The following is a 133,661-nucleotide window of genomic DNA, read 5'->3' as shown; positions in this document are numbered from 1 at the left end:
ACTTTCCCTTCCTGCATTTAGAGTTGAGCCTGATCTCTCTTCCGCATGGCCAGACCCCACTGCGGAGCTCCCTACACCATCCCATAGACCTTACTGTGCTTGGACAAGGGTCATGACCATTCTGTCTTTATCGAGTCTCTTCATACAACAGCATGTTGACAGAGGGCTCCCATCAGGCTGAGGGGATCTTGACAGGCGCCAGAGCTCAGTTGGCATTTTTGGGAAGCCCAGGAGAGAGAAGTGTGGGCTGCTGGTTCACTGGCAGGACCAGAGAATAGATAATTGTTAATACAGGAGTTGAAGGCTGGAAACGCCCCCACCTGTTACTGAGCCCAGCAGTCATGGAAGGGGCCCTGGTACATCTCAGCCACCAGCAGGCTGTGGAGAGACATGGGCAGGTAAAAACTCCCCCCAGATGTGCACAATGTCTGGGAACCAGAAACTTGCAGCTTCTAGTAGCTTGCCAAGAAAGAACATCTGAAAGCCTGCCTTGTGGGCTCTGGAAAGACGCAAGGTCTGGCTCCTGAACCTCCCGCGTGGTAAGAGCTACCTGAGAGGTGGCCCTGAGTCTGGCTCATGCTGTGGCCTTCCTGGGACTCCCAGCTGTGCCTTAGGGAGGCTGACGGACTTACACGGACAGATGCAGGTGTGTAGCTAACGTGGCGGCCACAGCACCTTCCTGCGTGGCTTCCATGACCAGGTTTCCCACTCCAGGGGGAGAAGTTTGAATGTTACTTTGTTCTCACATTTTCTCTCTCTACATTCCTCACTCTCCTTGCAAGCTTAGAATTTACTTGTATCCTTTGCATCACTTAAAAAAAAGTCTGTGTGCCTCAAGATCAGTTATTGCTTGCTCCAACTATTTGGTATAATTTTAATAAAAAGCATTTTTTTTCCTGACACAGAGTTAATAGCCTGATAGATTCTCAAAAATTATCCAGTATGAATCTCCTTAATTGGAGTTTGGAAACTAAGGCCTGGAAAAGTGAAGGACCCACAGGGCATTCGCTGAGTTTCTGGGGACACCACGCGCATCTGACCACCCCCCCACTCCGGATTCCAGGCTCTTCAACAGGGACCGCAGCCTGGTCTCTCGAATTTCAGAGCCTTCCGCTCGGCGGGGGCCGGGCCCTCCACACCCTCGCCCATCACCGCAGGCCGCCCCAGCCCCGGCCGGGCCGGGCCTTTCTGGTCACCAGCCTGGCCAGCGCCCTGTCTTTGGGCGGGGGACGAGCCCCACAGACCTCACGCGGCCCCCGCGGAGGAGGGTGGGTGTAGAACCTGGTCTTTGCAGCGCGCCTCGGGCTGGGAAGGCGAGAGGCCGGACCTCGGGGCCACCTGCCGCTGTTGGCCACCGCCGCTCACCAACTTGGGTTCTGGGACTCGGCGGTGAGAGGGGCTCGCGCAGGCCCTGGCACCCTCAGAGGGGGTGGGATTGGGGTCCTAGGTAGCTCCTCCCTCCCCCATAGATGGCTGGGAGAGGCCTCGGGGGTGAATCCTTATCTCCAAATTGGCTTGCAGGTACCGGAAATCTGAGTCAACCAGAATCTCAGCCCTCTGTGTCTAGGGCTGAAGGCTGTTGACGGAAATTTTTTGAAGTAAATAGTTTTCCCAGGGAATCTCCTTAAAAAAGGAAGCTAGCATGGCTGTGCCTGTCGATTCCCCATGCGGTGTTGACAACCGACATTAAAGAAAGGCAAGAGTGGAAGGCGTGGAACTGCACCTGCAGGGCCTCACACTCGCCACTGAAAAGTCGTCTCCCAGCCCAGGACTGCTGCTCTGGGCGCTCGCCTCGGGGTCTGAGCTTCAACTTTAACTAAAGCTCCTTCTAACAACATTTTTCACAGAAATAGAACAAAGAATCCTAAAATTTATATGGAACAACCAAAGACCCCAAGTAGCCAAAGGAATCCTGAGAAAAAAGAACAAAGCTGGAGGCATCACACTCCCTGATTTCAAAATATACTACAAACCTATACTAACCAAAACAGCATGGTACTGGCACAAAAACAGATACACAGATGGAACAGAATCAGGAACCCAGAAATGAACCCACACAACTTTGGACAGCTAATTTTGGAGAAGGGAGCCAAGAAGATACACTGGAGAAAGGAGGGTCTCTTCAATAAATGATGTTGGGAAAACTGGACAGCCACATGCAAAAGAATGAAAGTAGACCATTATCTTATAGCATGCACAAGAATTAACTCAAAATGGATTAGAGACTTGAATGTCAGACCTGAAACCATGAAACTTCTAGAAGAAAACATAGGCAATACACTCTTTGACATCAGTCTTAGCATATTTTCGAGTACCATGTCTGACTGGGCAAGGGAAACAAAAGAAAAAATGAACAAATGGGACTACATCAAACTGAAAAGCTTCTGCACAGCAAAGGAAACCATCAACAAAAGAAAAAGACAACCTAACAACTGGGAGAAGATATTTGCAATCCATATATCTGATAAGGGGTTAATATCCAAAATATACAAATAGCTCATACATCTCAAGAACAAAAGGAAACAACTCAGTTAAAAAATGTGCAAAAGATCTGAACAGACATTTCTCCAACAAGGATATACAGATGGCCAACAGGCACATGAAAAGATGTTCAACATCATTAACTATCAGGGAAATGCAAATCAAAACTACAATGAGATATCACCTCACTCCAGTTAGAATGGCTATAATTAACAAGACAGGAAACAACAAGCATTGGAGAGGATGTGGAGAGAAGGGAACCCTCGTACACTGCTGGTGGGAGAGTAAACTGGTGCAGCCACTATGGAAAGCCATATGGAGTATCCTCAAAAAATTAAGAATAGATCTACCATATGATCCAGCTATCCCACTGCTGGGTGTTTTTCCACAGAACATGAAAGCACAAATGCATAAAGATACATACACCCCTATATTCATTGCAGGATTATTCACAATAGCCAAGATTTTGAAGCAACCTAGGTGCCCATCAAGGGAGGAATGGATAAAGAAGATGTGGTATATATACACAATGGACTACTACTCAGCCATAAGACATGATGAAATCCGGCCATTTGTGACAATATGGATGGTCCTTGAGGGTATTATGCTGGGTGAAATAAGTTAGAGGGAGAAAGTCAAATACCGTATGATCTCACTTTTAAGTAGAAGATAAAAACAACAGCAAACATTGGTCCAGCTCGGTGGTGTAGCAGTTCAGTGTGCACGTTTTGCTTCAGTGGCCTGGGGTTCACTGGTTTGGATCCCAGGTGCAGACATGGCACCGCTTGTCAAGCCATGCTGTGGCAGATGTCCCACATATAAAGTAGAGGAAGATGGGCACAGATGTTAGCTCAGGGCCAGACTTCCTCAGCAAAAAGAGGAGGATTGGCAGCAGACGTTAGCTCAGGGCTGATCTTCCTCAAAAACGACAACAACAACAAACAAACACATAAATACAGAGATTGGATTGGTGGTTACCAGAGGGGAAGGGGGGAAGGAGGAGGGGAAATGGGTGAGTAGGCACATGTGTGTGGTGATGGATGGCAATTAGTCTTTGGGTGGTGAGCATGATGTAGTCTACACAGTGACAAATAGAAATGGCAAGCAATAGGATATATTGGAGTATACGAGGAAGCCATTTGGTATAAACCTAATTCGGCCTGAGTTTGTTTTTTCCAAAAGGGCCTGACTGTGGCTATTGAGCACGCACTGTATATCTGCTTAGACATTTCCTATGGCCAGAACAAAGGCCCTTGAGATTAAGGTTCGACTTCCCCCCACATTGGCATTTCCTTAGGGATAAGCATTTTTCCTTAGACTAGGAACTGATTGCTCCACTCACCTTTGACCACCCAGCTCACCTGTCACCACTCAGCTGGAGACAACAGACTGCCACCCTGCGGGGTTCACTGAGACAGAAGACCTACCTGCTGTTTCCATCAATCGCTGTGCCGACAGAGCAGTCTCGCGACTATTGTAAAAGGGACATTTCAATCCTGTGAAACATCCTCTCTGGGGGGATATAACCAGGCTGTGCACCCCACTTCTTCAGTGCCCTTTCTTCCTTTGGGAATAAAGGCCCCGGGTTATAATCCCCAGATTTAAGCTCAGAATAAACTCACCCAAATTGTCATTTACAGATTGGTTATGGATTATTTTCGTCAACAACAGAAACCGAAATATATAATGATGTACACCTGAAATTTATATAATGTTATACACCAATGTTACTGCAATAAAAAAATAGATAAAATAAAAAAAGTTTAATTTAAAAAACCTAAAGATCCTCACTGGGTTCTGTGAATTTGAGGGCAGTGCAGCCTTCCGTCTCCTTCCTCTTCCAGGAACATCGCCAATCCCCAGTGCCGTGCTGACCTTTTGCACTCATCTTTCCTACTGGGGACATTTGGAAGAAGCCCTGAGTTCAATTTCTCTGGGCTGTTACCAGCCCAGCTCCTGGGGGGCCCGCTGAATACTACAGAAGGAGGAGGAACCTCGCCATCATCCCCCTCCCCAGGCCTTAGCCTGGGTGTTCCACCCTGTGGGTTGTGCATGGCTTAGTCAACGGAGCCGGCCGACGCCAGAGTTACTATTATTTTTAATGGAAGAGACTTGTGGAGAGTAGATGTCAGCACCAACTGTCTTAGTTCTGGAAATATGCCCATAGACTCCAGAGTTTCTGAGACAGGGCTTTCGTTTTCCAAGGATCTGCTAAAAAGGATACCCACCAGACAGAGACAGCTGGGCACCTCGCGACTGTTTCATCTCCACAATTCTGTGGGTTCTTTTTGAGAAGAGGAGACACCCACCTCCAGAAATAGTTTTGGTTTGGGGTTCTACCCCAAAAGGAGGAGCCGGGGCAGTCCTCAGAAGTAAACAACAACCTGCCTTTGAAGAGCTATTCAAGTAGAACACGTTTTGAACCCACCCTAAATAAGCATAGATAAGGTGAAATATGCATTTGAAAAGCGATCAGATATACATTTAAAAGAGTTAGAGGAGTCCCGGCTTTATTCAGCACAACAAAGAGAAGCTGGGCCTTGAGGGAAGATGTAAGGAATCTTTTGTTGTGTTTTTAACCTTTAGAAGAGGTGACAAAGTTCTGGTTACGGAGGGGCTGCTTTTTCTCATCACACTCTGTCAGGGTAAGTATTGTTTCCTAAAATTTGTTCCTATTTTATACGTACATGCATATCTACATACACATAAATGCAAATGAACTAGATATCATGTTAAATGTATTTCTTTCTCTGACTTTCAATTTTAAAAAATGTGAAAGATAGTAACCATATTAGACCCTGAGTTCTTAAGGAGCCGTCTGTGGAATTCCTGTATTGTATCCAAATCGTGTGTGTAATAAAAATGCTGATTCCCCACCATCTCTGCAAACCTGCCCAATGGGAAATGCTGGGCGAGAAGAGCCTTTTGACTCTGCATTTTAGCACTACTGTCAGTCAGTATCTCAAAATGCAGTGGAAACCCACTCCATCAAAACTGCCTGGGGTTTCCATTAATGCCAAGGCTTCCTAGAGCCAAGAAACCTTCCTTTTTCATGAGTTCCCCAGATGATTTCTCAAACACAACAAAAGTTTGAGGACCACTGCTTTAGGTGATTTGGGTGCATACTCAAACTTTTTCAGACTCCACTGTATTTTTTTTATTGAGATATAATTGACATATGTCATAGCATTAGCTTTAGCTGTACGACACGATGGTTTTGATGCGGGGTCGGTGAGCCAAGGAGTCGAAAGAAAGATTTCTTGGACTCTCAAGATCTGGTAGTAGTGCTCTCTTATTTAGAGACTAGAATAGCATGGGGACAGGACCCACGGGCAGTCAGAGCTTCTGCTGCCGCCGCTTCTGCTGCCCCCGCTGGCATGGGAACAGGGCCCATGGGCAGGCAGAGCTGGTGCATGGGGACAGGACCCACGGGCAGTCAGAGCTCCTGCTGCTGCCCCGAGTTGAGGGTTAGGGCTAATTTTACAAGGCACGGGTATGTGAATCATTTCTTTACAAGACAAAGGAAAGAACATGAAAAAAAGTTAAAATGGTATCAGTGCAGGTTGGGTGATCCCATGACTTTTAGACAAGAATCAAATCGGATTAAGTAAAGGTCAGAAGCCGCCACCCTAAATCAGTTACATGAGATTGCCAGACAGCAACCAACTTAAGTTCTTGCCTTCCCCATTAAGAGTTTCTAGGGATAAGGTCATCTCTCTTCTTCTTACTGGTACAGAGAGGGAGGCACCTTTTACAGATAGAGATTTACCTTACAAATGTAAATGTGTCCCAACAAGGGCAAGTTCCATTCCCCAGAGCCTCCCTCCCTGTCCCAGTTTATCAAAAGCAATCAGCCCAAAACAATCCCGATGCCAAAGAGACATATCTTGGGGTGGCCAATTTCAGGTCCCTACAAGGTCATCCCCCCTTCCTTCACAAACGCAAATGTCTCTCAAAAGGGCAAGCAAAATTCCAGTCCTCGGAGCCTGCTTCTCATTTGCAGTTTTTTAAAATTAACCAGCCTAAAATCCTCATCAGTTTGATACATGTATATATTGAGAAATACCTTTAGTTACAACAGTGAGTGAGTTACCATTCATCACCACACAGTTACACATTTTTTTTATGTGATGAGAACTTTTAAGGACTACTCTCTAAGCAACTTTCAAGTTTTTTCTTTTTTGAGGAAGATTAGGCCTCCTCTCTTGCTGAGGAAGACTGGCCCTGAGCTAACATCCGTGCCCATCTTCCTCTACTTTATATGTGGGACGCCTGCCACAGCATGGCTTGACAAGCGGTGCCGTGTCTGCACCTGGGATCCGAACCAGCGAACCCCCAGCTGCCAAAGCGGAACCTGCGCACTTAACCAGTGCACCGCCAGGCCGGCCCACAGTACAGTATTAACTATAGTCACCATGCTGTACAGTATATCCCCAGGACATATTTATCTTATAATTGGACGTTTGTACCTTTTGTCTACCTTCACGCACCTCGCCCACCCCCAACCATTGTATTTTAATGTGGGACAAAAGGAAACTTGCCCGGCAGGGAGGGGCTATAAAGCCTGAGGGTCACTCTCCCGCCGGAACTCCGTGGGTCGTTAGGTCTTCTGGGAACGCACCTCCCCTCGCTCTCCAAGATGGGGAGGGCCAAGAGCACCCCGGTACTCCTGGTAGTGGGAGTGGGGCGTTGTGCGCTATGAGCTGTCAGCAAAGTCGGGCCTTACTGGTCGCTAGCAGTCGTGTACTCTTATAAATTTAAAGTGGCTTGCTGGCTCAAAGGCTGAACGACTTTTTAAAAAGTAGTGTCCTGCGCGCGCCGCCTCCTGGGGAGACCCTGGGGAGCCGCCCTCTCCGCGCCTCCAGGGCCGGGGCCCAAGAAGTGACCCTGCGCAGTGGTGGCCAAAGGTATCCTGAGGAGTCCAGCTCATTAGGCCCGCAGCCTGGCAGGGATGCGCGCAGAGGCCCTGGAGGCGGACGGACCCGGGTGACAACAGCGCGATCGCCTGTGCCGCGCGGGTTCCGGGGCGCAAGCCGCTCAGGTGCTGCGCGGGCGTTGCGTCCACCACCGGCTCAGACGGAACAAGCGCCCTCGGGGAAATGGCGACGCGAGGGGAGCCACGAGCTGTGGGCGCTTGTTCAACAAATTGCGAGGCCGTGCGTTCCTCCCGGAGGAGTCATAAGTCGATACCTTGAGCCCCGAGTTTGGCGAAAGGTGAGATTTCCACCGGCTTTACTTTGCTGTGACCGCCGGAGCGCCGCAGACGCTTCGGGGCGCTTTCGCGATCGGGTTCAAAATCGTCGTGCGTCTAGCCCGTCGGCTAGAAGATGATGGGGGAGCGGTTCCCCACGGAGCCCGGGCTCCCTTCGCGGCGCTGACCCGGCTGCTCCGATCTGTACGGCCGGGCTGCGGGAGGGTGGCGGGAGCGACGCGCCGGGGGACGCGGGCCCGGTCCCCGGAGTCCCCGCACGGGGTCCACCTGGCGGCCTCCTCGGACACAGGCCCCTGGACCCGCGCCCCGGGGCGCCCGGCGGGGCTTCTGTTTCCTTCTCTCTTTTTTTCACTTAGAGGTGCAGGACTGAGTTCAACCGAGCGAGTCCGAGGCCTCTTTCCTGCGCCCTCTTGTGGAAACATCTTGGCTCGTGCGCACCCGTGTGCATGGACTCACAGTGACCCAACTCGGGTGGGCCTTCGCTTTGCAGGAGCAAAGAAGAGACAGGGGCCTTTTCCCTCTTTTTTCCTTGTCTTTTCCCCCTTCTCCTTCTCTTCCTCCTCTTCTGTCTTCCTTCTTCGTATTGAATTTGGGATTGAAAAACCGGTCAGTCTCGCTGACTTTGGCCAGTCTCATGGTTTTTATTTAGTTGACTGTGACCGGTCGTTAGAAAGAAATAAACCACAAGAGTTGGGTCCGCAATTGTTTTATTTATAATACACACGCACCGAAGGTTCCCTCATCATGCCGTTGTTCTCCTCTAGAATCGAGCATGTGTCTTTGTAGACGTCTGTGTCTATACTCGGCTATTTGGGGGCACCCTTTTTATCCAGGGTGGCGCTGCTTCTAGTCCTGGGGTTGAGCTATGAACAAGACACACATTTCCTGTGCTTTCACAGTTAACTTCATGTGTGTGTATTACCTGCCCAAAAGATTTTAAAAAATTGTTTTACTTAAGTTGGATCACAAGATACATATATTTGACGTGGAGCATTCTGCACTTGGCAGAAGTGTGGATATGCTATGAAATAACAATTCCCCGTTCCTGGGCATTCTGGGGTTTTTTCTTGCTTTTGTTTTTGTTTTTGTTTTTTCATGAGGAAGATAGTCCCTGACCTAACATCTGTGCCCATCTTCCTCTATTTTGCGTATGGGATGCCCCCACAGCATGGCTTGATGAGTGTTGCTTGGTCCGCCCCAGGGACCTAAACCTCAGGACACAGGCCGCCGAAGTGGAATGCATGAACTTAACCACTCCGCCAATCCCTCTTTCTGTGTGTTTGTTCTCTTCCTACAGCAAACGGTTCTTCCCGGAGCACCCTTGAACATAAGTCACATGAACACGCGTCAGTGTTCTTCAGGAGAAATACCTAGAGGTCACTGCAAATTGTCCTTCAATGTCCACTTCCAGGACAAGGCACAAGCTACTTGCCTGCCTACATTGTGTCACTGACAGAAAATATCAAACTTTTAAAGTTTCAGCTAATCTGACAGGGGAGAAATGGGTTCTTATTGTTATGATTTGCATTTCCCAGTCTCTGCAGACACAAATACCTTTCTGTATGGATAACTATTTTTGTGTTGGTGGCAGCCAGCATCCAAGATGCCCCTATCCCGTCGTCTGCTGCTCACACCCACACTGTACCAGGATCGGTCTGTGTGACCAACAGCTTACGGCAAAGGGGTGGTGTATTTCTTCCAGGACTAGGTTATAAGAGGCTGTGGCTTTGCTCTTGCGGCTCTCTCCCTGTCTCATCACTTGCTCTGGGGAAGCCAATTTCAACATCATGAGGGAGGGCCTTGTGGCCAGGAACTGAAGCCTCCAGCCAGCGGCCGAGGACCAACTTGGCGTGAGTCTTCTAGACCCGGGCAAGCCTCATGACTGCAGCTGCTGCCCGTGGTTCAGATGCAGCCCCCGAGAGACCCTGAGCCAGAACCACCCGCTAAACCGCTCCCACGTTCCTGATCCTCGGACACTCAGATAACAGGTGTCTGTTGTTTGAAGCCTCTTGTTATACATATGGCAACAGATAGTGAATACGTTGTCTTCTTATCTGCTTGTGTGTTTTTAGGAGCTTTGTACACCTTTTGGATATTAATAATTTCTTATATAAAATGAGAATTTTTCACAAATGTATCCTTCACCGTTTGTCTTTAACCTTATGACATCTTTGGTCAAATACAGGATTCAGAATCTAGGAAATGTGAAGCTGGTATTTTAATAAGTGATTGAGGGATAAACATTTTAAACTGAAGTAAGGAGAGAATACCGGAAAACTGGAGAAGTTTCTTTGATGTGGTGGGAAGCCCAGTGACTGAGGGCCTGAGACAGATCCGAGCTCTGGCCTGGGACTCATGGAGGATGGCGGTTTCGGGTAGCGTTGAGAGCAAAGGATCTGGGGCTGCGCAGCCTTGGACCAGCACTCGGCGCTGCCTCCCGCGGGGAGTTGGTGGGCACATTATTTCCCTAGTGCAGTCTCCTCACTGGTCTAATCACAGTAATGATGGTTCTCTCCACATGGGGTTATTGCAGGAAGAAAACGTTTAGTGGGTGTGCTATGTGATGCCACAGCACATACTGGCATAAGGCTCCGAGATTACAGAGGAGCACTTCACACATCGCATGTGACTGTACAGGGACTGCAGTATAATTACAGTGTAATTTAGAACACTGTCCACAGTCTACCCAGAACCATTGCTCACACATAACAGGCGCTATAGTGCACGCTGTGGTTATCATCTAAACTTTAATTTCCTCATCTGTAGAGTGGGGGTGTCAATAATAACCATGCGTACCAAGCAGAATGGCTGTGAGCGTTTGTGATATAATAAGAAATATGTCTTTTATCTTTGTGCCTGCTTCCTGGCACAGAGCTTCTAGGACCCTTGGAGTTTCCTCAGTGACATGGGGGAGAGGAGCTTCTTTTGTTATTCATAACAAGCCCATTAAAACCCTACCTGATTTATGCAATGAGGTGACTCCAGGTGGGGCCCCTGGATGGCTTCAGGATGGGGACTGGTGGCCAGGGGATCCATGTGATCAGAGGGTTGGAACTTTCAGCCCCACCCCAGACCTTCAGGGAGGGGAGAGGGGCTGGAGCTTGATTGAGTTCATTCACCAATAACCAGTGATTTAATTGAACATGGCTGCGTGATGGAACCTTCATAAAACCCCTAAGTGACAGGTTCAGAGAGCTTACAGGTCAGTAAACATGGGGGGCGGGGGGACGTCATTCAGCTCATCACCCAAGGGAGACGGTGCTAAAACTTTCTATGGTCAAGGGGCTGGGAAGGACCACAGAGCCACTTCAAGTCATGCTTTCATTTTACCCCTGAGGAAAGGGAATCCCGAGAGTCGGGCGCATGTGCCCCAGCCTGGTGGGAACTGTGCTGCGTCTGCGAGTGAGCTTGGGCGTGGACACGAGCCCTCGGTCGTCGGCAGCTCTGCGTGTCCCATTGCTTCAGGCCCCTGTGGATTTGGGAGCTGCTAAGAAAGCTCAGGATAAGTGGCTAATGGTCAGTGATCCCTTGACCTTCCCATAACACGAGCATTTTAACAGGCACACACAGGAGAGTGGGGCTTCTGGGCATCACAGCTGGTTTGTGGGTGGTGGGGATTTCCAGGATTCAGGGGGGCTGTCCGTCCTCCTGAGGGTGTGGGACAGAAGCTCAGTACTGCCAAAGCGCCCCCAGCTGGGGAGGGATGCTGGGCAGCTAGGCCACTGTAAGGCGGGAAGGGAGCTGACTGGAAGAGCAACTTCCCATAGAGCTGTGAACCTAAATAGAGAGGTAAACTGAGGCAAGTTCAAAAAATAACGAGTTTATTTGAGAGTAGCAGAGGAACTGCAGTTCGGGACAAGTAGACTACGGTGGACCACAGGCAAGTGCAAAGAGACAAAGGGGAGGTCGGCTTTTATTAGGTTTTGGGAGGACACTGGGGAGGGGGTGTGGGCAAGAGTTCACCAGAGAACGGGAGCTGAGGTCGTGGCGCGTCCTCAGCGGCTGCAGGCCGCGGTGCTCGGTGCACTGTTGCTGGGGCAGGCAGGGGTCTCCCTTCCTTTTCTTAAAAGCGGGAGATGAAATTGCCTTGTGACAAATGTCCTCCTGTACCAGAAGGAAAGTAACATTCCTGTCCCCACGGAAAAGAGGTTGAGACCCGGAGCATTTTGTACACAGAACTTGAAACAAACAGACCTGGTTCCCTTCCTTCTTCCTGCTGGTAGGGCGGCTGCAGCGAGTGGGACGTGCGAGTGGGACGTGCGAGTGAGCTTCCCCTTCAGGGCTTCCTGCTCCATTTTCAGCGAGGTTTTCCTTGACTCATTTCCACAAAACCCATAGATCTCCTATGACGTGAGCAGAGCAGCTCACTGACTTCGCTGCTTTCCAGGTTTGGAGGTGTAACGGAGATGACACCTGAGGCAGCTCTTCCTGCAAGAGCAAGCTGACGACAGACGCTGCGACCTGGCCTCGAGGCTCTGGCACCGTGCCCTCGGGCCTGCCGCCCGCAGCCAGTCAGGAAGAGGGAGGGTGCGCAGAGGAGTCAATCCTTGGGTTATTTATGGTGCTCCTTTTGTGGGCCAGCACTCCTGGGCACTGGATGTGTAGACAGGAGTGAGCCCTGGAGCCAGCAGCACAGTGTCTGCTTGGAAAGTCGGGCACAAACAGATGACAGCAGTGTGCGCCCCAGGGACGGTGTGCAGAGTGCAGAGGCCATGGGGCGGGGGGAGGAAGGCTTGCCTCCTCTAAGGGCCAGCTCTGGTTCCTACAATATTTAATACCTGGAGAGATTTGTCTTCCTTCTTTACTCTTTCTTTTTAGAGTTTTCTGGCTTTTCTCCCGTAATTCTGTGCTGTACCCAAAAAAAAAAGTCATTAACGATGCAGATGAACTGGAGCTCAGCGGCCGGTCCTGATCCTGAGCCTCCTGGCGGGGGTGTGGTGCACATCTTCATGCCCTCAGCACCTCTTAACATGTCTCTTCATGTCATCCTCATGCATTTCTTGTTAGGTAAAATCTACCTATTTTGTATTTATCTTTGTTTGCTGTTATATTTTCCTTCCTTTTTACCTTTAATTTGTTTTTATACATGAAATATATCGGTTTCTGTGTATTGGTTTTGTGTTCAGCTGAAGTTTTTAATTCTCCTAGTTTTTAACAATTTCTGAGTTAGTTTTCTGGTAAGGAGATTAGGTTTCCTAAGTAAACTATCACATGATCTGGAGGGAATGACAATTTGAAGTCCTCGTGTCAGTTTTCACACGTCTCACTTCTCTCATCTCACTGTGAGGTCGCTGCCTCTGGAGCAGGTTACACGTCGGGCGGACTTGACTTGTTCCCACCTTTGCTCGGCCACCACTCGAGCTCGTGCCTGTTCACTCAGCACGATGTGGACTCGTGGATGCTGTATTCGTTTCGCCGTAAGAAAATGCCACAGGCTAGGTGGCTGAAAGCAACGGACACTTCCTGTCTCACCATTCTGGAGGCTGGAAGTCAGAAATCAGCGTGTCGACAGGGCCCTGCTTTCTGAAGCCTGTGGCAGGGGCTCCTTTCTTGCCTCTTCTAGGCTCTGGTCTTGGCTGGCCATCGTGGGCCTATACATGCACCACTGCAGTCTCTGCCTCTGCAGCCACAGAGCCGCCGACGTGCGTCTGCCCTCACGTCGTCTCCTCTCTTATAAGGACACCAGTCATATGGGATTAAGGGTCCACCCTACTCGGGTAGGACCTCATCTCAACTAATTACATCTGCAACGACCCTGTTTCTGAATAAGGTCACATTCTGAGGTGCTGGGGGTTAGGACTTCAACATATGAGTTCCATCCATAACAGGTGGTGACAGATATGTTTATCATCATGTTATGTAAGCGGTCACATGACTATATTACTATTTTAAAGAGTATTTAAAAATCAATGGGGTTAATATTTAAAAATCAATAAAGATGCTGAATTTGATTAGCTCCATCTTTAGCCTCGCCCACTCCCCTTCACCACACTCTTAATCCTTTGGTGTGCTCCAGGGTCTGGGCGTCTGTGTGTGTTTAGCAGTTTTGCATCTATATCCAGCCCATCAGAATTAAAGCTGGAGAACAGGGCGCCTGCCTTTGGGTCGTGGAGCAGAGAGCATAGGCAGGAGAATGTGGAGCTGAGCAGAGCTGAGAGCTGGGGAGAGGCAGGCAGAGACAGGCAGACGCCTGGCTGTGCAGAGCCCTCTTTTCATCCTATAGGTCCCAGGACGGAAGCTCCACTCCCTGCAGTGACCTTTGTCAGCTTCCTAATGATGGGATGAAGAGTTTAATTCTTAACTCACTGGTTGGCTCAAACTGCATGACCTAAACCACTGACTCCTATTCTGTTAAAGACAGCAGGATGGTTTCACTGGGGAGCGTATCACCTAGAGTTTCCGTACGAAAAACAGCTCAGAGCCCACAGAGGCTTCTGGAGGCAAGCAAGTGGATGTGCTGGAAACCACTGCTCCACTGCCCACAGCAACATTTGAATACATCTTTCGTAATTCCAGTTCAGTTTCTGTGAAGAGAAAACCAGCCCTTCTTCTGAAGTGACTCACGCAACTTCTCTTTTCTTTCTTTTTTTTTTGAGGAACATTATCTAACGTCTGCCACTAATCCTCTCTCTCTCTTTTTCTTTTTGCTGAGGAAGACTGGCCCTGAGCTATCATCCGTGCCCATCTTCCTCCACTGCATATGTGGTACACCCACCACAGCATGGCTTGACAAATGGTGCGTAGGTCCCCACCTGGGATCCGAACCGGTGAACCCCGGGCCACCGAAGTGGAACACGCAAAGCCAAACTTTGTGCCACCGGGCCAGCCCTCAACTTCTCTTTTCAGTCATGACATCCCTAATATATTTTCCATATTTTCTTTGTATGGTTTTTTTCTATTTTATTTTTTATTGAGGTTATTATAGTTTACAACCTTGTGAAATTTCAGTTGTACACTATTGTTTGTCAGTCATGTTGTAGGTGCACCACTTCACCCTTTGTGCCCACCCCCTGCCCCTCTTTCCCCTGGTAACCACTAATCTGTTCTCTTTGTCTACATGTTTAACTTCCACATATGAGCAGAGCCATACAGAGATTGTCTTTCTCTATCTGGCTTATTTCACTTAACATAATACCCTCAAGGTCCATCCATGTTGTTGTGAATGGGACAATTTTATCCTTTTTTTTATGGCTGAGTAGTATTCCATTGTATATATATATATATATATATATATATATATATATATACATATACTGTGTCTTCTTTATCCAATCATCGGTTGATGGGCGCTTAGGTTGTTTCCATGTCTTGGCTATTGTGAATAATGCTGCAATGTCCATAGGGGTGCATAAGTCTCTTGGAATTGCTGATTTCAGGTTCTTCGGATAAATACCCAGTAGTGGGATAGCTGGGTCATATGGTATTTCTATTTTTAAGTTTTTGAGAAATCTCCGTACTGTTTTCCATAGTGGCTGCACCAGTTTGCATTCCCACCAACAGTGTATGAGGATTCCCTTTTCTCCACAACCTCTCCAACATTTGTTATTTTTTGTTTTGGTTATTTTAGCTATTCTAACCAGCGTAAGGTGGTATCTCAGTGTAGTTTTGATTTGCATTTCACTGATGATTAGTGATGTTGAACATCTTTGTATGTGCCTATTGGCCATCTGTATATGTTCCTTGGAGAAATGTCTGTTCATATCCCCTGCCCATTTTTTTAAAAAAAGATTTTATTTTTCCTTTTTCTCTCCAAATCCCTCCCTGTACATAGTTGTGTATTTTTAGTTGTGGGTTCTTCTAGTTGTGGCATGTGGCACCCCACCTCAGCATGGCTTGAGGAGCAGTGCCGTGTCGGGGCCCAGGATCGGAAGCAGCGAAACCCTGGGCCGCCAAAACCGAGCGCTGTAAACTTAACCACCCGGCCATGGGGCCGTCCCGGCCCCGGCCCTCTCTGCCCATCTTTTTGATCGGGTTGTTTGATTTTTTTGTTGTTGAGTTGTCCAGGTTTTTCTATAAAGCTCTAACAGAAATTTTGATGTTTTATAGGTAAGAGAACAGAACGTGTGATGGTGCCGCGGGGTGTAAAGGCAGCAGATGAGATCTGGAACGGGACTCCAGGGCTCTCCACAGCTCCGAGCGCGCTCAGGGAACCGCAGGGCACGTGCAGGGGCCGGGTGATCCCCGTGGGGACACTGAGGCGTGTCCTTTCACCTCCCGAGGGCACAGAGGCTGTCCAGCGGGCGCCGCGGCGTGTGACGGTGCAGCAGGCGCTCGCAGACGCGGACGCGACCCCCCGGCTGCCTTCCCTGTCGGGCCGTGAGACTGCAGGGTGTGGAAGGGTTATGCCTCTCCCTACGCGTGTGCGTGTTCATTTTGGAAAACAGCCATTTTCATGAAAAATGTGTTACTTAGGTTCCCATGTTTACTATTTTTTTAATAATAAATTCATGATTATTTAGCCTTTTTTTCTCGGTGTTAATTTCTGGCGCGGTAAATACTGATAGCCACGATCCTCGCCCAAAGCGCCCTGAGTCCTCATTTCCGAGAGTGTGAAGGGGCCTTGGGACCAGGTCGTCTGAGAAGCGCCGCCCTCAGCCGAGAGTGCTCTAACCCTGAGCCGCTGACGGCTCTGAGTCTCAGTTTACCCTTTGTAAAGCAAGGCGAGCAGACCACGACTGCTGCTGTCTCTCCACCTGCAGACAGGGGAAGGCGGCTTCAGCGCACGCGGGCTCGGAGCCTTTCTTGTGCCCGGGTTTGAGGGGCGGACAGAGGGCGCTGGGCCCCGGTTGAGGGTGGACGGAGGGCGGCTGCTCGTCGCCCGCAGGGTGGGCGTCCCGCCCGCCCCTTCTGCCGTGGTGGGCGTCTCTGCTCCGGGCAGGACCCGAAGCCCAGGACAGACGGAAGCCTGGCCGGGGCTGGGCTGGATGCTTCTTGCCCTCCGGCACGGAAGAGTCCAGCGAGGCCGTGGGAGGCCGGGTCGTAGGGGTGAAGGTGCGGGGGGCCGGAGGCCTCGCGGGGGCCTGGGGTCCAGCCCGGGACAGGGGGCCGCCGGGCAGCCCCGGGCAGGGTGGGGAGGGCCCGCGCGCGCCCCTCCGCGAACACGAGGTCTCCGGGAGAGTGAAGACTTGTAGGGTCCAGATTTCAGGACGGGCCGCTTTTGCGACCAAACGACTTTCTCACGAAAGTCCACATTAATGGCTGTATCCGAGACTCGCTCCACGTCCTGGTCCACCCGTTTCTCCCCGGCCCCTGCGAGCGCTCTGTTGATGTTCACCCAGAAACACAGCATCTTTCCCCAGGATCCCGTGCCCCGCTTCTCCTAGGAATGTCAGCGCCTCGCAGCCTCTCTCCTTCAGTGACTAACTCCCCCTCTCTCTGCTCCTGTGTGCCCCTCCTCTGGTCCTCTGGTCCTCCGGTCCTGGCCTGTCTCCTCCGGGCACCTGGGGTGAGGGTGCCGGTTGATTGCCGCTGACGCCCACGACCAGCAGAGGGCAGCAGAGAGCAGCAGGCGCGAACTCGGGGATCCCCCGCCCCGGAGAAGCCGCGTGGGCTGCAGGCCGGGGCGGGTCAGGCCAGGCAGCTGGTTTCTTACAGCCCTGGAGGGGAGAGGCCAGGCCCTATTCAAGAGATGTTGCAACCCCTAGCCCAAGATGCGGCTGCAGCCAGGGTCTCGAAAGGAGAAGTGAGCGGAGATGGGCAGGAGAAACGTTGTGACAGCAGTTCCAGGCCACTTCCATTTTTTTTTTTCCATGGTTTAAGAATCTCAGTGCATTAAAAAAAAAGAGAAGAAATGACAAAGCACGGTTATGAAATCGTGGTGTGTTTTAAGTGTTTACCTTGAATAGGCCTCCTTTCACAGAAAACTCAAGGGCCAGAGCAATAATACATTTGTTTCTACAGGCACAGAAAGGATAGTATGGAAATATCCGACCTGACGCAAAAGTTTGGAGTTTTTTTTCTTAGCACAATGAGCTCACTCCGGGATTCTAGATGAACCAGGGTCTGTTATACCATCAGGACCTTGAGCAATAGTTGTTAAAGAAAAAATTATCCTGACACTCATTGAAGCAGTAGGGAAAACTTTATAAGGACTGTTGTGACAGAGGAATTGCGATGGGGGACAGACAGCTGAGACAGCTGGGGACCGATACCAAGGAGAGAAGGGGGGGGGTCAGTGAAGAGGGTGGAAAATTCCTAGGAGGAGACAGGGTCGGGGGATTCTTGCTATAGGCCGCCAAGGGCTTAGACACCAAGGGTGGGGATGACAAACCTGATCAGAGTCCAGGGTTATCAGACTTCAAGGTGGGGGGTAACTTAGCAGGATTCTTGCTAAAACTGGCTTGGGCAGCGGAAGACAGGACCAGAGACAATTTCAAGGCCTGCTTGAGAAGGCAGCTCAAAGGAGCCAGAGGAAATTTTGGTCAAGGAGAGAGTGTTCATCCTATTCACCACTACCTGAAAGGCTGGCTTTTCTTTTTTTTAAACAACCTATCACACTTGGAAATATCTTGCAACAATATTGTGCTTTGAACAAAATAGTTACAGAAATATGAAGAAGAATAGCAGACAGGCTGCAGTGCAGGCTGCGTGGCCTGGAGATGGATGCGGGCTCACAGCTGTGTGGTGGAAAGAAGTGTCGGAACAGGACAGACCTTCTGGAGACACAAGCCCCAGCCCTGCCCCAGGGGGCGTCTTGGTGACATTACAAATATATCTGTAGGATAAATTCTTAGAAATAGAAATACTGGTTCAGTGGATTCATTAAAAATGGTGACAGCTCTCGGTCTCATTGTGCAAACATTCCTGGCACTTCGCACTCTCCAGTGTGTGATGGCGATTCTTTCCCCACATTCTCGCCAATGCTGTGCTTTACCAAGTATTTGAATCTTTACTTTTCTGAAATACAAAAAGATGATTTCTTGTCTCAATTTATAATTGTTTATCAGTAAAATTAAGCATATTTAAAGATGTTTGTATAAGCCATTTGTCTGTTTGTCTTTTCTGTGAACTACATGTTTAAATTCTTTGTCTATTTTATTTTCTACTGGAATGTTAACATTTTTGGGTTGAACTGTAAGAACATTTTGTATATTTAAAACTGACTCTTTGTTGCTGACATTATTTTTGAATTTTGTCTTTGATTGCCGTGAAAAAAATGTCTAATTTTTATGTGGTTACCAGCGTTGTATGGATTTTGGGTTTTGTATTATAATTTAGAAGCATTTACTGATCCAAGATTACGAAAATAATCCTCATTTGCTTACTTCCACTATTTGTATATGCATTTAAATCTTCACTCCATTTGACAACTAATGATGTGGGACAGAAGAAACTACCACCTATAGTGTGTGCAGAGGGAGATGAGATTAGGAAGAACCCGTTGGGACAAAGAGATGAGAAGCCAGCCTGCCTGGTACCCACAGAACCTCCACAGCCAAAGGCCAGATGCTCATGCAGATCAGTGCATCCCCATCTGCAGTGGCTCTGCAGTGAGGGACGAGGACAAAGCCACACATTCGTAAACACTGACTGGTTGACCTTAACCCAGTGCTGAACTATATGGGAGAATGGATGGAAGGGAAGAGGTGAGCAAGGGAAGGTTTAAGAACTCAGGGTGCGACTGTTTTTGAAGGAAGTGGACAACATCTAAAACTGAAGAACCAAGAAATAGCAGTGAAAGCAAAGTTAAAAGTAAAGAGATAAACATAAAAAAAGAAGAGAGCCAAAAATGAAGAAGGAGGTGCTTCGGAGAGGGAGGTGGGGTGGAGAGGGTAGTTGTTCATGTAAGGTTTTCGCTTGGATGCACATGACTAAACACCCACATCTCGGTCACTTAAACGAGAGTTTATAGTTTGCTTTCTATTCAGAGGAAGGGGACCAGCTCACGGTGTCATGAGGTCCCGGTTCTTTTACGCTTTCTGCGAAGTCCTCCTTAGCATGTGGCTTTTGTAGCCTCAGGTTCCACAGATGGAACAGGACAGACAAATTCTAAAAGGTGCGTTCCAACTGTCTTCCTTTTTTGTAATAAGAGCTTTTAAAAAATAATAGTTTTATTGATACACTATTATTTGCATACTCTAAAATTTGCCTACTTGAAGTATGCAGTTCAAAGGTTTTTAGTATATTCACAGAGTTGTGCAACCACCACCACAATTAATTTTAGAACATTGCTTCACCACGAAAAGAAACCCTGTACCCATCAGGAGTCAGCCCGTTTCCTCCCGAATCTTCAACCCTAGGCAGTCATGACACGCGTGCTGTCTCTATGCATTTGCCTCTCGTGGACATTTTATATAAATGAGTCAGGCTCTGCGTAGTTTTTGGTGAGTGGCTTCTTCCACTCGGCATGCGGTGAAGGTTCACGCACGTTTTGCACATGTCAATAATGGGTTACTTTTTGATGCTGAATAATATTTCACTGGGTGGACATGCCACATTTTGTTTATCTGCTCACCACTTAATGAATGTTTGGGATGTTTCCACCTTTTGGCTACTATGAATAGTGCGGTTATGAACATCCCTGTGAAAGTTGCTGGCATGGAAGCTGTGCCCAATGATCAGCTGGTGCAAAGACCAGGGGCTGGATAGTCTCAACTTGACACCCCAGAGACAGAGCAAGGAATGTACCCTCTGCAGCTCGGAGTCAGAGGGAAGCAGAAATCCTGGCTTCTTGTCCTTTCTGCTGAGATAACGTGTCCCTTGATGGAGAGATGAGGGCAGGGGGGCCTCATTCACCAAGATTGCAGCGTTCCTTCTGCTGAGGGCAGAGGGGTGCATAGGAGGAGAAGGAGCTGGCCGTGGCTCCCAGGCCACAGATTCTCTTTGTTCCTATGGAGATGTAGTTAATTCTCTTGAGTAAACACTTCCTCATTTGCTGTCTACCTTTAGGACAATTTCTAGAAATGTTCCTTGGTTGTTATTTTTACGTTTTCACCAGCTGTGGTTGTTTTGCTGGGGAACGGGTCCCCGGGAACCTCACACTGCTATTCCGGAAGCAGAACTCTTATATAAGAGCTTTCTAAAAGGAGCAACTCATGGACTTCTGCTAATGTCCTCCTGGCCAGGATTGAGACAGATGGCCACTCCTGTCTGTGAGGGGGGCTTAACCAGGCACACAGGCACCCCACACCGGGACACAGGCACCCCACACCGGGACACAGGCACCCCACACCGGGACGGTGGAAAAGGGGCTCTAACTTCTCCTATTGCTGCTGAAGGGGTGGACTACTTTGTGGTTTTTGAAATCACATGCATAAATTATTTCAATAAAAGTTAATTTCAAAAATGTGCAAACAAATTATGTGCCACCAACATCATCTTACAGCATCTTCTCTTTCCTTACGTCACGGGCTTAAGTTTGCACCCTGGCAAGTTTTTTTTTTTCTTTTCCAAAAAGTGGGCACGGGAATGGTGGTTTTAAAGTTCTGATCTGTTCAAAGTATGTTTCTCTCAACTACTGGCTTAAATGAATGTTGGCTGCCTGTGAAGTTCTTAAGGCAAATTTTGCTTTAAGATTTCATTAAATAATACTGAGATTTTGGCCAAAAGCCTGTGAGCACCTGGATTGTTGTTCTTTATAAGTGTCTTTAGTGGTTCACTTTTGCCCACAGGATTACTTCTCAGTCTTTGAAAGATACGCCCAAGGGTTGACATCCTGAGTCAGTTTCCTCTGAGACACGCTGTGCCTTTGCAGTTGGGAGATTCAAGCATTCCTTTGTTTTAGGAAAGTTTTGTTTAAGTCTCCGCTTTCTTTCCTGTTGCGTTTTCTCTGGTCTTCAGGGGCAGAAATTGTGCAGAAGCAGGATCTCCTTTGTCTTACACATCCTGCTTTGACTTTTGAATCCTCTGAGGCTTCTGTCCTCTGCTCAGTTTCTCAAGCATGTTCCCAGGGCCCAAACCGCGGCCGATGTAGTTTTCTTTCCTGCTGCTCCTCACGCTTCGTCCTGCAGGCTCCCCCTTCCTGTGACCTTAGCGGGCCGGCCCCTCATTTCACCCCTTTTTCTCAGGTTGCCCCTACAGTGCAGCCCTGATGTCTCTTCTTCAGACTTTTTGTGATACATACTACTTCCTGTGAAGTGTCTGATTTCATGAAGAACTTGTGGATCTTAGTTGTATTAGCTTTCCGTGGCGGCCATACACATTGCCACAAATTTGCCGGTGTAAGACAACAAAAAGTGTTAATCCTATGGGCCTCACTGGTTAAAATCACGGTGCCAGCAGGGCTGCGTTCCTCCTCCTGGAGGCTCCGGGGGCGAATCTGGTTCCTTGCCTCCTCCAGCTGCCAGAGGTCCCTCCACGTGTCCTTCTCGCATCCGGTCGCTGCTCTCCTGTCCCCTCTTCCACTCCTGAGGGCCCCTGTGACTATTTTAGCCTCACTCATAGGATCCAGGAGAATCTCCCTAATTTAAGGTTAGCTGATGAGCGAAGTGAATTCCATCTGCTGCCTTGATTCCCCTGGTCGCAGTTTCCCGGTGTTGGCGGGCAGCCGCGCTGCGGGGGGTCACCGAGCCCCAGTGCTGACCTCCACTCGCCTCGGGGCATGTGCTGTGTTTCCTGCGTTTCTCCTTGTCTCCTGTTTGCCAGACACTTTTTCTCCTTTTGTTTTTCGCTCCTGTGTTATGTTTACACAGTTTCCGTGATGGTGCCTTTTAAAAGAGTCACTTTCCTTTGAAATATCGGAGTTTTCCTTGGAGTAGCTCTTGGGAGAGTAGCTGGGCAGGGCTGGCACCTCTCCCCAAGGCTTCTGTGGACGTAGCTCAGGGGTCTGTGAGCTTGGACGGGAAGCATTTTAATTGTGATTTTCTCTAGTGAATGCAGACGATGCAGTCCGGCAGCATCCGTGACCCTTCACCTTGGTCACCAGGAAAAGTTTCGGCTCTTCTCTGCTGGGGGTGCTCCCCTCCCAAATGACTCACAGCATACTCTGCATGTCACCAGTTCGGGGTGATTTAGCCTGGACTTAGCTGATGAGCGTCAGCGTGGGTCAGCTCCCATGGACTCTCAGTTTCTCCCCACCCTGGCAACAGACAACCCCACTCCTGGAAATGTATGTCTCTGTTTCATCTCAACCTCCTGCCAGGATGGCCCCATGGGGCTCGAAGCTGTGTTGGGTTTCCCCAGCGCCTGGACCTTGCAGTTCCAAGGAGAGTGGGGCTGGGGTTGCTGCTTCCCGCTGGCTGTGTTCCCTGCTCTGAAAACCCTGGGTTCAGAGGGTCTGCCTCACCGGGTTCCTCTCACCCCCAACCTGGCTCCAAGCAGCTGAGCCTCTCATGATGGGTGACTTCACGGAAGTGGATGTTCTTTGTTTCTCTTTATTGTTCTGGGCTGATTTCAGAGATGACACAGGAGTGAGACATTTCTCCTCTGCCCTCTTCAGCAGGGAGTCCTTCAGCTTTCTACAAAACTTTTAAAGAGTTGCTGAAGTTCTTTATAACAAAGAGATGATACAGAATGGCATGAAGCAGAAGCGTGTGCTCCTCCCTACAGTCACCTCTTTCAGGGACTAACTAGAGGTGAAGATGTGTGTGTCTGTTACCAAACGCAGACACAGCGGGGCCAATAAAGAGAAAAACCCAAAACGTCAGGCTTGTGGCAAGGAGAGAGGTTTACCATCAAAAGGCAGCCAGACAAGGAGATGGGAGTTAGAATTCAGATCCACCTCTTCAGAGGGAAAAAGGTAGGGGTTTTACGTGGGGAGGGGGAGCATGAGCTGGGGTTGTAGGTTGGGGAGGGGAGCATGTGGCCTTGCTGGTTGGTGCCTTTCCACCAGCCTGCGTTTGGCCTTGAAAACTGAATTTCTTTCCCTTGACCGTCTGGACTTTCCCGGTTAGTTTTCATCTTCAGCCTGTGTTTGTCCTTGTGAGGCTGAGTCTTGACGTCTGGACCTTGACTACCTGGGAAAGGCGGCTCACTATCTACTAAGGAGGGGCAGAAAGAGCTGGTTAGTTTTGAATCACAGTTGACTACACTGAAAATGCACAGCTGCAGTTGGCAAAGCTGATGGCAAAGTTTTTGCTCTTGGGAAGATGTTTTAGCCTCTTTGTTCTCGATTTCACGTCTGTTGTCTGCGCACACCGAGAAATGCTTATATGAAGACGTTAAGTATGACTCCATCTACCGTCTGCGTAGGCATGTCTGGGGAAGTGAGATTCACTGCTCACCTTTAACTCTTGAGTGTGAGGAGTAGCGTTTGCACTCCGGCTCTTCTTTACTCTCTTCTTGGCTAAATGAGGGGGGGAATGTATAAAATGACTGTTTTTCTTCTTTTTTTATTCTGAAAATATGTATACCATAAATTTACCATTTCAGCCATTTTTAAGTGTGCGATTCACTAGTGTGAAGCATATTCACATTGTTGTGCAACCGATCTCAAGAATTCTTTTCACCTTGCAAAACTGAAACTCTGTCCCCTTCCAACAACTCTTCCCCACCCCCTCCCCCCAGCCCCTGCCAGCCGCCGTCCCACTTTCTGTTTCTACGAGTTTGACTATTCTAGGAATCTTTTATAAATAGAGTCGCATAGTATTTGCCCTTTTGTGACTGGCTTGTTTCACTTTGCGTAACACTCTCATGGTTTATGTGTAGAGTGTGTCAGAGCTTCCTTCCTTTTCAAGGCTGAATAATATTCCATGGCATGTATATAACACATTTTGTTTATCCATCCCTTAGTTGATGACATTCGGGTTGTTTCCATCTTTTGGCTATTGCAAATATCACTGCTATGAACACGGGTATATTAAAATAACTTTTTTCTACATGTAACTGTACTTTACCAAAAATCCCTTCTTTCTGATGAAGAAACTTGAAATATTTGTCTTCTTTGTTTAAAGATAAGGCTTTCAGTTATAAGATGAGTAATTCTGGGGGCCTCATGTGCAGCATGGTGACCACAGGTAATAATGCTGTATTGTATACCTGAAATTTGTGAGAAGAGTAGACCTTAAATGATCTCACCAGGAAAAAAAAGGTAACTATGTGAGGTGGTGAGATATTAACTACCTTGTCATTCTGATCATTTCTCAATGTATATGTGTATCAACTCGTCACATTGTACACCTTAAACTTACACAACGTCATTTATCAATTACACCTCAATAAACCTGGAAAAAGAGTATGGTTGAGAGTCAGGAGTTGGGAATTCAAATTCTTACAGTTCCCAGCAGGCAATATAGAGGCAAGGTGTGGACTGAATCTGAAAGACAGGAGGGAGTGGTGGGGACTGCAGCAAACTGGGGCGTTCACCCTCTAGCTCAACGGACCGCCTGTCCTAGTGCCCGGTTCCATGTTTGTTGAAGGAACAATGGTTGGATTGGGTCTAGATTTCTAAGTTTTAGATAGAAACCTGAAATCTATTTTATGGAACATCTCTGATTTAATTGTTGGCAACTCACTTAATGTAAGTATACTATGAGCCAAGGTTTCGCCTCTCACCCTCACAACCAAGAATATGCCTTTTCTTCTTAAGGAAGAATTAATTAAAATTTTGTTTAAAGGAGACAAAATAGAAAAAGGCACCAAAAGTTATGCAAAAATAAAAGAATTTCTAGGAGGGATAAAATTTACCCTCTCATATGTGAAAGTGTTTATATTTCATCAATAAAATAAAATATAAATGACTTCGTCGCTGGTTTTTAGTCAACTGACATGGGGCTCATGAAATCATTCCACACGACCCCCTGCTTCTGCGAGGCAGGTGGCCTGTCTTTCCTTCTGGTTCCTGGTCTGCAGTGAAAGCTCCTGGCTTTGCTCTAACTTGGAATGTGTCTTCCGGAAATGCTGGGAGCATCACCTAAAGGTAGATGAGCCAACGGGCCACAGCTAGAACTCATGACGGGGTCTCCAATTCTAAAAATTAATTCTAGAGAGAAGCTCAGGGACAGGGAAAAGGCAGAGTAATGGCGGGAGATGAACTGCTTTCCATTGGTGCGTGGATGCTCACGCCGGGGATTTGTGCCTTCTGAAGCCGGAATCACAACTCCTTTTCGTGATTGCCCACCAAATCTGCTTCAATCCTTGTCTCAGAAGGCATGGAGGTCCGAGAATTGGGGCTCCTGGAGTGCTGGGGCTCATACACCCCCGGAAGCCCCTCTCAACTGGGGACGCTGGGTGACATCCCATGGGGCGGGTGGTCCCAGCTGCCCAGGCCCCAGGGAGACAGCCCCGCTGAAAAGACGGAGGTGAGCGTGACCAAATACAGGGCCTGTGCCAGGCTTGTCCCCACGAGAACCCAGAGACCCAGGAATGCAAAATTGTAGCTTTATTTTCTAAAACTGAGTCTATCTTTGCTCATCTTCCTGCCACATCCATTCCTGCCTCGTGGTCTGTCCTTCAGGCACTTTCAGTTTAAAACAACTCTCTTTCCAGGAAAGCTCAGCGCCTCGCACGCTCCACCTGTCATCTCTTCTCTTCTCCCTGTAGCAGGAGGGCGTCTGGCTGCTGGGCGGATCTATGTCCCTGCTGGGCCCCTCTGAGATCCCGCACCCGGGCCTGGGTACCAGCCTTCTCCCCAGCTGCATCCGGCACCACATCCTCAGCCCAGTCTCGGGCCCCTTGGGATTTCTCACTGTCCCTGCCTGGGTCTGGGACATGTAGGGTTTTGTGAATATGTCGTGGCCAACCCGCCTGGCATCTCAGGCACCATTTCCTTGTTGTTTTAGAAGAGGGGTTTCTCTGAGAGTTGTGTGCTCTTTCTGGGCTGCATCCGGGAAAGTGAGGCGTCTTTTCCCCTACTCTCAGATCCCCACACCAACTAGTAGTTTCTGTAACTCCCCATCCTGGGGCTTGGGCTGCAGGTGTGGGGCTGGGCTCTGGGTCCTTACTCAGGGAGGGTTAGTCAGGGTCTCCAAAGAAACAGAGCCAGTTGGCTGTGTACGTTTGTATATGTAGACACACACGCACACACACATATATAATATAAACCGAGTGTTTGTGTCCCCCCCCAAGGTTCATATGTTGAAACCTCACCCCCAGTGTGACGGTGTTAGGAGGTGGGGCCTTTGGGAGGTGATTAGGTCATGAGGGCGGGGCCCTTGTGAATGCAATCGGTGCTCTTATAAAATGCGCCAGGGAGACCCCTTGCTCCTTTTGCCATGTGAGGACAGAGTAAAAAGATGGTTTTCTGTGAACCAGGAAGCGGGTCCTTATCAGACACTGAACCTGACAGCACCTTGATGTTGGGCTTCTAGCCTCCAGAACTGTGAGAAATAAGTGTCTGTTGTTTAAATATGCTTATACGTATATATGGATATGTATGTCTATAGAGAGAGAGTTACTTTAAGGAAATGGCTCACATGTGTACGAAGGCTGGCAAGCCCAAAATCTGCAGGGCAGGTGGGGGACCCAGAGAAGGAGTGAGGCCACCGTCTTGAGTCTGAGTGCAGACTGCAGGCAGAGCTGCTTCTTCCTCAGAGGGTCTGTCTTTTCTCTTAAGATCTTCAGCTGGCTGGATGAGGCCCACCCACATTATGGAGAATAATCTGCTTTACTCAAAGTCTACTTATTTAAATGCAAATCTCCTTTAAAAAGTACCTTCACAGCAACACCCAGAGTGATGTTGGACCAAGTATGTGGGTGCTGTGGCCTGACCAACAGCATAAAACAGCATTTATTTTGATGCATAAAATTAACAACCACAGAGACTCTCAGGTGTCTACCCGCCATTTCTCCAATTCCGTCTCCTGCTGAAATTCTCATGTTCTTTGAAGCTGTTCTTTCCTCACCTCGCCGTCTTCTCCATGCTGTAGTTTATGAGATAAAATTTATTTCCTGAGTTCACAAATGCTCACAGCATTTGGAGCTCAGCAAATCTCCTGTCTCAGAGCCCACTTCTATCACAAGAGCCTTTCTTTCAAGACCATTGTTCGACCTTGAAATTCAGAGCTGGCTGATAGCGCCTTATTTTTAGGCCACATTTACCGCAGGGAAGACTACGATGGGCAAATGTTGAGGAATGACAGCAACTGATGACTACAGGGGTCTTTTTAGAAATTCATAACAATCCTCAGGGCACAGACGCCCACCGTTAGCACAGGCACAGGCTGTCAGCAGGGCCACAGCTGTACTAGTGAGCGTCAGCTCAGTGATGACCCCAGGGAAAGGGAAACTCACAGAGAAGGAGAGGCAATCTCACCTTAAAAATGGCAACTCCTGTGTGAGTTGCTTTTGGATCTAAGGAATAGAAAAGCCGTATGAAATCGGCTTCAACAACGAGACGTTTCATTGTCGGGCTGGTTGCTTCAGTGGACACGTTCCTTCCAGCTCTGGTTGTGCCATCCTCAGCTCTCTCATAGTCACAAAAAGGCCACAGCAGCTCCAGGCATCAAGCCACTACTTGACCACATCTATTGGCAGCAAAGGACCAAGATTATGGAATTTCTTTCTTAGGAGCACAGACTTTTCATTCTGTGATGCTCTGGTCTTATAACAAGAACTTACTCACCAGCCCACTCCTTAAATGATCATTTTTAGACAAGAGGATCCTATGACCGGCTTGTATAAATCAGAATACATCCCTGGAGTTGGAAAAGGTTAACTTTCCAAGTCCTTTGAGGATGGGGCAGATACTTGCACAAAACTGGAGCCCTTTCAGCAAGGAAGAAGGCGGCCAGGGGATGCTGCTCTGACCACCTGTGGGATCTGCTCCACTCCTGTTAAATCCTGTGCTCATAGCAGGACAGAGGACCTGCGTAGACTTGTGCGGCTGATGTCTTGACGTGGATGAGAAGGCGTGGGACAAAGATTAGCAGCTACTGGGGGAGAAGAGAGAAAAGGAGCATGTCAGATGCAGGGTGGTGCGCTGAGGAGGATGGGAGGGTGGGAAGCCCAATGTGGGGACTGTCCTAGTTCGAGGGCACCAAAATCCCAGCAACTTGACACTGTGCTGGGGACACTCCCTTTTCTGTTTTTAGTTACAAAGTTATATATGCTTGTGGGAAAAAAGCCAATCAATACAGAAATGTACAATGTATAAAATACAAGTCCTCTGTGTGAATGTAGCAAATGAAGGGACTTGGTGTGCTCCTGCGCATGCTTGTGGTTTCAACACAGCTCTTCCAGGGGGCCGGCCTGGTGGCACAGTGGTCAGTTCACATGTTCTGCTTCAGCGGCCTGGGATTCACCAGTTCAGATCCCAGACAGAGACCTATGCACCACTTTGCAAGCCATGCTGTGGCAGATGTCCCACATATAAAGTAGAGGAAGATGGGCACGGATGTTAGCTCAGGGCCAGACTTCCTCAGCAAAAAGAGGAGGACTGACAGCAGATATTAGCTCAGGGCCAATCTTCCTCAAAAAAATCATTCAATCAATACAGCTCTTCCAGATTTGTCTACACATGTACCAATAAGTGCATATGTCTATTTAAAAATAAGTGATCCTATTTACACCTTCAACAACTTGCCTAATGTCTGATAGAATAATACTCCGTTGGAAATTCTTTACATTTTCCAAGCATGAGGAATTAAGCTCCAGGAGGCCCTTCCAGGTGGCGAGAGGAGGCAGACCAGGGCTGACCAAGAAGACTCTGCAGTGATGGACGTGTCCTGTTTTGTGTTGTCCCCACGTGTGGCTGTCTAGCCCTTAAAATGCCACTAGTGCAGCTGGAACTAAATTGTTCATGGTCATTCATTTGAACTTGAATTTCAGCAGCCACGTGTAGCTGGTGGCTCCTGTGTCAGTCAGTGCAGGCTGGACGAAAGGAATGCATTGGCGATCCCTGTGGCCTGAGAGTGGCTTTCTGCTGGGACAGTACTGTGCTTTGTCCCTACGCATGTGGGAGAAGTGGGACCACCTCCCTGCAGGCCTGGGGGATCCGCTCTCATGCTGCACCTGGTGTGTGTGTGGGGGGGGGAGGGGTAGCTGGGCGAGCGTTTGGAGGCGTTCGGCTCAGAGACCATGCAGGATTTGGGGGTCCTGCACTGTTGTAGCTGTTTGGCTTTGGGTTTCCCCATAGAATTCTGACTTTAAATGTTTGGGTCTTTGTCCCCCTGCCTACACTTTCACGTCTCATGTCTGGATTTTGGGGCTCAGAACATGCCTCTGGCACTGCCTCGCTCTACTCCCACCCTTGGAACTGGGGTTTGTCCGGGTCACAGGCACTGGGAGGTGGGGGCGGGAAGCACGTCTGTCCGGCCCCATTTCTTTCCCCTCACGCTTCGGTGGCTGTTGTCTTTGTAGTTTACACCAGCCGTTGGTCTCCCGGTGTGGACTTTTCTTTGGTGTCTTGTAGTTTATTCAATTAGAAAGAATTTGTGGCAAGTCTGGGTTTGGCACCCAGTGCCCTGAGTCCCCTCGCTTTCCAGGAGGAGCTGCAGGGGCCTGCGGGTGTCGTCGTTTTCTTCAGGGCACGATATTAAACTGTTCTTCTCCAGGCTGCTTTTGGAGGGGGCGTGAAGGATGTGCAAAGGGCAGATGTTATGCTCTACTTTTGTGACTTTCCTTGTTTATTATTTGTGTTGATTTTGATATTCCCGCATCTGGAAAAGAATTTTTTCAGAATGCAGAATAACAGGTAAAGCGTGGTGACTTTTTTCTTGACGAATTTTTGTACGTGTTTAGAGTATCTTTCCACAGTTCTGGAGTGGCCTCTGAACACCGCCTTCTGCTTCACACGTCCTCTCAGGAGCTGTTTGACGGAGCCTCACAGCCGAGGGGATGGCCGGCCCAGGGGTGCAGCTGGGCGTCAGGAGGTGACAGCTGGACGTCGCGTCCGCTCTCCCTGAGCCTCCAGGGACTGATGTCCTTAAACCACTGCAACCAGCTCAGCTGCATGAACCTTTCAAAACATGGCTTAGTTCAATCCCCTTGTTCATACAAACCTACAGAATGGTTTAAACAAGCAAACACAACTGATTCTGCCCCAAGCTGGGGGGAGACGCGGGGACTGGAGCCCCAGGCGTTGCTGGTGGCAATATAAAATGGTGTGGCCACCTTGGCAGGCAGCTTGGCAGTTTCTTATGAAGTTAAACATACCCCTCCCGCGTGATCCAGGCATTCCACTTTTAGGTATTTACCCAAGAGAAGTGACAACTGTATGCGAATGTTTATAGTGGCTTTATCAAAATTGCCCCAAACCGGAAACAGCCCGAATGTGTGGGTGTGGATAAACACACTGTGGTGGGTCCACACCACAGGCTGACCCAGCAACAGGAAGGAACGGAGCAGCGACAGACGCAACAGCAGGGACCAGGTTCCTCTGCGCTCTGCGGAGTGAAGGCACCTGGGAGCCAGGAGCTGCAGGCGGCCGATGCCGCTGTGCGACACCCTGGAAGAGGCACAACTTCAGTGGCAGAACCCAGGCCAGGGGACGGCATCTGCGCCTGGGGACAGAGTCTGATCACGCGGTGGCACAAGCAGAGCTTCGGGGCCATGGAGGCGTTCTGGATCTCCACGGCAGTGGTGGTCACATGACGACGACGGTGCCCGTGAGAACTCACAGACCTGGGCACCAGAACGGCGCGAGCTTTTCCTGCGTATAAATTCACCTGATTCTCTCAATTCACCTGAATAAAGACAGACAAAATCCCCAGTCAACAGATCCAAAGGATCAACTGCAAGTCAATACAGCGTAACCATTCGCTGCAGTAGAAAAGGAGGACACAAATGCTAGATAGGAAAGCGTGAAAAGTTCGTAACTGTTCTAGGAGGGAAGAAAACTGTTCACAATTACTTGTTGATCATTCAGAAACGAAAAATTAAATCTCGTCTTAGACGTCAGAAGCCCCAAGTTGAAGTATGAATCCCACTGCTGACTACGTGGCTGTGTCCTTAAGAACGCCCAAGTCCACGCAATGGCCATTTCTTCATCTGTGAAGCAATGGTCAACCCTGCCGGCCGCCTTCACGGGCGGGTCCTGCCCATCGTTTAAACGCGAGGATTTCCTTTAGGGCCTGCTCTGAGATGCACCGTTAGTTAACTTAACTTATGGTTTAATTTGTTTCTTTACTCTGATGAGTAATGCGTGTTCATGGCAAAACCATAAAACTTCAAATACCACCGAAAGGCATAAAGGAAAAAGGAAAAGTTCCCTCAGCCTCAAGAAAAAAATCCCTGGTCAAGCCAGCGGGCTCCTTTCCTTTCCAGCTTGACTGATCTGCTCTCTGTGGCCTCAGCACCCACGTCTGGCTGCTGTTGCACCCAGCCTGCCCTGACGACCTGAGGCTCGGCTCTGCCTCCCGCCCTGCTTCAGGAGGGGCAGGTGCCCCTCTCTCCTCCCTCCAAGCGCTCTGCGTGTGCTTCTGTAACAACGGCAGGGCCCGGAGCTGACCTCCAGGCTCTGCCAGAAAGGCCTCACATTCACCTATTCGCTCAGTCCTTATGACAACCCTCTACAGTTGGCACCACTGTTGTCCCCACTTTACAGGCGAGGAAACCGAGGCACTTGCCAACGCCCCTCTGCTGGCCTTGGATGCCTGTCCTTCTCCCTCCAGGGGTTCCTGCCCTCGCCTGGGGTGCTGGGCACTGCTCGCCCTCCAGACTCTGTAGGACTCACGCCCTTGTCAGACTGTGGTCCTGCAGGTACTGCAAGAGCCAGGGAGGCAGGTCTGGTGCTTCTCTCTCCTCCAATTCCTCTCGGGGAAGGCGCTTTTCAGCTTTGTGTTTGTGCCTGGCGCACACCAGGCGCTCCGTAGGTGTCGGTGGAGCAAGTGTGTCCGTCAGTCAAGAAGTAGAGTTTGTGCCTATCCAAAGGCATTGAAGCCAGGATCCTGAAGAGCTGCCTGCACCCCCGTGTTCACTGCAGCGTTGTTCACTATAGCTGAGGCGCGGAAACACCTTGAGCGTCCATCAGTGGAGGAACGGACAAAGGCGATGCCGTGTATATATAAACATATGTATATCTCCAGCCATGAGAGACAAGGACATCCTGCCATTTGTGATGACACGGATGGACCTTGAGGATATTATGCAAAGTTAAATAGTTAGACTGAGAAAGACAAACACTGTATGATCTCACTTAGATGAGAAACCTGAAATAGTCAAACTCATAGAAACAGAGAGCAGGATGGCAGTTGCCAAGGCTGGGGAGAGGGAGCAAGGGGGAGCATTAGTCAAAGGATATGAAGTTTCCGTCGTGCAGGATGACTAAGTCCGGCAGAGCTCCAGTGCAGCACAGGGCCTGCAGTCCACAGCACTGGACTGTAAGGTGAGGTTTGCGAAAAGGGCAGGCCCTTCTATTAAGTGTTCTTACCACACACACAATAATAGTAACAATAATAAAACAATAATAATAATAATAATAAAGGGGTGGGTGGGAGGAAAGTCTGGGAAGTGATAAATGTGTTTGTGGCCTTGATGGTGGTGATGGTTTCACGGGTATATACTTACCTCCATGCGGCGGTTTTAAAAAAATGAACAGGCGATAAGAGCACCTGCACCTCCTGTGACCCCTCTGTGTGACGGTGTGGAAGGGCATGGGTCATACTCTCGACTGTGCCCACCACTCTGCGGGATCCCCCATCCCAGTCTCACCTCTGTTGTTACAACACTTCACGTGGTTGCTGTGAGAGTCAGAGTGAGCGTCCATTGAGCACCGGTTGAGTCTCATCAAGGAAACGCCAAACTTCTCTGGCTACAGCCAGGCTCAGCTTCGAAAACACTCTTTCTTTCTTTACTTGTTCAGTTTGGAAAATCCGGGGCTGTGAGTAACCTCGGTCTCTGCCTTTGCCTGTGATGCAAGCTTGTTCAGTCCAGCCTGAGACCACATCCTTCCTGCCCCTGCTCTGCCATGACCACTATAAATTCATCAAGTTTCCTCCTGGGCTGTTCCTGAGGCCGCATGTGGGTGAGTCCAGCTCCATGGAGGGGGATGACGGAGAAAGCATGGGGGTGTCGAGGGCCAGACTCGCCTTGGTTAATGGACTTGGGATTTCTTTTGCCAGCCTCCAAGTCTGTCCTCCAACAACGATTCTGGAATGTTCTTTTATGTTTATCATTTGGGCTCTGTGTGTGCAAGTGCGTGTGTGCGTAGGGGGCAAGGACAGGGGCAGCAACCATGGCTTACACCCATGACTCCAGCATTCCACCAGGGAGTGGATGGGTGGGACATGTATGAGAAAATGAGTGTCCTCAGAAACCAAGGCCCAGAGTGGGTAAAGGTCAGGGCAGAGTGCACTATGGTTAAGGTCAGGGGAACACCAGAGGCAGAGTCCTGATGTGATGGAGAGACGGATGGAGCAGGACCTGGGAGGGTCTGCAGAGCTGGTGGATCTGTCTGGAGACCCTCACACCCCGTCAAACACATAAGGGGGTGGACTTGGGGGTGAATGAGGCCAGGAGCAGAGCGGTAAGAATGGAGATAGAAGAAGGAGAGACGAGCACGTTGGAGATGTCTCAAACATCAGACCATGGCCGTTACAATTTTCAGTTTGTTCCACTGCTTCACAGTGCCGCTCCCTCCCGTTACATCATTTATGGCTTTGGCTGATGTTGTGCCTTTGAGTAACATGAAGGGCTCAATCCCAAACAAAGCCAATGTGTTCATCCACCCGAAATTAGGAGTTGTGGAGGATTGAAAGACACGGCAGCTGACTTCTAGTCTTCCTGGAACTTGAAGTCTAGTTAGGAAAGCTGAGTAGGGGACCCTACAATGAAAAGCTGTGTGTGATAAATGCTTCCCTTTTAACCAGCTATTTTATTGTCTTTGATCGTCTTGGTTCCTATCTGTCTGAGATACATAGTTAAGTGGTGGAAGAGACGGTCTCCCACCTTCTCAGGCTGTGAAAAGCGCAGCGTCAGCAGCATGAGCTCAGAAGTGGGTGACCCCAGCCTAAATCCTGGCTTCGTCCCTTCCTGGCTGCGAAACTCTGGGCGAGCCGCTGAGCCTCTCTAAGACAGTCTCTACTTCCATAAAGCAGGGCCAGGAATAGATACACCTCTGGGGGGTTTGAGCACTTAGATGGGAGAAAGCGTCAGAGCGGCATCAGCCTATGAGAAGCTCTCAGTATGTGTGAGTTCTAATAATTGTCATAGTTACAAATTTTATGAGGAGACATTAAAGTGAGGTGTGTGTTCGCTGTTCCCCCCATGCAACCCAAGCTCCATCTCAGTTCAGTTTCCATCAGTCAGTGGATTGAGAGAAGGGCGGTTGCAGACCACCCTGTCCTCCGCCCGCCCTGTGCTCTCCCTTCTCTCTCTCTAGCCATGCGTTGCTCTGCCATCGCCGCAGTTAGTCATTCCCTGGCCTCCTTCTTCTGTCTCTCATTGGTCTTTCCTCGGGTCAAAACAGAAACAAGGAACCAGAGTCTTTCACTTGGAAGGAACGTAGAGGCCATCTTCCCCACTGTGTCATTTCACGGATGAGGAAGCTGAAGTCGAGGGACAGTGAAGAGCTTGTCGTGGGTCATAGCCCAGTAATCAGTGGGACCAAGTTCCCCCGGCGATATGTCAAGGAGGTACCATGAAGCAGTGTGGGCCTCCATCACGCTGTTAATGCGGCTGAGTTTGTGGGTTTAATTACTGTTTCCCTCCACAGGAAGCCTTTCTTCCATGGCTCAGGACACAGTCCCGTGCGGAGCTAACAGCAAAGTTTCTGGTAAGTATTTGACTCACTTTTCAAAACTAAAGATGGCTACTTGTTACAGCCCAGAGATACTTTTTCCTTGCAATCTTTGGGGGTTTTGATAGCTTAGTTCCCTCTGAGGGTGGCTTTGAAAAAGACTGTCCTTACCTATATGCTGTTTTCACCGTCCAACTTCTCAGCGTGGACGTATGCCCAAGGAGCCTGACGGGGGCTGCAAGAGAGCATGGCAAGCGTCCGCTGCAAGCTGGCACGCTACCTGGAGGACCTGGAGGACGCGGACCTCAAGAAATTCAAGATGCACTTGGAAGACTATCCTCCTCAGAAGGGCTGCACCCGACCCCCTCGGGGTCAGACGGAGAAAGCAGATCCTGTGGATCTGGCCACCCTGATGATCGACTGCAATGGGGAGGAGAAGGCGTGGGCCATGGCCGTGTGGATTTTTGCTGCGATCAACAGGAGAGACCTTCACGAGAAGGCTAAACTGGAAGAGCCGGAGTGGGGTGAGTGGGAGGAAGATGGCATTTTTTAACGGTGATAAAGTACATGTAGCATAAAATTTACTGTCTTAACTGTTTTTAGGTGTACAATTTGGTAGTCCTAAGCACATTCATGTTGTTGTGCAATCAATCTCCAGAACTCTTTTTCGTCTTGCAAAACTCTACACCCATTAGACAATTCCTCATTCCCCCCTCCCCTCAGCCCGAGGCAACCACCACTTTCTGTCTCTATGAATTTGGCTACTCTATGCACCTCATAAATGCAGTCATAAAGTACGTGTCTTTTTCTATCCGGCTTATTTCACTTAGTATAACATCCTCAAACTTCATCTATGTTGTCTCATATGACAGGATTTCATTCTTTTTTAAGGCTGAATAATATTCCATGGTATGTGTATACCATATTTTGTCATCCATTTATCCGTCAGTGGACATTCAGATTGCTTCTGGCTTCTGATTATGGTGAATAATGCTGCTATGAACATGGGTGTACAGATCTCTTTAAGACCCTGCTTTCAATTCACTTGAGTATAGTCCCAGAAGTGGACTTACTGGATTACATGGTAATTCTGTGGTTACTGATGTTTTCCAGGGGCTGGCCTGGTGGTGTAGTGGTTGGGCTCACACGCTCTGCTTTGGTGGCCCAGGGTTGGCAGGTTTGGATGGTGGGCGTGGACATGCACATGGCTCATTGGGCCATTCTGTGGTGGTGTCCTGCATACAAAGTGGAGGAAGATTGGCACAGATGTTGGCTTGGGGACAATCTTCCTCAAGCAAAAACTGGAAGATTGGCAACAGTTGTTAGTTCAGGGCCAATTGTCCTCACACACACACACAAACGTTTTGCATAGTGGCTCTATGATTTTACACTCCCACCAACAGTGTACAAGGGCTCTAATTTCTCCACATCATTGCCAACACTTATTTTATGGTTGTTTTTTTTGGAGAGTAGCCATCCTAACGGGTGTAAGATGGTAGCTCATTGTGGGTTTGATTTGCATTTCCCTGTTGACTGGTGACGTTGAGTGTCTTTTCATGTGATTGTTGGCCATTCATTTACTTTTGGAGAAATGTCTCTTCAAGTCCTTTTCCCATGTTTTAATTGGGTTTCGTTGCAATTTTTGTTGAGTTGTAGGAGTTCTTCACATGTCCTGGATATGAACCCCTTGTCAGATGCATGATTTGCAAATATTTTTTCCCATTCTCTGTGTTCCTTTTCACTTTGTTGATGGTACCCTTTGATGCATCTAAATTGGTATGATTGGCTTTTAATAATTTCTTTTATTATCTTGGCCTCATCCTCTCTCTTCCTCTCATGATAGTGCTGTGAGAAGATGGAGGAAAGCACTTTGCTCTTTTCTGGTTCCTTTAAAACCCCACATCAGGGCTCACCCACCCCTGGGAACACCCCTGGTTAGTCCCACTTTATCCGAACCCCTCACCCAGCTCCTCGGGTATCTGCCTGCACAGCCACAAGCTTGGGTGTCTGCTTCCCATGGCTCAGGGGGCCGCCCCTCACCTCATAGAACTGTGTAATTTGTGGAGAAAAGGAATTCCCTCCCTCTCCGTGGGCATGGTGGGGGTCATGCTCTTCATTGTGCTTGGTGTTCTGAGCAAGGGAGGAAAACAAGGAAGGGCTCAGAAGGGTCTAGAACTCACAGGATGGGGATGTTGAGCTGGTGGGAAGGAGGAGTGAGAATGATTGGGTAGCCAAGGAGAATCTTGGTGAGGCGGGGCGGCAATATGGGTGTGATGACGGGGAGAAAAAGAGCCCGGGGGCAGAGGTGGGGGCACACAGCAGTGAGGCGCTCTGGAGAAACTGCTGTAATAGCACGGTTAGAACCGTGTTGGGGCCTGCTGCTCATCAACCACCGTAGAGTGTGACCATCATGGTTGCAAAAGTCATTTGCCAAGCAGTTTTATGAATTTCGTTCATTCCTCACACGAACCCCATGAGGCAGGCACTTTCAGATGAACTTTTAATTTCACGGTGCTAAGCGCAATAAACCAGTCACAAAAGAGAATGATTCCACTCATCGGCGGTGCCCGGCGCAGTCAGCTTCACGGAGACAGAAAGTGGCCGTTGCCAGGGGCGGGGGAATTGCTGTTCAATCGGTGTGGAGCTTCATTTTAGCAAGATGAGAAGCGTTGGGGAGATGGGCTGCCCGACAGTGTGAGGTGGGCCTGGAACAGGTTCTGGTTGCCCCTGGGTCTGTCCTAGTTGGATCCCAGGCCAGGGCTCCACGCCACGTGTGTCTCTGGCAAAAGCCTGGCCCCTAACCCCAGCTGGGTCTCAAGGTAGAAGAGTTATCACCAGGGTTAGCAGGTTTTTGGGGAGGTTTTTGGGGGGGCTAGGGTCAGCTTTAGGTAAGAATTAGGCTATGGTTTTGGTGTGAGTTAATGTCTGGATTTTGTTTTGTGATTGGGTTGCCAATAGCACTTGCCCACGGAATAAGTAGACACCTCCCAAGAGCCCTTCCTGTCGCTCTTGGGCTCCCCTCCACCTGAGGTATCCTCTGTATTTCCCCTGTGCCAACTCCTGTTCTCCCGTGCCTAAATTTCTCCTACGGACGCGTCCTTGGGATGTGTGATTTCGTGACTGTTTATGTCTTTGATTCTTAACCGTGGATGCAGGTTGGAGCTTTTAAAATACAATGGTACCTGGGCCCCACCGCAGATGGATTGAGAAAGAATCCCTGGCTGGAGTTCTGGAATCAGTTTTGGGTTTTTTGTTTGTTTTTTCTGTTGAGGAAGATTAGCCCTGAGCTGACATCTGTGACAATCTTCTTCCATTTTGTGTGTGGGATGCCACCACAGCGTGGCTAATGAATGGTGGAGGTCCATCCCTGGGATCTGAACCTGTGAACCCAGGCCACCAAAGCAGAGTGTGATGAACTTAAGCACTAGGGCGTGGGGGCGGCCCCTGGAGTTGGTATTTTTAAAGCTTCCTAATGTTGGTCAGGATTCTGAACCATGGAGTTAGATATAAAGCAGACTGGTAATTCTCACTCTTGAAGACCCAGAATGTGGGTAAGATAAATTGCAGGCATTTGAGGTCAAGGAAGGATGCGCCTGCTGGCCCATGGCCCTCTTGGGGACACTGGAGAGTGTGGGGAGGGCCTCAAAAGCAGAACCCCTGGCGGGGGGCAGTCTGCCAAGGACAAAGGAGGTAAGGGAGGCCGTGCCCATCTCACGTGTTGGCCAGCTGATTCCCGGGCCCGGGAGAGAGATTCTGCCACTCGATACAGAGGGACGCATTGCTGGGTGGGTGGGCGATATCCGCTGCTTTGAAATCAGGATGGCAGGGACACCCCCAGCTGATGTTCAACTGCACACCCGTCCCACAGCTCTGAACTGTGCTCTGGTTGGGAGGGGCCCGGGGGGGGAGCTCTGACCTGCGCCCCGTGCTGGCCACTGGGTCTCAGTCACATCACCTTAGTCAGGAGTCCTGGGTCTTGACATTTTGTGTCTTTTTCCTTTTATTCTCAGATCATTCACACTTGATATGCCAGGAAGAAAGCATTGAAGAGGAGTGGATTGGTTTATTGGAGTACCTTTCCAGAATCTCTATTTGTAAAAAAAAGAAAGGTGAGCCATGAGGGTGATGCGTCCACTTGGGTTTGGAGACCGAATTTGGAAGGCACTGGGAAACTGGGAAGCTTGGCCACCCTACGTGCTCCTGCTTCTTGGGGTGTGGAGGCCCATCTCTGGGAATCCCGTGTCACTGAAGAAAGGGCCACGCTCACGAGGCTCCTTGCAGTCCCACAACAAGGGGAGGCGACTGGGGCTGAATATTGCAGGTTCTAAAAGGCACGGGCTGCAGACCACCAAAACGAGTAAGAACGAATAAAAAGGGTTTCCCCACTGGGACACATATGGCACTTCACTATTCTGCTCAGCCGTGCATAGGAAGATTTTGACATCTTAGATTTCTGGTGCTGCCCATACCCAAGCAGTGGGGAGAAACTGCACCTCCCGTTTCATAGTTTTGGTCCCCACTCCCCACCGACCACAGGCCCCTGTGGACAGCCCATCTCGAGTGGACGTGCTCGGGCTTCTCCCAAAGTCTAACCTCCCATCTCTGCTGCAGATTACTGTAAGAAGTACAGAAAGCATGTGAGAAGCAGGTTCCAGTGTATCAAAGACAGGAACGCCCGTCTGGGCGAGAGCGTCAACCTCAACAAACGCTACACCAGGCTGTGTCTCCTCAAGGAGCACCGCAGCCAGCAGGAGAGGGAGCAGGAGCTGCTGGCCATCGGCAGGACCTCGCCCAAGACGCAGGACTGCCCCATGAGCTCCATGAACCTGGAACTGCTGTTCGAGCCGGACGACCAACACTCGGAGCCCGTGCACACGGTGGTCTTCCAGGGAGCAGCGGGCATCGGGAAAACAATCCTGGCCAGGAAGATCATGTTGGACTGGGCATCAGAGAAACTTTACAAGAACAGGTTTGACTATCTGTTCTACATCCACTGTCGGGAGGTGAGCCTCGGGACACGGAGGAGCCTGGGGGACCTGATCGTCAGCTGCTGCCCCGACCCCAAGCCGCCCATAGGTAAGATTCTGAGCAAGCCTTCCAGGATCCTCTTCCTCATGGACGGCTTCGACGAGCTACAAGGCGCCTTCGACGAGCACACGGAGGCGCTCTGCACGGACTGGCAGAAGGTGGAGCGGGGAGACATCCTCCTGAGCAGCCTCATCAGAAAGAGGCTGCTCCCCGAGGCCTCCCTGCTCATCACCACGAGACCCGTGGCCCTGGAGAAGCTGCAGCACTTGCTGGACCGTCCCCGGCACGTGGAGATCCTGGGCTTCTCAGAGGCCAAGAGGAAGGAATATTTCTTTAAGTATTTCTCAGACGAGCAGCAGGCCCGCGAAGCCTTCAGGCTGATTCAGGAGAACGAGATCCTCTTCACCATGTGCTTTATTCCCCTGGTCTGCTGGATCGTGTGCACTGGGCTGAAACAGCAGATGGACAGCGGCAAGAGCCTTGCCCAGACGTCCAAGACCACCACCGCCGTGTACGTCTTCTTCCTCTCCAGTTTGTTGCAATCCCGAGGAGGGAGCCAGAAGCAGCACCTCTCTGCCAACGTCCAGGGTCTCTGCTCCTTGGCTGCGGATGGAATCTGGAACCAGAAAATCCTGTTTGAGGAGAGCGACCTCAGGAAACACGGCCTGCAGAGGGCGGATGCGTCCGCCTTCCTGAGGATGAACCTCTTCCAAAAGGAAGTGGACTGCGAGAAATTCTACAGCTTCATCCACATGACCTTCCAGGAGTTCTTTGCTGCCATGTACTACCTGCTGGAAGACGAGGAGCAGGGCAGTGTGAGGAACGTGCCGTGGAGTCGCTCAAATCTTCCCAACCGGGATGTGTCGGTGCTTCTCGAAAACTACGGCAAATTTGAAAAGGGGTACCTGATTTTTGTTGTCCGTTTCCTCTTTGGCCTCGTAAACCAGGAGAGAACCTCCTACTTGGAGAAAAAACTGAGTTGCAAGATCTCTCAGCAAATCAGGCTGGAGCTGCTGAAATGGATCAGTGTGAAAGCCGAGGTCAAGAAGCTGCAGACCCAGCCCAGCCAGCTGGAGCTGTTCTACTGCTTGTACGAGATGCAGGAGGAGGACTTCGTGCGGAGGGCCATGGGCTATTTCCCCAAAATCGAGATCAGTCTCTCCACCAGAATGGACCACGTGGTTTCTTCTTTCTGTATTGAGAACTGTCGCAGCGTGGAATCACTTTCCCTGAGGTTGCTCTATAACTCGCCCAAGGAGGAGGAGGAGGAGGAGGAGGAAGAGGAAGAGGATGGAGTTCGACACTCTGACATGGACCGCTGTGTCCCCTCAGATGCCACCTACTCTCCTCGGTAAGGAGGCCCGGCTTCGGGCAGGGGGTGGAACACGCCCTCCACCTGCCGGCCCCTTCTTCTTGGCACTTTCTTCCTCTCTCCTCTTCTCAACTGTCTTTCAAGTGCAGTTGCCACAGCTCTGTGATAATGCCACCACCAGCCATTTCCACCAGACCCCTTCATGGGCTGAGGGTAGGCGGGCAAATGGGATGAGAAAAAAAAGCCAACGAAACCATAAGCAAATGTTTGGTGGATGGCAATTCAGCACACAGCATGGAGTTGGGTAGAGAGTTGAATAAAAATGTTTGTCATCAACTTGGGCTCCAGTGGGTCACAGCCAGCCAACAACTCAGGAGCAAAACAGCCCCAGTGACCGTCCCAGGAACGCAGAGGACAGAGGGCCTTAGCGCTGGACGCGGGCGAGCTCTCTTGGAGGAGTGAGGTTTGAGCGTGCTGGAGGGTTTGGCAGCACGTGGGTGCGAATGTGGTCTGAGGGAGAGTGTGCAGGAGACGATAGGGAGGGACCAGCTTCATGGGAACACACACACTGAGGGCAAGTGGAGGAAACGGCTGGGAAGGACCGAGTGCTTCTCGGCCACGTTGGGTTTGCAGCCAGGCAGTCACCAGCGGCACCTCTGCAGGGTCTGCTCTCGGACTTGCGAGGAGATTGGAAGCCAGGTGTGGTGTCTGCACAGCGAAGCCGTTGAGTTGCCTGACTTCCGAAGTCCCTGCACAGAACCGCCACAGCTACAGTGGCTGCCGGAAGGTGGCGGCCCAGAGAACACGGGGGCTCCCCCTCCACAGAAGGCACTTGACATGGGACAAAATTACGGAGAAAGGGAGCTGGACCCTCCCCCACAGGGATGCGTTTTTGGCTCCCTCTCTCTGCCTTGGCACCACTACCAGGACAACCTTTCTATTTATCGTTGGTTCACCAAGGACCACCCACTGTGGCTTCTGTGGTGGCTGAGTCCCAGGTCCTGCTCACAACCACTTAAGGTTGGGTCGTGGGGACAGTGGAGAAACAAGGGCAGAGAGTAGAGGGGGATGGGCCATGGCAAGAACACTTGCAGGGTGACCTGAAGCACACGGTGCCCTTGACCAGCTGGATCCTGAAGGATGGGGCATGAGAGAGCCACGAGCGGGCAAGGGGCCCCCGACAGAGGGAGCAGTGGGCTCAGAGGGAGGGAGGTGGGAAAGCAGGGTACACTTCCATGATGACAAATAGTTCAGAATAACATGCAATAAGATGGGAGATGGGGAGAAAGAGAGAGAAGGAGTGAAAGGAGGAGGCAGACCTGCTCATTAGGCCCTAAAAGTGAGGCTGAGGAAACCAGAAACCTGAGCAGGATCACACAGCTGGAGGAAGGTTCGCAGGGACCCAGACTCAAATTCCTGGTGAAGAGCCTGACCCCTTCTCGCTCGTGACAGCTACCTTCCTCTGAGGGCAGGAGCTTGCTTTGTGTGTTCTAGAACCTTCTCAGGACCAGCAGCCTGGGCATCCAGCCAGTGCCTGTTGGAAGTGCAGAATCCTAGACCCACAGAGTCAGAATCTGCATTTGCAAGAGAGCTGAACGCTGGCGTCGCCTGGAAGACCTAATATGGACATGCTTGGTCGCATCCCTGAGATTCTGGCTATTCCTACGGTGTGGCCTGGCCTAGGGATTTCTGAGAGCACTGCTGACACTGTTGTGCAGCCAACATGAGAACTGGTCTCTGGATCACTTAGCAGAGTGGGCAGGACGCTGACTGATGAGGGAGGGAGAAGAGGGGCACCCGAGGGAGGGGCCGGAGGGCGCTCACAGTCAGCCCAGGTCACAGGCTCCCTCTCTTTCCACCGTAGGTGTGCAGAGCGGTCTTTCCAAGGCTCCCCTGGCCTTCATTCCTCAGGAGGCCATCTTTGGTTCTGTGACTCATTTCTGAATCCCTGGGAGGCCTTTGTCTGAACTGGTACCAGTCGCTCTTGGCCCCTGGCTTCAGTTGGTCATTCTTAGAGATTGACTTTCTTTTCTCTCCTTCTTCCTTCCTTCCAATCTCTAGGTTGGTGAACTGCTCTCTCACTTCCAGCTTTTGTCAGAGCCTCTTCTCAGCCCTGAGCACTAACTGGAGCCTCACTGAACTGAACCTCAGTGACAACACTCTGGGGGACTCCGGCATGAAGGTGTTATGTGATATGCTCCAGCATCCTGGCTGTAACATTCAGAGACTGTGGTAAGAGCCTGTGTGTGTGTGTGTGTGTGTGTGAGAGAGAGAGACAGAGACACAGAGACAGAGAGAGAGAGACAGAGAGGAGGACTGGAGGAAGATCTCAGACCAGATCAGTGGTTTACTAGTTTCCTGGGGCCGCCATATCAAAGTGCTACACACTGGGGGCTTAAACAACAGAAATTTACTTTCTCACAGTCCTGGAGGCTGGACGTCCAAGGTGAAGGTGTGAGCAGGGCTGGCTCCTTCTGATGCCTCTCACCTCGGTGTGTAGACGGCCGTCTTCTCACTGTGTCCTACATGGTCTCTCTGTGTCCTCTTCTTCCAAGGACACCAGTCCTGTTGGCTTAGGATCTGCCTAATGACCTGGTTTTAGCTTAATTACCTCCTTAAAGGCCCTGTCTCCAAATACAGTCACATTCTCAGGTCCTAGGGATTAAGACTTCAACTATGGATTTTTGGGTGGGGACACACTTCAGCCCATAACAATTGGGAAGGCGAAATGGATTGGAGGCCAGGTGTTTGGGAAGTTTCAGATGGGGAAGAATGAAGGGGAACTGAAAATAAGTTATTTGTTGGTGATATGACAAAAGGGGCATGACCTTCAACATCCTCCATTTCCTCATCAGCTGTGCTCACAGAAGAGAATTGGAGAGTTTCGTCATACACGACAATGGCCATCTGGGCTGGAACCCATCACAACATTTTGCATAGATTGAACCATTACAGGGAATCTCCTGTAGCTTTATTAACAAAGTGCTTGCTCTGGGCCCACAATGTGAATCAGACTCACCCGCCCCGAGTTGAGCCCACAGTTGTCTGGCCACGCCCCCAGCCTTCTCCCATCACACAACAGCATTTTTGACAAGCTACGCAGCCAGTGTCAAAGCCTACCGCTCTAGGACATTTTCATACCTCCCTCTCCTGCTCATCATACTTACCCCAACACCAATCTCATCAATTTTACCTACTGTACAAGCCATTGTCCACTTTTCCTCATCCTGACTCCACCAGCCCAGGTCCAACAACCATGATCCCTTGCCTGGATACGGCAAAGGTCTCCAAGATCATCAGCTTCCCAGGACAGGATTCGTGTTTGTCTTGCCAATGTCTCTAGAATGTCTGGACAAATGTCTCAGCACATCTTAGTGCTCAGAGATGCATACTGAGTTGGTATTGGCTGTTTGGTCTCCGTACATCCGCTCTGCTGCCTACCAATCCATTCTCCACACAGAAGTGAAAGTCAGAGGGTTATTTAGAAAACCCCACGATGATCATGCCATTCCTTGCTTAAATGCTTTCTCTTTGCTCTTTTGATAAGTTATGAATCCTCTTCTTGCCTTCAAGGCTCTGGCTGGTTTGGGCATCTAACCTGCCTCTCCACCTGCATCCCACACCACTCTCTCCATCACCTCTGTGGGTGCCCCTGTGTGATTCCAGAGAGTGAGACACAAACAGGAGACATGGGTGATAACAAGATGCTTTGTGCATAAATAGAAATTTAGTTGTCCATTTGCTTCTAGTTGGTGTGAAGATGGGGCCAGAAAGGAAGGTGGCCAACAAGCTCCAAGACATATGAATGATTGGCATGGAAAGGAGCAGGAATATTTTCCTCGCTCCTATGACAGGGACAAATTGTTATTTGTGGTGGTGGTGGTGGTGTTGGTGGTGGTGATGCTGTGTGTGCACATGTGGTTGAAAACCAATCCAGAATCAGAGCTGCTTCTCCCTTCAGTGCAGCTGGAGGGCTGGGATTCAATCATCAAACAGCATAGCAGGGACATAGTGGTTCCACCCTAGGGAGAAAGGTGTTCCCCTGCTTGAACATGTGGTGAAGACATGGGCCCACAGGCTCATACCCTTCTCATGAACGAAACAGGAACATGCCATTTACACATTTGACAGTTGACCCCTGTTGATGGAGGGAGTTCACCCATGTGCTCAGCAGCTGTGGTCTCGGGCCGTGAGCTGGGGATCCTGAGTTAACTTCCCAATATGTTTTGGGCTGTATTCAGAGTTTCTGATAAGATGATGCTTTCATGAGAACTTGGTTAAAATTTCCCATTTGTAACATGAGAACACGGGTGCCCCTGATGGTGCTGAAAACAAGCACAGACGGGAGGGCGGTGATAGCAGCCGTGTTCTGACGCTTTCTGCTTCTGTACTTGGCGTGAAGGTTAGGCCGGTGCTGGCTTTCCCATCAGTGCTGCTTCAACATCTCCTCAGTCCTGAGCAGCAACCAGAAGCTGGTGGAGCTGGATCTCAGCCACAACGCCCTGGGAGACTTCGGAATCAGACTTCTCTGTGTGGGACTGAGGCATCTCTTCTGCAACCTGAAGACGCTCTGGTGAGTCTGAGCTGAGCTCCTCCACGAAGCGTGAGCTGCGGCTTCAGCAAGCCACAATGGGCCAGAGTCTCAGGGGGAGAACACCCTGGCTCCTCAGAAGATTCCTGGCGTGTCTCTCTGGGTGTTTGTCAATAACTCAGTCAGTGTTTGCTGGGGGAAAGCCATGTTCTAAGCCACGGAGGGAACTTAAACCATCAGCGAAATCCTGTTTGCCTCTAAGGTTTTCACAGCCCAGCTGAGAAAATAAAGCCAAGGCGGTGCATTGCTCTGGGAGCGTTTGGGGGCTTCATGACAAGCCCTTGGTTGGGAGGTCTAAACAGGAAATGGTGTTAAAACCACATAGCCTTTCACTCAGTGCTTCTGGGAGAATTGAATTCTGAAGAAGCGAAGGAAGAACTTGATGGTAGGGCCAATTTACACCCATTAGGATAGTTATTATATAAAACAAAACAGAAAATAGCAAGTGTGGGTGAGGATGTGGAGAAACTGGAACAACCCCGCATTGCGGGTGGAAATGTAAAATGGTGCAGCTGCTGTGGAAAACAGTATGCCAGTTCTTCAAAAAACTAAACATAGAATTACTATATGATCCAGCAATTCCGCTTCTGGGTATATATCTGAAAGTGTTGAAATTAGGCACTCAAATACGTATTTGTACACCCATGTCCATAGCATTATTATCCACCATAGCCAAAAGGCGGAAACAACCCAAATGTCCATCAGTGGATGAATGGATTAAAAAAATGTGGTGCATCCACATGTATAGCCTTAAAAAGAATTTGGACACAGGCTGCAACACGGGTGAACCTCGAGGACATTATGCTCTGCAAAATAAGCCAGACAAAAAAAGGACAGAAACTGTAGGATCCCACTTATATGAGGTCCCCAGAGTAGTCAGATTCATAGAGACGGAAAGTAGAATGGTGAGCGCTGGGGGTTGGGGGACGGAGGAGTGGGGAGTTAGTGTCTAATGGGGACAGAGTTACGGGTTGTGGTGGTGGAAAGAGGTTCTGGAGACGAATGGTGGTAACAGTTGCACAATAATGTGAATGTACTTAGTGCCACTGAACTATACACTTAAAAATGGTTACAGTGGTAGATTTTATGTGTCTTTTACCACAATAAAAATAAGTGTAGGGATCTGGGAAGATGTAGCATTGGCGTGGGCTTGGAAGGGGTCCACTTGCTGTTACACCAAACAGAAAAGGAAACAAAGTGTTAGTATGGAGCCTGGATGCACTCTTCCCACGTGTGGCCTGGACTCGAGGCAGCACAGGACAAGTGCGTCCCGGGTCCACAGCAGAGGGTGGGAGAGAGTGGTTGTGACACTCTGCTGTCTCTGTGGAAGGTTGGTCGGCTGCTGTCTCACGTCGGCCTGTTGTGAGGATCTCGCATCTGTCTTGAGCACCAGCCATTCCCTGATCAGACTCTACTTGGGAGAGAATGCCCTGGGAGACTCGGGAGTCGGAATTTTATGTGAAAAAGCAAAGCATCCACGCTGTAACCTGCAGGTACTGGGGTAAGTCTTGGCAGACAAGCCACTCTCTTCGGGAATGCGTTATTTGGAAAGTGGATGGGGCTTATTCTAAAAAAGGTTAATCAGAGGGAGTGGAGGGTAGAGAACACAGGACACCATATCTGAAGTGGTTTGAAGCACTAGGTACTACCTCCCGCTAGCAAGGCGTTTATAACCATGGAACTGGAGATTCTGAGAGTTGAAAGAAGCCTCAGGGATCGTGCAGCCCAATTCCGCACTGAGGAAACACCTGCTTCCAAGACACTCACGGACAGCCCCGTTCTGTGTGAATGCTTCCAAGCACCCCGGTCACCGCTGCGCAATGCAGCCATGCAGGAGGAGAGGGTTCTTGTTTCCACACAGCACCTGCTTTGTGGCTGTGCATCGGTCCCCTGGGCTCTGCTGAGATGCGGATCTCAGTTCCCCAGAGACGGCATGCACACTTTGCGTCTTCCCACCTCTGCCTGGGCGGCTCTAAATCCTCGGCTAGGACGTGGTTTAGCACCTTCACCTGTTCAGTCCTAGGAAGGGGCTGGTCTGTTAATGTCCCTGTTTGAAGCACAGTGCCCGACCTGAGCCCGTTATTCCTAGAGATGTGCAGTGGAAACTTCTCCTCCTGGGGCCGGGCGCTGGACTGTCACTGGTGGAGCCTGGATTTCCTTATGTTTTTGGCAGTCACGTCAGATCATGAGTTCATGTTGGAATTCTGCAGTAAACTGTCATGTTTTCTCCAACCAACAGCCAATTCTCTGCAGACACCAACTGGGTGTCTTACAAGTCAATTCAGTTTTGACACTAACTACCCTGAGGTGGTGCAGACCCCACAGAGTGAGGGCTCAGTCCTACAAGACTGCCCCCTCTACCCCCAACATCAGATGACAGTTGCAAGCAGTGTGTCCCCAGGTTACTCACACTTCTTCCTGACTTGGCTATAAACCCCCTCCTTGGGTTTGAAAATTTGCTGGAACAGCTCACAGAAATCAGGGAAGCACTTTACTTACATATCTGTTATCACAAAGGATATTATAAAGGATACAAATGAACAGTCAGATGAAGAGTCACAGAGAGGTCCAGAAGGGTCTGGAGCACAGGAGCTTCTATCCCCACGGAGTTGGGGTGCTCCACCCTGCCGGGACATGGATGCATTCACCAACTCAGAAGGTCTCCAAATCTCATTGTGCAGAGATTTTACAGAGCTTAATCTCCAGCCTTCCTCCCCACTCCTTCCTAGAGGCTGGAGGGTGGGGCTGAAAGCTCCAAGTCTCTGATCACTTGGTCTTTCTGTTGACCAGCTCCATCCTGAGGCTATCCAGGGCCCCACCTTAAGTCCCCTCCTTAGCATGAACTCAGGTGTGATCAAAAGGGCCTCCTTTGAAAAGTAAAAGACGCTCCTGTCACTCAGGAAATCCCAAGGTTTTAGAAGCTATGGGCCAGGAAGTGGGTACAAAGACCAGGTATATTTCTTATTACACCACAAAAATACCTACTGATAATCATGCATTTCACCACACATCACTGCTCTTCCCTGTTCTTTCCATGGGTTATCTCAGTTGGCCTCATAAAAATGATACCAAGTAGGTATCAGTGTTTCCAATTTAAAGAGGAGAAAATGAGGCTCAGAGAGCTTAAGACCTTTGGCCAAGGACACGCAGATGGAAGGCAGTGGAACCCGATGTAGACACAGCCCAGTGTGACCCACCGCCCGCTCCCCAGCGCCAGTGCAATGCTGGATGTGTTGACAGCGGCTCTCTACAGGGCTTCTTTGTCACCCCCTCTCCAACCTGGGGGGGAGCATCACCTTTAGCTCTGCTAAATTTCATCTTACCTTTCTTCTGACCCATTGTCTACACATTTTTGAATTGTGATTCTGTCAATGTTAGCTACACATCCAACAAGCAAACTGTCGATGTCTTCATTCATATTACTGATACAAATGCCAACCAGGTCAGCATCCAAGACAAACCATGGCAGGAAGGGCCTTCCCTGAGGAGTAATCCGCTAGCCCATAACTAAAACGCGTGTATGCTCACAAGGCTCTGATCCCTCTCGGACCTGTGTTGTCAGCCCATCCTCAGATATCCCCGCATCTCTTCCCTGGAGAGGTCTATTTATGCCTCTGTTTCCTCCCGTTCTCTTCTCCTTCAGCAATTCGGCTGCTGCTGCTCTTGATCTGCTCAGCACATGATTTAGGCGCTTTATTTTCCAGGCACTCTGTGGGCTCAGCTGTGGGTGCTGACGATGGCAGTCAGTAAAACAGACCAACACCTTGTTCTCACAAACATTCTTATAGGGGGCGACAGACACTGGATGTTAGACCAACAAAGCAGTGCACAATACCAATAGGTGCTGTAATAAAACCGGAGAGAGAGTGAGGGCTGCTTCCTCGCCCCGGTGTTCAGCAAATGCCTCTCGGGCAGGTGACATGGGAGCAGGTACTGAATGGAGCGACACCACGAGCCAGGGGAGGAACCGGGTGGGGCGGGATAGGAGCAAGGGGAGGAGCTGGGGGCGGAGTGCTCCTGCAGAGCAGACAGAGGGAAGCCCCCAGAGCACCGCCTCCCAGTGGACCCTCAGCGATCCTGGTTCCGGCTCTTGCAGATCCTTCCCAGTCTTTATCTTAGTTGACATCTGTTGCCCTTAATTCTACTCATCCTCCCCTCCTTGAAACCCTTCTATCTTGTTTTGGGGACACCACTCAGTCCTTCCTGCTAATTTTACAGCTTCTGCTTCTCAGGGTCCTGCAATGACTTCTCTTCCTGTGGTCTGGGGATTTCACTGCTTGGTTTTCTTTTTTACTAACTGTTTCTACGCTCCTAGGGAACTCTCACATAACCCTCAGCTTCAAAAACGACTTGTATTCAGATGGCTCCCAAAACAGGTCTTAAACCCAGATAATGCTCTTGAGCTTTTTTCCTTTTCAAGAGGCTTTTATTTCTTACAGCAGTTTTAGGTTCAAAGCAAAATTGAAAGGAAGATGCAGAGATTTCCCATATCCCCTGCCCCCACACATGCCCAGCCTTCTCCGTTATCAACATTCCCCACCGGAGTGGTACATTTGTGACAACTGGTGAACTTACATTGACACATCATTATCACCCAAGTGATATTAGTGTACATTGGGGTCCACTCTTGGTGTTGTACATTCTACGGGTTTGGACAAATGTATAATGACATGTATCTACTATTGTATCATACAGAGTAGTTTCACTGCCCCCCAAATCCTCTATGTTCGGCCTATTCATTCCTCCCTCCCCTCAACCCCTGGCAACCACTGATCTCTTACTGCCTCCATAATTTTGCCTTTTCCAGAATGTCATATTTTTGAAATCATATAATATGTAGACTTTTCAGGTTGACTTCTTTCACTAGTAACATGCCTTTAAGGTTCCTCCATGTCTTTTCATGATTTTACAGCTCACTTCTTTTTAGCACTGAATAATATTCCATTGTCTAGATGGAGTTTATTTATCCATTCACCTACAGAAGGACATCTTGGTTGCTTCTAACCAAATATGAACAAGGCTTCCATAAACATTTTTGTGCAGATTTTTGTATGGATGTTAAGTTTTCAGTTTCTTTAGGTAAATACCAAGAGGTGATGTTGCTGGATCATATGGTAAGAGAACGTTTAGTTTTGTAAGAAAGTGCCAAACTGTCTTCCAATGTGGCTGCACCATTTTGCATTCCCACTGCCAGTGATGACAGTTTCTGTTGCTCCACATCCTCACCAGCATTTGGTGTTGTCAGTGCTCCAGGTTTTGGCCATTCTAATAGATGTATAGTGGTATCTCATTGTTGTTTTAATTTGCATTTCCCTGATGATGTATGATGTGGAGCATCTTTTCATATGCTTATTTACAATCTGTATATCTTCTTTGGTGAGGTGTCTGTTAAGGTCTTTGGCCCATTTTTTAGTTGAATTGCTTGTTTTCTTATTATTGAGTTTTAAATGTTCTTTGTATGTTTGGGATAACAGTCCTTTATCAGATACATTTTTTGAAAATATTTTCTCCCAGTGTGGCTTTTCTTTGCATTTTCTTAACACTGTCTTTCACAGAGAAGAGAAATTTAATTTTAATAAAGTCCAACTTATCAATTTTTTCTTTCCTGGATCTTGCCTTTGGTGTTGTATCTAAAAAGTCATTGTTCAATCCAAGGTCATCTAGACTTTCTCCTACGTTATCTTCTAGGAGTTTTATAGTTTTGCATTTTACATTTAGTAAATTGAGTTAATTTTTTAAATTTATTTTTTTTAAAGGGTATAAGATCAGTGTCTAGAGTCTTTGTTTTTGTATGTGGATGTCTAGTTGTTTCAGCACCATTTGTTGAAAAGACCATCTTTGATCTGTAGTATTGCCCTTGCTCCTTTGTCAAAAATCAATTGACTGTATTTATGTGGGTCTTATTTCTGGGCTCTCTATTCTGTTCCATTGATCTATTTGTCAATCCTCTTGCCAATGCCACACTGTCCTCGTTACTGTTGCTTAAGAGCAAGTCTTGGAGTTGAGTAGTGTCAGTCTTCCAACTTTGTTCTTATCCTTCAAAATTGTGTTTGCTGTTCTGGGTCTTTTCCCTGTCCATAGAAACTTCGGAATTAATTTGTCGATATACACCAAAAACGATTTGCTGGGATTTTAATTGGGACTGCACTGAATCTAGATGAAGTTGGGAAGAACTGATATCTTGACAATATTGAGTCTTCCTGTTCGTAAACACTGAATATCTGTGCATTTATTTTGTTCTTTGATTTCTCTCATCAGAGTTTTGTAGTTTTCCTCATGTAGATCTTATACATATTTTGTTAGATTTATACCTAAATATATCATTTTTGGAGGTGCTAATATAAATGGTACTGCATTTTATTTCAAATTCCACTTGTCCATTGCTAACATACAGGAAAGTGATTGATTTTTGCATATTAACCTTGCATCCTGCAAAGTTGCTGTAATCGTTTTTTCATTCATTCTTGGAGTTTTTTTTGTCAGTTCTTTCAGGTTTTTTGTATAAAGGATCATGTCATCTGTGAACAAAGACAGTTTTATTTCTTCCTTCCCAATCTATATATTTTTCCTTTTCTTGTCTTATTGCATTAGCTGGGACTTCAGTATGATGAAGAAAAGGTGTGGTGAGAGGGGACATCCTTGTCTTGTTCCTGATCTTAGTAGTAATGCTTTGAGTTCCTCTCCGCTAAGTATGATCTTAGCTGTAGGCTTTTTGTAGATATTTTTGTGTTCCATTATCCTTATGCTGCCCTTTCTAAAGGACTCGGATAATTATTGTGGAATTTCTACATTAAAAAAAAAATCTTTCTTCTCTCTCCTCTTCTACCTGCATGATTTCTAGATTTCTATCTTCGAACTTGCTAGTTCTCTCTTTGATATGGTCTGCTCTATTTCCAGTGCTTTCTAATGCATTCTTCATCTCATTTATTGAGTTCTTCAGCTGCAGAATTTCTGTTTCATTCTCTTTTTGAGTTTCAATCTCTTTGGTAAAATATTCCTTCTGGTCAATGATTTTATTCCTGAGCTCATTGAACTGCCTTTCTGAGTTTTCTTGTAGCTCATTGAGTTTCTTTGTGACAGCTATTTTGAATTCTTTATCAGTCGGATCACAATCTTCTATGACTTATGTTTAGACTCTGGAGAAATGTTATTTTCTTGTTGTGATGCCATGGCTTTTCATGGTGCTTGATAAGTTATTCCTCTAATGGCATTAATTTGGGGGAAATTCTTGGTCATTAGTGTTTTACTAATGTTCTCTTCCTTTCTGTTTTTCTTCTCTTTTTGGTATTCCCATTACATATATGTTACCCTCATACAGCTTCTGGAGTTGTTCTACAGTTCTTGGAGGTCTTGTTCTTTTTTTCAGTCTATTTTTTTCTGCTTACTTGTCAGTTTTTGGAGGTTCTGTTGAGATATCCCCAAGGTCAGAGATTCTCTCCTCAGCCATGTCCAGTCTCCTAATAAGTCCATCAAGCAATCTTCATTTCTGTTACAGTGCTCTTTGTCTCTAGCATTTCTTTTGGGTTCTTAGAATTTCTGTCTCTCTGCTTCCATTGCCCATCTGTTCCTGTATGCTGTCCATCAGAGCCATCAGTGCATCAACTATAGGTGTTTTAAATTCCTGTTCTGATCACTTCAAAATTCCTGACATGGCCGAGTCTGGTTCTGATGTTTTCTCTGTCTCTTCAAACCCTTATTGCCTTTTGAAACGTCTTGTAATTCCTCCTTGATACTGGACATGATGTACTGGGTGAAAGGATCTGCTTTCAATAGACCTTTAGTGATGTGGTGATGAGTTGGGGGAGGGAAGCGTTCTATAGCCCTGTGATTAGGTCTCAGTCTTTTAGTGAGCCTGTACCTCTGGACTGTGACTTCTAAGTGCTTTTCAAGTGCTTCTCAGCTTTTTCCCACTCCCATAGGTGGGACAGGATGGCTAGAGAGGGCAGGAGTGGAGTGTTTCCCTTCCTTCAGGTCCTTTGGGCTCTGATAATGTCTCAGCTCGTTAGGCTTTGACTACCTAGTTTCTCCTGAGGACAAGCCTTGCTCAGAAGCATAGAGTGCTCTAGTATATTTTTAAATGATTCCTTTTCCCCTCTCCCTGCAGGAAACACAAAGGGATTTTTCTCTGATATTCACTGAGCCCCTGGTGGTTGCCTGAATGACTGGTCTCCCTGGAGTTCTGGTCTCTCGCCCCTGTCCACAGATAGCCTCCAGCTACTTGTCAGTTGTAGTTCAGGTTCCCCTACCCGGCACTGGTTCCCATGAGGTTTCAGCCTGTGGGCTTCTGACCCAGGCTGTAATTCTCACTGTTTGCTTCTCTCTCCGTCTCCAACCTGGGAGCAGCAGACTGCCCTGCAACCACACTTCTCTCACAGATCTGAGAAGAGCTGTTGATTTGTCAGTTTGTTCAGCTTTTAACTTGTTGCCAGGACGGAGTGCAGACTTCCAAGCTTCCTACATGCTGGACTAGAAACTGGAAGCCCTGCTTATGAGTTTTTTATTAAAAATGCAAGACATGCTTAGCGTGAAAATATCAAATAATTTACATACATAAAGTAAGAAGTGAAACCTCCTTCACAACCCACTTCTGAGAGAACCATTTCCAACGGGTGATGAGCAAACTTCCAGATACTTTGTTATATGTGAACATTTATCCATTCATCTGTCTGTCCATCCACCCACCCATTTCAATATACTCTACGTGTTGGGTTTCCAGAGCTTTTGTAACAAAGCATCACAAAAGGGGTGGCTTAAACAACAGACGTTTATTCTGTAATAGTTTGAAACCAGGAAGTGTGATGCCTCTTTCTGTGTTCTCTCTCAGGATTGCTTAGTTTATTCAGGGTCTTTTGTGATTCCATATAAATTTTAGGAGTGTTTTTTCTACTTTTGTGAAAAATACCATTGAAGTCTTGATAGGGATTTCATTGAATCTATTGATGGCTTCAGGTAATATTGACATTTTAATAATATGAATTCTTCTGTTTTATGAACAAAGGATTTCTTTGCATTTATTTGGGTCTTCTTCAATTTCTTTCATCAACATATTGTATTTTCAAAGTGGAGATCTTTAATCTCCTTGGTTAAACTTATTCCTAAGTATTTTATTGTTTTTGATGCTGTTGTAAATGGGGTCGATTTCTTTATTTCTTTTTCAGAAAATTTGTTATTATCGTATAGATATGCTACTGACTTTTGTATGTTGATTTTGTATCCTGCAAGTTTACCAAATTCATTGATCAGATTTAACACTTTTTTAGTTGAGTCTTTAGGATTTTCTGTACATAATATCATGTCATCTGCAAATAGAGACAGTTTTACTTCTTCCTTTCTGCTTCTGATGCCTTTTATTTCTTTTTCTTGAGTGATTGCCCTGGCTAGGACTTCCAGTACTATGCTGAATAGGAGTGGTCAAAGTGGGCATCCTTTTCTTGTTCCTGATCTTAGAGGAAAAGCTCTCAACCTTTCATCATTGAGTATGATATTAGCTGTGGGCTTGTCATATATGGCCTTTATTATGTTGAGATGTATTCTGTCTATGCCTAATTTGTTGAGTTTTTTTTTTTTTATCATGAATGGATGTTGAATTTTGTTAAATGGTTTTTCTGTGTCTCTTGAGATGATCATATGATTTTTATCTTTCATTTTGTTAACATGGTGTATCACATTTACTGGTTTGTGTATTTTGAAATATCCTTGCATCCCAGGGACAAATCTCATTTCATCATGGTTAATGATTTTAATGTGCTACTGAATTTGGTTTACTAGTATTTTGTGGAGGATTTTTACATCTATGTTCATCAGGGATGTTGGCCTGTCGTTTTCTTTTCTTGTAGTGTCCTATCTGGTTGGCATCAGGGTAATGCTAGCCTCATAAAATGATATTGGAAGTGTTTCCCCCTCTGATTTTTTTGAAAACTTTGAGAAGGATTGGCATTAATTCTTCTTTAAATGTTGATAAAATTCACTATTGAAGCCATCTTCCTTTCCTTTCCTTGTTGGGAGTTTTTTGATTACTGATTCAATCTTCTTACTAGTAATTTGTTCAGATTTTCCATTTCCCCTTGATCAGTCTTGGTATGCTGTGTGTTTCTAAGAATTTTTTCACTTCTTCTAGGTTGTCCAACTTTTTGGTTACAGCTGTTCATAGTGACCTCTTATGATCCTTTGTGTTTTGTGTTATCAGTTGTAATTTCTCCTTTTCATTTATAATTTTGTTGATTTGGGTCCTCTCTCTTAATATCTTGGTTTGTATAGCTAAAGCTTTATCAATTTTGTTTATCTTTTCAAAGACCAACTCTTAGTTTTGTTAATCTCTCTACTGTTTTTCTGTTCTCTCTTTTGTTTACATCTGCTCTAATTTTTTTTAATTTCCTTCCTTTTGGTAACTTTGGGCTTAGTCTGTTCTTCTAGTTCCTTGAGGATAAAGCTAAGTTGTTTATTTGAGTTCTCTCAATTTTCTTGATGTATGCATTTATAGGTAGAAACTTTCCCCTTGAAACTAATTTGATGCATCCCATAACTTTTGGTATGTTGTGTTGCCATTTTTGTTTGTCTCAAGATACTTTTCTTATTTCCTCTATACTTTCTTCTCTGACCCATTGGTTGTTCAGGAGAGTGTTGTTTAACTTCCATGTATTGAGTTTTCCAGTTTTCATAGTGTTATTGATTTCTAGTTTCATAACACTGTGGTCAGAGAAGATACTTGGTATAATTTCAACCCTGAATTCACTAAGTCTTGTTTTGTGGCCTAACATATGGTGTATCCTAGAAAATGTTTCATGTGTGCTTGAGAAGAACGTGTAGTCTGCTGTTGTTGGATAGAATGTTCCAACCAAAATTTATTGTCTGTCAGTAGTGGAGGCTAAAAGTCCAAGATCAAGGTGTCAGCAGGGCTGTTCCTTCTGATGCCGGTGAGGAAGTATCTGTTCTATACTTCTCTTCCAGCTTTTGGTGGTTTGCTGGCAATCTGTGACATTCCTTGGCTTGTAGATGCTCCACCTCAGTCTTAGCCTTTGTCTCTACATGGTTTTCTTCCTGTGCTGATGCGTGTCTGTCTTTGTGTCCAAATTTCCCTTTTTTGTAAGGACACAGCTCATATTGGATTAAAGTTCACTTTAATGACCTCATCTTAACTAATTACATCTTCAGTGACCCTATTTCAACAAGGTCACATTCTGAAGTACTAGGGGCTAGGACTTCAACATAAAAAGTTTTGGGGGACACAATTCAACCCATAATCCTCTATCTGTCAAAACTGGAAAAGTAATGTGAATACTTTCCTATGATTTGCTTTTTTTCACTTATTGTGGATACATTGCTATGCTAGTATATACAGAGCTACAGATTTGGGTATAATATTCCATAGTAGGCATTATGGTAATTTATTATTTTATTTTATTTTGTTTTATTTTTTTAGATTGGAACCTGAGCTAACAACTGCTGCCAATCTTCTTTATTTTCTCCCCAAATCCCCCCAGTACATAGTTGCATATTTTAGTTGTGGGTCCTTCTAGTTGTGGCATGTGGGACACCGCCTCAGCACGGCCTGACAAGTGGTGCCATGTCCGTGCCTAGGATTCGAACCGGTAAAACCCTGGGCCACCAAAGTGGAGCACGCAAACTTAACTACTTGGCCATGGGGCCAGCCCCCCTGGTAATTTATTTAGCTGCTCAGTAAATGATGAACCTTTGGATGGGTTTCTACTTTTTCACTATTACAAACAATTCTGAAAAAAGTGTGTATGTGTGTATATATATAACTTTATGTCTGTATGACTGTTTCTTTTGAGTGGATGCCTATTAGTGGAATTAATGAGGCAAAACTTTTAGGCATTTTATATTTTGTTAGGTATAGGCAAATTTTCTTTTTTTGAACTTTAGACCTTTATCTCTGCCTGCATATAATGCCCCCCCCCCCCAAATATTACACAAGCGTGAGACACTGAGCATTTGCAACATGTTTTAATTCCCGTAACCTACTCCCACCCCATCCTTTTGTCCTTTTCTTGCCCTCTCCTTACAGCCTTGTTGAACCGTGGGACTTTCCAGGAAGCTGACCAGCCAGTAAACAGGGGACAATCCTAAATTTTCTCCACTTTCAGTTCCCTCTACCTCTTATCCTTTTTTTTCACACAACACCAAAGGGAGTTTTCTAAAATGCAAATTTGATAATATTGAGCCTTTGCTCAAAACACCTTCGAAAGTTCTTCTCTGAAATCAGAGTGGAGGTGGCATACCTTGGCTTGGCACACGGGGCTGTCCCTCACCAGTGCTGGACGGCTGCCCCTGCCCCTTCGCCTAACACACAGTTCACTCCATTTGGAGTTGTATTGAATTATTGTTTAGTTCTAAGCACCTGACCTACTCTTTCACCACTTTCCTCCTGCCTGGAGAGTTAAGTTTAGTCTCCTACCCCCACGGTCCATCTAGGAAGCTCCTTCTCATTCTTTCAAGTAATTTCTCTGATCCTGTTTTTCCATTTAAAAATAGAGACAAAAACAATGCATGCATCTTGGTTTTGAACAATTCAATGAGATAATCCTATTTAAAGTCATCCTCAGACAGCCAAGGCCATAGTAAATATTCAATAAATGTTATATCTTCTTCCTCGATTTTCTTTGAGACATTTTTGTGACATAAGGTATATCATTAGTAAATTTTTAGAAACCAAATAATTTAACTTAATACAGTACATGACAAGATATTTGTGCTCAGTAAATGTAGAACTGAGTTAGTGGGTCAGTTGAGACCAAGATATATGATGTTGGTTACATTCCTCTAATCCAGCAGATTGGTTGGTAAGACTTGTTTGCTTGATTTTCTAAACATTTTATTACGTCCTCCATCTATCCATAACTCAGTCTCAATAGTTAACAACATTCTGATAATTCAGATGTGACTTATTCTTAACAAAACCAACTTGCCTGCTTGTAACTGCTGCCATTTCACTGTGCTCTGTTCCTAAAACATCTGTTTCGTAATCCCTTCTAGTCCTTTTCTGGAAATAGTGGTAAAGCTTGCCATTATGTAACTTTCAAAATATTCTTTTTTCTTGTTTTTTCCAAAATATTCTTTCCTTTCCTTTTTGATGACCATCTCCAGGCTCCTGGAAAGTTCTTCATCTTTGCCGGTGTGTTTCATCTGTTTGGGCTGCTATAACAACAATGCCATAGACTGGGTGGCTCAAACATTTATTTCTCCCAGTTCTGGAGGCTGGGAGCCCAACATAAGGGTGTCTGTAGATCATCTGGTTTCTGGTGAGGACTCTTCATGGCTTGCAGACGGCCACATTCTCCCTGTGTCCTCACATGGTGGAAGGGGCGAGAGAGCTCTCTGAGGTCACTTTTATAGACGAATTAATCCCATCATGAGGGCTCCACCCTCACGACCTAATCACCTCTCAAAGGCCCCAGCTCCTAACGTCACCACATTGGGGGTTAAGGTTTCAACATACGAGTTTTGGAGGACACAAGCATTCAGTCCATAACAGCTAGTGATCCTGTAATTTCCTTCTGCATGTTCACTAAGGACCCCTGACAAAAATTCTTCGCAGCTGGAGGCCACTCAAAACGTGCTTTGTTTCTGCTCCTTCCTCTGGGGCTGCATTTCCTTCTTCGTCCTGCTGACACTTCCTCGTTCGTTGTGATTCCTCCTTGACCTGGAGGATGGAGACCAGTGGGAGGAGAAGTGCTTCTGTCTCCTTGTGGTCATCTGTTCAAGCTCCACTGTCTGAATGACTTCTTTCTGTGTTTCTATTTATCTGATTCTAAGTCACCTTAGAGCTTAGACACGTACCGTTGTTAAGGATCCTGGCAGGAAGGAATGTGACGGCACAAGACGTTCTTAAATCAAGGCTTCATTGAAGGCCTGGCGTATATGGCGTCCACCCTCTGACTCCTATGCAGGACTGCACAGCTCTCTATTTCAGAGCCCATGTGCTCTCGCTGCGTGATAGAACATCCTCAACTAGACCCAAGAGTAGTACATCAAAGATCTTAATTCCGTGAAGTGAAATGCAACCTAGGGCTTTGTGTTCTGAGAGGCCCTTACAGTGCAGGAGGAGGAGGGGCTGGACAGAAGGGGCAACAGAGGGCGGACGACACCGGAAAGCTTATGTCCGGGTCCCCTCTCCACCACGCACTTGCTCTTTGACCTCGAGAGAAACATGATCTGATGGGACTCAGGTTTCTAATCTGTAAAAGTCAAGTAATAGTTGCAGCGGCACTGCCCGCTTGCCTGGTTGATGTAAGAATCAAACAAGGTAGGCCTCTGCAGGCTTGCGGGAATTGTTAGGGTCAACTGAGGAGTCTTTCTGGAAGAAGTGGTGGTGAGGAGCATGTGTGGTCAGAGGGAGTGTGTGTAAGAAGGAGGAGGAGCGTGGAGGGAGTCTGCATCAGTTTGCTTTCGTTCTGTCTCTTCTACTGATCCCAGCAAAACATCTGCTGAGACCATCGTGTGTCTCTCTTACGGGGCCAGCGGCAGGGAGTCGTGCTGTCCTCAGATTACATCCGAGAGGCTGGCTCCTGACCTCTAAGTTGAAGGACGCAGATCTTCAGATGAGATGAGGTTTCTGTGGTGAGAGGGCTCTGCCATGTCTGAGGAAGGCTGGCCGCTGAGGATGCTTCTCCCTGTCCTTCCACAGGTTGGTGAATTCTGGCCTCACGTCAGGCTGTTGTCCAGCCCTGTCCTCGGTGCTCAGCGCCAACCACAATCTCAAGCAACTCTACCTGCGGGGCAATGCTCTTGGAGACACGGGGGTCAAGCTGCTCTGTGAGGGGCTCTCGCACCCCAACTGCAAGCTGCAGATGTTGGAGTAAGTCCCTCAGCTTGTTAGGGTGATGGGCACACACGTGGCTGGGTGGGGGGAAGTTGGAGGGAACGATGATGAGATCATCTGTATCTGAGGAGAGATGGAGTCCTCCCAGGGTTTGGCTTATTATAGAATCGTGAGACTGGGAGGAATTCTACTTTTTGACGGTGTAAAGGTAAGTTCTGAAGTTCCTCTCACCACAAATTTCTCTACCACAAAAGAGTGGGGCAGAATGGCACTAGTATTTTAGGGAAATTCATGAGGGGACATAGAATTTGGGAAAAATCAATTGGCAAAGTGCTGTCACTAATTTGATCTGCACAATCCAGTAGACTGGAAAAAACGCTCCCACCTGAGGAGGGAAGAATAAGCATGGGTCTGTAACACTGGTCCAAGCTCGTTCCTCCTGTGCTTCCTCTGCGTCTGAAACGGCGCAGGCTCAGACCTGGGCGAGCTGGGGAGGGTCGGGCACAAGTTCTGTAAATCACCCTCCTTCTTGCAGGTTAGACAGCTGCAGCCTCACCTCACACTGCTGCTGGGATCTGTCCACACTGCTGACCTCCAACCAGAGCCTGCGGGAGCTGAGCCTGGGCGGCAACGACCTGGGTGATCTGGGGGTCATGCTGCTCTGTGAAGTGCTCAAACAGCAGGGCTGCCTCCTAAGGAGCCTGGGGTAGGTGTGCTCTGCAGAGCTGCACGTGGCAGCGTGCAGAGTCATCAGTAAACGTTGACTGGGTCCCAGAATCCGGGACGGCCTCACTTGCACTCAGAATGAGGTGGGGCCTGGGCCAGCTGTAGATTTTTTAAAGGAGTATATGAGTCATGAACTGTATGTTCAACTTCATCCAGACATTTAGAGTAATCAAGGTTCAGTTTGGCGAGAGAAGATTTCTCATCTATTTCCCTGAAAGAAGCATAAGTCCCGATGAAAGTGGCTGAATAGAATTGTATTTCTGTGCAAGGGACTGTGCTTTGTGCAAGAATGAGACCAGTCTCTGGGTCATCTTAATTGCAATGGTCTTTGTGTACTGGAGGTACCGTCAGTCTTGTTTCTGAGGATTCTAAACGGAAGAGAGTGCTCCAGAAACATCCAGATCAGGGACTCCATAAAATTCAGCCTAGCTGCAGTTGTGAGGACCAATGGCTCCCTTCCACTATCAGTGGTACCACTGAGGCACCGTTGCCTCTCTGGGAAGAGCTTCCTGGCTGGTCTCTGGCCTGATCACCACTCTCCACTGAAGACAGTTCCTTTACTCGGCTTCGGGGCGACACGCTCTTCTCTGGATTTTCTCCTACTTCATTGGCTGCTTCTGCTCAGTCTCCTTTTCGCTGCTCTTCATCATCCTGACCTTTACACGCTGAGTCCCCAGGTCTCAAGCATTGGGGTGACTTTTCTTCTCTACACTTTCTCCCTCATTTACACCATCTAAGCTTCTGGCTTTACTATATATGTGCTGTGTCTCCCAATTTATATCGCCATGAGTTCTTTGTCCCGATGCTTGTCTGACCTTCCACTTGATGTCTAGCAAGCCTCCCAAACATCACGCGTGCAAATCCGAGCCTGTGCTGTTCCTCTCTGTCTAAAACCTGCATCTTCCCACCTCAGTCAGTGGAAACTTGGTCTGAATTTCTCGGGCCAAAAACTCCTGGTGTCGTCCTTGATGCCTCTTCTTCCTTATGCACACATCCAATCCATTGGCAAGTCCTGTTAGCTCTGCTTCACAGCAGGCCCACTCTCTGACCACTTCTTGCCAGCTCCATGGCTTCCACCCTGGTTCAAGCCACTGTCACCTCTTGTCTGCACTGTCCTGATGGCATTCTGCCAGGCTGCTCTGCGTCTACTCTTCTCACCATAGCAGATGGAGGGTGTAGCTAAAATGTGAGTCAGAACATATTACTCCTACCACCATGCTCCACAGACTTCCTATCACGTAAGAGCCACTAACTCACGGCAGCGCCTCAGGCCCCATGTGATCTGCCCCCACTGCTTCTGCAAATTTGTCTTCTCCTCACCCTTATTCCTTCTGCTCCACTCATACCAGTCTCCTTGCAGTTTCACAAAAACCCGGTCACCTCTGGAACTTTGCACTTGCTGTTCCCTCTGCCTGAAACTCTCTCCCTTTTGATAGTCACATGCTTGTTCTCACACATCCTTAAATTCTCTGCTTAAAGGTCTTCTGTGAGAGTCTGTCTCTGACCATCCTACTTAAAACAACAGGCCACAATGCTCTTCCCTCTTATCTGCTTATTTTCCTCCATAGCGTTGACCACCATCGTACATGCTATGCCATTTTCCGGTTTGCTTTCTATATCTCACCACAAGAATATAAATTCTGTTAGCCCAGGGACTTCTGTCAAGGCTGAGCACTGACTGGAATGCAGGTTTGAATAAATAGAAATTCAGATCACATTGTATCCTTCTGCAGACACAGAGGGGCATGTTGGCTGCAGGAAAAGCCAACACTCCCGGTGCTGAGAGAAACAGAGAAACAAAGGGAGGGGTTGGTCAGGATGAAGCTGGAGACGTTGCTGCATGTGGGGTCACTGAGCCAGCCCTGAAGGGCACTCTGGAGATGAGTGACAGGCTCAAAATGGACTGGGAAAGCAATCAGCCTGTCTCGTCAGCTCGGGCTGCCATAATAAAATAGCATAGCCTGGGCGCCTTAAACAACAGACATTAATTTCTCACAGTTCTGGAGGGTGGGAAGTCCAAGATCATGGTGCTGGCTGATCCGATTTCTGGTGAGAGCTCTTTTCCAGGCTGGCAGGTGGCCGCCTTCTTGCTGTGTCTTCACATGGCACAGAGAGAGAAAGAGAGAGAGACAGAGAGAGGGAGACAGAAGTGTGCACTCAGGTGTCTCTTCTTACAAGGGCACTAATCCCATCACGAGGACCCACCCCCATGACCTCATCTAACCCTAACCACCTCCCAAAGGGCTCATCTCCAAAACCATCACATTGAGGGTTAAGGCTTCAACATACGACCTTCGGAGGAACACAGACATTCAGTCCACAACACAAGCTAATCGAGATTGCTGGAAACGATGCAAGTCAGAGGGCTGATTTCTGACTTAAGTTGTGAGGGAACTTTTTAAAAAGAGAAGGAAGAACTTATATCCAAGAAGACTTGAGGGGCATACCAAGCGACTGCAATGTGTGGACTTTATATGGCTCCTGATTAAACGTACATAATATGAAAAATTTATCAGACAGTTGAGGAAATTTAGACACTGATTGAACATAGGTTAATACTAAGGATTATTAACTATTTTAGGTGTGATAATTGGATTGTGGTTATGCTGTTAAAAGCTTTCTTCACTTAGTGTCACTCAGTGAAGCATTTATGGGTGTGTGAAACGCTGTGTTTAAAATAGTCCATGATGTGAGGAGCGAGAGGGAGACAGAAGCAACAAGACTGACCAGGAGCTGTTAATTGTCAGACCTGGGAAATGGGCACGTGGGGGCACATTATACTGTTCCCTCCACATGTACATATGTTCAAACATTGCCAGACTCGAAGGTTAAAAATATAACAGCAACCACATCAGGCATGAAGCGTGGCAGCGGAGAGCGAGGAAGCCCATGGGGTTAGGGCGGGTGAGGAGATGGGGTTGTTAAGGCCAGAAACTCTGAGTGTCATTTGGAGAGAATAACCCAGGCTCTCTGTTTGTCTTTACAGTCTGTGTGAAATGTATTTCAATTATGAGACAAAATGCGCATTGGAAACACTGCAGGAAGAAAAGCCCGAGTTGACTGTGGTCTTCGAGCCCTCGTGGTAGCGACAGCGTGGGGCTGCTGGACGCCCATGTTCTCTGGCTGTGCCATCCGGTGTGGACCAGTGGAGGGATGGTCCTCCATCAGGGTTAGACCAGAGCTCTGCAGTTCTTCTGGTCCGTGTGGGAGACGAAAGCCTGCGGGTGGTGCCTTTGAGGAGAGAGTGTGAGTGCCTCCTTTGGCCCTGGGTCGAAGACAGCAGGGCCACAGAATCCTCCAGAGGATGTAGTTCTCATCACATCGCCTCCTCCGAGGGTGTGCTCCTCTTGGTGATCTCATTAATGAACTCCTTCAATAAAGCACTTTCTTTGTGCTTTCTTCTCGAAATTTTCTTCCCTCAGATCTTTCCTTCTTTTTGTTCTGTTTATTTTGCCCATATCATCACTCCTGCCATCTTGTTCTTAACTGACGGTAAACAGGACGAGTTAACTGTATATTATGTTGCAATTTTGTGGCAGTAACTTATTTATTTTTGTAACAGTTTTATTTTCTAATAAAATAATTCGTGTTTATTGTAGCTCGCTGATAATTCAGAAGATACAAAAACTTTGTTATATTTATTGAGTTGTGTGCTTTCCTTAATTTTAAAAGATGGTGCCTAGAAATCTTTTTACTTATTTATCTAAACTACTAAAGATAAATTAAATTTCTTTATGAATTTTTAAAATCTCTTTGCCAAATGATTTAAATTGTAATGAATGGGAAAAAAAAATCCCCTCACCCTAACTCTGATGGAAATTTCAGCTCTGCTAGGACAGGAGGTTGAAAATCAAGCAGAGGAAGGTTTTAGAGGAGATGAGGCTACAGCCACAAAAAGAAGTACTATGTAAAAATGTGTTTTGCCTTCAGTTATAAGAACTTATCTTGGATTTATCTCATCCCGGGAGAAGTTCATTTACGCCCTTCACACAGCATTAAATCACTAATAAATATTAATAAATTGCTTCTCTACACATGGGGCAACTCTTGAGCCATATGGAATTGTTCAGGATGGAAACAGTACTTCCTGTGAAGGAGCCATCCAGGCCAATGCTACTCAAAGTGTGAACTGTTGATATAAGCAGCTTGTGCAAGAATGTAAACCAACCACATTACCAAGTGTGCTTTTTAGATAAGCTGACTTTTTTCAAGCTGAGACTTTCTCAATAAAGGAAGCAGTATGTGATTCATACTCTGGTGCAAACTCTGTGCCTGGTCCAGGACCAACGCTTTTGAGTAAGTCTGATCTAGGTGTTTGTTTTCTGCATCTTAGTGAGGTGAGCTACTGCACACAGACCCCCACTACAAACACCTTGACATGCAGGATAAAATGTGATTAAAAACACAAAGCTAAGCTGGAAAGAGGAAAAGCAAAACTTCTGGGCACGAAGCAGTAATGGATGCTAAACCTACAAAGGAAGTCGAACGAAGAGCAGGGCTCTCGTGTGCTCGGAAAGTATCTCTCCACAGTTGGCTAAGCAGTTATAAAAGAAACACAGTCACTATATAAAGAGCAGAGATTGGACAGGGCCCTGAGCATCTAAGAAACAACCTCAGTGAGGAGAGGTGGATTCTGCTTTCAGATGCGAGAACTTGAGAAGAAACCAGTATTACCCAAGTAGGATCTGGCTGAGAACACGTAGCCAGAGTCTAATCTCGGGGAACACCAGACAAACCCCAAGTGAGGAAGTTCTGCTGAAAAGGGCAGCGGGCCGTATTCTGCAAGAGTGTCAGTGTTGACAATGGGTAAATCCTGGGGGGTGAGAGGGTCGTATGGGATTGTTCTTTATACCATTCTTATTCTTGCATCTTTTCTGTACATTTGGCATTATTTCCAAGTGAAAAGTTAAAAAATCAAAACAGCAGCTTTCCTAAACACCTGCAATTTAAAATGTAATAAAACTCCTACTAATCATACTAACAAAATTTATCAGGTACCTAGAATAAATCTATCAAAAATTGCATAAAAATCATACAACAGAAGACCCAAATGGTAAATATACGTGTCATATTCACGGATGGGAAGATTCAAAAGCATGACAATGCCAGTCTTTGTCCCCCGAAACTAAAATTCAATGTAATTGCAATTAAGACACTAACAGGGATTTTCATAGAATAGAGAAAGATAATTTTTAAAATGTATGGAAAATAGGGGGCAAAGAGTATCCAGGAAGACTTTGATGACATAGGAGGACTTGCCGTCTTACACATCCAGGAGCTATGATCACTGGCGGTGTGGTATAGGCAGGACACAGTTCATGCCAGGCACAGGCGCGCATGGAAATGCTATTTGTGACAATGAAACTGGGGAGGAAAGGAAGGAAGGTCAGTGAACCTGGCAGGAACAAATAGCCATGCACACAGAAAGATTGTATTTCTGACTCACATGACACAAAAAATTCCAAATGTGATGGAGACAAATTTTAAAAGTAAAGCTACGTGCACAACAATGTGACTCTAGTTAACAATACTGTATCATATACTCAAAATTTGCTAAGAGGGTAGATCTTCCGACCACACACACAAAAAGGAAAAGGCCAACATTGTGAGATGATGGATATGTTAATCAGCATGATTGTGGTGATTATTTCAGAACATGTACTTATACCAAAACATCACATAGTACACTATATATAAATATACCATATTTTTTATTGAGGTAAAATTGGTATATAACATTATATAAGCCACAGGTGTACATCAACTCAACATATGTATACACTACAGTCTCCTGGCCACCAAAAGTCTAGTTACCATCCATAACCATACACTTGAACTCCTTCACTCATGTCCCCCACCTCCAAACCTCTGGCAGCCACCACTCTGTTTTCCGTATCTATGAATTTGATTTTGTTTGGCTTTGTGTGTTTATTTGTTTTGTTTCTCTTTAGATTCCACGTATGAGTGAAACCATACGGTGTCTGTCTTTCTCTGACTTATTTCTCTTAGCATAATATTCTCAAGGTCCATCCACGTTGTTGCACATGGCAAGATTTCATCCTTTTTATGGCTGAGTAGTATTCCATTGATATATACACCACATCTTCTTTATCCATTCATCCATCCGTGAGCACTTGGGTTGTTTCCATATATGGCTATTGTGAGTAATGCTGCAATGAACATGGGGGTGCAGGTATCTTTTTTAATTCATGTTTTTGTATTCTTCAGATAAATACCCAGTGGTGGAATTGCTGAATCATATGGTAGTTCTATTCTTAGTTTTTTGAGGAATCTTCATACTGTTTTCCATAGCAGCTGTACAAATTACATTCCCACCAATAGAATATGAAGGTTTCCTTTTCTCCACATCTTCTCCAACGCTTGTTATTTCTTGTCTTTTTGATAATAGCCTTTCTGATTGGCATGAGGTGATATCTCATTGTGGATTTGCATTTCCCAGTGATTAGTGATATTGAGCATCTTTCTATGTGCCTATCAGCCATCAGTACATCTTCTTGGGAAAAATGTCTATTCAGATCCTCTGTTCTATTTTTAATTGGGTTGTTGGGCTTTTTGCTTTTGAGTTGTATGAGTTCTTTATATATTTTGGATGCTAAACCCTTATCGGATATATGGTTTGCAAATATTTTCTCTCATTCTCATTGCCTTTTCATTTTGATGATGATTTCCTTTTCTGTGCAAAAGCTTTTTAGTTTGATGTAGTCCTATTTATTTATTTTTGCTTTTGTTTCCCTTGCCTTTGGAGTCAGGTCCACAAAAGCATTGCAAAGATGGATGTCAAGGAGCTTACCGCCTCCATTTTCTTCTAGGAATTTTATGTTTTCAGGTCTTACATTCAAATCTTTAAGCAATTTTGAGTTAATTTTTGTGTATGGTATTAGATAGTGTTCTAGTTTCATTTTTTTGTGTGGCTGTCCAGTTTTCCCAACACCATTTATTGAAGAGGCTGTCATTTCCCCATTGTATATTCTCGGTCTCTTTGCCATAAATTAATTGACCATATATGCATGAGTTTATTCCTGGGCTCTCTATTCTGTTCCATTGATCTGTGTGTCTGTTTTTGTGCCAGTATCATGCTGTTTTGATTGCTATAGCTTTGTAGTACATTTTGAAATCAGGGAGTGTGATATCTCCAGCTTTGTTCTCTCTCGAGATTGCTTTGGCTATTTAAGATCTTTTGTGTTTCCACATAAAATTTAGAATTATTTGTTCTAGTTCTGTGAAAAGTGCCATTGGGATTTTGATAAGGATTGCACTGAATCTGAGATGGCTTCGGGTAGTATGGACATTTTGAAAATATTAATTCTTCCAATCCACAAGCATGGAATATCTTTCCATTTCTTTGTGTCTTCAATTTTTTTCATGAGTGTCGTATAGTTTTCAGTGTACAGTTCTTTCACTTCCTTGATTAAATTTATTCCTAGGTATTTTATTCTTTTGTTGTGATTGTAAACGAGATTGTTTTCTTACTTCCTCTTTCTGATAGTTTGTTATTAGTATATCGAAATGCAACAGATTTTTGTATATTGATTTCGTGTCCTGCAGTTTTACTGAATTCATTTATTAGTTCCAACAGTTTTTGGTGGAGTCTTTAGAATTTTCTATATATAGTATCGTGTCATCTGTAAATAGTGACAGTTTTACTTCTTCCTTTCCAATTTGGATGCCTTTTGTTTCTTTTTCTTGCCTAATTGCTCTGGCTAAGACTTCTAGAACTATATTGAATAAAAGTGGGGAAAGTGGGCATCTTCCTTGTCTTCTTCCTGATCTGAGAGGAAAAGCTTTCAGCTTTTTACCATTGAGTATGATGTTACCTGTAGGCTTGTCACATATGGCCTTTATTATGTTGAGGTATATTTCCTCTGTACCCACTTTCTTGGGAGTTTTTCTTATAAATGGATGTGAGCTGAAATCTCAAACTCAACAACAAAACAATTAAAAAATAGGCAAAAGTCAAGATGCACTGAAGAAGACATGCTGAGGAAAGATGAAAAGATGTTTATCATCAATAGTCATCAGGGAAATTCAAATTAAAACCATAGTGAAATATCATTAGATGTCTGTCAGAATGGGTAACATTTAAAAAAAGTAGTGACAACACTAAATGCTCTCAAGGATATAGAGAAACTGGATCGCTCACAGGTTGCTGGTGGGAATGATAAATTGTACAGCAACTCTGGAAAGGATATGGTAATTTCTTACAAAATTAGACGTGTGTTTACTACATAACTCAGCAGTTGCACTCTAGGGCATTTATTGCAGAGAAACACAAATCTAATAATCACATAAAAGCCTGTTCGTGAATATTTATAGCAGCTTCATTCATCACAGACCCAAACTGGAAACAACCCGGATGGCTTTCAATGGGTGAATGATGAGATGAGCTGGTACATCAATACCATGGAATACTACCTGGCAGTAAAAAAGAAGCAAACTATTGCTACACACAGCAACTTGGATGAACCTCCAGAGAATTATGCTGATTGAAAAAAGTCCATCCCAAAGGTTACTTGCTGTATAGTTCCATTTGTATAAAATTCTTGAATTTATAAAAGTGTGGAATCACAGAACAGATTAGCTGATGCCAGGACTTAAGGGAGGTGATGGTGCTGTGAGGGCAGAAGGCGTGGCTGTACAAGGCAACACAACGGACCCTGTGGGATGGAAATGCCCTGCATCTGGTGTGCATCAATGTCAATGTGCTGGGCTGCGACATTGTGCCACAGTTTTGCAAGATGTTACCTCTAAGGGACAGAGTGATGAGTTCCTGGGATCTCTTCATTAATTCTTACAGCTGCATATGCATCTATAACTATCTCAAAATACAATGTTTAATTTAAAATAAATCCAGTGTAGCAGGCACAGCGAGAACGCCTTCAGTCATAAGATTGTAACAGTTTGAGATTACTGTTTCCTTTAGTTTACTTCACGAATGACAGCTCTTACATATCTTCTTCTTGTCATTATCCTGACCAGACGTGGAGCTCGTTCTCAACAGAAAGTAGCACATGGGATCTAGACTGAGCAGACTCCATAGGCTGACTACCATCGTGCCTTCCTCTTGACTAGAACTTTGTATTTTGGATTCCTTTTGTAGTGTCAAGAGTCGTGAGATGCGCCTTTTGTTGAGCCAGCGTCTTGCAACTCCAAACCCCACTTGTGCCAGTCAGCTCCATCGCGAGGCTGGGGCTGGGCGCGTGTGTGCCATATTTCTGCTTTGCTTGCTGGTTCCTTGTTTGGCTGCAGCCATGTGGGGCGACACAGGCGAGCAGGCTGCAGGCTGGGGCTAGTGGAGGAGACGTGCTCCTCCCTCTTTGATTCCTGTTTGTTTTCTTTCTTATTCGTTTGGGCCTGCCAGTGTTTTTTCCACCCTGCCAGTGGCAGTTGGTGAGGTAAATAGCAACAGAATCAAGATTCTCCAACTTTGTGGTGAGCAGAACCAGCAACACCCCTTCCTCAGAAGTAAGAGGTCCAAAAATTTATACTCCCAGGGGCCTCTCCTCTGGGCCATCCGCTTGAACAATTCTTGTCCTTTCCTGGTGGTTCCCTCAGTGTAAGGGGTTATTGCTTCTTCCTTTTGCCTTTTACCTCCTTCATTAGCTGGTTAATGATTCCTTGTAATAAATTGTCCCTTTTAAAATAACTGAGATGGTGTCTCTTTCCTGGTGGCAGCCCGATGGGAGCAATGTTACGCTTACATTTAAATTTAAGAATAACATTGCAGGGTGTGTGAAATTTTGCTTTTGGTTAGTCCACTGTCTGGACAACTCAGGTTACTGGCTCTTGGCATTGGTGTTGATCAATGAGAATTCCCATGCATGAAATGCCACACGTTTAATTCTGTGAGCAATGGAGCTGGACAAAAGCTGACCTCCCCTCGAGTCCGAGCCCCTCCCTCAGGCCTCACCTGCCATTTTGCTTTTCCCAAACAGCTTCTTGAAAGCCTCCTTCATGTTCTTGTTCCTCAAGGTGTAGATGAGGGGGTTGAGAGTAGGGGTCACCACAGTGTAGAAAAGAGTCAGGAACTTCCCTCTCTTTTGGGAAAAATGGCTCTGGGGCTGGATGTAGACCGCAGTGCAACTGAGTAGAAGAGGAAGACGACGGCCACATGGGATGAGCAGGTGTGGAGAGTCTTGTTCCCCCCCTTGTGGGACTGGGTGACCAGCACCACCCGGGCAATGTGCCTGTAGGAGACAAGGATGAGCAGGAACGGCCCCATCAAGAAGAAGGAGCTGATCACTGAGATCTGGAGCTCATTGACGTGCGTGTCCCCACAGGCCGGGAGGATCAGTGCAGGGACCTCACAGATAAAGTCATCTACCTGGTGGTGATGGCAGAAGGGGAGCTTCAGGGTGGTGGGCGACTGCACCAGGGTCCTGAAAGTCCTGCTTGCCCAGACCAGGAATACCAGCTTGTGACTCAGCTGCGGGTGCATGATGACTGTGTAGTGTAGGAGTCGGCACACTGCCACAAAGCGGTCAAAGGCCGTGAGCAGCAGCAGCACACACTCGGCAGCCCCCAACCCCAGGGGGGTGTGCAGCTGGACCACACATTCCAGGCAGCTGATGGTCTTGGCTGGGCCCCACAGGTTGACCAGCATTTGAGGGATGCAACTGGTGGTGAAGCAGAGTCCAGGATGGACAGGTGGATGAGGAAGGAGTACACGGCTGTGGAGGTGGGAGTCCAAGTGGGACAGGAGTATGACGGTGGTGTTGTCCACTGGGGTGACCATGTAAAAGATGGCTACAGCCACAAAGAGGGTCCTTTCCAGCCTGGGGTTACCCAAGAAGCCCAAAAGGATGAAGCCACCCAGGGCAGTGTCGTTGGCAAGTCCATCCAGCACCCGCCTGGAACTATAAGGAGCAGCACATCAACTAGAGGACCACCTGCAGGAGGCAGAGAAAAGGGACCTTTGATTTTAGAAAATTGCCTGTCCTGTATTAATATTTCCTCTAAACTTTCACTGGCCTTTCCTCTCAGTTCCCTTTTGGACGTTTTCATCTGTTTATTTCTTCAGACTTGGATGATTCTAATAAAGTCTTAGAAGGCAAGAATGTGGTAGGCGAATGTTCGGAACTAACCCTTGCCACCACGAACAACTATACACCAACAAACTGGACAATCTGGAAGAAATGGAGACATTCTCAGAATCATTCAAACTACCAAGACTGAATCAGGAAGAAACAGAAAATCCAAATAGACCAATTACTGGCAAGAAGATTGCATCAGTACTCAAAACCCTCCCAAACAAGAAAAGCCAGCACCAGACAGCTTCACTGGTGAATTCTAGCAAACATCTAAAGAGGTAACAACGCCAAACCTTCTCAAACGCTTCCAAAAATTGGAGGTAAGGGAACACTCATTTTACAAGGCCAGCATTACCCTGATGCCAAACCAGAAAGGATACCACAAGAAAAAAAAACTACAGGCTAATTTACTTGGTGAACATAGATGTAAAAATTCTCAATAAAATTCTAGCACAGTGAATTCAGTAGCACATCAAAAGGACCATTCGCCATGATCAAGTGGGATGCATCCCAGGGATGCAGGGATGTTTCAACATATGCAAATCAATCAGTGTGATGCACCACAATAATAAAATGAAAGAAAAAAATCATGAGATCATCTCAAGAGACGCAGAAACAACATTCAACAAAATTCAACATCTGCTCATGATAAAAACTCTTAACAAATCAGGAATAAAAAGAACCTATCTCAACATAATACAGGCCATATATGACACATCCACAGCTAACATCATATTCAATGGTGAAAGGCTGAGAGCTTTTCCTCTAAGATCAGAAGCAAGACAAGGTGCCCCCTCGCACCACTCCTATTCAATATAGAACTGAAAGTCCTAGCCAGAGCAATCAGGCAGGAAAAAGAAATAAAAGGTATCAGAATTGGAAAGGAAGAAGTAAAATTGTCTTATTTGCAGATGACATGATTTTATATAGAGGAAAATCCTAAAGACGCCATCACAAAACTGTTGGATCTAGTCAGCAATTCAGTAAAGTTGCAAGATACAAAATCAACATACAAAAATCAGTTTCTGTACACTAACAACTAATTACCTGAAAAAGAAATAAAGAAATTGATCCCATTTACAAGGGCATCAAAAACAATAAAATACTTAGGGATAAACTTAACTAAGGAGGGAAAACATCGCTATGCTGAAAACTACAAGACATTAATGAAAGAAATTGAAGACACAAATAAATGGAAAGGTATCCTGTGTTCATGCATTGGGAGAATAAATATTGTTAAAATGTCAATACTACCAAAAGCATCTATAGATTCAATGCAATCCCTATCAAGAATCCAATGGCATTTTTTATAGAAGTAGAAAAAACACTCCAAAAATTTATATGGAACTGCAAAAGACCCTGAATAATCAAAGAAATCCTGAGAAAGAAGAACAAAGCAGGAGGTGTCACACTTCCTGATTTCAAATTATATTACAAAGCTACAGTAATCAACACAGTGTGCTACGGGCATAAAAACAGACAAGTAGACCACTGGAACAGAATTGAGAGCCCAGAGATAAACCCAAGCATGTACAGTCAACTAAATATTTGACAAGGGAGCCAAAAATACTCAATGGAGAAAAGACAGTCTTTTCAATAAACGGTGGTGGGAAAACTGGATATTCACACGTAAAAGAATGAAACTTTTCCCCTATCTTAGACTATTCACAAAAGTTAACTCGAAATGGATTAGAGACTTAAATGTAAGACCTGAAACCATAACACTCCTAGAAGAAAACAGAAAACCTCCTTGACATGGGTCTTGGTAATGATTTTTTGGATATGACACCTAAAGCCCGAGAAACAAAATAAAAAATAAAACAAGGACTACATCAAACCAAGAAGCTTCTGCACAGTAAAAGAAACCATCAGCAAAGTGAAAAGACAATCTACAGAATGGGAGAAAATATTTGCAAGTCATGTATCTGATAAGGGGTCAATATCCAAAATATATAAAGAACTCATACAACTCAAGAGCAAAAAGCCAACAACCCAAATAAAAAATGGGCAAAGAAACTGAATAGATATTTTCCAAAGAAGATATTCAAATGGCCAACAGGTACATGAAAAGATGCGTAACATCATCAATTATTAGAGAAATGCAAATCAAAACCACAAGAAGACATCACTTCACACGGCTGTTATCAAAAAGACAAGGGATAACAAGTGTTGAGGAGGAAAAGGAGAAAAGAGAACTTTCATACACTGTTGGTAGGAACGTAAACTGGAGTAGCCACTTTGGAAAACGGTATGGAGGTTTCTCAAAAAATTAGAACTAGAACTACCATATGATCCAGCAATTCTGCTTCTGGGAATATGTCCAAAGAGAGCAAAAGCAATAACTTGAAAAAAATATCTGCACATTCATGTTCACTGCAGCGTTATTCACAATAGCCAAGGCATGAAAACAATGTGTCTATTGATAGATGAATGAATAAAGAAGATGTGGTGTATATATACAATGAAATATTATTCAGCCACAAAAAACGAGGAAATCCTGACATTTGCAACAACATCAATGGACCTCGAGAGCATTACGCTAAGTGAAGTAAGTCAGACAGACAAAGACAAACACTGTATGATCTCACTTATCTGTGGAACGTAAAAAACAACAAAAAAAAACAAAACACAAACTCCTAGAAAAAGAGATCAGATTTGTGGTGACCAGAGGCGGAGGGTTGGGGAGGGGGAAGTGGAGGCAGGTGCTCAAAGGTACCAACTTCCAGTTATCAGGTAATAAGTCCTGGGGATGCACAGCGTGGTGACTGTAGCTCACGCTGCTGTGTGACATAAAAGAAGGTCGTTAAGAGAGCAGGTCCTAAGAGTTCTCATCACAAGGAGAAAATCTTTTTCTCTTTTATTTGCTTTTTCTTTTATCATATCTATACGAGATGATAGATGTAATCATTTCACAGCGTATGTAAGTCAAACCATTATGCCGTGTGGCTTAAACTTATATGGCAATTAGGTCAACTGTATCTCAGCAAATTGAAAAACACTAACCGTCACCATCCTTTCTGCAGGAGCATTACTGATCCTTCTACCCTTTTCTTTAGAATCAAGGTCACCTTTGCTTCTGCTTAAGTGACTTTAGCTTATAAAATTTCTCCTCAGGCCTCCTAACATAGTCTCCCAGTCAGCAGAGAAGGTAAGAAGGAGGAAACCCACTGCCTTGAAGGTGGTGAGGAGAGTGGGCGTGCACGACCACACGCGAGGGCTCCTGACGTGTGGCGGGGGTGAATGGTGGAAAGCGGTCATTTCCTGTGGGCTTTGCTCTCTGCTTCTGTAGTTTTAGGTTTGAAAAGTTGGAACGTGTGTCCTTTTTCTGTTAGCGCTTGTGGAGCACCAAGCAAGTCAGGATCCTGTGTCTGATTCTTGGGGACACTAACGGACAGCTGCACTAGCAGCGGGGGGCACCCCGGGATGCCCGCTGATGAGCTGCTCAGGGGCGTCCTGCCTAAACTCTGGCCCTCAAACAGTCGTGACCTCATTCTCCATGTAGGTATTTAAAAATAACTGTCCAGGGGCCAGCCCCATGGCCTAGTGGTTAAGTTTGGCGCACTCCACTTTGGTGGCCTGGGTTTGGATCCAGGGCACGGACCTACACCACTAGTCTGGGGCCATTCTGTGGCAGCATCCCGCATATGAAAATAGAGGAACATTGGCACAGCTAACTCGGGGTGAATCTTACTCAGAAAAAAAAAAAAGAACAAAACCCAACTGTCCAGGTTAAGAATGATTTCTTCACATCGTGGGTGCTTCAACCTCAGAGGGGACGCTCTAGGGGCATCAGAAATCACTGGGAATGAAAAATGCACGTCAGAATATCTCAAAGGAATGTCCTAAATAGGCAAATCTACAGACACAGAAAGTAGATGTTTGCCTAGGGCTGGGGTTGGGGGGAGTGGGGTGTAAGAGTGATGGCTAAAGGGAGTGGGGGCTCTTCTGGGCGAAAAGGAATTCTAAAACTGTGGCGATGAATTTACAATTCTGTGAATATACAAAAAAACATTGAATTCTACATTTTTTTTCCAGTTTTATTGAGAAATAGTTGACCTACGTCCCTGTATAAGTTCAAGGCATACAGCACGATGGTTTGATTTATGTACATTGTGAAATGATTACCATGATAGATTCAGCTAACATCTGTCACCCCATATAGATACAAAAAAAGAAAAGAAAAGAAAAGAGGGACCGGCCCCGTGGCCGAGTGGTTAAGTTTCCGTGCTGCACTTCAGCAGCCCAGGGTTTTACCAGTTCAAATCCTGGGCGAGGACGTGGCACGCCTCGTCAGGCCATGTTGAGGCAGCATCCCACATGCCACAACTAGAAGGACCCACAACTAAAAATACACAACTATGTACCAGGGGGCTTTGGGGAGAAAAAGGAAAAATAAAATCTTCAAAAAATAAAAAAGAAATGAAATTTATCTCCTCATGGTGAGAACTGTTAGGATCTGCTCTGTTAACGACCTTCCTCTATATCACACAGCAGCGTGAGCTACAGTCACCACGCTGTGCATCACATCCCGGGACTTATTACCTGATAACTGGAAGTTGGTGCCTTTGAGCACCTGCCTCCAATTCCCCTTCCCCCACCATCTGCCTCTGGTCACCACAAATCTGATCTCTTTTTCTAGGAGTTTTTTTTTTTTTTTACGTTTTACGTACAAGTGAGATCATACGGTATTTGTCTTTCTCTGTCTGACTTATTCCACTTAGCATAATGTCCTGAAGGTCCATCCATGTTGTCACAAATGACAGGATTTCCTCATTTTTTATGGCTGAATAATATTCCATTATATATATATATATGCACTATACATTTATATTTTCTTCATCTGTTTATCCATCGATGGGACTTAGCTTGTTTCCATGTCTTGGCTATTGTGGATAATGCTGTGATGAACATGGGGGTGCAGATATCTCTTCAAGTTAATATTTTCATTTTTTTGGGCATATTCCCAGAAGTGGAATAGCTGGATCATATGGTAACTCTATTTTTAATTTTTTGAGGAACCTCTATACTATTTTCCATAGTGGTTGCACCAATTTACACTCCCACCAATCGTGTATGAGGGTTCCCTTTTCTCCACGTCCTCGCCAACGCTTGCTGTTTCTTGTCTTTTTGATAACAGCCATTGGAACAGGTGCGAGGTGATATCTCATTGTGATTTTGGTTTGCATTTTCCTGATGATGAGTGATGCTGGGCATCTTTTCATGTCCCTGTTGGCCACCTGTACCTTCTTTGGAGAAATGTCTATTTAGGTCCTTTGCTCATTTTTTAATTGGGTTATTTGTTTTTTTGCTCTTGAGTTGTATGAGCTCCTTGTGTGTTTTGGATATTAAGCCCTTATCAGATACATGATTTGCAAATATTTTCTCCCATTTGGTAGGTTGCCTTTTCACTTTGTTGAGGATTTCATTCACTGCAGAAGCTTTTTAGTTTGATGTAGTCCCACTTGTTGATTTTTGCTTTTGTTGCTTGTGCTTTAGGTGTCACATCAAATTGTACATTTTCAATGAATGAAATATATGGTACAAAAATTATATCTCAATAAAACCGTTGGCTTTAAACATCAACATGTTTCAGAAAGTTATCTCACTACATGTTTTCCCTCAAGATTTAGTCCTTGATATGTTCTGTTCCCTATAGATGCTGTTTTTACTTAGATTTTTATCCTTTTTTTTTCCCATGGACTTGATGTGGTAAGCTATCAACTGTGATATTTTTCCAAAAGTAGGACGACTGCTTTAGGTCACTGCCTTTCCCTGATGTGGTGGCAATGACACTCACTGGTGGGATGGCGACACTGAGTGTGGAAGAGGATGACAGTGAAATACATCCACGGAGATTCAGGCAGTGATCTCAAATGATCATCGAGGACGTGGCTTCCCTTCCTCCTCTGACCTGCCTCGGTCTCCAACCTTGACGGATTATGAAGTCTGCTCCCTGCCAGCGTTGGTCCCACTTCTCTCCACACAGGTCCTGTGCTTTTTATTCTCTGCATTGTCCTTGCTTTTTCACTTTCTGGAGGAGCATTTCTTCTTCATCTGTTGTGATTCTTTATCCTTCCGTTGGCCTGATCTCCTGGGCCTCGTCTTCCAGGGATCCTGGGGGGCCTTGAGCAAGTCCTTTCCCCTGCAGGAGCCTCAGGGCTGTACGTGACTTTCCGTGTCCAGGGCCCCATGCTCACCCTTGGCTGCCTCTGCTGCTCTGGCGTCCACTCAGGAGGCAACCTTTAAACAAGGACTTTAAGTGATTCTGAGGAAGGGAGACAGCTGGACCCTTCAAGGAACCTGACTCAGAGGGAGCTGTGGGGACATCCTCAGTGAGCGCCCTATTTGCTGTGCCATCTTGACTAATGCGACCTCTCTAAATCACGCTCTCTCATCTGTGTAAAATGAAACTCAAAATTACATATTCTTGGGGCTGGCCCAGTGGGATAGTGGTTTAGTTTGCGCACTCTGCTTCGGTGGCCCGGGGTGCACAGGTTTGGATCCCGGATGTGGACCTAGAACCACTCATCAAGCCATGCTGTGGCGGCTTCCCACATAAAATAGAGGAATACTGGCAACAGATGTTAGCTCAGGGCCAATCTTCCTCACACACACACAAAAAAAACCTTTAGTAATTTTTAAAAATGAAGTTTGTAGATCTCCAACCCTGAGCAGGGATACAGAAAATGCTCACTAACTACCAGCTTCCTTCCTCTCTTTGGTTTCTCTGGGCTTCGTGCCTATTTTCTTTTCCTACTTGTGTTCGATACCAGAGGGAAGTACTGAGTTAAGTACTTTACAGGAATCATCTCACTCAGAGTTAACCTTCGAGGGGCTGTCAATACCAGCATGTATCGCAAGTGAGAAAGCAGTGAACTGAGGCACAGTCAGCAACGTGTCCTAGATCCTGCAGCCGCAGCACAGCTGGCAGGGTTCTGAACTCGCTCACTCATGTGACAAGAATCCGTGTGTGCCGGCTCTGCTCTAGACGCAGCACGGAACACAGCAGAAGAAATCTCTACCACCACAGAACGCACATTCTATGGGGAGGAAAGACACTAAGGAAAACTGAAAGGAAAACTATACTGTATGTTCAAAGGTGATAATGAGTTTCATGGGGAAAAAAAGTAAGGACATGTTCTTTTCTTCCAGCTTCACTGAGGAACGATTGAAAAATAAGCATTGTATATCTTTAAAGTGTACAACCTGAGGTTTTGGTTACAGATACAATGCATATGTGTATCACATATACATGATTCAGGTAGAAACACTTGTAAAGAAAAAAGCAAGTGAGGAAGACTTTCCTTAGGAGATGTTACAACCTCTATGAAGCCACGGCTCTTAAAACCTGGTGATCAGAAGGTACAAACTCCCAGTGACAGGATGAATAAGGCCTGTGGATGTGGGTGACTATAGTTAATACTGTCTTGTATATTTGAAATTTGCTAAGAGAGTAGCTCTTAAAAGTCCTCATCACATTGAAAAACACTGTAACTGTGTGGTGATCGACATTAACTAATCTCATTGTGGCGATCATTTTGCAATATATACATTATCAAATCATTATGTTGTACACCTTAAACTTATACAAGGTTGTATGTCAATTGTATCTCAATAAAACTGGAAAAATAAACCCTGGTAGATACTGGTGCAAAGACAGACAAATAGACCAGTGGAACCAAACAGAAGGTCCAGAAAGTGACCCAGTTGCCTGGACAACTGGAAGCAGAATCGTTATTAACTGTAGGAAGAGCAGGTGGACCTGGGAGAGACGAGCAGTGTGGACAAAGTCAGATCGGTCCAGCTAGACCTGTTCCCTCAGTTATGCACGGTCGTGGGACGGTTTGATCCCAGAGTGAAGCCGGGCACCCCACATCCAGCGCCTGCACCAACAGCGGGTCCCCCTGGCTGTGCCCGCCCTGGGTCTCCTTCCTCTGCTGCAGCAGAGGCCAGCTTCCTGAGTCTGCACTCCCGCAGCGGTGGTGGCAGCTTGCTCCATCTTCCTTCCTCTTAAAGCTCTCATTTAAAATGCTGCCTCTTGGCTCAATGCCAGAGGATTGCCACATCGCGTTTCTAAATAAATCTGGCGCCTACTCCTCCCGCACAAGGGCCACTTGAAGTCACAAAAAGTTTTTGCAGTTATGTGCATGATAAATGGCCACCATCATGTCCGAGATTGATTTTTCTAGTAAGTGCAGAAAAGCTCTAAGTGTCAGGAACAGTGTAAAATGTCAGAGAGGGAGTATTTGTACCAGTTTCTTTTAGTTTTTTTAAAGAAGTGCTGCTTTCTTAGTCTCTACATTAAAAATCATAATCTAGAGAGAGGAGAGGATGATAGCTCCCAGGTCCGGGGTGAAGAACTTGGGGGCATTCTAGGAAGGTGGCAGTCCCAGTGTGTCCCCTCCCGAACCCCGTTCACCTTTCTAATAGGAGCAAGAGGGTGGCCACAAAGGGGACGCAGCCAGGGCCTCTGGAGAAAGCATGGGTCACACATTTGTTTCCCCTCTGTGCCCAGTGGGAGCTGAGAGATGAGGATGGAAGAAACCAAGGCCCTGGAGTCTTCCGGCTTGTTGCAGGCCTGAGCACCGGACAGCTGTGGACTCTGCCTGGGAGGGTGCTCCCGTCTTAAGGGATTTGCCGCTTGGTGACCTTGGAGCTCCCGGGATTTACTCCACGCCCTGCAGCTCACGGGTTGACCTTTGGCTCAGCAGGGACATGGTGACGGGATGCTCCCTGGAGCCCCACAGCTTGCAGGTCCAGGGATGGATGGTTGGCTCCCTCTCCCCGCTGTCCTGCCGGGTTTCAGCAGCAGCTGCTGGAGGTGCAGCCGTGCGTCCAGGGGGCTGCTCCTAACTTCCACTGCGGTCAAATTTGCGCCCCTCATGCCTCTTGTTCTCTTTATTTCAAGATCTTGTAGTGGTTAAGATGAGGCTTCGGGAGTCCGTGTCTGTGGTACAACAAAGAAGTATATTTGGTCTTTGTCCCTAGTGCCCGGCACAGAGCTTCAAAAACCCTTGGGATTTCCTGAGGGATGGGAGTGTCCTTTGTTATTTATTTGTGGAAAGCTCCTTTCCACCACCTGGATTAATTTCAGTGGAACTCATGGTGGGCCCCTGGATTGTTTCAAGCGAGGGGTTGGCCACACCAGAAAGACCAAGCATGTAATTAGAGGATCAGATCTTTCGACTCCATTGCCCCTGCCTCTGAGTAGGAGAGAGGATCTGGAGACTGCGTCCATCACATGGTCAATAATTTAATCCATCAGGCCTCCATAATAAAGCCTCCAGTAAATCCCTGGACACTCAGGCTTGGCAGGGCTTCCTGGCTGGTGTCACGCCCGTGTGTTGGGAGGGTGACACACCCTGACTCCAGAGGGACAGAGCATGGAAGCTGTGCATCAGCCCCAAAGCAGACCTTGTCCGCTGTGTCTCTCCCATTTGGCTCTTCCTTTATTACAAAATCGCGATCCTAATATAGAGCGCTTTCAATGAGTCATGTGAGTCCTTCTAGTGAACCATTGAACCTGAAGGCTGGGCTGTAGGAACCCCCGAATTTCCAGCTGAATCGGTTAGAAGGGGTTGGCCCCTGAGACTTGCAGCTGGTGTCTGAAGCGGGGGAAGCCTTGTGGGACCAAGCCCCTTAAACCAGCGAGATCTGTGCTAACTCAAGAGTCAGCGTCAAAATTGGACAGAATGGTTGGACACTTGGTAGGAAATGGAAAATTGCTGCTCGCACGCAGGGTCTCAATCTTCCACCTGCCTGGTCACCTCGGGCAAGTCACCCCACTTTCCTGCATGTGTAAAAATGCAGATAATGATTATATCCACCTCATTTTGTTGCTTTCAGATTTAAAAGGCACTCAACGCATTCAGACAGCACCAGGGATACGACGAAATATATTTGCCCCTCTTTCCCCTCTCACCATGACGCCACTCCATTTTGATGAGAGCAGCAAGTGAGTGACTGTCACGGATCTCTGGCTTTGCTCTTAGGTCACAACATACAACGCCCACGTCCAAGAATCACTTAAAGAGTCACGTTATATTCGCAGACAGGCCAATATATTCCCAAAGCTTTCTTGGCAAAAATGATACTTTCGATGGGATACCTGAAGAGTGCACCTCGTGTCCATTCCTCTTCATGAGTGCTTCGCACATTTCTACACAAAGTGCTCGTAAAAACAGAGGAAAGTGAATTTCAGTAATACAGAGCTGAGCACCAAAAGCGGACAAAATATTTGAAATCTTGGCTTTCATTATAAAAACGTATCTACATTTTTCTATCTATGATGTCAGTTCATTATAATGGAAGCCTGCTTTAATTTAATTATCAGTTGACTTAGTTAAATATTTTCTCAGAAAACCTTGAATATTTATCCTTCTGGAAAATTCACCATGTTCACTCTGTGGTTTTACGTAACTTGGATACTGAATATCCTAGGGGTCCCTGGTGCTCCTGCTGTCTATGGCTGCCTGCCAAACCATCCCAAAACTTAGCAGCTTAGAGTAACAACTGATTTGTTAAATCTCATCATTTTGTGGGTTACGAACTTGTGCAGAACTCAGCTGAGAGATTCTTCTGCTCCAGGTTGTGTCTACTGAGGTTGCTGGGTGGTATTCACCTGGTGGGTGGGCTGGTCAGGAGGGTCTAGGGTAGCCCCACCCGGGTGTGGCAGAGCCAGCTGGAAGCCTGGCTCAGGTGGGCCTGTGACGAGAGCAGCCAGCTGCAGCCTCCCCAGCACCGTGGTCTTAGCTGGCTAGTCCTCTCCCCTGGAGACTTGGGGACCCAGAAAGAGCGTTACTAGCAGGAAGCTCGTAAGCAGATTTCTTATGGTCCTGCCTCGGAACGTCTAGCATATCACTTTCTCTTCCTTCTATCAGTCTCCCCCTCTCACTGCAAGGATCAGAAAAGACTTGGAGATGACCTCTAAGCTAGCACATCTCTCCTGGAAACACAGTCCTCAGGGCCCTCAAACATGTTCTAGAATTAGACAGATCACTACATAGCTGTATGTGTGGACTGACTTCCTTCAGATCCATGTTACATGGCTTTCATTGAATTGAGTCCTGGACCTGTGCCACTAGGAAAAGTTAGAAAAAAAGGCTTATACATCATTGTATGTGTTCTCTACAGTAGTTCTAAGGGCTTTTAGCTGTTACCCTGTGGCTGCTCTGTGGCAGCCCAGGGAAAACATCCTTTGTGGTCACGGAATCAGGAATAAACACAGTCCTTTGCGTCTTTTAAATCAAGTCCTATAGCTTTGTGGTTTATATGTCCCTTTTGCCTTTGCTGTCAGAGAGACTTCCTTAATTTTCCTTTTGTCCTAATTGTCATACAATTGTTATTATTATTATATCTATTTTCTCTGCCAGGTTATGTTAATATTTGGCATATGCATGGCAGGGGGAATAAAAATGAATAAATTAAACATAAATAAAGAACATGAAAAAACAAAATGCAGATCTCAAGTCCTAGCATCACAGCTGCATCTGCTGAAGCAGGAAGGAGGCAGCCAGAGTGGACATTAGTGCTGGTCTCAGACCCTCAGTCCAGAAGGAGCTTGGCCAAGTTACTGCAACGTCTCTAATAGATTCTCTATGACCATGGCGGATCATAGAAGCGATTGCATCAAGGAGTTATCTGAGGTTTCAACAAGGTGGTGTACGTGAACACACCTGCTCTGGTACCTGCATCTTGGAAGCCTTTTACAAACGGTGCCCATGATCTTGAACTTATTATTTAAAGTTATATTGTCTGTAACTCTGATTTTGTTTATACCTTGTGTTCTCAGCTAGAGTCTATTCTTTCTTTAGATAAGAGATCATGCTGTTTTGATGTGTACCCGTGGAATCTAACACAGAGTCGGGCACATCCACGGTGAATATGATGTGCTAGTTCCCAGTCAACAGTGGGGAAACTTTCTAAGGAAGAAAACTTGCGTCATCGAAGGTCACAGGAAGAAGGGAGTGAGTCACTTCATTTCTGGAATTTCTTTGAAAGTCACATATAATTTATGGAGATTTAAGTATATGGAGAAGAACATAATTTATTACAAATAAGATTATATTTTGGTTTCACATTATATATACTTAGGAGTAATGGAAAAGGAAGAGAGAAGATGGGAAAGGGAAAAATAGCAGAAAAAATAGTAAGATGAGAAGGGGAAAGAATCAGGACATTAGAAATTAATTAACTTGACAAATACTTATTGAATGTCAATTCTGCTTAAAGAGTTAAAAACATACGGCCTTTTAAAATTAAAGACTCCAGTGGGAGGAGGGATTTCAGAGACTGTGGCCATGCAGGAGGTGAAATGTTCTGGACAGGGGGCTTGGGAGCTCTCAAATCTCTCAAAAAACTCACACTGTTCGGTTGTTGACCCCGTAAGCACACAGTACGCTGGGCCCCGGTCCTGTAACCAGTGGAGCTCACCCCGTCTCAGAGCTTCATCTTCTGCAGGGCCTCCAGATCCTTGACAGGAGTCTTCTCAGAGCTCCCTTCACATCCCTATTCCTCAGGGTGTAGATGAAGGGATTGAGGGTGGGGGTGATTATGGAATAGAAGAGCGAGATAAACTTGCCCTGTTCTTGGGAGTAGCCGGAAGGGGGCTGCAGGTACATGTAGATGGCAGGGAGGTAGAAGAAGCAGACCACCACCAGGTGGGAGGAACAGGTCCCAAAGGCTTTGCGCCGGCCCTTGGAGGACCGCATCTTGAGCACCGCACGGGCGATGAAGCCATAGGAGAGAAGGATGAGAGCTAGGGGGACCAGCACAAAGAAGGCCACCAGCACGGCCAGCGTGGCGTCATTCACGGCTGTGTCAGCACACGACAGCTTGATCATGGCTGGCACTTCACAGAAGAAGTTGTTCAGGCTCTGCCGCCCGCAGAAGGGCAACTGCACTGTCAGGACAACCTGAACGAGGGAGTTGCAGAAGCCGCTGAGCCAGGCCACCATCACAAGCTGCTGACAAAGAGGGCGGTGCATGATGACCGCATACCGGAGGGGCTCACAGATGGCCACGTAGCGGTCCAGGGCCATGGCGGCCAAGACGATGCATTCAGTGCATCCCAACCAGTGGAAAATGGCGTACTGCACTGTGCAGCCACCGTAGCTGATGGTCTTCTTGGAGCTGCCCATGTTGACCAGCATCTGAGGGACTGTGGTGGTGGTGTAGCAGAGGTCCAGGAAGGAGAGGTGGCTGAGGAAAACGTACATGGGGCTGTGGAGCTGGGGATCCAGCCGGGACACGAGAATGATGGCGATGTTCCCCAACATGGCCAGAACATAGGACACCAGGAGGACCACGAAGAGAGGGAGTTCCAGCCATGGCCTGTCAGAAACACCTAGAAGGATGAAGTCCTTAGGGGGATCCCCCAAGAAGCTCTGGTTGTCACTTCTCATGCTGAGGCATTTTCTGGCACCTGTGATGAATGAAGAAATTTGGAATGAACAAAACCTGAGAAGAGGAATTAATTGTCTTCCTCATGCCTGTGTCCATGCTTCTATGTGGGTTTCACCCTGTCTGACCTCTGTGGAGACGCTGAGATGTAGAGTCAGAAGCGGGAGGCAGAACAGCTGTATAAGTGTCTTGCTCTCCCTCCTACTCTGTGACCTTGACTATGTCATTTAATCTTTCCGAACTTCAACTTCTGTATCTATAACGTGGGGAGAAAATACTTGCTTCAACTGCATACCACGTGAATAACAATTTTCTTCCCATCTGGTCAAAGTCTACACAGCTCCCATCACCATTAGAATGTTTGACTTCTCTCTACAAACTCCTGATGGGAATTGGCCACCTCAGGTTTTCTTGTTTTCCCTTTTGGAAGTGATGGAAGGAGGGAGGTGAGAGGTGGCACAGAGCAGGCACAAGGGCTTTGTGAGCAGCTGGGATTAACTGATGTGAACACACTCTGCTCATCTCCCGAGGCTTCCATCTGCTCTGTCACCATGTCCTGGGCCCTCTGCACCATGCTGCTCTCCCTCCGTGACCGCTCACACACAGGCAGCACCATCACTCACTCTGGCAGTGAAAAAAAAACACAATCCAAGATCCTGAGTCCCTGGAGTGAAGGAGCTGAGTCACTTCAGCTGCTGACTTGGTCATGGCTCCCAAGGAGACCCCAGAGTGTAGGATCTTGAGCAGAGGGAGAAAGATGTGGATCCACGGAGGAAACACAGCCCCTGGAGTTGTCTGCTGAACGTCAGATTGCCTCTAGAGCTTCCCCTTCTTGGGAAATTTGAATTCCCTGTACAACCTCTACACCAAGCAGCTGTTTCCTGTCGGATTTGGAAAACACAGCCAACCTGACTTCTGGATTCTATTGCTGTTAGAAAGCAAGCGGTTGCCATCTGCTGACTCCTGCAGCCTTTCCAATGAGCTCCATCAGCCTCCAACCTCCTACCCTCTCCCCAGGACGCGCACCCTCAGATTCATCATGGGGATGCTATCGTCCCTGATAGGACCGGGAAGAAATTAAATCCCGTGTGTGCAGGTAATTTACGAAGGATTCATTTTCAGTTCCTTATTTGGTGCTTTACGCATAAATGAAAATTCATGGAGATCTGTTCAGCTTAGACACTGCAATTAACAAGCACCCCATCACCACACCCCGAGTCCTACATTCCAGAGAACTCTAGTGTTATTTGAAAACAACCCAAACTGTGGCGTGTAAATGAATAAAGAAGTACAAATTACCTTTCTTCTTCTTGTTTCAAAACTACATACTATTCACTATGAAGTTCCCAACATTCTTGTGGAACACTCATTTATTGCACTTCTCACTATTCTAACAAAAATACTTCTGGGATAAATCTTATAGAACCCGATTATTCTATCCCTAACAGAGCTCAGGCCGCAGGTGTCAATGCAGTGAGCAGGGCAGGGCAAAGTCAGGCTAGCCCACTTCTGAGATGGAGTAATCATGCCATTTCCCCTTCGTAGATTTCTGATTCCAAGGTTTCTTCTCAGAGTCTAAACTGGACAAGAAAGGGAGAAGTTGCAGGGATGGTGAAGAAAGACATAAAGGGGTGGAGGGACCAAGAATGACAGAGGGCAGATACAGGCCACACTTCATAAATGCAAATGGCTAGGCGCTCACTCAAGCCAGGTGCTGTGCTGACAACTTCATAGGATTACCTTAGTGCTTTAACGACTCAGCAAGGTGGCTGTTTTACCCCCCTTGTACTGCTGAGCAGAGCGGCTTGGGGAGGATAACTGGTCTACCTTAGCTTATTGACCGTGGCAAGTGGTGAAGCCAAGACTGAAAGCTAGGATCTTGCTAGCACTTTGCTTCTAAAAAGACCTGGAAGCAGCAATAGCATTAGCGCAAATGACCAGGACAGAAGAGAATGCCAGGAAAAGGAGGGCGATGTTCTGGGAGGCAAGGAGCGGGAGTGTGAGTAGGGACCCTACTTATGATTTCCATCAGCATCCCAGGCAGGCACAGCACACACATCTTCTGCAAAACTGGATGCTGTCTGGCCCGACCGTTCCAGCTCTGCCTCCAACCCTTGCTGTCCCGCCCTTTCCACGTGGGGCTCTGCTTCAGACCTGGCTCTGCAATCCCTGGGCCCTCTTCCATCCTTTTGCTGCCCAGACAGAGGTGCTCCCAAGGCGCTGCCTTGCTTCCCTGGGTGAACACAGTAATTTCCACATCTGCCACAATGACCAGTAAGCACGATCCTTCCAGAACTGTCTCCAGCTGTCAATTCTTCTCTGAAGTCCAACATTCCTGTTGACGTTGTTAACTGAAGCATCTCAAATTTAACCTGTCAGCCATTCCCTGACTCAAACCAGTGCCTTCCTTCTAGTTTTCGGCTGCCTCTGTCTCAGTTGCCCTGACTCAAAGTGCTCAGTTATTTTTAATAATGTTCTAGTTCTCATTCACCATATTTCATTAGTGACCTTGTCCCACTGGTTCCACCAGTGCAATGTCACAGGCACAAGCTGTCTATGCCCTCGCCCCTGCCGTCCTGGGCTGCAATGAGCATCCGGACCCCTGGTAGAGCCACCAGCCATGTTCCTGTGGGCAGTCCCTTCCCTGTGCAGCTGTCGCTCGCATTCACAGCGGGGTCGTCTTTCTGAGACTCAGGTCTTAAGAGCAAAGACATCTTTAAGTCTTCCAATTGCCTAAAAAGTAAGAACCCGTCCTTTAAACAGTTACGAGGCAAATGGAGGGATCGTCTCCTTCTCACACTGAGTCCCCTGAGTTTCTTCTGACCACTGCCACCTCCCTCTCTCTTAGCAGCTGCCGTGGGGTCTTTTAATGACAGCACTTGCACCAGGCGTCCTGGCAGGCTGGGTTGTGAGCACACTGACATGCCCTGTGACATACAGCGTCCCCTGTGAGAGACAGAGCCCTCACGCTGTACGCACATGCACGCGTGCGTCCACAGCCCTGTCTGCGTCTGTATCTAACGTTATCACGACACCTGACGCTGGCTGCTGAAATCCCTCTGGCGGTTGACGGAATGTGTTACCCATGCTGACAAACAAGAGAGGACATCAGATTCACAGCAATGTGAAGAATTTCCAGAAACAAGCTCATGAGAGGGGCAAACAGGGACTCGGCCACAGCTTGTTGTTGCCTATTAGCCTAAACAATCTCTTCCTTCAATATAAAATCCCCACCGCCTGGGTACCCAGGGGCAGGTGCTTCTGGACCGGCAAGGCCGTAACTGTGACCAAGCTACACGACATGGAATCTTGGGGACAAGGTTCGAGGACGACTCTTTCCTTCACTGAGATTAACAGGCGGTCTCTCACCATTTGTTTGTATTTCCAGGCCTGCTCTGATGACACGTTTATTCCAGACAGGAGCTCTGATTCGAGCAGGACTCGCAGGTGCGGAGTCGTCTCAGAGCACCGTGTCCCCTCTGCCCACGTCGGGTTTGCTCTGGAGCCCTCCTCTGCCCACCACCCGCTCGCTGGCCCTGCCAGGCCTTGGCTGCCCATGTCCTCCTGCCACAGAGCCCTTCTCTTCACGTCGCCCCCAGCGAACCCACAGGAGGGAGCTTGCTTCCTCCTCACCCGTCCTCATGGATTCCTCACTGCGGACCACCCCTCGGCTCCCAAGTACAAGGGGGGGGGTCACCATATCCCCAGAAGGGGGCTGAGGGGTAATTTTTCAGGACGCTTTAGAGATAAAAACTTCTTTCCTAACTAACCGCGAGAGAAGAACGGAGGTGAGGCAGCCTCGAGGAGCACCCATGGGCTCAGTCTGCGTGCCAGGCTCTGTCCACGTGCTCCTGTCCCACTTCAGTGACTCGGGGAAAACGGAGAAACCCTAAGGGTTAGGGAGGTCTCCCACTCCGTCTGAGCCAAGATGGGACTCAGCGGGGTGAGCTGCTGAAGCCTCATTGCTGGTTCACAGGAGGAAGTCACCTCCTCACAGGCCCCCAGATGTTGTGACCGTGACCCAGGACACACTGCCTCCGGGGTGCCCACAGCCCCCTTTTATGTGCACGACTCTGCTAAACACCCTGTGGGGCTGAAAAATACTTAAGATCTTGCCTAATGGAAAGTTTAGTAATGTGCTATATCGTTAGCTAATAATTTCCAATCTGTTACTTTCTACTTTCTGTAGAGACGGTCATTTCTTTAAAGACAAGAATCTGTCTTACACGTTGTGTAAGCACTTAGCACGAGTAAGGCAATTAATTCATGAAATGACTACTGATTTTGTGAAGAAATCTGAAGGCCTGTTCCTCAAATAACTCCTCGTTCTGCAGGGTGTGTAGGGCCCTGAGCCTGTCAGCAGTCCTTTCTAGTGGTGGTGGGAAGGGAGGGGAAAGGGGAAGGAGCCGGAACACAGCAGTGATGGGCCTCTGGACCACAAAGAGGGAGGCCGCCCGCCCATGGGTGAGACAGGGACAGGCCCTCCTGCACTGCCTCCCCCCATCCACACTCCACTGCCTTTTTGTTCTCTAAGTATTTCCATTTGCTGGAGAATTCAGCACAAAGCTTGCTTTCTGTGGGGACTGGTATGTTTGACCTTACCAGCTCTCCTCCTCGGTTCCCACGGCTACACTGGGCTTGATGTTGTCTGGGTGACTCTGACTCAGCATTGTCAGAAACATCGAGAGGCAGCAGAAATGAGGCTCAGGGTCCTTCACACTCGGCAGCATCTGCTCTTCTGGAGAGTCTTGGACAGCTGGTCTGCCCAGGCAGGGGCAGCCTGTTCTGTTCCTGCTGTCTTTTCTAGCTTGAAGTACACAGTTTTACACAGTGCTGCTTAACGTACGAGCACTCTTCATTGGCACCCCGGCCTCCGTCTCACGGCCCCTTGGTCTCCCGCATAGACCAGCGTTCACACTGCTGCGCCTGACCAACCTCTACTGCATTGTGTAGACTTCAGTCTGTCTAGAGCTGGGGACTAACCCCACCTCCACGGTTTCCTGGCTTCTACAGAGGGCTTGGGAAGGGAATGGAGGCTTTGCTAGCAGCCTGTGGTCCTAGTTGGGGAGAGACAGTCAGGGATGGAGTCATCGGAGATGCTCTTCATATTCCAGGAGGACACGTTGTGCTTGCTCTGACGAGGCTGCGGGACCTAGCCCTTACCTGAGTCTCGCCCTCTGAGCAGGTGTGGAGAGGTTGTTCTCAGTCTAGGAGGGTCTGCCTTCCATCACAACATGCTCTCGGGGGACATGCATTATTCTCTGGACTTTCTCCGAGCGCTGGGCCAGCTCTGTGGATCTGCTCCAGCCGTGGTCCCTGGGGAACCTGCAGAGAGGGGGTATGGTGGAGGTGGTTGAGGCTTGTGCAGTGGAGGTTACTTCTGAGGATCACTGTCTCAGGTGACAAGCCATCCCCTTGTCACGCTCCCTTCTCCCTTCACAATGATCCCTCGGATTAGACTTGACCTCGTTCTCTCCGCACTTCTATAAGGGCTCTGCTCTTTCTCCCCAGACCCTGAGAACAAAACCTGCTCTCCCCTGGCTGCGGAGTTATCCCTGACGGCTTGTTTAATTAGTGTCTGAAGGGTTTTCTGGTAATCGATGTGGTATGTGAGTTTGAGTGCTTGCAATTAATGGTAAATCCTAGAAGACCAGAAGACCAGAGGACATGGACCAATAATGGGTAATGAGGACTCTGTGGGCTGCTGGAAAGTCTGAGTGGAAGAGTAACTTGAATGGCACATAATTCAGCTAGAGGGTGGGCACTGAACAGGCTTCACTGTCTGTGTGTCTTTGAGCAGCTTACCCAACCTCTCTGTGCCTCACTTGTGTGATCAGAAAAGCACAGTATTGTGCTTTGCAGTCTGTTACAAGCGCAAAATGAGTTGGTTTTTGTAAAACACTCAGAACAGTGACCTGCACAGAGTAATGACTTTGAATTTTTTTCTGACACATGGTCTCAGCTGCCTGCTCTGTTTGTCACGTGGAAGGAAAGGACACAGCCGGCATGAAGTGGTGCACGTTTTACTGCATGAGCCACAATTCCCCTGAATAAACACTAATTAGAAACCACCATGAAGAGTCACGCCTTAGGACACTGTTTTTTCTCTCTAGGTTTCGACTCAATCACCTTTGGCCTCTTGTTCTAGATGTCTGAGGGGGAAGGAGGGGAGGTCATGGCAGTGGTTTTATTTTTGTTTTCTGGGTTTTAGGAAGCATTTTGTCTGAATCAGAGGCAGAAGAGAGGGGCCACCCCAAAAGAAGATGGGCAGGTGGTGCTCAAGCGATGAGGTGGGCAAGGTCCCTGGTTCTAAGCATGGCTCTGCTGTGCTCTCTCCCGCAGAGAACCAAATGTGGGATGGGGGACGAATTAGGAACTGGGATGATTTCTAGAGATATAGAGTCGTAAATATCTGTGAAGTTGGAAAAAAGAGATAAAATTGACAGTTTTGTGAAAAGAAAATGCCGGTATAATTAGATGGAAACTCTCACGGCCGAGACTGACAAGGAGTCCCTTTGGCATTGTGGTGATCGTCACCTTTCGCTTTCCTTCAGTTATCTGTCCTGCCACTCTTATTGTCAGCAGTCCCTGGTTCTCCAGACAGCAAGGTGGCCTGTGAAGGAACTGTGTTTTTCCGTTTCCTTGATAGATAAGCGGAGATAACGAGATGAATGAGACGCTGGCAAAACTTGCAGAAAAATGTGTCAATTCTTCTTTCTCCATTTTCATGCATGCAATTTAGACTTGATGGCTGGAGCCCTAGCAGCCATGCTTGACCCTGAAGCAAACTTGAAAATGAAAGTCGCACACTAGGAATGGGGGAGCATTCAGAGGAGCCAGGGCACCTGATGATCACAGAGGTGCCGTGAGCTGTTGACTTCCAGCTTCTTTGACATGGGAGTGATAACTTTCCATCTTGCTTACAGCACTGATTTTATGTTTTAGGAAACAACCTAATTCTGACAGAACTTTCAAAAAGATTTTCTGAAATTTCTTTCTCAACATTAATAATGTTATGAGCTGTAATAAAGCTGTTGCTAGTACTAATCCAAGCCTCTGGGAGAAGGTGACCTGAAGCCGTCTGTGTTGATGTAGACATGATAGCTGAATAATTGAACTAGCAGAGGGCAAATCAACACATTTAATGATCAAGTAAATGATAACGAATGCTTAATGTGGCTGTCGTCAGAGGAGAAGAGAGGTCTTGTTCTGCTTCTTGTTCTTGTTCTGAAGAATAGGAAGCTTCTCTTATGGAGGGGGAGGGTGTGATACGGTTAGCCCATATTTCTGGAATTTCATGATTTTCATCTGTGAGTAAGATTAGCATAAAGGAAAGAAAGATTTTTTTTTTTAAAGATTTTATTTTTTTCCGTTTTCTCCCCAAATCCTCCCGGTACATAGTTGTATATTCTTAGTTGTGGGTCCTTCTAGTTGTGGCATGTGGGACGCTGCCTCAGCGTGGTTTGATGAGCAGTGCCATGTCCACGCCCAGGATTCAAACCAACGAAACACTGGGCCACCTGCAGCGGAGTGCGCGAACTTAACCACTCAGCCGCGGGGCCAGCCCAGAGAGAAAGACTTATGCTGATAACTACAGAAAACATCACCAGTAAGTGATGGTGGTCAGAGATGGACTATTGTAGTCAAATGAACTGGTTCAAACCCCAGCACCTACGTACTGACCATCAGACCTTGTGTGAGTTATGTAAGTATTCTGAGGCTCAGTCTCCTCAGCTGTAGAACAGAAATAATAATATCTGACCACTGGGTTGTTATGAGAAACACTGACATAATACATACAGATATCTTAGTGTAGCTCCTGTTCAAAATTTAATAAGGGGTAGTCCACACTTCTCTTCACTCCTTCTTTGCTTCTGTCGACTCATTCGAGGAAACTTTTTGGGGTGAAGGAAGTGCTCTGTGATTTGACTGGAATAATAGTCGCACAACTGCCTGCGTTTATGAAAACATCAAACTGTGTATTAAAATGGGTGAATTTTGTTGTATGCGACTTATACCTCAATAAAGCTGTAAAAACTTATTTGGGTCTGTATGGAACTACAAGAATGGTGTAGAAAAATAGACATTAAGCAAATCATTGCATGAGTATAGAAATACAATTGTGCAAAGGATTAGGAAGGAAAAGAGAGGACATTGAGAAAAGGCTTCAAAAAGGACCTAACCCCAACTGGGAGAATGGTGCGCAAAGAACAGCTCCTTCTGGATGTGACGTTCAACTTGATCATCATCGTCGTCATCAAGTGTAATGCCTTCTGGGATGTCTATTGGCAACATTGATGGAGATGATACATAGTCTCACTTCTGAGCTATGTGTGTCTTAAGCCTCTAAAGATGTGAGCTTTGACCCATCTCCAGCAGGACATGCCCTCTGTGTGAGGCAGTGATGGAGTTTCATACCCTCTGTACCTCAACCTACCCTACTGAATGGTGATGTCCGTAGTATCCATGTCATGATTCATTGACTGGTACAACGAGAACTTTACTGGATTTATGGCCAAGATCTTTGCTCAGGAATAAGTAGAAGGTGACTGGACCATAATCCAGTGCCTTTATGATTTGATCTCTTTGGCAACTATTCTAATCAATTAAAATGAAAAATAACGCTGTGTTCACAATTTCCAGGATCAGGAACCAGATAGCCTCTGTCCTGTCTCATCCTTCTGTCTAAAGTTAACTAATTTCTGAAATTACCAAAGGCTCCATGAGAGGTATTATGCAGAAACTGAAAGGCCATGTCTGAGAGGTGCTGTGTGGGAGGTACGCCTCAACTTTCACAAGTTCTTTTTCTGCAGTGCGTCTGTCTGTGAGCCCGGAAGCTGACCGCCAGCTCCCTTTTCACAATCCACTTTCTTCCGGTTCATCACAGAATGGGTATTCCTCATGCCAGCCTGAACATTAGTAAGAAGCATTGCTCTATAGTGCAAACGAAGGGATAATTAATTTTACAAAGTATCGTCTATGGCAGAGAGTCCCGAGAGAGCTTAGCTAGGAAATATGAGAGGTACCGTGCCTGACTTGGTGGTGGTGACATGTGAGCCGGGCCCCTTGACTTCTCCCTCTCTTCCAACCCAGCCTGCCAGTCTCCATCGGCGTACTTGCCTCTGTCTCTCACATCTCTCACATCTGGTTCAGGGTTAGAATCTAGACTTAATAAGGATATTACAGGAATGCGCTTTTTAACACTTATTTAATAAAAAGAAATCAGGCAGATTTTTCAGATGAAACATAAATCTAACTGCCCTAGTTGTTTTCAAAATGAGGACTGGATTAGTTGATGGAATTAGATGGGAGAAGTTTTCAAAAAAATGGATAAACTAAACCATCAAATCCAAAGCTCAAGAAACATATATAGAAGGCAAATACATGGTAAATAATACATTATGACATACTCCTTTGCAATTGTGTAAACTGCTGAAGAATTTGACTGAAGCCACCTTCAAAGTGTGCAAGCGAGCATCTACTTTTCAAACGCTTTTAGGGCATGCACCGGCACGTGTTCGAAGACCACCATTCTGTCGTATTTGTCTCTCATTTACTCCCAGATGAACATGATTTGGGGAAGAAAATTGCTGCGTTTTTGTTCTCGAGGGTTAGAGTTTTAATATATGAATTTTGGGGGACACAAGCATTCAATCTCTAGCAGGAGCCATGGCAAGTCACCCCAAGACTTCGCAGATAAAGTGAACACCAGAGCATCTTCTGAGAATCATTCTAGAAAAGTCATCCAATGGCTGGAATGAGTCATGAGGAGATGCAATCTACTCTAACTACGATTTATACACGTTTCTGTTATCAAGACCAAACAAAGGGCCCTGTGGAAATCTTTGTCCCTAGACTGTAAACGAGGAAAACTAAAAACAAATCGCGGGCTTTTTACAGCAGAAGGGCAGCCAGAGGAAAGCTTCTAGAGTGAAAGGGCGGAGCCTCATTGTCGGAGAGGAGGGTGCCCTGAGCTCCCATCACACACTCTCGTGGTGGAGACGATGCAGATGGATGAATGAAGCTCAGATAGGTGGAGACATGTCCGTCCAGGCACTGCTGGTTTTGGCTTTTGCTTCCTTGTGGACCGGGGACATTTGACCTTTCAGGGAGACATCGCTAGGCCAGAGAACGCATTGATTTGTGGACACGAGGATTATACCCCAACCTTCTATTACCTTTCCCAGTCACTTCTTTTCTGTTTAAGCCAGTTTCTTGTGGGTTTTTAAAAAGTGTTGCACAGACCCTGAGTATATGAGTTTCTAGTTTATACTCAAGATGTAAGTGTATTCCTAATAATCTCCTGCCGCTGTCTGAGCAGCCGCTGGCTTTACTCTTTGACATCTCCCTTTGGAAATGAATGCTCACTTGTTCCAAAAATCCTGTCTCAGAAACAAACGTCTGTTCTTGTCAGGGATCTCTCTGGAGCACCCGCTCAAAAAACTACTCAGTTTCCCACGAAAGGTCTTGAGATTCCTCAGCGCTTAACATTCATGCTTTCCTCCTTTCTTGGAAAATTAAGTTATAGTTAATAAACATCGACAACTAAGTGATTTACAGCAAGATTTTTCTGCACCCTTTCCCTCCAGAAAGGTAAATTTTAAAAGTTGAAATGGAATACATCATGTTTTCAGAATTTCTGGAAAAAGAAAGTGTGCCTGCTTGCTCTCTAAGCTATAAAGAGACAAATCTGCCCAACGAACGTGATTCAGATGAGCTAATGGAGCTGAGGTTGGACGCCATCCTGGGCTGTCTTCTCTGCCCTGGGCAGGGTAAGGGAGGGTTCAGAGGTCAAAACCATCACCACCTTGAAGGAGACGCCTCATTATGAGCAACACATTTTTCTCCATCTCCAAAATGTGGGGCTGGGGAGTCAATTTCTGCTCAGATACATGGAAAAAGGAAGACATCTCAGAAAGGAGAGGGTTGAATCTAGTTTAGGTGATATTTAGTTTCAAATAATATCATGGGAAGAGCATAAAGTGGCAGTGTAAAACTGTTGGCTTCAAATCTCTTAGTGAACTAAAATCTCCACCTCTTTTTTTGTTACAAGAGATCAAAAGTAGGCACTGCCTGACAAAGGGAGTCACCCACAGCTTTGTCAGGTGTCTCAAACAAGGGGACATTATGTGCTTCTTGATCCCCAGCACATGGGAATCACATTTGTGCTTAATTAAGCCTTGCTTCAAAGCTCTATGAATGAGTGCTGTATGTTAGACGTCTTAGGCATTTAGAGCCTAAGACTCTTATCAATCGGGATACAGGAAGAGGGCTGTCTGCAAAATATTTGTTTATTTCAATTATTTTTTTTGAAATCATGATGGTTTATAACATTGTGTAATTTCAGGTGTACATTATTATTTATCAATTTCTGTATAGACTGCATTGTGCTCAGCACCAGTAGTCTAATATTTATCCATCACCATACAAATGTGCCCCTCTACCCTTTTTGCCCACCCCTCCTTCCCCTTCCCCTGTGGTAACCACTAATGTGTTCTCTTTACCTATGTGTTTGTTTATCGTCCACATATGAGTGAAATCATGCAATATTGGTCTTTGTCTGGCTTATTTTGCTTAATATCATACCCTCAAGGTCCATCCATGTTGTTGCAAACGTGACGATTTTGTCTTTTTTATGGCTGAGTAGTATTCCATTGTATATATATATATATATATATATATATATATATATATATATATATAATCACATCTTCTTCATCCATTCATCCATAGAAGGATACTTGGGTTGCTTCTATTTCTTGGCTATTGTGAATAATGCTGCAATGAACATAGGGATGCATAAGTCTCTTTGAATTGTTGATTTCATATTCTTTGGATAAATATCCAGTAGTGGGATAGCTGGATTATATGGTATTTGTATTTTTAATTTTTTGAGAAATCTCCGTACTGTTTTCCATGGTGGCTGCACCAGTTTGCGTTCCCACCAGCAGTGTGTGAGGGCTCCCTTGTCTTCACATCCTCTCCAATACTTGTTATTTCTTGCCTTGTTAATTATAATAGTCATTCTGACAAGTGTAAGGTGATATCTCACTGTAGTTTTGACTTGCATTTCCCTAATAATTAGTGATGTTGAACATCTATTCATATGTCTGTTGGTCGTCTGTATATCTTCTTCGGAAAAATGTCTGTTCATCTCCTCTGCCCATTTTTTGATCAGGTTGTTTGTTTCTGTCATTGATTTGTATGAGTTCTTTATATCTTTTGGAAATTAACCCCTTGTCAGATATATGATTTGTAAATATTTTCTCCCAGTTGGTGGATTTTCTTTCTGTTTTGTTCCTGGTTTCCTTTGCCTTGCAGAAGCTCTTTAGTCTGATATAGTCCCCTTTGTTTATTTTTTCTTTTGTCTCCATTACCTGAGTACACATGGTATTTGAAAAGATGCTGCTAAGATGATGTCAGGGAGTGTACTGCCTATATTTTCTTCTAGGAGTTTTATGGTTTCAGGTCTTACATTCAAGTCTGTAATCCATTTTGAGTCACTTTTTCTGTATGGTGTAAGATAATGGTCTACTTTCATTCTTTTGCATGTGGCTGTCCAGTTTTCCCAGCACCATTTATTGAAGACACTTTCCTTTCTCCACTTTATGTTCTTGGCTCCTTTGTCAAACATTAGGTGCCCATAGATGTGTGGTTTTATTTCTGGGCTTTCAATTCTGTTCCATTGATCTGTGTGTCTGTTTTTGTGCCAGTACCATGCTGTTTTGGTTACTATAGCTTTGTAGTATATTTTGAAATCAGGGATTGTGATGCCTCCAGCTTTGTTCCTTTTTCTCAGGATTGCTTTAGCTATTCGGGGTCTTTTGTTGTTCCATATAAATTTTAGGATCCTTTGTTCTATTTCCATGAAGAATGTCATTGAGATTCTGATTGGGATGGCATTGAACTGTACATTGCTTTAGGTAATATACCTAAAGGATATTACCTAATAAATGGATATTTTAACTATGTTTATTCTTCCAGTCCATGGCACGGAATATCTTTCCATTTTTTTATATCTTCTTCAATTTCTTTCAGTAATGTTGTATAGCTTTTAGTCTATAGGTCTTTCACCTCTTTGGTTAAATTTATTCCTAGATATTTTATTCCTTTTGTTGCAATTATAACTGAGATTATATGCTTGACTTCTCTTTCTGCTAGTTGCTCATTAGTGTATGGAAATGCAACTAATTTTTGTAAGTTGATTTTGTACCCTACAACTTTGCTGTAGTTGTTGATTATTTCTAATAGTTTTCTGATGGATTCTTTAGGGTTTTGTACATATAGACTCATCTCATCTGCAAACAGTGAGAGTTTCATTTCTTCCTTTCCAATTTGGATTCCTTTTCTTTCTTTTTTTTTTGCCTAATTCCTCTGGCCAAAACCTCCAGTACCATGCTGGATAGGAGTGGCGAGAGTGGGCACCCTTGTCTTGTTCTTGTTCTCAGAGGATGGCTTTTAGTTTTTCACCATTAAGTACGATGTTGGCTGTGGATCTGTCATATATGGCCTTTATCATGTTAAGGTGCTTTTCTTCTATACTCATTTTATTGAGGTTTTTTTTTTTTTATCATAAATGGATGTTGGATCTTGTCAAATGCTTTCTCTGCATCTGTTGAAATGATCACGTGGTTTTTATTCTTCATTTTGTTAATCTAGTGTATCAAATTGATGGATTTGCAGATGTTGAACCATCCCTGCATCCCTGGTATAAATCCCACTAAATCATGGCGTACCATCCTTTTAATGTATTGCTGTATTCAGTTTGCCAATATTTTGTTGAGGACTTTTGCATCTATGTTCATCAACGATATTAGCCTGTAGTTCTCCTTCTTTGTGCTGTCCTTGCCTGGTTTTGGTATCTGAATAATGTTGGCCTTATGGATTGAGTTAGGAAGTGTTTCATCTTCTTCACTTTTTTGGAATAGTTTGAGAAGCATAGGTACTAAATTTTCTTTGAATGTTTGATAGAATTCTCCAGAGAAGCCAGACGAGCAGTTCGGAGTTAGAACTCAGATCCACCTCCTTGAAGGGAAAAAGGTAGGGGTTTTTACCTGGGCTTTTAGGTAGGCGAGGAGGAGCATGTGCTGGAGTTTTAGGAAGTGGAGAGAGTACGTGCTAGGGTTTTAGGTGGGGCGGGGGAGTACTTGACTTTGCTCATTGCAAGGGCTTTTCGGTCGGGAGGCAGTATGTGGCCATGCTGGGTGGTGCCTTCCCACCAGCCTGCGTTTGGCCTTGAATTTCTTTTCCTTTGACTCTCTGGGCTTTGCTGGTTAGTTTCCATCTTCAGCCTGTATTTGGCCTTGTGAGGCTGAATCTTGGTGTCTGGACCTTGACTTCCTGGGAAAGACAGCTCACTTATTTTAAGGGCGACAGAAGCACCTGGTTAGTTTTAAACCACAGTTGATGATGTCAAGTATGCACGGCTGCCGTTAGCAAAGCTGATCATAAAATTTTTGCTCTCGGGAAGATTTTTTAACTCTTTAGTTCTTGGTTTCAATTGCATGCTTCCTCTCTCACCAACCTCACACTCTTTACCAGGTTTGAACAGCACGCACTCCAGCCTGTATTCCTTTGCACATGCTATCTTCTCTCTCTTCCTCCCATGTTAACTTCCTGGAGTTCTATTTATCCCATAAGACCCAGATCAAGCATCATTTCCTCGATGAGACTTCCCATGATCTACCCTTCTTGGTGTCCATGTTCTACTTCCTGTTCCTCTGCCATTGCAGTCACTCACTGGCCTCTCCTCCTGCCTGTGAACACTTTAGGAGCTCCATCTACGTGTAAGTTCCGCTGCCTCCCCAGCACCTCACCTAGTTTGGGTGTGTAGCAGCTATTTAATAAACGAGTAAAGGAATAGCTAGTTTCTGTGGTTACTCAGAATGGAATATCTAATTTGCTTCCATAATGTCAATCTAATTCCATCTTCAGCTACTGCTCCACATAAATGCTCATGTTAGGCTGATCTTGCTTATTTCTTTAAAACTCGCTTACAGTTATTGCTACCTCGATTCTCTTGCAAATGATATATCTTTCACCCAGCCTAGTAACGTCTTTTTATTTCTTTCCCCAAATTCTCCTCAACGTTCTAGACTTGGTTCCAATTTTACTTTTTCTTAAGCCATTTGTCTCACCCATCATGTAAGCTATGAGGTGGCAGAAATTCTACATGCCCTTAACGTTTTTTATGTAACACCTAGGTTGGTGCTTGCTGCCTACTAGAGTTTCAGTGTGCGCTTGATGATCATTTTCTCTGTCTTTCCTCTTGAGTCTTTTGGCCGTTGTCTTTTCCTTTGCTGCTGACTCCCAGAAATGCATACATTTTTTTAGACTTAATCTGTTCCTGGGCCTGAAAATCACTGTGCTGATGGTGAGAAGGGGTCATGATTAGGTCCAAGGGGAAAATTGCTTGAACGCTCTTATTTGGGGTCCTGTGCCTTACTTCCTGTTCCTTAGAACCGCCTACCTTCACTGGGTAAGAGAGAGAACTGCCTCTGCGAACATCTCTGGAATTCACTAGAAGAGGAGTGGGTGCTGACTCATGTCCTCAAGCCTAACTTGGCCTCTCCCACCCGTTGTACCTTGAGTTGAAGAGGAGGTGTAGACGGACAGGGAGTGACACTCGGAATGTTGAGACCTGGGTAGAAAAGAGAAGGATTCTCTCCAGGTCTAGGATTCAAAGGAGAGAGGGACAGGAGCAGCTGGAATTCAGCCCTGCAAGAGAGAGAACTGGCTGGCATGGGAGGCACCGTCTGTGATTTATCCTCTTGGATCCTCTGAGACCTGAGCTACCTCATGTAGGTAATTAGTTCAGGGGCTAAGTTTGTAGAAAGGAACATTCTAGAGGGATTTCTACTCCTTCTAATTTATTGTCTTTAGAATGATCTTTACCCTGGGGAATATGCCTGAGTGAGCTGAGGGAAAGACCTCAAAACAATAAAATTGTCCTAGAAATTGATTGAAATAGAGTCTCTGGCCACATTAGGTTGTTTTCATGGGCTCCCTATCAAAGAATGAGCAGAGGGACAGACTGATGTCCATCATGGGCAGTTTTTTGTTAAAAAATTACACGGTTAATTAAAGTCATGCATTGCTTAACGATGGGGACACATTCTGAGAAATGCGTCACTAGGTGATTTCGTCATTACGCCAACATCACGAGTGTACTTACACAAACCTAGATGGTATAGCCCACTACATACCTAGGCTGTATGGCACTAATCTTAGGGGACCACCGTCGTCTGCACAGTCCGTTATTGACCAAAACGTCATCATGTGGTACACGACTGTAAATGTAAGGCAGTGTATATTAACTCATCGATCGCTTCAGCAGAAAGTTGAGCAACTCTTTGGATAAATAGATTTATATTTTCTTGCCTTTGGGGAACTTTATGGCATCTTTATGAAATATTGTATTTCACAACACTATTTTTCTTTCCATGCTATAAAGCCATTACTTCATTCCATTCTTTCATGTTGCCATCAGCATCACCCTTCAGAGAAGTTCAGAGAGGATAAAACTGACTGGCTTTTCTGTTGAACAACTTATCAATTGCAAAGACTTTTCCACACTCTGAGGGGCTGGCGATAAGCTGATGCAAGCCCAGCTTGGAGAGAGAACTGTCACTAATTTTTTATGGCTGTGCCTCAGCCCACATTTAAGAAATCTTCAGCAATTTCCTTCTATATTCACCTTATTTCATTGAAAAGTAACCTGGATTCGATTCACAAAAGAGGCATTCTCTTCTCTGAGTCCTGCAGATCTCCAGCATCCTTCTGGCGTTCTCTGGACCACGTTCAGGTGGTTGGTTGTGGAGACTGCGGAGGACCTAAATTGTACGTCCAGAGGAGTCTGGGTTCCTGTCAGAGTATCAGGTGACAACTTCAGGCAAAAAAGAGTGAGACAAATAGCAAGAGTTGCAAAGATGTTGTTTGAGATGCATAAAAGGAACAAAAGAAAGCCGTTAATGAAATATATCATCTTGATAATGAAGTCGGAGTCCTTTGAACAAAGGAGCAACTTTTGTTTTCAGCAGTCCCCGGGATTTGCCAATTATTTTCGAGTAAGAGCTTCCTCAGAGTCAATATTTAGTTTTTGTGGTATAACAACTCCTCTGTATTCTGAAAATGTTAAATCTTTTGACAGCAATATTTTCCCATTTCAGAAAGGAATGTAAGCTTGCTTCCAGAAGTATTAAAATGCAAATACATTTCTGCTCTGTTGTAGGTGGCATGTTGTACGCAGGCCTTATTTGATTTAGACTTTAAAATAATCAGGGAACAGGATATTTCACCCTATTTTATTTTTATGTTTATTTCTTTTATTGTAGTAAGAAACTTAAGGTGAGAACCATCCTATAAAAAATTTGTAGAGCACAATACAATATTGTTAAGTAATATTGTACAGCAGATCTCTAGAACTCAATTGTCTTACAAAATTAAACTTTATATCACTTGTACAGCAACTCACCATTTCCCCTCTTCCAACCTTGACAATACAATTCTGCTTTCTGTTTCTACGACTTTGACTATTTTAAATACCTCACATAGGTGAATTCACACAGTATTTGTCCCTCTCTGACTGGCTTATTTCACTTAGCATAACGTCCTCCAGGTTCATCCATGTTGTCATATATAGCAGGATTTCCTTCCATTTTAAAGCTGGATAGTATTCCATTTTATGTATATACCACATTCTCTTTATCCATTCATCTGTCGATAGACGTTTAGATTGTTTCAATATCTTGGTTATTGTGAATAATGATGCTGTGAATGTGGGTGTACAAACATCTATTGAAGACTCTGCTTTCACTTCTTCCAGGTATATGCCCAGAAGTGGAATTGCTGGATCATATGGTAATTCAACTTTTAATTTTTTAAGGAGCCATCACACTGTTTTCCATATTGACTGCCCACTTTATATTCCCACCAATATTGTATGAGTTCTGATTTCTTCACGTCCTTGCTAACATTTGTCACCTTCTTCTCTGTACTTTAGTAATTACCAACTGTCAATGCTTTTTTTTTTTGGATAATTGCCAGCCTAATTGGAGTGAGGCGGTATCTCACTGTGGTTTTGATTTGCACTTCCCTGATGATTAGGGATGTTTGAGCATCTTTTCACATACTTGTTGACCATTCCTAAGTTTTCTTTGGAGAAATGTCTGGTCCAGTCCTTGCCCAGTTTTCAGTTGAGTCATTTGTCTTTTTCAATTAGGCCATAGAGTTGTAGCTGTTCCTTTTATATTTTGGATACTAACCCCTTATCGTATATATGGTTTGCAAATGTTTTCACCCATTTATAGGCTGCCTATTCAGTCTGTTATTTCCTTTGCCATGTAGAAGCTTTTTTAGTTTGATGTGGTCTCCCTGGTCTATTTTTCTTTTGTTGCTTGTGCTTTTGGTGTCATATGCAAGAAATCATTGCCTAGACCAATGTCATGGAGGTTTTTCTCTAGAAGCTTTACCCTTTCAGGTCTTATGTTTACATTTTAATCCAATTTAATCCATTTTGAAATTCATTTGTATCTGTGTATGGTTTAAGATAAATGATCAATGTCCTTCTTTTGCGTGTGGATATCCAGTTTTTCCAACACCACTTGTTGAAGAGACTATTCTTTTGCCATTGGAAAATCTTGGCAGCCCTGTGCAGAATCAGTTGGCCATAGATGTGTGGGGTTACTTCTGGGCTCTCTATTCTGTTCCGGTGGTCTATATGACTGTTTTCATACCATGAGCATACTGTTTTAATTACTGCAGCTTTGAAATACTTTCTGAAATCAAGACTTGTGAGGCATCCAGATTTGTTCTTTTTTATGAAGATCACTTTGATTATTGGGGTCTTTTGTGGTTCCTTCCATATGAATTTTAAGATGGTTTTTAAAAAACTTCTCTAAAAATGCCATTGGAATTTAAAGGGGATTGCATTGAATCTATAGACGGCTTTGGGTAGTATGGACATTTCAACATTAACACTTATGATCCATGAACACGGGATCTCTTTCCATTTATTCATGTCTTCCTTAATTTAATCAATGTTTCATTGTTTTAAGTTACAGATTTTTCACCTCTTTGGTTAAATTTATTCCTAGTATTTAATTTTTTTTGGTTGCTATTGTGAATGCAATTGTTTTCTTTATTCCTTTTTCAGATAGCTCATTGTTAGCATATAGAGACACAATTAATTTTTATATATTGTTTTGCATTCTGCAACTTTTCTGAATTTTTAAAATTAATTATAGCATTTTTTTGGTAGAGTCTTTAGGGTTCTCTATATATGAGATCATGTTATCTGTGAACGGAGACAATTTTACTTCTTTCTTTCCAATTTGGATGCCTTTTATTTCTTTTTCCTTCCTGATTGTTCTGGCCAGGACTTCCAGAACTATGTTGAATAGGAGTGAGGAGATGGGCGCTCTTGTCTTGTTTCTGATCTTAAAGGAAAAGCTTTCAACTTTTCACCATTGAGTATGATGTTAGCTGTGGGTTTGTGGTGTATGGCCTCTAGTATGTTGAGGTACTCTCCTTCTATATGCAATTTGTTGAGAGATTTTATCATGAAAGAATGTTGAGTTTTGTCCAATTCTTTTTCTGAATATAGTGAAATGATCATATATTTTTTATCTTTCATTCTATCGATGTAGTGTATCACATTTATTGATTTGCGTATGTTGAACCATCTTTGCATGCCAGAGATGAATTGCACTTGATCATGGTGAATAACGCTTTTTAAAAAAATTTTTTAAATTGAGTTCATAATAGTTTACATCAATGTGAGATTTCAGTTGTACATTGTTTCTTGACTGTCACCACATAAATGCTCCCCTTTACCCTCTGTGCCCACCCCCCACCTCCCTTCCCCGTGCCCACCCCCCACCTCCCTTCCCCGGTAACCACTGAACTGCTTTCTTTTTCCATGAATTTGTTCATATTCCACATATGAGTGAAAGAATGATCCTTTTAATGTGCCACTGAATTTGGTTTGCTAATATTTTGTTGAGAATTTTTGGTTCCAATTTCAGCATAAATATTGGTCCATAACTTTCTTTTCTTGTAGGGTTCTTATCTGGCTTTGGTATCAGGGTAATGCTGGCCTCATAAATGAGTCTGGGCGTGTTCCTTCCTCTTCAATTTTTTGGAAAGGTTGAGAAGGATTGGCATTATTTCTTATTTAAATGTTTGGTAGTATTCGCCAACGTATCCATTTGGTTCTGGGCTTTTCTGTGTTCAGAGAAGATTTTTAATTGTTAATTCAATCTCCTTATTCCTTATAGGTCTTTTCAGATTTTCCATTTCTTCATGATTCAGAGTAGGCAGGTTGTTTAGTTCTAGGAATTTATCCATTTCTTCTAGGTTGTTCAATTTGTTGGTGTATAATTATTCATAGCTGTCTTATGTGATCCTTTGTATTTCTATGATATATGTTTTAATGTCTCCTTTTCCATTTATAATTTTATTTATTCAAGACGTCTCTTTTTTCTTGCTAAATCTAGCTATAGGTTTGTCAGTTTTGTTTATCTTTTCAAAGTACTGACTTAGTTTTGTTAATCTTTTCTATTATCTAATTCATTTATTTATTATATTCTTCCTTTTGGTAACATTGGGCTTAGTTTATTCTTCTTTTTCTAGTTCCTTTAGGTATAAAGTTCGGTTTTTAATTTGAGGTCTTTCTTTCTTCTTGATGAAAGTGCTAATAGCTAAAACTTTCCTCTTAAACTGCTCTTACCATATCCAACTGGTTTTGTTATGTTGTGTTTCATTTTCACTTGTTTCAATATTTTTTTCTTTACCTTTTGATTTTTTTCTTTGGTCCACTAGTTGTTCATGAGTGCATTGTTTAATTTCCAAGTGTTTGTAAATTTTCCACATTTTCTCCTGTTACTGATTTCTAGTTTGAGACCATTGCAGTTGGAAATGATACTTGATATAATTTCTATCTTCTTGAATTTGTTAAGAGTTGTTTTGTGGCCTAACATATGATCTATCCTGGAGAATGTTCCGTGTGAGTTTGAGAAGAGTGTGCATATTTCTCCTGTTGGTTGGAATGTTCTGTATATGTCTGTCAGGTCCATTTAGTCTGTAGTTTTGTTCGAATGCGCGGCTTTCATATTAATTCTCTGTCTGGATGATCTACCCATTGTGAGGTGGGGTATTAAAGTCCCCATCTATTACTGTATTGCTGTTGATTTCTCCTTTTAGTTCTGTTAATATATGCCTTATATATTTAAGTGCTCTGATAGTAGGTGCAGAAACAGTTATAATTGTCCATCTTCTTAATGAATTGACCCCTTTATCATTATATAATGACTTTTTTCTCTCTTTGACCCTTTTTATTTAAAGTATTTTGTCTGATACAACTATAGGCGCCCCTGCTTTCTTTTGGTTACCACTTGCTTCAAACATGTTTTCCCACCCCTTCACTCTCAGCCTATGTGAGTCTGAAAGCCAACGTGAGTCTCTTGCAGGCAACTTCTTGTTGGATCTTGTTTTTATCGACTTGGCCATTTTATGTCTTTTAATTGAAGAATGTAATACATTTACATTTAAAGTAATTATTGATGAGTATGGACTTACTATTGCCATTTTGTTCATTGTTTTCTGACTGTTTGGTAGATCCTTTATTCTTTTCTTCCTCTCTTGCCTTCTTCCTTTGTGATTTGATGAGTTTTGGGGGTGATATGCTTTGATTTCTTTATCATAATCTTTTGTGTATTTACTAAAGGTTTTTCCTTTCTCTTTACCATGAAACTTACATAAAAGATCTTACAGTTATAACATCCTATTTTAAGCTGATAACAATTTAACTTTGATAGCATATAAAAGCTTTATGCTTTTACTTCTCCTCCCCCACGTTTTAGATTATTGGTGCGCTAATCTACATCTTTTTAATATTGTGTATCCAATAACATATCATTATAGTTATAGTTATTTTTAATATGTTTGTTTTTTTAACTTTTAAACTAGAGTTGTAAGTGATTTGTGCACCACCATTACAATATTAGAGAATCTAGCTTGGACTATATATTTATCTTTATCAATGAGTTTTATATATTTATACGTTTTCATGAAGCTAATTAGCATCTTTTCATTTCACCTTGAAGAATGCGTTTTAGCATTTTTTTGTAAGGCAGGTCTAAAAACTTCCTGAGTTTTTCTTTTTCTTTTTTTTTAATTTGTTTTTATTAAGGTTATGAAAGTTAACATCCTTGTGAAATTACAGTTGTACATCATTATTAGTCGTGCTGTAGGTACACTGCTTCACCCCTAGTGCCCTCCCCCCACCCCCCTTCTCCTGGTAACCACCGATCAGTTCTCTTTGTCTATATGTTAACTACCACCTATGAGTGGAGTCATATAGAGTTCGTCTTTCTCTGTCGGGCTTATTTCACTCAACATAATACCCTCAAGGTCTATTCATGTTGTTGTGAATGGGACGACTTTGTCCTTTTTTATGGCTGAGTAGTATTCCATTGTATATATATACCACATCTTCTTTATCCAATCATCAGTTGCTGGGCACTTAGGTTGGTTCCATGACTTGGCTATTGTGAATAATGCTGCGATGAACATAGGGGTGCATGGAACTTTCGTAATTGCTGATTTCAGGTTCTTAGGATAGATACCCAGTAGTGGGATGGCTGGGTCATAAGGTATTTCTATGCTTAACTTTTTGAGGAATCTCCATACTGTTTTCCATAGTGGCTGCACCAGTTTGCATTCCCACCAACAGTGTATGAGGGTTCCCTTTTCTCCACAGCCTCTCCAACATTTGTCACTCTTGGTTTTGGATATTTTTGCCATTCTAACAGGTGTAAGGTGATATCTTAGTGTAGTTTTGATTTGCATTTCCCTGATGATTAGTGATGATGAGCATCTTTTCATGTGTCTATTGACCATCTGTATATCTTCTTTGGAGAAATGTCTGTTCATGTCCCCTGCCCATTTTGTAATTGGGTTGTTTGATTTTTTTATTGTTGAGTTGTGTGAGTTCATTGTATATTATGGAGATTAACCCTTTGTTAGATAAATAACTTGTGAATATTTTTTCCCAATCAGTGGTCTGTTTTTTTGTTTCAATCCTGTTTTCCCTTGCCTTGAAGAAGCTCTTTAGTCTGATGAAGTCCCATTTGTTTATTCTTTCTATTGTTTCCCTCATGTGAGGGGTTACAGTGTCCGAAAAGATTCTTTTGAAGCTGATGTCAAAGAGTGTACTGCCGCTGAGTTTTTCTTGGTTTGCAAAAGTCTTTCTCTCTCCTTTGTGTCTCTAGGACAGCTTTGCCAGTGTGATATTCTTGCTTGACGGTTCTTTTCTTTCTACATTTTGAACATATCGTCCTTCTCACTCTCTGCCTGCAAAGTTTCTGCTGAAACACCTGTTGATAGTCTTATGGAGGCTCCTTTGTATGTGATGAGTCATTTCTCTCTTGCTGCTTCCAAAATTCTCTGTCTTTGATTTTTGGCAATTTAATTATCATGTGTCTTGACATAGCCCTTTTCAGGTTCAGCTAATTTGGGGTTCTTTAGGAATCATGTATCTGGATGTCCATTTCTCTCCCCAAGTTTAAGAAGTTTTCAGCTATTAATTCTTTAAATAGACTTTCTGTCCCCTTCTCTTTTTCTTCTCCTTCCAGGATTCTCATAGTGAATATCCAGTCACGCATCACTCAGTGATGGGGATATGTGCTGAGAAATGTGTTGTGAGGCAATTTCATCATTGCACAAACATCATGGAGTGTCCTTACACAAACCTAGATGGTACAGCCTGCCACACATCTGGGCTGTATAGTGCTAATCTTATAGGATCACCAACGTATACGTGGTCTGTTGTTGACCAGAACATTGTTACGTGGCCATGACTATATTGTTCTTTTAATGATGTCCCACACGTCCTGCAGGCCTTCTTCACTCTTTTTCTTTTCTTTTTTTTGCTCCCCTGATTGGATCATTTCAAATGGCCTGTCTTTGAGTTCACCGATTTTTCTGCTTGGTTGAGTCTCTGTTGAAGTTCTCTATTGAATTCTTCAGCTGAGTCATTGTATTCTTCAGCTCCAGGATTTTTGTTTTCTCCTTTTTTTGATGGTTTCTAGTTCCTTGTTGAACTTCTCATTTTGTTCATGTGTTGTTTCTCTAATTTTGTTTAGTTGTCTCTGTTCTTGTAGTTCACTAAACTACTTTTTTTTTTTCTTTTTAGATTGGCACCTGGGCTAACAACTGTTGCCAATCTTTTTTTTTCCTGCTTTTTCTCCCCAAGTCCTCCCAGTACATAGTTGTATATTTTAGTTGTGGGTCCTTCTAGTTGTGGCATGTAGGACGCCGCCTCAGCATGGCTTGAGGAGCGGTGCCATGTCTGTGGTCAGGATCTGAATCAGTGAAACCCTGGGCTGCCAAAGCGGAGCACATCGACTGAACCACTCAGCCACGGGGCAGGCCCTACTGAACTACTTTAAGAGGATTATTCTGAATCCCTTGTGAAAGAGTTCATAGATCTCCATTTCTTTAGGGTCAGTTATTGGAGCTTGTGATGAGAAAGTGGCCATTCTGAGTCACTGCCTCAGAATTTACAGTATGACAACCCTGCTCACACCCCAGAGTCTGGAAGTCTGGGTGCTTAGATGAGGATCTGACCTTAGGATGTCCACCTCAGGTTCCCTTTTGCTACTCCCGGGGCACCTTTTAAAATAACCACTTAGAGTTGAGCCCATTAAAAGTTAGTGACCTCCACCCTAACCACCTCGTAAGTAACAGGTGCCTGCTGCCCTGCTCTCCACCTGCTCGCTGGTGACCTGGGACAGAGGACTGCCCTTCCCTGGCTCCTTGTGCCCCCTGTTCTGGGATCTGTAAGTAATGAATCTTGTGACTCTACTTCCTTCATGTGAGGGTACTGAAACCACATCTTCCCTCAAAACGACCCAGGGTTTTACTTCCCCAAAGTGGGAGCTCAGTGTCAAGGGAGCCACCTGCTGACCCCTGTGGGTGGCACGTGCCCCCTCATTCAGCAGGTCATAATCTGAATGTTCTTAATGTAATACACCAGCTCCAGGCCCCACACAGACCTTCATTATTTCCCTTGGTAGTGTCACGTCTGCATGATCCTTTGGGAGCCTCGAGTCCTGGCATTGATTTCTGTGCATTTGAGTAGGCAGTCTCCTTGTCCAGACTTACAGGTTTGCTTTGGTAGGGAAAGATGTTCACCAGTCGGCTTAGCTTGGGGTACTGGACAGATCAGCTGATAGCGTTCTTGGGCAGCAGGGTCTGCTATTGGGGTCACTAGATGGGTGAGGCCATTACCTGTGCTTCATCTCAGGGGTTGGGTGCAGCTGGCTGGACTATGTATTTGGGGGGCCTGCTGGCTGAGCTCTGTCTTCAAGTGGGGCTGCTCAGTGGACTCCCCGGTCAATGGGGCTGCTGTCTGTGTTCCATGGTCACGTGAAGTGGGCCATTAGCAAGGCTCTGCAATCACCTCTGGTTGGGCAGGTCACACTCTGTGTTCCCTGGAGACGTAGTGCCACTGATCGGACTCCCTGGTTGGGCAGGGCTGCAGGCTGGGCTCCACAATAGCTCCTGGTCTGATGGGGCCTCAGGCTGTGCTCCCCGACTGGATGTGGCTGGACTCTGCATTCAGGTACAGGACTAATGAAGCTAGTGACTTTAAGTTGAAGCCAATGCTCATTTACTATTCTGAAAATCCTAGGGCCCTTAAGAATTATGTTACACCTATTCTGTTTTGCTCTATAAATGGAACAACAAAGCCTGGGTGACAGCACCTCTGTTTAAAACATGGTTCACTAAATATTTTAAGCCCACTGTTGAGACTTACTGCTCAGAAAAACAGGTTCCTTCCGAAATCTTACTGCTCATTGACAACGCGCCTGGTCACCCAAGAGCTCTGTGGGAGATGTACGAGATTAATGTTGTTGTCATGCCTGCTAACCCAACATCCATTCTACAGCCCATGGGTCAAGGAGTAATTTTGCCTTTCAAGTCTCATTATTTAAGAAATATATTTCATAAGGCTACAGCTGCCATAGATAGTGATTCCTCTGATGGATCTGGGCAAAGGAAATTGAAAACCTTCTGGAAAGGATTCACCATTCTAGATGCCAATAAGAACACTCGCGATTCTAGGGAAGGGGTCAAAATACCAACACTAACAGGAGTTTGAAGAAGTTGATTCCAACCTTCATGGGTGAGTTTGAGGAGTTCAAGTCTTCAGTGGAGGAAGTAACTGCAGATGTGGTGGAAATAGCAAGAGAATTAGATTTAGAAGTGGAGCCTGAAGATGTGATTGAGTTGCTGCAATCTCATGATAAAACTTTAACAGATGAGGAGTTGCTTCTGATGGATGAGCAAAGAAAGTGGTTTCCTGAGATGGAATCTACTCCTGGGGCAGATGCTGTGAAGATTGATGAAGTGACAACAAAGGATTTAGAATGTTACATAAGCTTAGTTGATAGAGCAGTGGTGGAGTTTGATAGGATCGACTCCCATTTTGAAAGAAGTTCTACTGTGGGTAGAATGCTATCAAACAGTATGGCATGCTGCAGAGAAATCATTCATGAAAGAAAGAGTCAATTGATGCTGCAAAATTCATTGTTGTCCTGTTTTAAGAAATTGCCACTCTAACCTTCAGTACCCACCACCCTGACCAGTCAGCAGCTATCAACACCAAGGCAAGACCCTCCACCAGCAAGAAGATTATGACTCACTGAGGACTTACATGATGGTTAGCATGTTTTAGCAATAAAGTATTTTTTAAATTAACGTATGTACATTTTTAAAGACAGAATGCTATTGCATACTTAATAGACTGCAGTATAGTGTAAACATAACTTTTATATGCACTGGGGAACCAAAAAATTTGTATGACTCTCTTTATCGCCATATTTGCTTTACTGCAGTTGTCCGGAACTGAACCTGCAATATCTCCGAAATATGTCTGTACACACTATAGAATAGTATTCAGCCATGAGAAAGAAGGAAATCCTGCCATTGGGACAATGTAGATGGACCTTGAGGGCATTTTGTTAAGTGAAATAAGTCAGGCAGTGAAAAACAAATACCGTATGATCTCACTACATGAAGAATCTAAAAAAAAAACTGTACTCTTAGAAACAGAGGCATAGAAACAGCCAGAGGCCAGGGGATGGGGAAAATGGGGAGATGTTGGTCAAAGGGTACAAACCTCCAATTAGAAGATGATAAGTTCTGGGAGCTGATGTACAGCATGGTGACCAGAGTTAATAAGACAGTGTGTGCTCTAAAGTTTCTAAGAGAGTAGACCTGAAATGTTCTCGTCACACAAAAACAGTAAACAAGGTGGTGGCGGTGTGAACTAACTCTACTGTGGTCATCATTTCACAATATATACGTCTATCAAATCATCCTGCTGTATATCTTAAACTTACACAATGTCGTATGTCAATTATATCTCAAGAAAGCTGGAGAATAAAGACACATGTGAAAGAAGAAGAAAAGAATTTGGAATTTTAACCAATTCCCCGAGGATGCTGATGCTGCTGGCCCTGGGCCCACACTGTGAGACCCGCCAGCCTGGAGACAATGGGTGACCTGTCTGTGTTTTATGGCTACAGGGAGAGTCGGGCCAAACTTAGGGGCCAACTGTCGGTCAGCTCCCTGACTGACCTTTTCAGTTGTCACAGTATTGCTATTACTGTTCAAGGACCAAATTATTTTTAGGAAATTCCTATAAGGTCTAAATATTTCTAGGATTTTGGTCCTAAGGATTCCACATTCTATAACAGGAATCTTAAGCACTTCATTGCCAAGATCTCACGCGTACATCTGAAGTCAAACAAGTGAACACAGACAGAAATACGTGTATCAGCCACCAAGATGCAGACTTCACGGGAAGCAGGAAAATCACTAACAGTTACAACACTCCATCAAAATTGACAACGCCCAAATGTAAGCCATTTTATGTGAATCTCAATCTATTTATAAGTAGACACTAAGGAATGCACATGTAAAGAGTTGTAGATTCTTCCAGGAAAAAAATATAGCTACACTCAGACACATACACACAAATTTACCAATCCAAGTGAAATTTTGGAGAGATGAAGAACTTCAGGAATATCTGCTATCTGAGTAAAGAACATAGGTTTACCACCATTCTCAGGGGCCTTAATTGCATATTTAAAAGCTTCACGTAATTTCTGAAATAAGAAAAGATAATTAAGGTGCAGGATAATTAGGGGTATGAACATCAGGTCACATCCCTGTTCTGGCCCAGACCATTCACCCTCTAACAAAGGGAAACGCCAAATCATGCTAAGAGCTCCAATCTCCAGTACTGCACAGAGAAAAGGTGCCATATTAAGGTTCAAACGCAGAACTTCACTCCAGTTTGGGGCAAGGCTGCCTATTTTCAAAGTCCAAGAAAAGACAGGATCCTATGCAGCAAACACACATTTTTATTCTTTGAAAAAAGGGCTTAACCTTGTTGTTTGTAGCCTGAAAAACCATAGTTGGAATCTAACCATCTTCCACCTCAATGAGTATCCGTTGCGTTTTATCTGACTTGATGGGAAGAGTGTGCCTTAAGGTCTGAGAGAGCTGGTTCTGGTTTTGGCAGCCACTAGCCACCAGCAGTCTGACCTTGAGTAAGTCACAACACATCTGGAAATTAATCCCTTTACATGTAAATTTAGAAGTTAATCTTTTTCAAGCTGCATGCAAGATTGTATTTTTTTTTTTTATCAATAAAGTATGAACAGCTAGGATCCAAGAAAATCAGATATATTGTGTTTTCTGCTACTATTCAAAGAGATTCCTGTCTTAAAGCAAGTGGTAGTGCCAATGCAAATTTAAGTAGTTAAATAAAATGTTGCAATCAAATTATTTTTGCCAGTTGTACAGATGGCTGACACTCCTATTTGTCTTTGGTTTCGGAGGTGTGCAGGAGGCGAGACGAGAACGACATGTGCACAGCAAATGTGGGGTGGGGTGGGGCATAGACACTGTCTGGTCACCTGGACTGGACTGGACTGGCTGAACACCAGCCCACGACAGGGCCCCATCATGTAGGAGATGAAGACACATCGGGTGGAGTCGAGGGAAGAAGTGAAGCTTCTCTGGGCTTCTCAACAGGGCAGTGACGGACCCAAGACTTCTCTGTGTCTGTGTCTCCCTTCCCGTGTAGGAGGGTGCGGATTCAACTCTTGGCTCCCCACAGTGTCATGGTTTTAACTTTGTCAGTCCGGGATCAAATGAAGAAATTGATCTACTTTCATTTTTACATAAAACCCAGACATCAATTCTCTCTTTAAGAAAACTGGAGTCTCATGTTTGGGAACTTTTGTGATGCTTTCCTGGTGAGCTCTGCCTTCATACATGGGGGCCGGGGCCAACCTCTGGATGCAAACCCCACTCCCTGAGGTCTTAGCTCTGTAAATAAGCTGATGTCTGTCCTCAGGCCCCCAGACTATTTCAAATTCCCAAGGCGACGGGGTGTTAAAATTGTCCTCTCATCCCCTTGGTATGCACAGTAAAATGACATCATGTTTGTTCTTCAAGCACTTAGAACTAGTTGCTCTTTCCTTTATCCCTGGGGGCCGTCTGCCATCCCCTTAGCCCTAAGGCACCTTATATACGGGTGTGAGATGAAATATGCTGGTTGAAATGTGGCTGTGTGCCACTGTGCCCACTAAGCTGCAGAGATGCCCTCTGGTCAGTCCTGGTAGCTTTTGCCCTCAGCTAACTATTTCTCTTCCAAGCTGTGCTGCTTAGAAGTTCATTAACTCCTCACTGGGGAAGGCTCTATTTTTGTGCTCAATCTCCCATCAGAGTTTTTGTTGGAATTTCCTTCGGAAGATCGAGAAAGTGAAAGGGACCAGAATTAGCTGCCTCATCCCTGAGAAAATTCTTGGCTGATCTCTGGAATTGAAGTAAGGAGAGCTGACAGATCGTAGATCTTTCACTTTCTGGGAAGAACAGCAGTGAGGATTTCGATATGAGCTTTGTTGTAGCAATGAGTCTTATTTCTGTACCCTTGGTCCCTTGCGTATGGGTATAATTATCTTTGTGACAGTTTTATCAAAGCACCAGAGCAAGATGGTTCCCAACACCCACTCGCACTTTCACTCCATTTGGAGCAGTCACTGCACCCAATTCACAAGCAATCGAATGCCCCAAGTTCCAACAAAGTGGGTCTCAGACAGATAGATGAGGACAGATTATGTCTACTCACTACCTCATTCCCCGTTGGGCATCCCCTGAGCCTAGATGCACACATGTCCTCATCCTTTTCAGTCTCCTCATGAAATGAGAGCCAATTTGAACGGAAGATCTCTGTGTTGTCCTGTTTGGGCACAGTGCCACATCAAGCTTTGCAAGCCATCCTGGCAACGCTGAGAACTATCGCAAGCTTCTCCCCAGCTAGTGCTCACGTGATGGCTCTACTGTCAGACCTGTACCTGCCGATCGGTGGGGGAGCAGGAGTAAATGATCGACTTTAAACAAGTTTAAATAGATAGAAACAGGGGAGGGAGGCAGAGCCAATGGGACTCGGAGCTAACGGGTGGGACTGGCTCTGACGTGACCTTGCTCTGACATGAAGCTTTAGTGCGAGCACTGGCTGTTCTTTCGACCTCCCTGTCATTGAGGCCATTGGTCCCTAACGTGGAGATCCTAATGCTTGGCTTGTCCATCTTGCAGGGCTGCTGTGAGGAGGGCCCAGGACTGTGGGTGTGAAAGCTGTGAAATGTTTAACGTGTTGTAACTGTGAAAAGAGTGATGGTTGCTTAGAATGCTTGGGTGTAACCCTCTGTCAGAGAATCCAGCCCAATGCTTCGATCCAATTTCAGACCTTTAGGCCGAAGCTTTCAAAATCAGCACACACTTACAGTGTTATGTGCCAACTAAACTACTATAGGTGTTTGAACGACTGCATTCCTTTTCAATTTCCATTTTCAACAGCTCAGTTCCTTGCAATTTCATGGTTCTGAACTCAGAATATGAGCCAAAACCCATTAAAAAACTAGGCTCACTGATTTATACCGTTAGGCGAAATAGAGGAGAGCCTCTGGGTCTCGGGCATGAGGCCAAGCATTGGGTCATCCCGAATGAAAGAATAATAGGTTGAGAAACCATCACTTAGAGTAGGTAAATTGTAAAAAGATAATGTGATAAATTTGCAATTTTGACTGAGGAGTCAGGCCCTAAGTGATGCAGGTTGCTGAGTAAGTTGTGTAGCTTGTCGTCGCCACTTGTGGGGTCTTTTATTTGTTCTCTTGAGTGTGGGTGAAGGCTTGTGACAGGTCTGTGGATATAGAAGTGTGTGTTGTTCTTCACAACCGACACAGCAAAGTGTGTGGGACAGTCTCCCCTTGAGTGTTCGGCTGACCTCATAAGGCCGTGCTGCAGGCTTCGGTCCTTGGCCGGATGCTTCTGATCATTCTTCATGGGCTTTGCTGAGGGTCCTGTGCCTGACGCAGTGACTGGAAATGGACAGAATGTCCACCTGTGGCTCTGGCTGGATAGAGCTCTTAGCTTCTCCACTGGTCTCAACAGGCGATGACAGAGCCGCATGGAGATACCCGTCTTTCCAAATGTTTCCATAGTCTTCTTCCTGCTGCTCCCTTCTGTGTGTTGCCATCTGCTATCACCACAGCTGATGCAAGCTGGCTGCACACTGGTGCTGGAGGCAGAGCCCCATCAAAGCCCTTGGCATAAACTGCAGAAACTGTGAAGAGCAGAGAATGTTGAGGGCATATACCCAGTGTCCCCAGTCACATAGGCATGTGAGGTCTGCGTGTAGATTTAGAGAGGACATAACCTGCTTTCCAGCTTGCACAAGGAAGCACCAAGATATGGAGAGAAAAACTGGATTTCAGGCCACACATTCGCAGACGTGCCTTTCATAAAGGCAGAATCCAGTCTCTTATCTCAACTTCTTTCAGGGTCAAAAAGCATTGTGTTTAATCTCAATAAAATTCCACGTCATTAAGGAGTTGCCTGGCAGGTACATTCGTGGATTCCCTGAGCATCATCCATGAATTTGGTCCTTTGTGCCTTTGAGCGCACTGGTTCCTCTTCTTGAGACGTGTTTTCCTCAATCTGCCACATGTAAAATTCTTACCTGTTATTTGGAAAACTACTAAAACCCCCCTCAGTTACTGCAGTCTCCCCTAATAGGAACTCCTACAGGGGTTTCCCTGGTGAATTGGAAATAATTTGCAAAACACTCAGCTTTTCAACAAATCTTCTTCTAGAGAACTTTCATTTTCTCCCTTCTTTGTGTTATTTACCTAGGAGGCCAACTCCTGGGTCAATTCATCCTCTACCCTCCAGGGGCATTTGGCACACTACTTAGCATACAATAGGTGTCAATTAGTGTATGCTAAAAAGAGAATGACTCTCCTAACTTTGCAGACCCATAAATGGAAATTGGAGAGTGTTGGGTGCAGTCTTCATTTGCGGCCTCATCCAATTCTTTTTTTCCGCATCTCCATAACAGCTGGGGAAGATTATGGGAAGAGACAATGACAGCTACCAACAGGCATTCATCCTGGTGGGGTTTTCTGATCGGCCTCGACCGGAGATAATTCTCTTTGCTTTTATCCTGGTCTTTTACATCCTGGCCCTGCTGGGCAACACTGCCATCATCCTCTTGTCGATCATGGACACCAGGCTCCACACACCCATGTACTTCTTTCTAGGGAACCTGTCATTCTTGGACCTCTGCTTTACGACGAGCATTGTCCCCCAGCTGCTGTGGAACCTTTGGGGTCCAGAGAAGACCATCACCTACCATGGCTGTGTGGCCCAACTCTATATCTACATGGTGTTGGGCTCGACTGAGTGTGTTCTCCTGGCTGTCATGTCCTATGACCGCTATGTGGCCGTCTGCCGGCCCCTGCATTACACTGTGGTCATGCACACACGTCTCTGCCTGAAGTTGGTGGCCGTGGCTTGGTGTTGTGGCTTTCTAAACTCCTTTGTCATGTGTCCCCAGACGATGCAACTCTCTCGATGTGGGTGTCGCAGGGTGGACCACTTTTTGTGTGAGATGCCTGCTTTGATTGCCATGTCTTGTGAAGACACCATGCTGGTAGAAGCGTTTGCCTTTGCCCTGGGGGTCGCCCTTCTCCTGCTGCCCCTCACCTTGATCCTTTTCTCCTATGGTGTGATCGCTGCCACTGTGCTGAGGATCAAGTCGGCAGCGGGGCGCAAGAAGGCTCTCAACACTTGCTCTTCTCACCTGACGGTAGTCTCCCTCTTCTATGGAACCATCATCTACATGTACCTGCAGCCGGCCAACAGCTACTCCCAGGATCAGGGCAAGTTCCTCACCCTCTTCTATACCATCGGCACCCCCAGTGCCAATCCCCTCATCTATACCCTGAGGAACAAGGATGTGAAGGGGGCAATGAAGCAGCTCGTGCGAGGGAGGAAGGGGCTGGGGAAGCCTGAGTGAGAGGAATGCTGGGGTGATAGATGGTACTCTGCAGACACTCCTGGAGACACGTCTATAACCACGGGGAGAGCTAATATTCAAAGACTGGAGTGAACGTAGATGGGCACAATGCTCTTGAGATTGACCCTGTCCTCTGCTCTCTGGATGTGAAGCGGCTTCCTTCTGCTTAAAGGTGTCTGCTTTAGGAGATCTCTACTGTACTTGCATTTCCTCCATCTTTGGGCTTTAGTCACAACTGCAGGGGCCCTATAGATCTAATTCAAAGCACACATTCTGCAGATTATGTCATGAAATGTCAAATAAAAATGAGACAGCATGAGTGGCCTCCTCTTGAAGCCCCTTTATTTATGACTGCAGTGGTTTTTCAGAGAGGGGCGAGTCAACATCAGTAAAATCAGTCCTGTCCCAGACATAGGTTGATTCTCCGTGACTGAGGAGTGTTCTTTGATTTGCTTTTTGAAAGGAAGGAAGAGTTTGTTAGAGTTGTCTGCACCTTTTCCTTGACTTTCTCTCATAGCCAAAGCATTTACAAGATAGTTGACTGGAGTTAGAGTCCAAATGAAACACATCAGAATAGAATGAATCACTTTGGTCTCCTTAGCAGGTTACTTTAATTAGCTATGTGTGTGTTCCTCTTTAAAGACAGCTGTGCTATATTCAGATTAATTACCACTCCCTCCAAAAAAAAAAAAAAAACTTTGATGGGCAAAGTGATTGGAATTGGAAGTTACTAAGAGCAGTCCTTCCAAAACTTGGTTTTGCACCAGAACTCTTGAGATAGGAATTTCCAAGAACTCTTTAGACTTCTTGCATCAAAAACTCCAGGTGTGGAGTCCAGGCATCTCTGTTTTTAAAAACTCTTCTAGGGGCTGGCTCCGTGGCCGAGTGGTTAAGTTCGCGCGCTCCACTGTGGCGGCCCAGGGTTTGGATCCTGGGTGCGGACATGGCACCGCTCGTCAGGCCACGTTGAGGGGGCGTCCCACATCCCACAACTAGAAGGACCTGCAACTAAGGTATACAACTATGTACAGGGGGTTTGGGAAGATAAAGCAGGAAAAAAATTTAAAAACAAAGAAGAAGATTGGCAACAGTTGTTAGCTCAGGTGCCAATCTTTAAAAAAAAAATAAAAAAAAAACTCCTCTAGATATCACTGATGACAGATTTGGAAATAATTGTTTTAGAGATAATTTAAATCCAACTCTTTGCACCAACCAGGAATCTCCTAGAGCATTCTGAGTGTACAGCCACCTTTCTGGGCATGAGCAGCACTGCGAACCAGGCAGGGAGGAGTCATCACCCACATCTGGGTTTGGAATTGATCTGTCCTCTCTCTGGGTATCTCTTGGAGTCTAGCACTTTTCATGTGTATTATTGGGCTAAGAGTCTTCTTTTTGTGAGGTTGTAGTAGACGTTACATACAGTGAGATGTGTCAAGTGTGAGGCAAGTGGTCTCTCGACAACATTTGCCTTTCTTTCCATGATCCACAGCCACTGGCAATCTATTCCTTTTGAAATAGATTCAATTTTGTTATTTAGATCTTGTTTTAGTAAAAATCGTGTTTAGCATTTTCCCACTCAAATCTGCAAGGTGAAAAACTCCTTCTCCCAGATATGGGAACTTGCTTCTTCAATATGAGGTAAGTAGGGTCCCTCATGAACTCTCCGAGGACTCTGCTGCACACTTTAGCACCGTAGCATAAGTGTGGGGTGGGGTCGGGGGCAGGTGAAGACCCGGGTCCGCGTGCTGATTCTACACTGTTAGTAGACAGCAGAAGTTCAGCTATGGGGGTTACGGGGGAGGGGGTCACAGACTACGACAGAGGCTGAATCTGTAATAACAAGATAGCCACATGGAAATGGGAAAATTATTTCAAAGTCAACTAGGTGCTTTGGAGATATTAAGAATAAAGTGAAATTAATTTGTTTCTCTCATCTTCCTGTATTATGAAGATGATCACAAGACCACATAGGGAAGGTAGATATTTTTTACTCCATTTGCAAATGATGTGATGAAATGAAGGGAGGCTGAGGGGTTGCTCATTCTTACGAGGCAAGTGAACACCCAAGACAGAGCTCAGTGTCTGTCAGACGTTTCCCATTTCCCACTGAGTTTTCCATTTCATCAGCTGCCTCTTGTGAATTCAGGCTGTATGCAGTTAAAATGTGGACTATCTAGTAGCCCAATGTGGCCTTCCTATTTTATTAAAAAAAGACCATTTAAGTTTCCTTTTAAGCTCAAGAAATCACCCACAGACATCATCTGGGAAGTAAAAGACTGAAGGAATTCTGTCTGTTGTTCCAAATGCCAGTCCTTTTCTCTATCCCTCTTCTTCTTGTTGCGTCTCTGTGATGTGACAATCACAGACAAAGCATCCACACACATATAATAAGTGTATTTCCTGCTGATCTGGAGTAGAGTGCTGGCCAGAGAGGGGACGTCATTTCCCAAGTGGTTCTGTTCTTTCACTGAAAACCTCCTACAGCCATGCTATTTCCGCAATAAAATTTCCAATAGGCCAACATGATAAGTATTTATCAAACACACATATATCCTGGAAATTCTAAGGAAATCAAAGAAACTGACCTGGCCGGGGGGTGGGGTGCCTGCCCATTCATACCTCCCTAAGTACGCCCATTTTTCCTAGCACTGCGGCAGTGGACAAATTTTGCTCCAACAAAACCTCACCCTTGTATATACTTAATAGTGAACAGGAGTTTCAGGAGATGGAGTGAGGAATCAACCAACCAGTCAATGAACCGGCCAGTGACCTCTGTACCAAGTCTCTTTTAGGGGTTTAGGAAACTGACTTGGAGATGCTCCCCAAAACTTCATCAGTTGAAAAGAAATTGGAATCAAGTACTATATAATAAAATACAACAAAAAGCAAAGTGAGGAAGAGAAGACATGGAATAGTGATAAAAGATTTGGCCAGAGACTTGAGTTAGAATAACTGGAAGTTATAGAATTCTGATGATCTGCAAAAATATTTGAAAGGAGCAAAAAAAAAAATAATGGCATATGGGAATAGATATTTCACCCTGAGAAATATGGCAGCACAGGCAGAGTAAGATTGACTGTAAATGGTCTTAAATCACGGCAACAAAGATTTCACGTGAAAAGAACGCTAGTAAGGTCAAATTTCCCCGGAGGACTGTTCACCTGGGACCGGTAGATGCAGCCCACTTTGGGGTTTGCACTGGAATGTGCTGCGATGTAAGGGCTGAGCTCCCACCTTGCAGAATCCCTCTTTGGGCCTCCATGGTGCCCCCTGGTTGTGCAGGCTCAGAGACTCAGACTCACTTTAACCAACTTTATCAGAGCCTGCGTATTAGAGCAGGATGGCAATGTGCTAACTTCACGATGAGAGAAAACTGTCTTTCCATGGTACCACTCCTTCTTGCCGATGAACAGTAGATTTTACTCCTGTTGGGAAGCTACATGGGGAAGCAAACGATCAGAAAGTGGCTTGGTCAACGTGTAAAGCAAATAACAGGAATTTGATTTAAAATGAAGATTTGATAGTATCAATCTCTGCTAATACACAATATCTAACTCTCAACTAGTGTTTACCATGGGCCAGGCACTCACAAACATTTTGCCTTATATAACCCACTTAGATCCTTAAAACCACCCTGAGAAGAGAGGTAGGTGCAGAGAGGTCTGTAACTCCGCACAGGTCACACAGCTCATAAAATGCTGGAGTCAGGGACTGATCCCAGAGTATCTGGCTCCAGAGTCCATGCCTGTGACCCTTGGTACATCCTGCTTTACTCGCAGCTCTGAACAAAGGACAAATACAGTCCAAGTTTAGTACGAGGAACTCCCAGCTAGCAGCCTCTTACAGATGTGATGGGGCTTGAAAAATGAGCTGAGCTTAACCATCTGATTATTTTCTCACAAACTGAGAATTGAGAATGAGAGGAACTAAGACAGCAGCAAGTAAGACCTGAAGCAGACACATCATCATGCAGAAGAAGGCCAGGCAGAGATCAGAGAGGGGTTGTTTGGAGGGGGCATGTGTAAGGTACTGTGGTCCTTGGGTAAAGGAGCCAGAGGGAGAGGCAAGGAGGCTGCCAGTAGGGAGGGAGACAGGAGAAGGGCACCTGACGTGGGAAGGACCGTGGGTCTTGCTGCGAGATCCTTTTCTCCTGGAGAGCCCAGGTGGTGCTCTGGTCTCTGCCTCAAATTCCCGTGGGATCACTCATCTACTTTACAGCAACATCCACCTTCTTTCACATGAGTTGGCTTGAGTTGGTCTTTCCTGCTTTTACTTAAAAACAAATAAAGGTTCAAACATCTTTCCCTACCAAAGAGAGCTTGAATGGGCAGGATCAGTCTTCCACCACGATTCTCCTTTCAGTTTTTTGGTAGAGCAATCTTTTCTTTAGCTCTTCAAATCCTGTCAGTCAAGCCAAGAAAATATTTCTTTGGCAGCTGTCCCTCTATGATGAATTTTTTACCCCCTTATCTTATTCATTCTTTCACAGTTTAACATTTGGAAGACAGTAACAGGTAGAATTTACTGAATATTGACTATGGCGCTCTGCTAAGACTTTACATATTTTATCTCAGTTAATCTTTATGAAAACTCTGAGAAGCAAACACTATTACTGTTCCCCAGATAAGAAAACTGAGTCTAAAAGGGCCATCATGAGAGTCTTAATTGGGGGCTGAATTCCTGTTTCCTGGTTGGGTATTGACGTCAATCTATTGTGAGTCAGACCCAGTGACTGAAGGCCAAGAGCCAGCGATGTGAGAACTGAAGCAGGTTAGTGAGGCAAAGGCGTGCCCATTGATAGATGCCCCCAGGCCCCCCAATTCTTAACTTCTCAGACTGAAATAACCAGCCTTATCTCGTCTATCCATTCTGAAGTCATTCACTTAAGAAAACTTGGAGCCTGGGGAAACCAGGTGAGGCCGCCATGGTGCCTAGGAGGTTAAGGCCCGTCTCTGCAGGCTGAGGCCACACCACTCTCTCCTGGGGCAGGAGGCCAGGAGCAGGGTGTGAGAGACAAGAGAAGGTCGTAGACTCAGACCAGGGGGACAGTTGTGCTGTCCTCACTGTTCTCCCCTTGGCCTTGTCTTTCCCAGTCCATGTTCCCAGGCTGGACATAGTTTTTTCCCTTCACAACTCCTTTCCTGATAATGCAAACCCTTATTAGTCTTGTTCTTAAAACTTGTGAATAGGAATATGAGAACTGGTCTCCAAAATTTAATGTTTTTTTTTAAGATTGGCCCTGAGCTAACATCTGTTGTCAATCTTTTTTTTTTTTCTTTTTCTTCTCCCCAAAGCCCCCCAGTACATAGTTGTATATTCTGGTTGTGAGTGCCTCTGGTTGTGCTATGTGGGATGCCACCTCAGCACGGCTTGATGAGCTGTGCCATGTCTGTGCCCAGGATCCGAACCGGCGAAACCCTGGACTGCCAAAGTGGAGTGCACGAACTTAACACTCAGCCATGGGGCTAGCCCCACCAAAACTTAATTTTTAATAACAAATCTTAGTTGCTGTTTCTAATGCAGGCATGCAACCAACTTGGGATTCCATTACCAATTTGAGGCCACTCTATACTTTGACAAATTGAAAATCCCTGAAACGTTTATGATAAGCTTTTCAACACTGACAACACTGGTCTTTCTTCTCACATCAAAGATACTTAATTCACGCCTGCTTGCTTGTACCATATTTTCAATATGGTAGGTTCAATATTGAACCCAATAGTCCTCCTACAATTGTGGGACCTTTCACAAAAAAGCATGAATATTTTACACCCCTGTGTATAATCTTCTACTCACTTGATGTGAATTTGCTTTGGGAGGGTGGAGAAAACAGAATTCCAAATGCCCATTGCAGTCATTATGTTCCTTTTTTCTCACTCAATCAGCACGTATTTACTTACTACCTCCCACGTGCCACACACAAGGTTAGGACCGTAGGGACACAAATATGAAACACAAAGAAAAGTGTCACCTGACATTGACACTTTGCTGTAGGATGAAGTGGGCACCCTGCACTTGATCCCTGAGGCTCAGTTTCCTGCAGCAGGCAATGGCCTCTGTGAGTCTTGAAAGGCGAACTAGTTATGAAGTAAAAGAACTGAGATAAGGTGCTGCAAGTAAACACAGAAGTTTGTGCTGAGGCAGGGAGATGAGGGGAAGCATTTGGAGCTCAGAGGGGGGTGTGCTTGGAGGTCCTAAGGGAGTGGTGGTGGGTAAACAGGGAGCTGTGGGCAGGAGCCAGGCCTTGAAGCATCCTCCCCAAGACTGAGCTTGGATTGTATTTTGTCCATCATGGAGAGGAAATGAAGGTATTTAGGAAAGAGAACGAAATCAATGGGGTGATTTTAGGCAGATGATTTGCTGCAATTTAAAGTATGTCTTAAACTTGGAAGCAACCCAAGTGCCCATCAATGGCTGAATGGATAAAGATGTTTTATATACATACAATGGAATGCTACTCAGACATAAGAAAGACAAAATCTTGCCATTTGCAACAACATGGATGGCTCCTGACAGTATTATGCTAAGCAAAATAAGTCAGACAGAGAAGGACAGATACTGTATGATTTTACTTATGTGTGGGAGATAAACACATAGACACAGAGAATAGCTTGGTGGTTACCAGAGGAGAGAGGGGTGGGGGGAGGGCAAAAGGGGTAAAGGGGACATATGTGTGGTGATGAATAAAAACTAAACTATTGGTGATGAACATGATGTATACAGAAGCTGAAATATAATAATGTACACCTGATATTTACACGATGGTATAAGCCAACATGACCTCAATAAAACAATCTTTAAAAATAAAAATAAAAAATAAAGAATGTTTTAGGAAAGAGAAGAAAAAGCATTTTGATAATCCAAGTGAGAAGTTAGGAGAATTTAATGAAGGAAATGAGGGTGTGGATGCCGCTGAGGAGCTGGACTGGGGGATGTCAGAGGCAGAGAATTCTCAGGATTTGGGATTTGATGGGAAGTGAGAAATGAGTAACAGAGAGAAATCTAGACTTAATCCCTGGTGCCTGGTTTACTTTTCTGGCTGTAGAGGGAGCATGTTGGCCCTGATGGCTGAAGAGCTCCATTTTAATCACATGAAATGGCAATTAGCATAGTTTTCTCCCAAAGCAGGAGGAAGGATCTCAAGAATCATTATTTTAAGACTAAGGGAACAAATCCCATGAAAATAAGGATCTCAGATTCAGCATGCCCTCTGAGCCAGGAGCCCCCAGCGCAGAAGGACTCATTAAGCCTTTGCTGAAAACGCCAGGCTGTAATTGGGTCATTAAAAAGTTTGGTGTGCTGATGTCTGGGTTGGGCCCCTGAGGTGACAATGTCTTTCGAGGTTTCTTTGTCATCTCTACCAGAATGAGCACCAAGGCCTGGGTGGAGATGCTGACAGCCCCAGGGAGAGATGTGTACGAGTCAGTGTGTTGGAAGTCCCATTGCCCTGTGCAGACATGGGGACAGTGTTCCCCCTTGGGTCCTGCCATCTGTCTGACTTAATTCTGTCTCAGAGCAGAACACCCATAAGTGGGTCAAAAGTTCCATAGCCGATGAATTGTCAGTAAACTATCCTGTTAAAACTGAGTTTTAAAAAATTACTCAGGTTGCTTGAGTTGATCATGCCACTCCTTTATTTTGTCACTGGAGTTATAATTACCCATAACAGTTGAAGCACTGTTTGCCCTGCCCACTCAGCCAAAGGAAATAGGAGGATTAAGATGGTTTACGTTAACAAACGTTTCTCTGAAATATCCAGTCATGAATCTTCTAGGCCATTATTCCTGCTTTCTATATTCTAATGATCTTTGAAACACTATATTCCAGACAGAAGAATGAATCTAGAACTTGAGTAACTTTCCACCAGACAGCTTTTCAAATAATAGGAAAAGAGTCCCTAGGTATTTAAAAAAATCCTTTCTTCGGATTGTTTTAAACTGTACTTTCTAGTTTGTCATAAAGTAGAACTGTAAATTCTCTGGTGAACAGTTCTATGAATTTTCTCTGCGTGTATAGATTTAGGCAACTGTCCTCAAGATGAGGGTGTGGGACAGCTACGTGACCCTCCGAAACGCCCCGTCTCATCCCGTTATTGACACATCTCCCCTACTCTGCTCCCTGGCAACCGCTACCTGTCAGCATCCCCATGTTTTTGTCCTTTTAAGTTTGAAACATCCACAAATGAAACCATAAGGCACCGTGTTGGTAAGATGGCCTCCTTTCAGTGAGCAGGAGGCCTTGGAGAGTCCCCCGGATCGCTGGGTCAGGAGCGCATTTTGTTTGCTGAGCAGAATCCAGTGGGGGTGACATGGGTTTGCTTATCCATCCACGGCTGAGGGTGTTTGGCTGTTTCCAGGGTCGGGCAGTTGTACATAGAGCTGCTGTAAACATTGGGTACAGGTTTCCAAGGGAACCTAAGATTTCGTCTCCCTGGGTTAACACTCAGACATGGGACTCAGGGTCACAGAGTAAGTGTTTGTTTATAAGAAAACGCAAGACCGTCTTCCAGAGCGGTGGGCCACTCTGCATTCCCACGAGCACTGAGAGGTCCCGTTGCTTGGCAGCTTCATCAGCACTTGATAATGTGGCTATTTCATTGTAGTTACGCTAATAGGTGAGCAATGGCCTTTCGCCATGGTTTTAATTTTCCTAATGTCTAATCATGGTGAACATCCTTTCACATCCTTATTTTTCACCAATCTGTCCTTTCCATTAAAATCTCTTGCTTAAGTTTGGCCCATTTTTAAATTCGATTATTTGTTTTCTTCCCGAAGAGTTTTGAGTGTTCCTTAACAATTATGGAAAGAAGTCACTTGATGGATATATGATTTGCAAATATTTTATCCCAGCATCTAACTTGGCTTTTCATCCTTTTAGCAGTATCTTTCTGAAAGCAAAAGTTTTAATTTGTATCAAACCTAATTTGTTAATTTTCCTCTTATGCATTTGACTTTTGATGTCATGGTTAAGTACTCTGCCTAACTCCAGGCCAAAAAGATGTTCCCTTTTGTTTTCTACTAAGCAATTTATGATTTTACATTTGCATCTGTAATCTGCACTGAATTTTTGTAGAAGATGTGAAGTTTAGTTGGATGATCATAATTTTTGCATATGGATGTCTAATTCCAAGGATTTGTTGAAAATGCTTGTTGAATTGCTTTTGTGCCTTTGTCAAAAATCAAGTGGCTACACTTCTTTGGTTCCATTTCTGACTCCTGTTCTGTTCCTTTCTAGTACCATGTCGTCCTGTCATTTTAGCTTGATGGCAAATCTTAACATCAGGGACTGTGATTCCTTCACCTTTAATCTTGCTTTTAAACTTTGCTCTAAATTTTTTTTTCATCTCATATAAATCAGAATTAACTTGTCTGTATCACCAAAAATGTGGCTGAGATTTTGATTGGATTTGCATTAAATCAATGATTGTATTTGGTTTGAATCAGCATCTTTCCCACATTGAGTCTTCAAATTCACACAAATATATGTGAATTATTTTGTGAATGTACTTACTTCTAGTGATTTATATAGTTCAAAATTGTTATGATGGTAAATTTATATATTATGTGTATTTTACCACAATAGAAATAAACTCAGTCTATCAAGGAAAATGTTAGGTCATCACTGTGGTGTATGCCATTAATAAAATGATTGGTTTTCAAAAAAGCTTATAACAGCATGTACCAAAATTATTGTAATGCGCAAGTATTTCAGACTCTCTCCTCCATCACATGATAAATCTTTGCATAGAAGGACCTGATTCTTAACTTCTGTAAACAATATTTGATTACACAAAAATCTAAAATAATGTTTCATTTATAAGAAGAATCAATTCTGTGTGTACAGAAACAATGAAATCGTAATTATACATTAGGGAAAAAAATCCCAAAAGCTTCTTTTCCTCCAGTTTCACTCTCCTGATGATGATTTCACATCATCACCCTCAGTGTCCCTCCTGAAGGCTCCAGGGGATAAAATGAATGTCTTGTGGTTATAAGGGTTGTATGACACACTGGTCCTTTGAGGTCGGCATATATTCTCATTCTGGAAACACTGTGAGCTGGCCTCACAATTTCTGCTAACAGTATTCTTAGGGAAAAAACAGGTGTTTCTTCCTAATTTAAACCTCCTGATTTTAAACTCGAGAATGATTCCTTCAGACACACGTTTGAACAGAATGTAGCAGGTGGGCACCTATAACTTGGTGATCGCCAACATTTTTAGGAATTCCTGAATCCCGTGTCTACTCTCCTACTTTTTAATGCCACATGCACTGCATTCATGGATTGCATCAATCCCTGAAATGAAATGGTGCCCGACATACACCATTTCCCCTGCAGACAGGGAGATGCTGCTGCTAGCTCGCCATCAGTAAGTGACATTCTTGATTGTTTGTTTTTCGTGGTATTTAAGATGAACTGGGATGCCAGTGTTTCTGGTAATTCCAGTTCAGGTTGACGAGCACTAATCCATTTCAATAATCTGATTTACTTTGCTTAGGGTCTTTGCTGTTTCAGCAGGTTGCCTGCATTCAGGGGTAGAGTTTGTGACTGCATAATTGATTCATGAAATTTGGACTCAAGACGTTTCCACAACTGTCACTAGGCTCTCTTTCTCTGTCATAATGTCCCAGGACTAGAGATGGGGTCACATCTTCAAGAAGGATTTTCATTATGACAGATTTGGTGAATCTCTGTGAATGAGCAAACCTCTTCCTTTACTGAGAATGTTATTTTGTTCTAAGAATCTGGTTGTCTTGAGTGTAGCTACAGTACATTTCCTGAGTATCTCTGGGACTTCGGGTAAACCACTGACCATTTCTAGAAAGAGATCAGATTACCACAAAGGGCTGATTTCCTCAAGAACTCAAGAATTCTACTAAAGTACCACCTCATGTCTGAACTGATGGTCCCTATCTTTTGGTGACATTCAAGTGTTTTCTTCATGTGTGAGTAACACAGTTCCCATCTCTACAGAGGGGACACATGCACCCACAGGCGACAATGCAGCTTCCGGTCAGCCTTTCCCTTTTCTACGTTCTCATCAGCTCATCTGAGGTGACCCTTAGTGTGGGGCAGTCACTTTAGTGTGCCATGACTCAGTTGCACGGTACCATCCCCATTCACTTCTCTCCCACAACGACATTCTGAACCACCCGTGTTCTGCCATCTCTCGATGCTGCCCAATTTGGATACCCAGCATCCATCCCCTGTGCTTTCTCAGAGCATCAGTGCCTCCGTGGTCTGCCACATGCAAATCAGACGACTGTCTCAGCATTCTGGCTCAGTAAAGCCAATACCAATACCACCTCTGTGCATGAATTTTGTCAAATGTCTGATGCTCTCTGAGCCCCCATTCCTACATATGCATAATGGAAACTCTACATGTATTTTAAAACACTGCGAATGTACATGTATTCAAGTTTGTTTTGTCTGATGAACATCTAGCTGTAGAAACAGGTAAGTTTCACTCCCTGGGATTTTAAAAGGGTTCACGTTGACTTTATAGCTGCTCTGCTCCTCACCCCTGCATAGACTCTGATTATAATGGATCTATCCTTCCTTTTAAAAGACAGAGAAGAAAAAAATTAATGTTTTTCACAGAAAGGCTCCAGAACTTTTCAGGAACGTCTGAAGCAGACTGAGATTGTGCATTTTCCTCTATGGGGGCTTCTGGCTTCACTCCCGGTCCTGCTGGGTCACAGTTGCTTTCTTCCACCTGTACAGGAGAAGGGGGTAGTCTGGTCACCTATGCAGGACTCTAGGTTCCGAGACTTCTTTCCTGATGACACACTGCGAGATTGCCCTGCGTGTCCCTCAGAAAGGCCTTCATATTACTCTAGTCCTCACTCCCCCGGGACCACATAACATTATACAAATTTCAGGTGTACATCATTATATTTCCATTCCTCTGTAGATAAATCATGCTCACCACCCAAAGACTAATTACAATCCATCACCACACACATGCGCCTAATCATGCCTTTCACCTCCCCCCTCCCCGCTTCCCCTCTGGGAAGCACCAGTCCAATCTCTGTCTCTATCACAAACTATTCTAATGATCTGTTTCACAATGTGCTCGTTCAATGATATCGATGAAGGACTTTCTGTGTATCCAGCACTGGGCAGGGTGCTGGGGACCAGAGGTGGACAAAGTAGACTGAAGACCATTGCTCCATGGAACTTCTACTCCAGTGGGTGAGACAGGAAACAGACACGATAAATTAGAACAGCACGTGTGTTCTTTGGAGATAAATTCTATGAATAACTGTAAAGCAGGGAAAGGGGAGGAGGGAGCTGGAGGGTTCTCAAAATTATAACACCCTGAGGGACAGCTCGCTGAAGGTAGCTTTTAAAAACACCCTGAAGGAGGAGGGAAAGTGTGTGCATGTCTTGGGGGAAAGCCCTGCAAGCCTTGTTCCAGGACATAGGGGTGTGGAGCTGTGGAGCAAGATGGTCACATCATGTCTAATGTGACCTGGCTGCTGTGTTGAGAACACCGTGAAGGGACGTAACAGGGACGCGGGGAGACGAGTTAGGATATTAGCTCAATAATTCAGGTGATAGATGATGGTGCCATGGGCCAGGGGGAGGAGCAGAGCTGGTGAGCAGAGATGTGATCTGGACGTATGTAATGAGAAAGCAACAATTTGTGATGACCGTGGTATCTGAGAGAAAGAGGAATACCAAGGTGGAGCTCATGTGGCCATTGACAGAGAGGAGAAGAAGCACAATCTCAATGCTGTGCAGTGTTTCATCACATGAAGCGCCATCCTCTACCCTACAAATCCTCAGCACTAAACACTTAGGTTGACTGCAGATGTTGCTCCCAAAGTAATAGTTCAGTAAAAGTCAATGCCAGAGATTTTGCATGAATGTCTATTTGCCAGGCTACGCATGCTCCGTGCCCTTTAGCACACAGTACATATTGGCCTTGAGGAGGTGACGCAAAATCATCCGTGGAGCAGCTGGGAGGATGCATTCGAGAACACTGGGGATAAATTCATGTGGAAAATGTGCTAACTGATATAATCTCTTCATGCCTCATATTCTGTGCCCCCCACTCACCCGCAGGTGGCCTTTTTGTCCCACCCCCAGCTGCATATGGTCATGGAAATAGCCAATGCAAGTTCTCCAGAAGTCTTTGTACTCCTGGGCTTCTCTTCACGACCCTCGCTAGAACCTATCCTCTTCGTCCTTGTCTTGGGGTTTTATGTGGTGTCTCTCTTGGGCAATGGCACCATCATTCTGGTCTCCTGTGTGGATGTGTACCTCCACACTCCGATGTACTTCTTTCTTGCCAATCTCTCCTTCCTGGACATTGGCTTCACCACAAGCATCATCCCACAACTCCTGGTCAACCTCTGGGGACCACACAAAACCATAAGCTATGGAGGGTGTATGGTCCAGTTCTATATCTCACACTGGCTGGGGGCTACTGAGTGTGTCCTCCTGGCAGTTATGTCCTATGACCGCTATGCTGCCATCTGCAGGCCACTCCACTATACTGTCACCATGCATCCAAGGCTTTGCCTTAGATTGGCCTTCACCTCGTGGTTCGGGGGTCTGACCACCAGCATGGTGGGCTCTACACTCACCATGCTCCTGCCACTGTGTGGGAACAATCGCATTGACCACTTCTTCTGTGAGATGCCCCTCATTATGCAACTGGCTTGTGTGGACACCAGCCTTAATGAGGTGGAGATGTACGTGGCCAGCTTTATCTTTGTTGTCTTGCCTCTGGGCCTCATCCTGGTCTCATATGGCCATATTGCCTGTGCTGTGTTGAAGATCAGGTCAGCAGAAGGGCGGAGAAAGGCCTTCAACACCTGCTCTTCCCACGTGGCAGTCGTGGCTCTGTTTTACGGGAGCATCATCTTCATGTATCTCCAGCCGGCCAAGAGCAACTCTCACGAACGGGGCAAGTTCCTGGCCCTCTTCTACACTGTGGTCACCCCGATGCTGAACCCCCTGATTTACACGCTGAGGAACAAGGACGTGAAGAAGGCTCTCAGGCGCCTTGTGTTAGAGAAGAGCTGTGGTTTGGGGGGACACGGGGGCACATTTAGAGACGGTAGTCACTAGGGAAGAGGAACAAGTTTAAAGTATCAAAATAGATTTTAGGGGCAGGGTATTTTGAGATGTCATTTCTGTTCCGATG

The 133,661-nt window shown here is 45.6% G+C and overlaps 4 protein-coding genes and 1 pseudogene across 5 annotated transcripts; 3 read left to right on the top strand and 2 right to left on the bottom strand.

The window, feature by feature from the left end:
* The first annotated feature begins 33,413 nt into the window (after window positions 1–33,413).
* NLRP3 (NLR family pyrin domain containing 3) lies at window positions 33,414–65,868 on the top strand. Of its 2 annotated transcripts, none has more exons than XM_070517996.1 (11): window positions 33,414–33,470; window positions 35,160–35,219; window positions 35,387–35,707; window positions 39,194–39,292; window positions 39,795–41,562; window positions 43,585–43,755; window positions 45,926–46,096; window positions 47,445–47,615; window positions 60,759–60,929; window positions 61,429–61,599; window positions 64,606–65,868. In XM_070517996.1, exons 3-11 carry the CDS (start codon window positions 35,431–35,433, stop codon window positions 64,703–64,705), a joined length of 3,099 nt encoding a protein of 1,032 aa, XP_070374097.1. In that variant the 5' UTR covers window positions 33,414–33,470; window positions 35,160–35,219; window positions 35,387–35,430; the 3' UTR covers window positions 64,706–65,868. The 2 variants fall into 2 exon arrangements, with proteins under 2 accessions (XP_070374097.1, XP_044634017.1); XM_044778082.2 differs by lacking the exon at window positions 33,414–33,470 and adding an exon at window positions 34,936–35,079.
* A 5,668-nt stretch (window positions 65,869–71,536) lies between these two features.
* LOC106821804 (olfactory receptor 2H2-like) lies at window positions 71,537–80,733 on the bottom strand (annotated as a pseudogene).
* Window positions 80,734–85,113: 4,380 nt separating this feature from the next.
* Window positions 85,114–86,070, bottom strand: LOC106821812 (olfactory receptor 2B11). The gene has a single exon (XM_014826686.3). It carries the CDS (start codon window positions 86,068–86,070, stop codon window positions 85,114–85,116), a length of 957 nt encoding a protein of 318 aa, XP_014682172.3.
* A 32,486-nt stretch (window positions 86,071–118,556) lies between these two features.
* LOC106821803 (putative olfactory receptor 2W6) lies at window positions 118,557–119,504 on the top strand. The gene has a single exon (XM_014826676.3). The coding sequence runs from the start codon at window positions 118,557–118,559 to the stop codon at window positions 119,502–119,504; it is 948 nt and encodes a 315-aa protein (XP_014682162.2).
* Window positions 119,505–132,604: 13,100 nt separating this feature from the next.
* On the top strand, window positions 132,605–133,585 carry LOC106821802 (olfactory receptor 2C3). The gene has a single exon (XM_014826675.3). It carries the CDS (start codon window positions 132,605–132,607, stop codon window positions 133,583–133,585), a length of 981 nt encoding a protein of 326 aa, XP_014682161.3.
* Window positions 133,586–133,661: the final 76 nt, after the last annotated feature.

The sequence above is a fragment of the Equus asinus genome, chromosome 9, assembly GCF_041296235.1.
Source record: "Equus asinus isolate D_3611 breed Donkey chromosome 9, EquAss-T2T_v2, whole genome shotgun sequence".
NCBI lineage: Eukaryota > Metazoa > Chordata > Mammalia > Perissodactyla > Equidae > Equus > Equus asinus.
Note: the sequence above shows the minus strand (reverse complement) of the source record. Positions and strands in the feature narration are given on the sequence as shown.

Bases quoted from the DNA above. Each gene is read 5' to 3' on its own strand.
- NLRP3 (XM_070517996.1), top strand. From the start codon at position 35,431: ATGGCAAGCGTCCGCTGCAAGCTGGCACGCTACCTGGAGGACCTGGAG. The intron at 46,097-47,444 runs GTGAGTCTGAGC...TCTCTGTGGAAG, and splicing joins TGCAACCTGAAGACGCTCTG to GTTGGTCGGCTGCTGTCTCA. The intron at 47,616-60,758 runs GTAAGTCTTGGC...GTCCTTCCACAG, and splicing joins TGTAACCTGCAGGTACTGGG to GTTGGTGAATTCTGGCCTCA.
- LOC106821812 (XM_014826686.3), bottom strand. From the start codon at position 86,070: ATGAGAAGTGACAACCAGAGCTTCTTGGGGGATCCCCCTAAGGACTTC.
- LOC106821803 (XM_014826676.3), top strand. From the start codon at position 118,557: ATGGGAAGAGACAATGACAGCTACCAACAGGCATTCATCCTGGTGGGG.
- LOC106821802 (XM_014826675.3), top strand. From the start codon at position 132,605: ATGGTCATGGAAATAGCCAATGCAAGTTCTCCAGAAGTCTTTGTACTC.